The sequence below is a fragment of the Pan troglodytes genome, chromosome 13, assembly GCF_028858775.2.
Source record: "Pan troglodytes isolate AG18354 chromosome 13, NHGRI_mPanTro3-v2.0_pri, whole genome shotgun sequence".
Taxonomy (NCBI): Eukaryota; Metazoa; Chordata; class Mammalia; order Primates; family Hominidae; genus Pan; species Pan troglodytes.
In genome coordinates, this window is record NC_072411.2 from 77,937,281 (window position 1) to 78,081,459 (window position 144,179).

General features: G+C 36.3%; 1 protein-coding gene and 1 pseudogene across 6 annotated transcripts; one reads left to right on the forward strand and one right to left on the reverse strand.

The window, feature by feature from the left end:
• Nucleotides 1-21,896: 21,896 nt before the first annotated feature.
• Nucleotides 21,897-106,123, reverse strand: LNPK (lunapark, ER junction formation factor). Of its 6 annotated transcripts, none has more exons than XM_054679124.2 (14): nt 105,809-106,121; nt 98,887-98,975; nt 96,513-96,554; nt 95,567-95,754; nt 83,121-83,179; nt 74,076-74,116; nt 67,750-67,833; nt 67,616-67,667; nt 43,705-43,917; nt 35,791-35,896; nt 34,550-34,620; nt 33,581-33,751; nt 31,945-32,027; nt 24,000-26,443 (listed from the first exon to the last, which is right to left on the reverse strand). In XM_054679124.2, exons 2-14 carry the CDS (start codon nt 98,911-98,913, stop codon nt 26,360-26,362), a joined length of 1,221 nt encoding a protein of 406 aa, XP_054535099.1. In that variant the 5' UTR covers nt 98,914-98,975; nt 105,809-106,121; the 3' UTR covers nt 24,000-26,359. The 6 variants fall into 6 exon arrangements, with proteins under 6 accessions (XP_016805564.1, XP_054535099.1, XP_016805567.1 ...); XM_016950078.4 differs by lacking the exon at nt 105,809-106,121 and adding an exon at nt 105,457-105,639; XM_016950075.4 differs by lacking the exons at nt 31,945-32,027; nt 105,809-106,121 and adding an exon at nt 105,457-105,673 and having other exon boundaries at nt 21,897-26,443.
• A 14,015-nt stretch (nt 106,124-120,138) lies between these two features.
• Nucleotides 120,139-120,537, forward strand: LOC134807992 (thymosin beta-4-like; annotated as a pseudogene).
• The last annotated feature ends 23,642 nt before the right edge of the window (nt 120,538-144,179 follow it).

The following is a 144,179-nucleotide window of genomic DNA, read 5'->3' on the forward strand; positions in this document are numbered from 1 at the left end:
TAGCTGAATGGTGCCCATTTGAATTCCTTTTTCTAAAAATCCAATTTAATTTTTTTATCAGTTGTCTCATTAATCATAAGATTTAGAAAATCAAATGCTACTGGAGTAAAATAAGAGTGACAATGCAAAATAATTTTAAAGAGCTTATTTTTATGTTGGTTTCCTCTTAAACATTTTAAAATTAAAATGTTCTTACATCATAAAAACTATTTTGCAATATGTATGTGATTTATCCCTAAGTTGGAATCCACCTGTTTTAAATGTATACTGAGCTTTTATTTATGCTTTGAAAATATAGTAGATAAAAAGCATAAAAGTTTCTGATATTATGTTTTGTCATCTCCAGCTAAGAAGATTGAAATCCCGAGAAACAATTTTCTGAAGAAATGAAATCGTATGCCCTCCTGAACTCTTTGGGGGAAAATAACCTCTCTGTTTGCTCAGAATATGAAACAGTAAAACAGTACAAGTAAAACAGCCAGCCTTGCCATGCCATGTCACAGTTCTATTTGTAGCGTTTGAAATGACATTTAAAAAGATTTTCTGGGACTTTACTTATTTATTTATTTAAGAACTAACTAGTATGAATAATACTTGCACAATCTTGCCGATGTAAGATTTTTCAAATCAGATGTATTTATTTTCTGGGAAACTTGGGAGATTGCTTTGAAGCCTTTGTGTTGCATAACTTCACAGAGAATATGTGAAAAGGAGATTTTGGAAGTGCTCTTTACAGTGGTAACATTTCTGAAAATATTAAGGGCATCCTCCAATGTCTTTATTTCCTCGGCACTTGGAGGATCTTCAGTAGACTCATTGGTCTCATAAGGTGGGCAAAAGAATGTCGAGGATGAAAACTTATTAAAAGGCAAAAAAAAAAACCCTGTTTATATTTTAATTACTATGTTTTTCAAAGAAAAAATAAGCACATTTAGAGTAAAGAATTTCAGTATATTGTCACTTCTCATCCCTTGGGTGATAAATGTTTCCCTTGGGCTAGATGATGGTCCAGATAATTCAGTGTTGTTGAGGTTGGAAGTGAAGATTCTATAAAAATCAAACCTGATTTGTTTTACAAGTTTGCATAATATATCAATTTTGGCAGCATATCTTTGCATTTTGGGGGGGGGGGGTTTGAGACAGGTTCTCACTCTGTCATCCAGGCTGCAGTGCAGTGGCACCATCATAGCTCAATGCAGCCTCGATCACCTGTGCTCAAGCAATCCTCCCACCTAAGCCTCCCGAGTAGCTGGACTACAGGTGCACACCACCATGCCCAGCTAATTTTTAAATTTTTTTGTAGAGATAGTGTCTCACTATATTGCCAAGCCTGGTTTCAAACTCCTGGCTTCAAGCAATCCTCCTGCCTTGGACCCCCAAAGGGCTGGGATTACAGGCATAAGCCACCACACCTGGCCGTCCTTTTGCTCTTATTGTAACATCTTGAATTTAGGGAGAAGAGGTTTTCCTTCTCCTCATTTATGAATGTGATTAGATAAATCATATAAATAAGATGTTATATTTTACTTTACAGTTAAACTGTACTGTATTATAAAATTATAACAGTACACAACTGAGCAAAACCACCTGTCAGTGGCAGTTTGTAAATAATGACAGAAAAATCTATCTTCATATTTATACTCAAATATTATTTTTGACACCAAATCGTTTTCTAAGTTTGATTGCTCACCTTAATCAACAAACTTGGCTCCAAATATTTGGGTCATCTCAGAAGTTAAGACTTGTCTCCAATGATAAAGATTTGGTAGCGCTGAGAATATTCAGAGAAATAGGTGGTAAGCTGTGAAGGCCATCCCCAAAATGGAGTTCCAATGTCTCTTTCAGAAATGGCAGCCTCATGGAGGTAAGTGGACAGTCCTAGACTTCTGGCTTTGAAGGGAGAAGAATGCACTTTGGGTTTATTAAAATTTTAAAAATTTGTGTAAATTTATGAGGTACAAGTGTAATTTTGTTACTTATACAGATTGCATAGCGGTGAAGTCAGTACTTTTATTTATCACTCAAATTGTACCCATTAAGTAATTTTTTATCAGTCACCTTCCTCCAACTCCCTCATGCTTCTGAATCTCCATTTTCTGTCATTCCACACTCTATGTCTATGTGTACACATGTTTAGCTCTCAATTACAAGTGAGAACATGGGATGTTTGTCTTTTTGTGCACACTTGGGGTTTAGACTCTAACATATATATTTAAAAATCTGTTGCTTTATTGTGGAGTTATAGCTTGTGTATCATTTTGATTTAGAATGTCAAATTCTTTAAGAGCTCAGGAAACTGTTGGGGAACTGCCATGGCTTAAAGCACATAGGATCACCTAGTCCTAAAATTTCTGGGGTCAGAGAAGAGGGTCAGTCCTAAGAACTGTGGACGAAACTGAACCACTTGGCAATGTTAACTCACTGGACAGTTGCTGATCACTACCTTCAGGGAAGGGTTCCCTGATCAAACTCTCTGTATATATTTACATGTTATTTTAAATAGAGATACAGAAGTTCTTGTTCACATGTTATTTTATAAAAGTTTTTTTGAATATTTTTTATGTGTGTAAATCCTTTATGATTGTATTAGTCAGAAGCCCCACCTCTCCCTTTTTTTCTTGAAACAGAGTCTCGCTTTGTCACCCAGGCTGGAGTGTAATGGCATGATCTTGGCTCACTGCTACCTCTGCCTCCTGGGTTGAAGCAATTCTCCTGCCTCAGCCTCCCGAGTATCTGGGACTATAGGCACGTGCCACCATGCCCAGCTAATTTTTGTATTTTTGGTAGAGACGGGGTTTCGCCATGTTGGTCAGGCTGGTCTCGAACTCCTGACCTCAAGTGATCCACTGGCCTTGGCCTCCTGAAGTGCTGGGATTACAGGCGTGAGCCACTGTGCCTGGCCAGAACCCTTTTTGACCCCAAGGGGCAGAACTCCAACTAGCTTAAGAAACAGGAAAATATTTGGGAAGGTTACAGGTTTATCTCACGTGACCTAAACTCAGTCAAGGGAGGCATGTGGCTAAACCTTACAGAAACAGGATCTAAGCATTCTCTCCAACTTTCAACTGTGTTTCTCTTTGTCTGTTGGGTTCAATCCCAATGGCTGTAAAGCAATGTCCTCTACATCAGTGGTCCCCAACCTTTTTGGCACCAGGGACCAGTTTTGTGGAAGACAATTTTTCCATGGACCTTTGAGGGGAATGATTTCAGGATGATTCAACCACATTACATTTATTGTGCACTTTATTTCTATTACTATTACATTGTAATATATAATGAAATAATTATACAACTCACCATAATGTAGAATCAGTGGGAGCCCTGAGCTTGTTTTCCTGCAACTAGACGGTCCCGTCTGGGGCTGATGGAAGACAGTGACAGATCATCAGGCATTAGATTCTCATAAGGAGCATGTGACCTAGATCCCTCACACATGCATTCACAATAGGGTTTGTGCTTCTATAAGAATCTAATGCTGCTGCTGATCTAACAGGAGGCAGAGCTCCGGTGGTAATGCAAGTGATGGGGAGCAGCTGTAAATACAGATGAAGCTTCACTCACTTACCTGCTGCTCACCTCCTGCTGTGTGGCCCAGTTCCTAACAGGTTCCTAACAGTTCCCAACAGGCCCAGTTCCTAACAGTCCATGAACTAGTACTGGCCCATGGCCCAGGAGTTGGGGACCCCTGCTTTGCATGGTGGAGAATGCTACAACTCCTGCCACTAGATTCACCAAACTGTCATTTCCCAGTTCTAGTTCAATAAAGCCCAGACAGATACACATCTAGATCCATCAGCTGTGGCCAAAGAAGTCACACATGAACATGGCAGTTCTCATTGAGATCACATGGTTGAAGAGGAAGGGGGTTGGGGAGAGAAGTTCTCAATAGGAGGGAGGTTTGGGGCAGAAAACATGATAACAGTTTACCATAGTTTCCAAACAGAAATACAAATGCCACAGGAATAGAGGTGGTAGTGTCTTAAGTGCAATGTTCTGAATGCTCAGTGCATGTTTGAGACTGACTGCTTTCCAGATAACTTTTAGGACTTGAAAAATGTAACTGTTCTCCAACCAGATAGCAGAGTTGTGCAGCGGGAGCATGCTGAGTCTATAACAGTTCTACAGCTTATCAAATTGGTAGGAGCAGATCTCCCACATTTCCTTGACCTCACCCCTGAATTATTTGTGATGAAATTGTAGTGAAGGATATGGACTCTGGATCCAGACTTCCTGAGCTGAAATATACCCTTCTGACTGTGCGACTTTGGGCAGGTTGCTTAACACCCTATGCTTCAGTTTTCTCATCTGTTAAGTGGAGATAGTACCTAGCTTAGAGGGACAGAAGATTTGATGAAGATGCAATACCTGCACCTGGCAAAAAGTTAACAGCTCAATACATGTTAATTGTTATTATTCCCATAGTTACATAATTATAAGAAACTCTACAGGAAAAGCATCTATTTGTCTGTATATGCTGCTCCTTATGCTGGGATGGCCCTTCTCCTGCTTTGTCAATATGCAAAGCTCCAAATATGCTGCAGTCCCAGCTTTACCCTCTGGTTGCTCAAAGCATCCTAAAGGAAGAAAACACTGATGTGCTATTTGTTGGGTTGTTGATTCTGTTCTCCCCATGTACCATGATAATTATGAGAGTTTAGAGCGTATCTGGTTCATTTCCGTATTTTCAAAATTTAGCAGACAAGAGAAGAAGAATTGTTGGTGGGATGACTAAAAACATGTACATTTCAGTTTTGTCTTGTTGGTATCTCCTCTGCCATTCTACCCAAGATTCCTTCTTTAATCCTTATCTTTTTGACATCCTAACAACCCTTCAAAGCCCAGCTCAAATGCTATATTTTTGGTTAGGCTTTCCCTGACCACCCAGCCTGGTCTCTACAATCATAGCACATTTTCCTCCCTAGTCATGTGGCATGGTCATGTATTGTAGATTAACCTAAAAATAAGTGAGATGTAGAGGTTTCATCCTTATGGTTGTAGAAATTTTATGTAGTCAAATTAATGCTTCTGTTTGCTTGTAGGTAGAATATATGTAACTAATCCTGCCTTTTAAAATATCACCTTAATGTATTTTTATTATTTTATTTTATTATTTTAGAGACAGGGTCTCGCTATGTTGCCCAAGCTAGACTTGAACTCCTGGGCTCAAGCAGTCTTCCTGCTTCAGCTTCCTGAGTAGCTGGGACTATAGGCACAGGCCATAGCACCCAGCTTTAATGTATTTTTAAACATAGCTCTGTGCCTTACAGCCAGCAAAGAGATTTTTATTTCTTAAAGTCTTATACTTAATTTTAAAACTTGCTATATTCTTGGTAAAAAGATTGAGCCTATTAAAGGATTTGTCCTATTACAAGATAAATTGGAAATTCTGTTTCCTGACTCTGCTAGATTTAATTTAATTCAAATTGTTAAACACAGAGAAGCCAAATAATCTTAAGAAGTCAAAAGAAAATTTGCCAAAAGGAAGAAATATATTTGATTTATGCAATTTCCTAGTAGGTGTTGGGCATCAGATTAAAACAGTGAGCAATCTATGAGAAAAGCCCAGCTGCCAATTTTGGAAATGTGAATTACAACTGAGGATAGCCAATGTCTTAGGTGTCCTTAATTATGAAGAGTTATGGATGGAAGTATTCCTGATCTTAAATTGTATAAAAGTCCTTGTTTCTCTGTACTTTTTATGATAAAGGTGGTCATTTTTTTCTAATAGGAAGCATCATATTTGATAGAGATGAGAGGAACTTGGAATTGGTTCTAGTTCTAGCTCCAGAGTTCCTTATCTATAAAGACAGAGGAAATACTACCTGTCTTGGTAAGGATCCAAAGACATAGGATCTGAGAGTTGTGCCTGGAAGCCACAGTATCTTTCACAAACACCGTAAGTAGTAAGCGTTCATTCATGGGATATTTTATCTAAGAATTTTAAAACAATGTGTTTTGTTACATCAAAACAATTAAATAAGAAAAAAAGGTGGAGGGGTAGATCTCTCCCAAGCACTGCTGAATTTTTCCAGGATGATTTATTTAAAACAGAACAAAACAAAACACAACAAAATATTTTAAACTACTCTTTCTTTCTATTGGCTGGCTTCTAAATAGGTCACATGGCTAGGTCTTCAAAAATCTAACAGAACAGGCTTACACATTTTTTAAATGCTGGCATGCCATATTTCTTTTTAGTATTTTCAATGTCAAATAATTTGCTAAGCTGGTCTTTTATCCCAGTGCTACCAGATGAATTTCTAAAACTTGTCCTTTCATCTGTTTGCATCTCCTGGCTCCCATCCCAAGACCTGTGCCATCTGTTTTTCTCTTATCAATTCCTTCCTAACCCTCTCCTCCCTTCTACCCTTCCCTCTTCACTATACTTTCCCATCAGCCTACAGACTCAAGCTTTCAAAATTTCTAAAGAATCTTTCCTCTACTCTGCCTCTTATACACCTACCTTGTTCCCTCCTCTTCCCAGCCAAGCATCTGAAAAAGATAACTCAGCTCCTGCTTTCTCCATTTCAGCTGCAGAGTCTGGCTTCTGCTTCCACTGTTTTCTTCAACTGCTCTTGCAAAAGTGCCCGGTGTCCATTGAATGCCTGCTCAATGGTCTTTCCCTACTGCCCTACTCTACTAGGTGCTGTTGACAGCCCCTCCTCCTCCTGGTCCATCTACAACTTCACTTTTTTTGAATCCAGATTATTTCTAGTTCTGGCATCCTGTCTCAGTCTTCTTTAATAGCTTGCCTTCCTCTGTCCCCCTGACCAAGTTGTTGGCATTGCTTTTGGTCCTCTTATTGCCTCCTTTATTGGAGAACTCACCCATTCCCATAGTTTTAATTATAGTGTGTGCACCCACATATTGATAACTCCAAATTTGGTATTTCCCATACTGAGAAGGTCATAAAGAACACTCAATTCAATAATTTTGTATTTCTAACTGTCCATTTCCTTTATCACTATGAGTTACTTTTTACAAATATAATTCTAATTATGTCACCTGCCTGCATAAAATTCACTAGTTGCTCCTTGCCACATATGGGATAAAGGTCAAAGCCCTAAACATTGCAGGGGCGTGTAAAATGCTTTCCCATTCCTGAGTGTCAGTCATGGCAAATGCCAGGCTGTCCTTGAACCTCGATGTCTTGCATGACTCTAGGCCTCTACTCTCACCCTCTCCCTGATCTTGCCCTCTTTGGCTTTGATCCTTGAGTGACTCCTTATTCCTAAGGTCCAATTCAAATCTCAACTTCTCTGTGGAACTTGTTCTGATTTGCCCTTAGAGACCCTATATTATAACTGTTAATGTGTCCATCTTCTGCCAGAATGTAGGGACCCTGAGGGTAGGGATTATGTCTCACTTATCTATGGATCTCACATCCTTAACACAATCTAGCATATGTAAATGCTCAACAAATGTGTACTAATTGATGTATACAAATTGACTAAAGCAGTTAGTGATTTGGTGAAGCATAGCCCTGACTATAATTACATTATATCAAACAAGAAAATAATATCTAAAAATATTAATGCAATCCTATATTCCCAGTATATAGTCTTCATGTTTTTGAGATTGTATCAGCAATGATGCATCTATAATGTTCATATTCGTGATGATTGTTCTTTTTCTAAATTTTCAGGGACTTCTCCAATTTTCATCAAGAAGTTTTAGTATCAACCCCTGCGTCCTTTTCCCCACAAGTTAGCTTTTTGTTACTTTTAGCCAGGTGGATTTGCCTGTTCCCACTGACAGTTTTGTCTATATGAGAACAGGGCCCACAACTGATACTATAACTGAATCATTTGGGAAATCAATAACTAGAAACTGTTGAGCCACTAGGAGCAGCACTGAAGACCTGGCACATGACCTAGAGAGTATTGGGCCATTAGTGTGGCTCTAGTTTTTCTGGCTAAACCACTCCCAAGTCATGAAAATTGTCTTGTTCTTAAGACTCTCCAGGAAGAAGATGTTGCTGCCTCTATCCAGACCATTTATGTATTGGTTAATCAACCAATCAATCAAGCTGTCTGTCTATCCTGCTGCCTTGTTCCACACAGGATGTAAGATAAGATTATTTGGTTCATAAATATATCAAGATAACAAACATTAGAAGTAATTTTTTAAGTCAGCGAGAAAGAGTAGGGAAAATAAAATGGAGCCAGGAATTAGGCTCATTTCAAAGTGCTTATAACAGAGGTCTAAATATTTACCAGAGGCAATATACAATATTTCTGATTTGACTCTGAGCTTTCCTGCAACTAGTGTAAAGAGGGACAATCTGATAAGCTATGAAATTCATGATATCTGTAAGTATCAGCCAAGCCAATTTTCCCACACAACTATTCTTTATACTAAGACCTGAAAGATGGTTTCCATTTGCTTGGTAAATCTTCCTCCATCCCTTTATTTTGAGCCTATGTGTGTCTTTGCATGTGAGATGGGTTTCCTGAATACAGCACATCAATGAGTCTTGACTCTTTATCCAATTTGCCAGTCTGTGTCTTTTAATTGGGGCATTTAGCCCATTTAAACTGAAGGTTAATATTGTCATGTGTGAATTTGATCCTGTCTTTATGACAGCTGGTTATTTTGCCCATTAGTTGATGCAGCTTCTTCACAGTGTCAATGCTCTTTACATTTTGGTATGTTTTTGCAGTGGCTGGTACCAGTTTTTTCCTTTCCATATTTAGTGCTTCCTTCAGGAGCTCTTGAAAGGCAGGCCTGGTGGTGACAAAATCCCTCAGCATCTGCTTGTCTGTAAAATATTTTATTTCTCTTTCACTATGAAGCTTAGCCTGGCTGGATATGAAATTCTGGGTTGGAAATTCTTTTCTTTAAGAATGTCGAATATTGGTCCTCACTCTCTTTTGGCTTGTAGGGTTTCTGCAGAGAGATCCTCTGTTAGTCTGATGGGCTTCCCTTTGTGGGTAACCCATTCTTTCTCTCTGGCTGCCCTTAAAATTTTTCCTTCATTTCAGCCTTGGTGAATCTGACGATTATGTGTTTTGGGGGTGCTCTTCCTAAGGAGTAACTTTGTGGTGTTCTCTGTGTTTCCTGAATTTGAATGTTGGTCTGTCTTGCTAGGTTGGGGAAGTTCTCCTGGATAATATCCTGAAGAGTGTTTTCCAACTTGGTTCCATTCTCCCCGTCACTTTCAGGTACAGCAGTCAAACGTAGGTTTGGTCTTTTCACATAGTCCCATATTTCTTGGAAGCTTTGTTCGTTCCTTTTCATTCTTTTTTTCTCTAATCTTGTCTTCATGCTTTATTTCATTAAGTTGATCTTCAATCTCTGACATCCTTTCTTCTACTTGATCGATTTGGCTATTGATACTTTATGCTTCACGAAGTTCTCGTGCTGTGTTTTTCAGCTCCATCAGTTCATTTATATTCTTCTCTAAACTGGTTACTCCAGTTAGCAATTCCTGTAACCTTTTATCAAGATTCTTAGATTCCTTGCATTGGATTAGAACATGCTCCTTTAGCTCAGAGGAGTTTGTTATTACCCACCTTCTGAAGCCTACTTCTGTCAATTCGTCAAACTCATTCTCCTTCCAGTTTTGTTCCCTTGCTGGAGAGGAGTTGTGATCCTTTGGAAGAGAAGAGGCATTCTGATCTTTGGAATTTTCAGTCTTTTTGTGCTGGTTTTTCCTCATCTTCATGGATTTATCTACCTTTGGTCTTTGACATTGGTGACCTTTGGATGGAGTTTTTGTGTGGTTGTCCTTTTTGTTGATATTGATGCTATTGCTCTTTGTCTGTTAGTTTTCCTTTTAACAGTCAGGCCTCTCTTCTGCAGGTCTGCTGGCATTTGCTGGAGGTCCACTCTAGACCCTGTTTACCTGGGTGTCACCAGCAGAGGCTGCAGAACAGCAAAAATTGCTGCCTGCTCCTTACTCTGGAAGCTTCATCTCAGAGGGCCACCCACCAGATGCCAGCCAGAGCTCTCCTGTATGAGGTGTCTGTTGACACGTGCTAGGAGGTGTCTCCCCATCAGGAGGCATGGGGGTCAGGGACCCACTTGAGGAGGCTGTCTGTCCCTTAGCAGAGCTCAAGCGCTGTGCTGGGAGATCCACTGCTCTCTTCAGAGTCAACAGGCAGGAACATTTAAGTTGGCTGAAGCTGCGCCCAGAGCCACCCCTTCCCCCAGGTGCTCTGTCCCAGGGAGATGGGAGGTTTATCTATAAGCCCCTGACTGGGGCTGCTGCCTTTCTTTCAGAGATGCCCTGTCTAGAGAGGAGGAATCTAGAGAGGCAGTCTGGCTACAGTGGCTTTGCGACACTGCAGTGGGCTTTGCCCAGTCCGAACTTCCTGGTGGCTTTGTTTGCACTGTGAAGGGAAAACAACCTACTCAAGCCTCAGTAATGGTGGACGCCCCTCCCCCCACCAAGCTGGAGAGTCCCAGGTGGACTTCAGACTGCTGTGCTGGCAGCGAAAATTTCAAGCCAGTGGATCTGAGCTTGCTGAGCTCCATGTGGGTGTGATCCGCTGAGCAAGACAACTTGGCTCTCTGGCTTTGGCCCTGTTTCCAGGGGAGTGAACGGTTCTGTCTTGCTGGTGTTCCAGGTGCCACTGGGGTATGAAAAAAAAAAACTCCTGCAGCTAGCTCCGTGTCTGCCCAAACAGCCACCCAGTTTTGTGCTTGAAGCCCAGGGCCCTGGGGGTGTAGGCACCTGAGGGAATCTCCTGGTCTGTGGGTTGTGAAGACCATGGGAAAAGCATAGTATCTGGGCCAGATAGCACCATCCCTCACAGAAGGGTCCCTCACAGCTTCCCTTGTCTAGGGGAGGGAGTTCCCTGACCCCTTGCGCTTCCTGGGTGAGGCAATGCCCCACCCTGCTTCTGCTCACCCTCTGTAGGCTGTACCCACTGTCTAACCAGTCCCATTGAGATGAACGGGGTACCTCAGTTGAAGATGCAGAAATCACCTGCCTTCTGCGTTGGTTTTGCTGGGAGCTGCAGACCGGAGCTGTTCCTATTTGGACATCTTGCCTGGGAATCCTGGTTCTTAATAATAGTAAAATTTCTAATAGTGCTTGGCAAAATCAAGCCAACCTAAGGAATGCTCATTTTACCAAAGGCATATTTCAGGATATTCGTCATTTCTTCAAAATATTGAATAAAAAAACCACTATGGAACATTTTTACAGGATATTTTAATCACTTTAAAGTATACAAGGTAAAGAGGAGTGTTGCAGATAAAAAGGCAACTTCAATAAATGGACAAGAACGGAAGTTGTGTGATACATGAAATGTTTATGGGCTTAGTAATCAGATCAAGCAGTGTTCAAATCCTGCCTCTGCAGCTTACTAAGTGACCTTAGATGAGTTACTGAACTTAGAACTTCAGCTTTCATACTTATAAGACGGAGATGAAAATCATCTATTTCAAAGAATTCTTCTAAGGACCAAATGACACTGTATATAAACTGTCTTGCTGGCTATATATTATGCATTCAGTTAATTATAGTTTCTCCCATATGAAACCAGCACATCAGAGTGGCCTTCACTTATACTGCTGTACATAGACAGTTAAAATAACTACCCCTTAGGTAAATATTTCTACAAAATCTTACATATGCTATAAATTTACCTAAATTCTAATCTTTTAAATAGTGAAATTCATTCTTACCTCTATTATTAATACAAATTATCACAATTCTCGATTTGTGGAGCTTGAATTAGATCTTGCTATAATTGCTGTCACAAGACAATTCTAGACCAAACTGCTCTGACATGCATTACAGCAAACTGTATTGTGATCATTTAAAAACGTATATCAGAACCTAGGTTTAGGAAGTTATTTTAATATCCATAAGAAGCAGCCTCGATATTAACTTAGTTGTGAAATTTCCAAAGAAATATATTAAGGGAAGATCAAAGATTATGGTGCCATATTGAGTATAACAAAGCAAGTACTTAATAGAAGACAAAATTCATTTCTCTTAATTAAAGGAATTAACGAGCTGTGTGTGTGTCTATATATGTGCCTATAAAGGGAAGGGGAGGAAATACGTAAATGCATGCAGGGAGGTTTCATACTACTCTACAAGCTGAGTGTGCTTTAAGCTGCTGCAAGAAAAAGAAATCTGAGCTTCTCAGATTCCTTTCTTCCCAACTTTTAAACCCATATCACTCATAAAGCATTCATTCCTCTTTTCTACTTCCAGAGTAACAGAGGTCCCTATATTTTTACTGCTCAAATAAACTTTTTCTTCTTCTCAGGCTTTGATTCTCTCTCCCTTTTGAAGCTCAACGTAAGTGAACTCTTTCCTGAGAGACTTTGCACATATGAAAATGCTCTGAATTTGGAAACAACTATTAACATGAATTTAAACATTTTTCTGTAATAAAATGATTTGTTGTAGGTCATTATTTTAGATTTTAAACTTTTTTACTTTAAAAATTAGAATTGTTGAAAGTAATATACATCTTTGATATTAAATTTAGAAAATACAGAGAAAAGGGTAAGGAAAAAAAGTAACCCATATCCTACAACCAAAATATAATCAGTTAAAAGATGACTATATTTCTTTCCAGTTCTTTATATATACTTGTGTGTATGTGTTCTTGCTTGTAAGAGCAGACTATATATACTGTGTAACTTTATATCCACTTTTCTCTTAATATTAAATCATGGGCATTTTCTCACATTATTAAAACTTCAAAATATATACATTTTTTTTTTTTTGAGATGGACTCTCACTGTGTCACCAGGCTAGAGTGCAATGGCACGATCTTGGCTCACTGCAACCTCTGCCTTCCAGGTTCAAGCGATTCCCCTGCCTCAGCTTCCTGAGTAGCTAGGATTACAGGTGCACACCACCATGCCTGGCTAATTTTTGTATTTTTAGTACAGAAGGGGTTTCACCATGTTGGTCAGGCTGGTTTCGAACTCCTGACCTCGTGATCCGTCCTCCTCGGCCTCCCAAAGGGCTGGGATTACAGGCGTGAGCCACCGTGCCCAGCCTAAAACTTTGAAATATTATAAATGCATTATTTGAATACCCTCTCCCACTTCTGAACCTTCTGATCACCTATTTTTTCCACTGTCATTAATAATTCTGTCATGAACCTCATTTTACCATACAACAGGCTTTGGCCTACAGAATCCAAGCTCACACTCAAAATACATTCTGAGGAAGAAATTATAAAGAGGAGATACTAGGGAAAGGAGTGAGACTAGGCATCCAAGCCCCCAGCCTGCCTGAGTATGAGGGAAAAAAACACATTACCATTTGACAGCTGCTCTGATGCCTGTAAAGAGTAAGTTAAAGGGTTCCAATGTCTTTCCCATGGCCAGAGGTTCACATGGCTTCAGATGATACCAAGTGGTCTGTACTTGATTCCAGAGTTTAATAATGGTAGTTCATGTGAGCAGAGCTACAGGGAGCAAGTATGATCCCACACACAAAGCACCTCACTCAGACAGTTTTGGTTTAAGAATACAGCTGTGTACATATCCATTTATAAATGTGTAAGCTAAAAGGACTAAAGACTCACTGGAAACCCAAGAGAAACAATTAATGTGTTACAATGATAGATTGCAGTGAAATAGCTTTTTAAAATTTTTATCATTGTGCTTTAGATATCCAATATTCGAAACAAAGAGAGAGAAAAATAGGCAGACATTCATTTAAAAAAAGAACTAATTTTATGACTTCATTGCATAAGCAAGAGCTTTCTGGGAGGGGGAGACAAAGGGACAATTAAAGAACAAGCTGGGGTGGGGAGGGGTAGAAATACAGTCTTTACAATATCAAACCCAGTATGATATCTTATGATTCCTTATAATACTCCCATCTTACTTTCAAAATTCACCTCTACTAAGTGACAAGTTACTAACCTGACAAGTTTTAAGCTATTCTTATATTTGGAAGTGATCCTTGATAAAGCTATCAGAAGTCTAAAAATATTCAAGACCCATGCACTGAATTTATTTGTATATTAATTTTGCCGCTAGTGTGGCATGGCTGCTTTTTCTCCTGACAGTATGGCTTCTGGCCATAGGAATATTTTGAAGAATTCTTTAATGCCTGAAGAAAGGGTAGTTGAGATCCAAATGATTTTTTCTTAACCTAATCAATCCAAATATTACAGTAATGATAATATCTTTGATAGTTAGCTATTCTCCAAGAAGAGAGCTACATTTCTCCCCTACTGACTCACGGTCCCCTCTGAAAATCAGATGAGGGCTATACCTTCTCTTCCCGAAGAAATGTGCATGCACACCTACAAAATTCTTCAATTTCCAGAGGCCCTTGGACTCCCTGAATTCCTGTTAACAGCCTCTATACCAGAAAAAGAGGAATTTACAGAGAAATTGTAAACTGGCAGACTGACAGTTGAAGAAAGAAATAAAGGATGGGAAGTAGAAAACGAAGTTTCCCACTCTGGGCCAGACTTGGCCTAGACATTTCCTCTCACTTTTCACAGCAGCTGTGTGTACTACATATTTTTTAATAGTCAAGGAAACTAAGGTTCAGAGAGGTTATGTGGCTTTCTCACAAGGTCATACTGCTGCAAAGTGGCAGAGCCAAAACACAAACCTGATCTTCTAAGTCCAATGCACACCTCACTTAGCACTTACAAAGTGAACTTACTACGGTTTCATCTTGGGACTTCTCAAGACTGAACTATTAGACTAAATGCATCTACTGTGAACTCCCTGAGTTGGGGGCGGGGGGTCCATGTCTTATTCCCTCTATATCTCCAGCACACAGACAGCATATAGAAGGCATTCCTTAAAAGAGGAATGAATGAATAAATGAAAACACTGGGACAACAATCCCACTGATAGTGGCAGAAGCTACATGCAGCTGTATGTTGCCACAACATAAAGGTCCTTGTCATCACTAAATATTCCTTTAGATGACCACTGGACACAGACATTAACATATTTTAAAACACATATGGTAAAATTCTTGTACTAGAACAGTGTTTAATCTTCTTGAAAAATAACCTATTCATAAAACACAAAGTAGCTTTCTATCAATCTAATATTATCAGAATAATTAACATCCTTTGTTAGCCAACTAGTGTATCTTATAAAAACCAACTTATGTTGAAAATGAATACATAAGTTAGGACTACTTTTAAAAAATACTTAATTTTACTAATTTCCTAACTAGAACGTAAGTGCCTTTTTGTTTTGTTTTTGTTTTTGCAATAATTGCTCTGAAGATAAAACCAAAGCACCATTTCGATGTAGCAAAGGTAATTGGTGCATTTACTGCTCATGGCATGTTAACGTATGACTATGTATCAAAGGTCATCCTTCTGTACTCATACATTATCAAATTTGAAAGCACAATATTTGATTCTGAACAATCTTTAAACTGCCCAAAATGTGTGTGAAAAATAGATAAGAGTTCTACTTTGGGTTGAAAAAAAAGTGAACCCATGTTTTGGAAGCAGAAGGGTCAAGAAGCCAGTGGCAAGGTTAGATGTCAGCACTATGAATCTCGGACTGTCTTAGCTTATCAATGAGGTCTAGTACAATGATCACAAGCTAAAATTGCTGTACTAATGAAGACAAAGGTCCAAAAAATTAGTGCAGGCCCCCGAACAGAGGGCAGTACCTGGTGGGCAATAATGCAGAAATCAGGATATAAATCACTCTTTAGAGATAATAAAACCTACAACGCACAAATTGAGTTGTTTACATGTCCATTGACGGCACTGTTAAAAACAGAAGGTGTCAGCTGCCATATCTCTTCTTATTCATCTGGAATGCAGTTGCCCCAGATTCAGCTTCTTTATTAGAAAGCAAGGCATCTGTTTCCCATTCTCTTCTTCCAACTCCAGATACACAGCACTACTTTGCCAACACACAATTTAGTAGTCTTGTGCCATCCCGACCTGAAATAATTGTTGGACATTCACTCTGGCTTCAAACCTTTGCTTACAATTGTTTGCTAGGTAGATAAATTGGTCTTATCAGAATGTACTAAAACATGAACAGCTGTGGTTTTCTCCTTTGATGGTTCAGGTGCAGGGAGAAACAGTGGAAAGGAAAAAATCCCCTCCTTTTTCTATAGTGATTGTGGTTATTCTGAAATAAATAAAACATAATTTAATTTCATCAAGCCCAACTACAGGAGATTGCCTTATTGAAGAGAAGATCATACAAACATACAAAAAGAATCCGGTCTTCAAAAAAGAAAACACTGTGCTGAAAAGGACCAGGAAGAACCTATAACATCTACCCAAAACATGTCTCAAGCATATCAATTTTCTTTCAGTCTGTACTTTATTTCACACAATTCACAGCATCCCATTCTGAAAATTCATGTATTATTTGGCTATGTGGATATTCTTAATTGAGAATACAAGTCCGTTCCACATATATTTTCTTTTTTGTTGCTGCTAAAAAAGATATTTTTAAAAAGCAAACCACTGTAATTTAATAAAACAAGAGCCAACTCATGGCAGCTATGCAAAGCCTTTAGAATTCTTGCTAAAGACAGTAAGACACAAGTAGCCAGTTTCATTTTGGACACAGGGTGGGGAACATCACACACTGAGGCCTGTCATGGGGTGGGGGAAGGGGGAGGGATAGCATTAGGAGATACACCTAATGCAAATGACGAGTTAACTGGTACAGCACACCAGCATGGCACATGTATACACATGTAACAAACCTGCACATTGTGCACACGTACCCTAGAACTTAAAGTATAATTAAAAAAAAAAAAAGAAGACAATGAGGCTGGGTGTGGTGGCTCACACCTATAATCCCAACACTTTGGGAGGCCGAGGTGGGAGGATCACCTGAGGTCAGCAGTTCAAGACAAGCCTGACCAACATGGTAAAGCCCCGTCTCTACTAAAAATACAAAAATTAGCTGGGCGTGGTGGCATGCGCCTGTAGTCCCAGCTACTCGGGAGGCTGAGGCAGGAGAATCGCTTGAACCCAGGAGGCGGAGGTTGCAGTGAGCCGAGATCACACCATTGCATTCCAGCCTGGGCAACAAGAGCCAAACTCCATCTCAAAAAGAAAAAAAAAGACAATGAATAAGTTGGTTAGCTTTAATTCACAAATTATACCACAACTAGAGCAAGTTTCAATTACACTTGCCATGTACAGTAACACATTTCCTTTTAATGCTATTTATTTATTCATTTTTGAGATGGAGTCTCGCTCTGTCACCCAGGCCGGAGTGCGGCGGCACGATCTTGGCTCACTGCAACCTCTGCCTCTGGAATTCAAGCAATTCTTCTGCCTCAGCCTCCCGAGTAGCTGGGACTACAGGCGTACACAGCCACACCTGGCTAATTTTTTGTATTTTAGTAAAGTCAGGGTTTCACCATGTTGTCCAGGCTGGTCTTGAACTCCTGAGCTCAGGCAATCCGCCTGCCTCGGCCTCCCAAAGTGCTAGGATTACAGGCATGAGCCACCACGCCCGGCCTATTTTATTTTTTTGAGACAGAGTCTCGCTCTGTCGACTGGGCTGGAGTGCAGTGTTGCAATCTCGGCTCACTGCAACCTCTGCCTCCAGGGTTCAAGCAGTTCTCCTCTCAGCCTCTGGAGTAGCTGGGATTATAGGGTTCCCCACCCTAATTTTTGTATTTTTCGTAGAGACGGGGTTTCACCATGTTGGCCAGCCTAGTCTGGAACTCCTGACCTCAGGTAATGCGCCCGCCTCAGTTTCCCAAAGTACTAGGATTATGGGTGTGAGCCACCGCACCCAGCCCCTTTTAATACTTTTAGATGCATGTATCTGACTTTAAGGTCTGAATTCCTATGGTCTATATACTGAAAGAGAAAATACTCTTACATTATTTTGCATGTTGTATGTATGTACATGTGAGTGTGTCCAGGCTCCACTAGACACAGATGTCAAAAAAGCAGCAACTTTATCCAGACCATTTCTAACTTAATGCCAGTTATAACACTAAATGAGTCAGAAATCGGATAATGAATAAAAATCAACATAAAAACAAAAAATATTTTTAAATACCTCATTCTATAGATATTTATGGGAGCAGGGAGTGAGGGGTATTGGGATCTTCAACAATGGGAACCCATTAAACGAACACAAAATATTTTATGTACAAGTTAGAAACCTTATCCAAATCATGGATTCATGTGAATGAGGGATGAGCTCCTGTACTGTAATCCCCCTGAACACCTGTGTTGTGAGGTCATCTCCAGTTCAATTCATTCATGATGAGAGCTTTTCCTATGTCAGGCATTGAGAGTACAAAACACATGAATCCCCCCCACCCTCAATGTGCTCAGTTTCCCTATTCTTATGTCTTGAGCTAGTCCTTCTCACTTTCTAGCTCCAATTCCTGGATTTGTAAGAGTTTCAAGAGAAGCAGCACACCAACCATTGATGCTGAGAAAGTCAGATCTATCAGTTATATGAATCCACTCAACATACCTGTAACAGGCACAGGTTTTGTTTTTATTTCCTGTTATTCTGTTTGAGGACAGCAAAAGTGAGAAAGTAAAAATTAAGGAACATGGCCTATCTTCAGTGTTAGGTCAAATGAGGGAGGTAGACAGAACAAATAACAAGAGGTCAGGAGACTTCAAGTTACATAAAGTGTATAAAGTGCAATCAACAAAAAAGCAAGTAACTGCTTAGAAAAGTTGAGGATGATGTCACTCAAAAGATTACAGATAATGCTGGGTCTTGAAGAAGTGAGAGTTTAAAAAGAATAGATCATATGAGAGTGCATGGCATCTCTCAGATGTATGAAATACTTATCTATGGCCGGAGTATAAAGGAGAGTACTGGGAAATAGGCTGAAAAGGTGATTTTTGATTCTGAAGGGCTTCCTTGCACGTTGCCTACGGAATTGCAATATACAAGTGAGTCGCAGAATATTTTTAAAGATGTGTGTTTTAGAAAGCTCCAAGAGCAATGTGGACAATGGATCAAAAAAAGACAGAGGAACCAATTGGAGTTTGCCTAAATTGTGAAGAACAAGTTATCTGGCCCTTTCCCTACTCAATAGTTCAAACAATTTAAGATTTGCAAAATTCCCCACACTACAAAATCTGCACTAAGTATATTTCCCATTCTGTGTGGTCTGTTTGTGCATACTACCTATTCAACAGATATTGTCTTCCATGTGTTGAACACTGGGAATAAAATGATGAGCAACAACAGATATGGTCCTGCCTTCAAGGAGTTCATAGTTTGATATGGGAGATAACATTAGAAGGAATTTCAAGGAAGGGTGTTGAATAGAGTGTCTGGCAAGTCTTAGGTTAAGACTGCCCTGAAGAAGTAACAATTATCAGAAAAATATGAGGAACCAAAAAAGAGCATTAATCTATTTTTTACATCTACCAAAGGAGAGGATTCATAGGTAGTAAAAAGAGCATGGACTTAAAAATCCTAGGTTCAGATTCCATTTGCAATGCCCATAAACTAAATAGTCTTGGGGAATGAATTTAATCTGTTTGATAGGATTCTATCTCCTCACACGGTTGTTGTGAGAACTGTGTGAAAGTACTTAGCATACACTGCCTGACCAAGAGAAGGTATTCAAACAATGTACATTTAATTTCCCACTTTCTTCACCCTTCAAAATATTTATTTTCATGAAAATAAATGATTTTTCCCAGTTGTCCTAAATCAAGTGCCAGGGATCTGGTAAGTCTTTGGCAGCTGAAAATCTGGCCTATTCTCACAGAATCCTGGACTGAAAACTTAAAAGTCTAATTTACGAGGGAGACTTTTGAGAACATTTTTTAATCTTTCCAGAGTACTTCCAACTTCCATTAATTCTGCTGCCAAACAAAAAGGAAGGTAGAAATACTTAAAAAAATAGAGAAAATGCATAAAGCAGAAAATCTAGGTTTTAAAAAGCATCAAATAATATAGAACTATATAACTGGATGGTGTTTCCTTCTCCTAAAGTCCATTAATAGTATGAATTAAACCAGGTATGATAGAAGCTCTGGAAGACCAAGAATGGAAAATTAAGTGGAATCTAAGTTTCATACACAGGCAAACTGATAAAGGGCAATTGGGGCAAGATACCTACTACCCAATAAATTTAGTAATTTTTAGTCATTTAAAATAGCATTAAAGTAGAAAATGTAGATTAGTTTCTGAGGAGGAAAGAAATTAGGATGAGACAAATAATATATGGAGTGCTACAATTTAATAAGGTTTTCATTCTGTACTCAATTTTTATTCTTGTTTGTATTCTAACAAATGTACTTTCTATATTTATATATTTATCTGTCTACATTCAGAGCCTGAATATATTTACTTATTGACCAGTAGAATGCATACACTTACAATTTTAATAATTTTGAAACAAGTCAAATTACATAACTGTAACATACAGCAGATCACCAATTCACAACCATCTCTACTTTGGTTCATCTTTACATAAGTACTTGAATTCCCTTTAATGTCTCTCTAGAAGTTCATAAACTATATCTAGATCTCTGCTATAATTTTCACAATTAATTGAAGTTATACCAGATAGTAACTTAATACAATATATTCTCCCAATTTTCTAGAGTAGCTAGTCTCCATGACCATTTCAAAATAGCTATTCATAATTCACAAATTGTCTTTACTCTTTGGCCCTTCAACTAACTGATTTGTACACAGATAATAAATCCAACAGGTAATATTGTAAAGTAATATTGTAAGAAGAAAGTTTTAAGACGATTAAGTAGTTGCTGTCCACTGGAAATAAAAGTAGACTTATAAGGTCTTATTTTTTAAATGAAACTTTATGTAACCTTCAGGTTGTATTTTTTAAATAACCTTAAATGCTGACACCAACATTGAGAGGCAGTGTAAAATTCATGGTTCAATACAAATCATCCTGCATTAACAGTTGAGATCTAAGTTCTGGCTTGGCTCAGGTGCCTGCTATCCCTATGACCCTGTGTCTTAGCCCATTTGTGTTGTTAAGGAATACCTGAGGCTGGGTAATTTACTGAAAAAAAAAAAAAAACAAAAAACAAAGAAGAAGTTTATTTGGCTTACAGTTCTGCAGGCTGTACTAGAAGCATGATGCCAGCCTCTGCTTGGCTTCTGGTGAGAGCCTCAGACCAATCATGGCAGAAAGCAAAGGGCAGCTGGTGTATGCAGAGATCACACAGCAAGAGAGAGGAAGCAAAGAAGAAAGCGAGGGAGGATACCAGGCTCTTTTAAACAATCAGCTTCCAGGGGAGGAAAAATAGAGCAAGAACTCATTACTGCAAGGACAACGCCAAGACATTCATGAGGGATCCGCTCCATGCTCAAAACACCTCCAGCAATGGGGATCAAATTTCAACATGAGATTTGCAGGGGTCAAACAAACCACATATAGCACCATTTCTAAGTCATTTAGGATTTTCGGAAACTCAGCATACTATATTTAATGAAAATCATCATATAATCAGAATATCCCCTGACACACGCACATCCACACCCAAAGCTATACCTCTTCTGATACAATTATGTTCTCCATAACAATAGTGACTGGGTGTCTAATGCATAAAATGAGTTTGTATGATAAATAGCAACTTCAAGAATAAAAGGCCTAGCTTAACAAGAAGTAGCAAAATTTCCAAACTTGGGTTCCAAGTGGAACGATTCCAATTCAATTAAACAGCTATTTTTATTTAGTGCCCCCAATGTCTATGTGAGTGGGAGCGTATCTCAGGCAGAGGAAAAGCTCAAGAAGGCTGGGAGATGAGAAAAGACTGTATATGCAAAGCACAGAAAACACTAGTATTGTTACTTTTAAAATGTGTGTGTGGCAGGGGGAGGTGGCAGTGGCTGTAGTTGTGGTGCAGATGCCAGCCATAACTAGGAGCAAAATTACACAGGGCTTTGCAGGCCTTATTAGTAAATTTGGACCTCATCCCAAGAACACTCAAGAGTCATTAAAGGGTCTAAGCAATGGTGTGGCAGATTCATTTTCTTTTTTTTTTTTTTTTTTTGAGATGGAGTTTCACTCTTGTTGCCCAGGCTGGAGTACAATGGTGCAATCTCTGCTCACTGCAACCTCCGCCTCCCGGGTTCAAGCAATTCTCCTGCCTCAGCCTCCTGAGTAGCTAGGATTACAGGCATGCACCACCATGCCTGGCTAATTTTGTATTTTTAGTAGAGATAGTGTTTCTCCACGTTGGTCAGGCTGGTCTCGAACTCCTGACCCCAGATGATCCGCCCGCCTCAGCCTCCCAACTTGCTGGGATTACAGGCGTGAGCCACCACCACGCCCGGCCCCTTATTTTCTGTTTTTTAAAAACTCAGGCTGCAGCACACAGAATAAATAGCAAGTGCACAAGGTTGGAGACAAAGAAACCAGTTAAGAGACAGCTTTGGTAATCTGAAATGATGGAGGCCAAGATTAGAAGGCAGTACAACAGAAATTAAGAGTAAATCCTCTGAAGTCATTTGCCTATGTTCAAATCCCTCATTTTCCACTTACCAGGTATACAATTTTAAGCAAAGTTGCTTCCTGCTATGGTTTGAATGCTACAAAAAGCATGTGTTGAAAACTTATGCTAACTGTTGCATTGGAAGGTGGAGCCTAATGGAGATGTTTAGGTCATGAGGGTGAAGCCCTCATGAATGGATTAATGCTCATTATAAAAGAGCTTGAGGTTGCAACTTCCATCTCTTGCTCACTCTTGCCCTCTCTTACCCTTCTGCCTTCTGGCATGGGATGACAAAGCACAAAGGCCCTCACCAGATGCTAGCATCATGCCTTTGGATTTCCCAGCTTCCAGAACTGTGAGCCAAATAAATTTTTGTTCATCACGTTACCCAGTCCGTGGTATTCTGTTATAGCAGCCCAAATGGACTTAAATACATACTCTCTCTACAACTCAGCTTTCTCTTCTAGTAGTCCAAAGATAAAAATCTTCACAGGATTCTTGCCAAAGTACAAATAAAATAATATATATACAGCAGTTAGCATGTTGCCTGGCACAGAATAAGAATGCAAATATTTATCATCATGATTAATGCAATGTGAACAGAGAAATGAGAATATAACTAGAAGATGTTTAGGAGACAAAAATTGACAGTTTGAATAAAGGGAAAAGAGATGAGTTTACAGCTTCTGGCTTAGAGAGTAACTCTATTTGATTAGATGAGAAACATAAACGGTTTGAATGTTCTGAAGGTTTGAAGCAAAGTATAGTGTTCATTCTTGAATATATGGATTGTGAGAGACAGGCCAGTAGGCAGGCAAATATATAGCTCTAAAGTAAAGGAAACAGATCAAAGCTGGAGATCTGAGATTCAGAGAGACAGATGGTAAGTCCTTTGGTGTTGGGAAGAACCCCTAGAGAAAGAATATGCAGAATGAAGAAATGATGACACTAGGTAGAACTTAAGGAACACCAACACTTACAGGACGTTGAGAGCAAGAGGCCAGAGAAATAAGAGAATAATAGTGTGATATGTGAAAAGCCAAAAGAAAAAAAGTATCTCAGAGAATATTCAATAATGTCAATACTGCCAAGCAGTGAAACAAGAACTGAGAGTTTTCACTGGATTTGGCAACAAAGTATTTATTCACACAATATGCATCAAGCATTGTGCTAGACCCCTTGAGATACAGACATGAATAAGAAAAATAAGACCCTTGCACAAACGGACATTATGTTGTGAAGACAGTAAACTACCAAACAAATCAAATACACATTGTGATAAGGATGGTGAGCAGAGAGTGACATGATAGGGAGTAAAAGGCAGAGGCCAGCTTTAGATGGGGAGTTTGGGAAGGCATCTCTCTGAGGAGGCAAAATTTAAGCTGAAATCTGAGGCAGGAAAGGGCATGGTCAGAGAACTGAAAGGAGTTCCATATGGCTACAGCACAATGATGGCGGGAAGACGGAGAGACAGAAGCTAGACCATGTTTGTAGATCATGCTCAGGACACAGAAGAATTTAGATGACCCACTGAACAATTGTAAGCAAGGAAGCTAAGATCACTGTAGCTAATGGTACTTAATAGCTTGGATTTTCTCATTTATACTAGTCTTAATAATCAGAAATAGGACATTTTACTAATGTTTCAACCATTAACTGTTTATTATAATAATAATGAAAATAAGCTTTTGTATCTAAAAGGATACTATATGGTTACAAACATGTTACCTATCGCATTAATTTTACTAATCCCCTTTTAACCTTCCTCCATATTTCTTTCAAAGATATTTCTCATACTATCTGCTTGAGTCTATCAAATTTCTCTGAGGTACTCACTCATTTTCAAGCAATGTATATCAGAATTTGAATGTTTTATAACAACATGACTAAGCAAGATGTTACTAAAATCCATATGGGTCAGTAACATACAAAAAACCTGATGAAATTATTTTTAAAAAGATTATATTCCACAGAGTTTCAGTTTCCTATTTCCTTAATCTATGTATTTATATACATACATACAATATAGAAAAGTTGATGCAAAAAACATTGGCTTGAATCTGAGAAGCTGAATTACATGTTCGTATTATTTTTTACTTTCCTCATCTGCAAGAGGAAAAACTTATGGTCCTTGCATATTTTAAAGACATTAATAAGAACAAATGCCATCATTTTCAGGTAGTGTGCTAGGCACATTACATTATTTTTAATTATCCTAATACCCTTCAAAAATAAACATAACTCTTCCCATTTTACAGATGAAAAAATAATCTCAGTGAGTTTATAGGTGACTTGCCCAAGACTACAGACCTGAAATTTAAGCCCAATACGGCAGGCTCAAAAACTCTGGTTACTATACCGGATGTCCCAGACTGTTAACAGATTGAGTTCCAAAAAAAAAAAAAAAAAAAAAAACTGTCACATATGAGATATTAAATCATAAAAATAGATTTTTAAATGATAAAAATGTTTTGTTCAGTTGTTAATAAACTGTGTGCAACTTAGAAACATTAGCCAAACACACCATTCTTATACAGGTATATTTTTCTCTTCAGCATAATAATTTGATTTCCATTTTTTTAATATTGGAGAAGAGAGATAAAAGGAGGTCATAACAGATAAGCACACTGTATTAAAGGTCCAAGAATTAGCACTGAGACACATTTTTTCCAGTTAATCCTTAACACAAATATTAAATCCAATTAACTACCAGCAACCCACTACCTATTCTCACAAAATTTGTTTCTCAAAGTTAAAAATTACAAATGGCTGGCCTACGATGTTCCTGAATCAGAAAAACCTAACTTCTGATTAAAACCTCTAAATGTCACTATTTCTGTTAACTAGAAAGGAAACAAGTCTGAATAAAAGTACCATAATTTGCTCTAAGCAGAATCTACAGATTTATTGTATTGTGAGCTATTCCTCCTAAGATTTTTCAGGTAGCCAAGTCACCCACCAAGATACTGTTTGAAGAAGACTAGATATTTAGCAAAATGAAACTGATGCCAGATTATTTTCATTTTCCTTAATAAAATACAAACAAGAGCACAAAATTCACTTATATATCATCATTTTATACTTATAAATAATGCTCAGAATTCAAATAGGGTCAAGTGCAGAAATATTTCCTATATGCTAGTGTGTAAATATAAACTAATTATATACATCATGTGCCTTTGGCCCAGTTGTAAAATAAAAGACATCAAAAAGAAACACTGCAGTTGACTGTTTCATTGCATTCTCACTGAGAATTCGTACCAGTGCCGACGTAGTTACAGTTCTACTTAACTGTTCCACTGCATTCTTATTGAGAATTCGTACCAGTGCCTATGTGGTAACAACTTTCATACCGCTTAATGTAAACACCTAAATAGACAGTTCTCCCAGTTGTAAATATCTCAGGAGCTAAAATTCTATCAATTTTTATAATGAAGTAGTCAAAATCTTAACCAAGTTTCATTCCTTAAAACAAACACAATTAGAGAACTTACTCTTAACCAAAGTTCTTCCTATGTCAAAATGGATATTTATGGGTTATATATACAGGAAACTAGAAGGCAATCATGTTTGCTTACTTTTAGAATGGACAAAAAAGTATCTAAAAGCTGTCTCAATAGTGTGGGTCTTTGTATATTCAAAAGCATCTTACTTCACTGATATAACTTACTTTTAATTTTAATACCTAGTATATATAACTTTGAGATGTTCAAATAGCTAGGCAATCTGAATTCAAATGATACACAAGCATACCCTTAGAGGGGTAAAAAAAGTAAGTGCCACCGAAAAAGCAATAACTGACATCAATAAGACTATAAATATCCAGTTGAAGGCACGTGGAAGCATTTACTACTCTGCCGTCAAAGATTCTCCACTTAGTTCAGGATCAGGAATAGAATCAGCTCCAGGAACTGTGGAGTTGGTTTCAATCACTGAGGCTTCCTCATTCTCAGTCTCTTGTTTCTCCTCTGGTTCCTCTGAGTCAGATGCTTTTTCAATCACTTGGTTTGTCTGTTCTGTAGCTGGTATTTTGTCATCTGTCTGCTCTGTATTATCATCAAGAACATCGTGTTCGAAAGATTCTGAAAGGATAAAGATTCAAAACTTTAGGAATACCTGAACGTTAAAACTGCTAAATAAGGCAAGCAAAAGATAAACACACACACACACACACACACACACACACACACACACACACCATACAATTGTCTAACATTATCCTTAAAATCTTTTACAATAAGTACATAACTCTCTTTACAGTTAGTATGATAGAAGAAAAAAAAGTAATTCAGAGGAAAAAAACCCATAAATATACTTTTTCTAATGTCCCATATTTTCATACAAAATAAGTTACTAAAGACACATCTGAAAGTTGAAGTCCAAAAATCATAGTCCCAACAGAATTATGTGCTATAATACAATAGTCCAGCAAACAATGCAAATGTATTAATGTCCAGATTACATTTCCTGAAGAAACTGTTTCCCTTGTGTCCAGGCAACCCTGTGAGTAATATGTAAATGTGTACTTTGTGGGTGGGTGGGTGGGTGTGTGTGGGTGTGGGTGGATGGTGCTTTCCTACACTGATATACATCTCTATTATCCAAAAACCGGGAAGTCAGGTTTCTATCTTTTCCAAAGGCATGACTAGTCTCTTCTCATCCCTCTGCAAGACAAGTCCTCTGTATTTAACCTCTGGGTCAGAATGTACTACATACCTAGCATGTTAGGGAGAGAAAGAGAAGGGTCTTTTAACCCCATCTCCATAGCAGAAGTTAAGGGTACTAGTCCCTACATGAAAATTTACTCCTTTTAAACTCTCTAAGTATTATTGAATTCAAATCCCTTAAAAATAATATAACAATTGTATTGAATAAACTGCCTTTAATTCTTTAAGGTTTAAAGAACAGGATGGAGGAGGGAATGACTGGAGCAGACAACTTTTGGGCCACCCAATTTCTACATTAAAGATAAAAATCTAGCTTTAAGGTATTTCTTTGTTTATGTAAAAAACAGCAATTAATATTTTTGCTAGTAGAAATATGGCCAAACCATATCAGTTAAGAAAAAAAGCATATTTTTCCACTCTCATAGATGATTTCTTACGATATACTACAAATGTTACTGATTCAAAAACTCTGGAGGGAAGGCCAGCCTTAGTAAAAAGTTCTAATTAAGTTCCTTGTATAATAAAGGTCAGTTTTGCTAAATAAATAAAATTGTTTTGCAAAGAAATTATGTGTTATATGCACATGTGTTAATATGGAAGTCTTAGAAATCCATGGTTTTACCATACAAGTTTATCTATAGCTCACATACTCTATGCCAAGACTTTAAAAATATTTAAAAAGAATTATTTCTTTAAAGAGATACCTTGGACTCTGGCTTATATAATTAGTTATAACACCTTCCACCTTTTGATATGTAGAATAAAGGCCCAAATTCTATAGTTTTACTATATGAAAACTTCCTATGCTCACAAAAAATAGTAAGGAATGTCCATAAATTAATTTGTGCCAAATCTCATTTTTTAAAATCCTATCTGTATCTTAACATGGAACTTAAAATGGCATTGCTACACACATGGAATTTTATAAAAATCCAAGTTAGAAAACAGTAAGTCACTTGAATTTTGTTATTTCAATGTTCCAGAGCAGAAAGGAAAAGCAGAAAGGGCAAATGAAACTACAGGCATGTACAAATCATTTCTGCTACAAGGGCAAACAAGTTATCCGTGGAAAACTTCAGGAGTCACCAATCATTTGTAATTCTACCCTCACAGAATGTATCCAAGACAGAATGTTAAGCGTCATGGTTTTCCACAACTCTCTGGCCATAGAGCAGTATTTACTTGGCAAGAACTTCACAATTTCTTATAGTTTAGTAAGCCTTCTGAAACAAACCAATAAAGCCACAAGAAATGAAAAAACAAAAAGCTAAGAATCCAGGATGTAACTCACCAATAAACATGTTTAAGTGAAAACAGGCCCACATAGTTTGTCATATTCTGTCTGACAGACTGCCTCAATACTGTACTGAAACAGGAGAGGTATCAAAATTCAAGGCTTGTCATATTAAAGTTTTGTGATGTTACTATTTTCAAAAATAGACTTTACTAGTCAAAGCCGATTTAATGTACAAATTCTGGGGCCACAAAGAAATGGTTAATACAAGGAGGAGAACTACAATACTGAAATTTTTAAATGTCTGCAATACAAGAATTCATAGAAATACCATGTGCTATCATAATCAGAAAACAAGATACACGAAGTCTTCCAGTCACTATTGTATTTCAGAGAATATGTGGAAGACTACAAAATTGGTGAAATGGGTGGAAATTGAAAATAATCAAAGAGCCTATTAATGATTAAGTTTCTTCCCCTGGGTTAATTTGCAGAAAAGCAATTTTTTAATGGCAGTAACACTACAAAAAATTGGTATGTGACATGACACCTACAATGTAGACATCAGGTAGTCTAAATAAGATAGGTATTGATGTTTGGATGCCAATGCCATTTTGTAAGAAGTCATCAAACAAGAGCTAAATAATTAAGTGTAAATGATTAACAGAGAATTACATATAAATTTAATAACCACAGAGCTTTATAAGATTATTTAATGTGTTACAAACATACTTTTTTCATTTTTATGGAAGCACATCATTTGCCCATTCTAACAAAAACAGCAAATTTCTTCCATGAAGTTGTAGTTTAAAACAGCTTGGTGGAATAAAATATATTTCGCAAGATGTTAATATTTGGGCATAAAATACTATAAGAGAAACCAGGCTTTGTGTTCACACTAATTAAACAACCCTACTCTTCCCTTTATGGCCCAGTTTAAGACTAAGACATGAAACAATTACCTGAATGACCTAATTCCATCTGTAAGAAAAATTTTAAAATCGACTCTGGCATCTATAATGTCAAGAAAACAATATACCGCAATGCCATAAAACAAAAAATGATCCATGCAATTTCTTTCCCCACTCCTGCCATCACCCCACCCCAACCTCAATATTCTTGAGATATTATTATTATTATTTTTTACCAAATAGTAACAATTGGCTTCCAGTTGTTTGGGCAAAGTCTCAACTCAGCTAGAAAACTGAAACTCATAAAACAGTGTAATTATATAATGAATATCACTGCCCCACCTATAAACTACACACATGCAAAAACATGTAAAGAATATCATGTTTAGGTTTTTACTCTAGTTCTTGAAAAAATAATTTCTTAAGAAAATTAAATAATAGTCTAGCAAAACAACTTCATATATTTTTGTCTTGCTAACACATCAGTACCCACTATATATGTAAGTTACAAACTTACCCAAAGGAACTGTGTTAAATTAAAATTGACAACATGTCTTTAACTCACAAGTTTTAAACAAGGCACTTTTTACGAGATTTTCCTGCCTTAAGGAAAATGGTTAACTTATATTTAAGAAACAAAGGTATAAATTTCACCCCAACTCAACCCAATAACTCAGTAAATAAAATTCAATTAAATTATAACCACTCATAATAGCTAGTATTCATCAACATACAGAATACCATTTAATTATTTACCATTTCTGAGCAAATCAATCAGACAAGTTAAGGGTTTAATTTTTTTTTTTTTTTTGAGACAGAGTCTCACTCTGTCACCCAGGCTGGAGTGCAGTGGCACAATCTCAGCTCACTGCAACCTCCGCCTCCCGGATTCAGGCGATTCTCCTGCCTCAGCCTCCCATGTAGCTGGGACTACAGGCGCACGCCACCACACCTGGATCATTTTTGTATTTTTCAGTAGAGACAAGGTCTCACAATATTGGCCAGACTGGTCTCGAACTGACCTTGTGATCCGCCCGCCTTGGCCTCCCAAAGTGCTGGGATTACAGGCGTGAGCCACCGTGCCTGGCCAAGAGTTTAATTATTAAGCAATGATCTAAAACTAAACTATTAAGTGAAAGTGTTTTAGAAAAGGGAGTGAGACGGCCAAAAGATCTCTATGTCTAAAACAAACATGCAAAAACATACTACATATCTTGAGAAGGCTGCACATAAGTAAATATAAACAAAGGTATAAAAAGATTATTTAATGGATCTGGTAAATACATGGAATACAACAAAATTTACATTATCAAATAGTTTAATTTCCTGGAGCATAACAAAAATACTAAACTTAGAATTTTCCCTTGTTCAGCGCAACCTAATGGTAACAGTATTTTGCATAAAAGAGAAGGACTAAAATCATATTATCAAGTTAAATTTTACCTTATATAAATTTCACTTGCTATTTTTGATAGTATTGATTAGATGCCATGAGTTTTATTATTAGGAAGTTATTTCCAATTGGACAAAAACTATATTCTACTAAAATAACTGCATGAGACCTAGACAAACACAACTGGGCAATAAAAACACAATATTAACAGTAACATTTTGTAAACATGCTAGCCAAAAAATCACTGCATTAGAATACCAACAATGTAGAAACCTAGTACTCTAATGATTATCACATACCATAAAAAGAATGCTTTTTTAAAAAAAGGTAAAACTGATAAACCACCTTAATGTAACTTAGCAGAGATTCAAGTATTACGGTACTATCTATTTAACCATAAAAGAAACTGAGGAACCTAAAAGCAGTTCATTTCTTGCCGTATTTAGTATGCCCTCAAGTAAAAAGACAATCTATATCCATAATTTCTTGTATTTCTCTAATAATCTATTACCAAAGCATCTGGATGTAAAATTCCAGAAAAAAATATTCCAGGTATTCAGGTGAGAAATTAATGAGAGAAATTTCTTCTAGGTCTCCTCCTTTGATGAAAACTTTCCAAGATTCTGTATGTTTTTCTAAAGAGCGGTCCAGAAATTTTAACAGCTTTGTGCCCCATCCTAAATGCGAAATCTTCCAAAATCAGAATCCAGGCAAAACTTAACTTCAAAATCCTTACATCACAGATTGAAAAAAAAAATATTTCTTCTATTAATTCTTGATTGTTCATAAAAATGGTTACTGATATTTGTTTAAAGAAAAGTTTGGATGGAAGAAAGTTATCTTTTGGTTCCATCTGTAACTTCAATAACTTCATCTCTACAATTTCTGCTGCTAAGAAGGAGCCACTGCAATACTTTTAATAATATAAGAATTAAAGCAGAAAAGTTTTTTTTTCAGACCTCAAGTATCTACATCATTTAAAAATCAGAAATCTAAAACACTGTCTGTTAGCAAAGAGTAGATGATTGAGATGATGTGGTCTTCATTAATAGTTCAATATACTCATAAGCCACTGGGGTTCAAAACAAATGCAGCTTCATCTGTTCATCAGATATACTTCTAGTTGTTTACTAAAGGAAGCCAGCTTGGAATTGATAACTGTGTGTCACAGTGTTGAGTTAGATGTCTTGAGAAAAGTTTCAATCTTCTGGAAAGCCAAAGAAAAAGATGCTCATGGCCACTTTGATGAATCCAAAGAGAAGTATGAAAGTTATTATTCTAGAAACTATCTTAACCAAATGGAATTGTTGCTTCAGTTTTTAGCATTATGGAGTTATCAAACCCTGCCTCCAGTTTTGTCTTCATGTAATAACATTACCTTATTGGGGTTGGGTTTGAGCCAGTAAGACTTCTTTCCAGGAATTTCAGACAGAAAATGAGACATCTGGGGTATTGCTCCTCCTAGATTAGATGAGAAGGATAGGTATAGCTGGGTGTTGTTTGCTAACTATCTATCTTGACCTTAGCAGAAGACAGAAAGTATGGGACTCATTATCAAGATTTTCACTGTGTTGACTGTTTCTTCCTGTCTTTTTTTTTTGTCCCAACTATTAGCTTACAGATATTCACTTTAGCTTCTATAAGCAGGGCTAGTCATGGAAAAGACTTCAATTTTTCCTCTAGGCATCTTCAGTATGAAATCCTTTAATTTTCAGTTCCAAAAGGCTGCAATGGCAAGGCAGATGGTTTGCATGTGACAGCATGCAGCTCAGAGCACGACTTAAGCAAAAGAAAAGAATTGACATTTTGTTTGAAGGTGATGCTGCAGACTTGGAGAAGATGAATGCATTGATTCAGTGTTGGAAGAATACAGGCCTCTCTCATAGCTATCTGTATTCAAATTCACTTTGATATTTGTTAGTAAGCCAAAAGCCAAGCCCAATTCAACACACACATTTTAGGTTCACTCTTCAAAGTTAAAAAAAAATATCGATACTCAAATCCCATACTAAATTTCTGATATCTGAAAATTCACTGCTTCATATAATATTCTCAATTAAAGCAATTTTTACAGTACTCAATGTTTTTATGAAGAAAATATCAAATACATGTAAACGATAATTCCTAGAAATTAAAATAATTAATCCTGACTGGTAAATAAATTATGTGAACTAAACTTCTAATATGCATTATTTTCCATATCACACATAGCAACAAAACATTATGGCCTGTTTCATAATTTTGGCAATCTTCATAATTCAGAGCTAATTAACAAAGAGCTCCTGACCAAATATTAATACTGTAGCAAGAAAGAGCTGGCAATAGTCTAATCTTCCACCTCATCTTTTCCATTTTTTCATGAAATTTCCTCAAGAATTCCTAAAACAGAATTGTAAGATGAATTCTAAAACCCAATAAATTCTGATAAATTGTTTCTCTAAAATAAGGTTGATTTTTACATCAAAGGCAATGTTAATCTTCTGAACCTTTAGAAAATTGTTTGTTTTAATGAAATACCAGTCCTGTTGATACAGTAATCCAAAAAAATGCAAGGATAACTTTATAATTCCAAAGTTTCCTGCTTTCTGGTAATTTCTACCAATTCGTGTGGTAGATACAAACCTATTTTATCAATATTAATCACAAATCTTGTATTTTATCCTTTGAACAGTTGTTTCATAATTCCAATAATCTGTTTCACTCAGATAAATTGAAAAACTTAACCCATGAAAATATTACTAATCAAATCTCCCAACAGTTTTTAGAAAAGGTCACTCCATAAACAGTATTTAACTAGCTGATGCTAGATATTGCTTATCACAATACAACCTGCATGTTAAAAGTGAAACACATCACACCTATCACACAGGAGGCTATGGTAACAGAGCCATAGTTGACATATGCATGCGGCAAAATCTGATAAATTAATCCATCTTTATCTAAAAGCATTATGCTTTTATTACTGTTAAATAACACATGTTATTAAGGGGCAAAACTGTTTAACATATTCATACCTTCATTAAACTGGTTGTCTGATGTAAGCACACTTCCTGATGGCAAGGGACCAACTGAACTTGAACCTTCCACCACCTGCCTCTTCTCAAAACTAAACTCAGGAAGTCTTGGAGCCTGAGGTCTGGTTTTTCTTGCAGGGTTCAAGAAAAAACAGTAGGCACATCGAAAAGCTGCAGAGAATTTTTAAAAAATAAGCAAAACCACAAACCAAACAAAGTTCAAGGACTAATTAGTTAACTCACAAGATCACTTTTGCAGATATTCAAAAGAACCTTTTAAAAGTTACTGTGTATGTTATTTAAATAATAATATGGTAGAGGCTCTAAACAGAACTAAAGCATACTTCCTAATTATTAGAATTTTAATTTTTAAAATTAAAGGCAGAAAAGGCATAACAGGTTACATAGCAGGCTAACTATGTAATAAGTTACACAGCAGGTTGACAGCAGAATAATATTAATGATTTAAATGAATTAGTGAGATTACATTTCTAGTAACCAGAATCATTAGGTATTTTAAAATCCAGAACCTTGCACATTTACCCATGAAAATGTAGTACATAATATTTCAGAAGCATTTTCAATTTACCACAGTAGTTTTTAATAGTGGCTACACATGAGAATCATCTGCAGAGCTTTAAAAAATATACTGATGCCTGGACCTCATACTCAGTCCATTAAAGGAGACTCTTTGTAAATGGGTCCTGGGTATCATAATTATTTTAAGCTTTTTGGGTGACTGTGATGCACAGTGGGGTTTGAGAACAACTGGCCTAGAGGCTGTACATTATATAGGAAGAAACCTGAATTGTCTTCCCTGCTTTGCTCTATGTACTAAAATAAGGATAATATGCCTAACCAATGTATACAAAGAGAGTATATAAAATAAAATGACACTGCATAGAAAATGGCATAGAATAAAATATTTAAGCATAAAATATTTAAATATCATTGCCCAATAATTCTTACCAATGTATTCAAATTCTTCCTTCAAAGCCATGCCATTATGAGAAAAACACTGCTGACATATAAGTGCATACCTACACCGTAAGGAAAAATGAACAGACCAGTTACAAATGCAAACAAAGCTCTTGACAGAGACTAATTTAGCCATCATGGCTAATTTATATTTTAACACAGCTAAATATGCCATAACAAATTATATGAGACTTAGTAAACAACAAACAATATTCATTAAATAAAAGCCAAAATTAACCAAAGCCCAAATTTCAAGCATTTAAAAATATAATTTATACATCAAATTTAAAATAAACTAAGCAACAGTTAAATGAATATATCTTTATTAAATTAGCAGAAACATATTTGACAACTGAACACTTAAATTTTGGTGTTTCCCAGAGTATAGTGCTGGGGATGAAAGCCTCCAAATCTGTGGTCAGATAAGGCTGGAAAAGTTGGAACCCTCTTAGAGATTCTCAATGAATATTATTAAAACCTGAGATGTCTTGCGGCAAACAAACATATTTAATTTTGTTTAGTACAACCCAAAGATTAATTACTATACATGATTCTTATACCTTTCCCAGTTACACTAAACATCTATTTATATACTTTCTCAGTTCTCTGTGGATATACTCAATGAATACTTCGCTATATCAAATGTCATTCTATTTTGAATAACATACGATTTATTACATAAACACTAAATTCTCATTCCTTTTTTTAAATAATATTAATAAGGAGCGCTGTCAAACATCTATTATCCGATGAATTTTTAAAAAATCTATACTTTGACAATTGCTCTGTACATATCATACGATCTTCCTAGAGTTATTTTAAGAATAATTGGAAAAGCATTTTGAGAACTAAATACATGCAAATTGCTCTTAACATTAAAAGTACTACTATCACCAAGTCCAGTACTGATACCTATAAAGCTCCACTTCTTAGAACCTATCAGAGTTGAACTATGTTTTTGCTCTTTAAGTTTAAAAGTTTCAATGAAATAATCCAGTTTCTCTAAAAGTTATAGCAGAGTTAATATTTTTTCAAAATGGATTTAATCCAGACTATGTTGTCAAAACTTCTACTGTCAAATAATTGAATATGTACTCTTTTGCAGGGCTATAAAATACTCCACTATGCTCTAAAGTCAGAAAATAGGTGCCACAAAACTAAAACATCTAGTGTGTACACACACACACATCCTGTTTTCATTTTCATTTATCTACCACCCTAGTAAATATTACCTGTTTTGTGGACCATCACCAACCAAATATTCAACAATTCTATCCAAAGCACCTCGTTCTCGGGGGAGAATAGGTCTTGCTAAAGGTGGACCTGGAGGATGAAGACCTATTAAATAAATAAATACATACAAAATTTATATACATGAAATACACATAAAATTTAATTCCATTACCAAGAACTACCTATACTTGTTAGAAATTTTAAAAGGTTTTAACAAAATAGCAAAATACTAATTCTTATAAATCTCTGAAGAACATTCAAATTTTCATTAAAAATACTGTACTACAAAATATATTTAAATATGTGCTATATTAGAACTACCTTTGCTAGTAGATTCTGTAGTAGATTCCTACATAACTACTAGCAAATAAAATTATGCTTAGTTCTGTACAAACTGATGTTTTTAAAATGCTCCAACTCTTAAAAGCCTACATGATAGTAAATCAGGGGACTTCCACTTCAGGCCATAATAGAGCAACAGGAGTCAGATTTAACGTCCCACCTAAAACAATTAAAATACTGTGCAAAACATATGAAGTAACAGTTTTAAAGACACTGGATATCAAGCAATGTAGGTTATTGTTCCCTGAGAAGACTAAAAACAAAACATGCCCTACAACTGCCCCAGCTTATTGCCTATAGAGAGTTTCCACTCGGCAGTGAAAAGAAAGTAAACCCAGATGAAATGTAGCAGACTCTCACAGTTGAGGAGACAAAGCCAGAATTCTGAGAAGGCCAAGGCATATTGAGTTCACAACAAAGGGTACCAAGCAGGAGAGAAGGCACAGAGAAAGAACAACAAAGATTTGCAGAGGGTCTACTGGAGAATTCAGCAGAGTACTGACTGGTGCATGCATGTGAGAAAACTATCTGAGGATGGAGGAAAAAAACTACTCAAAAAGGTGAAAAGAAACAGCAGTCATACAGGGCCAAGAATATTGCCCATTTCCAATCAGAGTGGGAAAACCTCCTAACACACAGGCCATTAGGTAAAGTATTCAGAAGAGTACTGTATAGGAATTTTTAAAACCCAGTATTCAATAAGGTAAAATTCACAATCTCTGGCAACAGATTAAAAATTACTAGACATGCCAATAAGCAGGAAAATATCACTGATAAGAAAAATCAATCAAAATTGACCCAGAAATTATGAAAATGACTGAATTAGTACACAATATTAAAACAATTCTTATAACTATATTTCCTATGTTTGAGAATCTAAAGATTCAGTATGCTAAGTAGACATAAAAAAATGTAAAACTTAAAACCAAATTGAACTTCTACAGATAAAAACTACAATGTCTAGTATAAAAAAAATCCACAGATTATGTGTACAACAGTTTAGACACTGCACACAAAAAAACTGGTGAACTTTAAGACATAGCAATAGAAACCATACAAAATGACAACCAGGCGCAGTAGCTCATGCCTGTAATCCCAGCACTTTGAGAGGTCGAGGTAGACAGATCACTTGAGCTCAGGTGTTCAAGACCAGCCTGGGCAATATGAGGAAGCCCCATCTCTACAAAAAAAAAATACAAAAATTAGCTGGGTGTGGTGACATGCACCTGTAGTCCCAGCTACTCAGGAGGCAGAGGTAGAAGGACTGCTTGAACCCACGAGGTGGAGGCTGCAGTGAGCCATGATCGTACCACTGCACTCCAGCCTGGGTGACAGAGCAAGACCACAGAACAGTCTCAAGCAGCCTAATATATTTATATTTATATTTAATTTATATTTATATTTATATATAATTGGGGTCCATCAAGAAGAGGAGAAAAATGAAGAAAAAGACAAAACTATTTAAATAATGCATATTTTCCAAATTTGATTAAATCTATAAACCCACAGATTCAAAAATATCAACAAATCCCAAATACAAGAAACACAATTTTGCTCCAAGACAGTGCATGAACAAATTGCTTAAAACCAATAATCAAGAGAAAAATCTTGACCGGGTGCAGTGGCTCATGCCTGTAATCCCAGCACTTTGGGAGGCCGAGGTGGGCAGATCACAAGGTCAAGAGATAGAGACAATCCTGGCCAACATGGTGAAACCCCGTCTCTACTAAAAATACAAAAATTGGCTGGGCGTGGTGGCACGCGCCTGTAGTCCCAGCTACTCGAGAGGCTGAGGCAGGAGAATTGCTTGAACCTGGGAGGTGGAGGTTGCAGTGAGCTGAGATTGTGCCACTGCACTCCAGACTGGGCAACACAGCGAGATTCCATCTCAAAAAAAAAAAAAAAAGAAAAAGAAAAAAGAGAGAGAGAGAAATCTTAAAACAACAACAACAACAACAACAAAATACATTATGTACAGAGAAAAAGATAAGAATGACAGCAGACTTCTCATCAGAAAAGATGCAAACCAGAAAACGATGAAACAGTATGTTTAAAGTTCTGAAAGAAAAAAACTGTCAAAAATGTTATATCCAGTATGAGCATCTTTTTTAAATGAAGACTTTTACAGATATACAAAACTGAAAGAATTCATCACTAGAAGAACAACACAAGAAATGTTAAAAAGAAGTCCTTCAGGCAGAAGGAAAGTGATAGCAGATGGAAAGCAAGATCTACACAAAGGAATAAAGAATCTAAAACAGTTATCATGTGGGTAAATATATGACTTTTTATTATTTAAATCACCTTAAAAGATAACTGACTGCACTCTATTATGCATTATATGTAATCTAGAGATTATTTAAAGTATATGGAAGGATATGTATAGATTATATGCAAATACTATGCCATTTCTTTTAAGAGATTTGAGCATCCGTGGATTCCAGTATCCACTGGGGGATCCTGGAACCAATCGCCCATGACATATACATGTTCTTTCAAGTAAATATAAAACATTTACCAATACATGGCATTCTCAGACATAAAACAAGTATCAATACACATAAGAAGATTCACGTAACACAATGTATGTTTTCTAACAAAATAATTAAATTAGAAATCAGCAGCAGATAAACATCTGAAAAATCTCCAAATATTTGGTGACTAAATAACATACATTTGAATAACCCAGGATTCAAAGAAAAAATTAAAATTAGAAAGTATTTTGAACTGAATGAAAATGGAAAAAAAATCAAAATTTATAATATGCAGCTAAAGCAATACTTAAAAGAAAAAATTTATAATATTAAACACCTATATTACAAAAGAAGATAGGACTAAAATCCATAATTTCAGCTTCCACATTAAGAAACTAAAAAAGAAGAGCAAATGAAACCCAAAGTACAGAATAAAAGAAATAATAAAGATCAGAGAGGAAATTAATACAACAGAAAATACAAAAATAATAAAGAAAAGCTGGTTCTTTGAAAAGATCAATATAATTGTTAACCTCTAGCCAGACTAATCAGGAAAAAAAAAAAAGAAGATACAAACTATTAATATCAGAAAGGAGAAAAATGCCATAACTCTGGATTGTAAAAACATTAAAAGAATAATTAGGGACTATTACAAGCAACTTAATGCCAATAAATTCTACAGGTTAGATAAAATGGACGAATTCCTTGAAAGACTACCAAACTACCGAAGTTCACTCAAGAAGATAAAAATAATTATGTTAAAATTTTGTTAGGAATTTTTGCCCCTACAATCATGTGTGATATTGGTCACAGTTTTTCTTAAAGAAACTGAATTTTTAGTTAAAAAAAAAACAACACCTTTTTCTCTCAGAAGAAAAAAAAAAAAAAAAAACCAGGCCCAGATGCTTCAACTGGTCATATCTTTAAAATTAAGGAAACATTTAAATTAAGGAAGAAATAATACCAATTCTACACAAATTGTCCAGAGAATTGAACAGGGAATACTTACTCATAATGTTATGAAATGAAACCAACATAACTCTGATAACAAAACCAGACAAAGATATGACAAGGAAAAAATAAACAAAAAAACCACAGACCAATATTCCTAATGAGTATTGATATAAACATTTTTAACAAAATATTAGCAAATCGAAGCCAACAATATGCATATAAGATAATTCGTCATGATCATGTGAGATTTATTCCAGGAAAGCAAGTTAGTTTAACATTTAAAAATCAATGTAACTCACTATATGAACAGGCATTAAAACAAAGAAACAAAGCCCAATATAAACATCTCAATAGATGTAGAAAGAGCATTTGAAAAAATACATAATCTATTACTGATTTAAAAGAAAACCTTCAGCTAACTAAGAATAGATGGGCACTTCAAGCTGATAAGGAGTATTTATTAAAACAAAAAACCCTAGAGCTAACATCATGCAAAACTGTGAAAGAATAATTGCTTTTCCCCTAAGACCAACAAAAAGGCAAGGATGTCCACTCCTAGCACTTCTATTACCATTGTACTGAAGGTTATAGCTCATATAATAAGGTAAGAAAAATAAATAGAAGAAAACCAGACTGGAAAGGGAGAAGTAGAATTTTCTTTTTTCAGACAATGTGGCTGTCTATGTAGAAAATACTATGTAATCTACAAAAAAGTTATACTAACTAGAGCCAATAAATTAGTTTATCAAGGTTATAGGATACAAGAGCAATATACAAAAATCAATTGTATTTCTATATACTAGCAATAACCAGTTGGAAATAGTTAATAAAACAATACCATTTACAATAGCATTAAAATATGAAATTAGATGTAAATTTAACCAAAAAATGTGCAAAATCTATACACCAAACACTACAAAACATTGCTGAAAGAAATTAATGACATAAATAAGTGAAGAGAAATATACTGTGTTCATGTAATAAATTAGACAATATCATAAGATACTAATGGTGAGTTGGGAGTGGAGGAATAACACATAAAATTTAGTTAATAACTTTTATTTTATATAAAAATAATAACAAAAATAAAGAGTTACACATTCAAACGTTATGAATTGTAACCCTATAACCTCTGAAAACTGAAAGAGAACTATTTGCAGGAGATACTCTGAATTGAGACAACACAGAAGGCACTGAGAAGACAGTGACAGAATAAAATAAAATGTGATGTTTGCCTTTGTAAAACAAGACAGAATGAACATGATAAGGTGGGCAGCAATGGAGGTTTACATGGAGACTTCATAGAAGACTCTGAAACAAAATGGAACCCTGTTGGAAGATGCCCTGCAATATAGGGATACAAGGGTTTCAAAATGGCTATGACAAAATCTTTCAAGTATTCAAGATGGCTTTAGGATAGCAATACTACATTATACTAAATTCTTATAATTTAAATGAATAAAAAGGAAATTTGATTTGTAAATAATCACAAACTTAAAGGCTATTACCATCTATAAAAGGGTAACTGATGTCAAAATTATAGCTATTAGTAAATAAAAGTTAGGTTCTAGACCAAGTTCTTAGTATCAGAAATCAAGTACACTTTGTTTTTTTTTTTTTGAGACACAGTGGCGGTATCTCAGTTCACTGTAACCTCCACCTCCCAGGTTCCAGCAATTCTCCTGCCTCAGCCTCCCAAGTAGCTGGGAATACAGGCACCTGCCACCAGGCCCGGCTAATTTTTGTATTTTTAGTAGAGACGAGGTTTCACCGCGTTAGTCAGGCTGGTCTTGAACTCCTGACCTCAGGTGATCTTCCCATCTCCGCCTCCCAAAGTGCTGGGATTACAGGCATGAGCCACCGTGCCCGGCTCTCAAATACACTTTTAAGTTTCCATCACTGGCAGGGCACAGTGGCTCACACCTGTAATCCCAGCACTTTGGGAGACCAAAGTGGGCAGATCACCTGAGGTCAGGAGTCTGAGAACGGCCTGGCCAATACGGCGAAACTCCTACTAAAAATACAAAGATTAGCCAGGCCTGGTGGTGCCCACCTGTAATCCCAGCTACTTGGCAGGCTGAGGCAGGAGAATTGCTTGAACCCGTAAGGCAGAGGTTGCAGTGAGCCAAGATCCATGACACTGCACTCCAGCCTGGGCAACAGAACAAGACTCTGTCTCAAAAAAAAATAAAATAAAATAAAAAGATTCCATCAGCTAAGTTATTGGTTTACTTGTGCTAACAACATTCAATTATTATCATCAAAAAATAAACTTGAATCCAGACATGGTCATCCCTCATTATCAAATTTTCAACTTGAATAAGCAAGCCAAATTAGATTTGGAAAGTATTTAAGCCAACTTAACTTGCAAGAGTATTTTACTTCTACATATTTAAAGTGAACATATCCACAAAAGAATCTGGATACATGAAATAATAGATTTCATAAAAATATCTTAAACCTCTTGCACATGCATCTTTATATGCATGCTGTTATAGACAATGGTAATTAACACAAACATCAAAAGCAATCATTGTAGGAATACTGGTCATTTTTACACAGCTTGGCAAATTATCAAGTACCTGCTGGTTATTAATTTTCAAACATATGGGAGCTCTGTGGTAATACACATTAATTGATTCTCTTCCACAAATATGGCATAAAGAAAAAACTAAGTATTTAATCTTCTTTATAATAAATTATTTAACTCATTCACATTTTTGACAATGTACAATTTAAAGTCTTTCACACAGAAACTAATTAAAAACTTCAGTAAAACATGTTATATTTACATGATCATAAAATCTAGGCTATTATTCCTTCTATAGTCCTATTCTTACACGTGCAATACAATTTTTATTACTTTATATGTTGCTAAACTTTTTGCTTAAAATAAGTTAGATATACAAATGTATATAATCCATACATTCGCACCCAAAAAAGTTCTTTCATTAAACAACCAGGAATTTTAATTTACAAATCATGGGTATCTCAAATCAACCAGATAACAACAGAAACATTAGTAATTTTCAATCATTTAACTTTTCTCAATTTCATAAAATATATGGCTGCCTTAAGTATTGTCATTATATGTCAAATTTAAAAGTATTGTTTTACGTAACTATTTTAAAAGTTTTAAGATTTGTATACATTTCATTTATAGTCAGTATTCTTAATTTGTTAATAAATGAAGAGTTTTTTTAGTCTTCTAAAATCTTACGCTGCATTTTTGAAGGAAAACAGGAAAAACATCTACTGTACTAAGTGACATTTTCATTTTTTATTGATTTTACTACACAAATGCTCTGATTACCTGATATCAGCTACTGCCTAGCCTCAAAATCATTATTAATTATATATTAGTAATTAGTCATGAAATAACAAAGTAATCTACATTAGAATAATCTAAAACAAAATAAATAATTTACTAACATATGCAACAATATGAAATGGAAATCTACATAAAACAATGTGATCTGTGCTAAAGCAGTGGACTTCCATGCCCCAGTCACACTCCAAAAGAAACTGGAGGGTACTATAGTCTATTACACTTCAGAATGGGATCTTCCCCTAGAGATCCACCACAGTGAAAAGAGATAATCTATGAAATAAAGAGAATATGTTCATTTAATAGAGCTTTATAAAATATCTATCAGAAAATACTAAGGTTCTATGCCTTAAAAAAAAAAATCTACTAGCCCACATTAACAAAAGTATACAATACAGGAGTATTATTCCTGAAATATGTTGTCATGTTTAAAAATATATGGAGTTGAGCAAAAAACATCAATACATTCCAAAAGTGTTTTCTTCTATCCCTGTTTTACATAAATCTGGAGGCATTCTAAAGTTGAATATAAAAAGATATGCTGTACTGTTGGCTACAGAATAATACAAAGTTTTATTGCTATTTAAACAAAGAAGCCATAACAGTTAAATGAGCTCAAGAAATAGGTTTCAGTATCACAAGGTGCCAGCTGTAAAGAGTTATGGCTAATTGAATATGGAACTCCTGCTTAATCAGATAACTGCTCTGCTATTTCCAAATGAAATGCCATTTCCATACCATCTGAAAATGGCCCGTTTTATTGGTAACCAGAGAAAACAATATAAACGGTAAATAACATTAAGTGCTCTGTTTACCCATTCCAGGCACTGAAGTAGGAGGGGATCCAAGATGTCTTGGTAACACATTTGATGATAGGGCTGGAGTAACAGTCCTTTCTGGGGGTCCACCAGGGGCAGAACTGTCCTTTGGTGGTCCAGGAGATACTGGAACTTGTGGAGGAGGGCCTTGGTTAGGGCTTGCTGGTGTTGGAGAAAGGTTTCTTTGAGCTGCAGTTCGCTGACGAATCTCTGAGAAGAGTAAGTACATACTAGACTTAATTTCCAATATACCATATTAGCCAGTATCACAAACAATTTATATTTATTAAAATTTTACGCCCCAAAAGGCATTGCAGTGTCAAAATTACTTATAATAATAAATCTATAATATGTGACATTGAAAACAAAGTACTCTATTTCTGAACTTACAGTTCAACTGTACATGTTTACACAACAAGCCATGATCTAAGTGTAGCTACTGATACCACTTTTCAAAACAAATCCAGTAAAATAAAATCACCCAATTATGTGCCATGTCTTTTTAAAGTAATCGTCCTCATCATAATAAAGGAAAGAAAGTTTATCAGAATTAGTGAAAACTCCAAATTGCAGATTTGTTTTTCAAGATTTAAAAAACTAAAAACTAAGTGATAAGTGAATAAGTATATTCTGGAATTATCAAAGTAATTAATCTAAGTAGTCATAGAAATGCTGAAAAAGTATTTTTACTATTAGGTACCATTTCCATTCTCCTTTATGGTATTGCTATCCTTTTGGCAAATTTGTTTTGGCCAAAACATTCAACAGATCTACTCCATATAAACAATGTTTCATCATTAATACATCTTAGCTTATAGTTACAGAAATTACAAGATTCTCTGTAACAGGGGTCAGCAAACATGCCAAATTCAGGCTGCCGCCTGCTTTTGTAGTTTTATTAGAACACAGGCCAGTTCTTTTGTTTACAGATTGTCTATGGCTGCTTTAGAAGAGTAGAGTAGTTGCAACAGAGACCATATGGCTCTCAGGGCCATTTAACTATATTTACTATCTGGCTCTTTACAAAAAAAGTTTCATGACTTGTACTCAGTAACGTAAAATTGAATTCTATTATTCTCTATTCCCACCAATATTTTACTTGAATGTCAGTGGTAAGATTTCACATAAAGAAGCCTTTATACTTTTTCAATTCTACCTATCACATTAAATTATCACAAATCCTGAATTAGTGAGCTGAAACTAAGTAAGTTATTTATAATTGGCATAAATAGTAAAAATACATATGTCCAGAAGCAAAACACTTGGACTCTATTTGACAGTTAAAGAATTACATGAAAGTTCATCGCAATTGAAAGTACAGCTCTAGCATCAGATCTTAGTTCATCCCAATCTAGTCTACTAGCTAAGAACCGGGGCCCTGCAGTTAGAAAGATTTGGTTGGAATCCTGGCTCTGGCTACATGACTTCAGATAGGTTACTTAACTTTGATAAACCTGTTATTTTATCTGTAAAATCAGGATAATAATATTAACTAATTGTTATGAGAATTAAATATGATAATGTCTGTAAACTGATAGCTCGCATTTAATGAATACTTATTTCAGATGACAGTTTTTGTACACAACTAAGTATTTTCAAATGATTTTAGCTAAAATTACTGGGATCAACTAATTTTCCATTGGTTCACAATTTAGTCTTTAACCAAGCCATGGCAATAATAAATTAAAAGCACAGTATCATTATATAAATGGAACCATCTTTATGTTTTGCTACTTTCCATGCAATTTATATAGAAAATTTCAGCTGTTACCTGAACAAATCATATCCTAACGTCTGCAAATTAGCTGCTAACTTTATTTTTTACTCACAAGGAGCACCTTAATAGGTGGTTGCATATTAGGAAAGCCATTAAATGCTGCAAAAGGTACTGAAATCAATAAAATCATATTAGGATTTGATAATTTAAACTACTCATTTAAAAATAAGGCATCAAATACTGTAAATCATTTTTCAGCCAACTTTCAGGTAAAGCATAACTCAAAAAGTGGCATTTTTCTTCCAGATAAATGAAAGTTTAGCATTTATTAGACTATATAAAAGCAGCTATTATCCTTCCTCTTCACGAAGACTTGAGACTACTTCCTCTAAATGTGCATTTACCCAGTGAAAATTACCTGAAATGCTTTTACTATCACTAGTACACCACTGAAAGGAGACTAGCTAACAAAGGACACCATGTCAAGCATTCCATAAAAGAGACGTACCTTAATAATTCTAAATCTAAATTTAGGCAAAGGGGGAAAATGTTATAGCAGAGTTACAAAAGGGAGAAAATGTAGTTTCATCATTTTCAAAGGAAAAGCAAGTATCAAGGGTTACAATATCTTCAATAGTTCAAAATAACAAGGTACCAAATCTGTATTTGTCAAACTATTATAAAATATTCTGGTAGTCTCAATTTAAAATACCTCAGATTTATCTACTTTTAACTACTTGTGATTCATAAAGTTTTGTATTAATTACTCTAAAAAGTTTCCAGTACTCAACAAAATAGTCATATTAGATATGTTCAACATTTCCTGCCTTAAACGTAAGATACAAAGCCCCCAAAAGAGCCACCAAGCATTCCACATGAATCTGGCAAAAAATCATAAGGAGCATGCCATAAGGTTAATTCTCAACCGTAGTATCAATTGATCTCATCAATGATCAATGACCCAACAAAAATCATACTCACTGAGGATGATGACATGCCTATATTAGGTTTAAATTCAAAACTAAGCAAACAGACCCATCACCAAGTTCTTTTCAAAGAGGTTACTTATTAAGGGTTATGAATAAAGGTTGGTTAGTGGGTACAAAAATATAGTTAGAAGGAATAAGAGCTAGTGTTTGATAGTACAGTAGGGTGACTACAATTAACAATAATGTGTCATTCAAAATAGCTAGAAGAGAAGAACTGGAAAGTTCTCAACATAAATAAAAGATAAATGTTTGAGGTGATAGATATCCCAATTACCTTGATTTAATCATCATAAATTGTATGCAAGTATGTAACCCCAAAAATATGTACAATTATATATCAATTAAAAATGAAGCAAACAGAATCCAAATGATATATTTTTAAAACTACTATATTAAACAGAAGCTTAAATTAATGATAAAACAGCATAGCTGTGCAAAGCAAAGACTCTGGGATCAAATGGTCATAATTTTAGCTCCACCCTGTTTACTAGATACGTATGCTACCTTTTCCAAGTTGATGATATCACTCAGTTCAGCTTTCTCATAATGCGAATACTTACATCTTATGGTTGTTGTAAAGATTAAATGAGAAAATCAAGACAAAGAACTCAGCCAAAGCACATGCGAAGTACTTAACAGGCAATAACTATTAGCAGAAATAGTGCATATCTAAAGGTTCCAACGATTATTATAAATCAAAAACTAAGCAATCTAGAATTTCTAAGGCAATTATTTAAAATATATAGATACTAATTTACACATTAAATGTTCCCGTAGTTATTTGTGAAGTCGTTTACATGTATAAATTCACAATTTATATAAAAACTTAAATGTATAATTCTAGCTTGCCATTAAATAATATTGGGATGAATGTTTTATAATACAAATACTTGTCCCTTAATTTATCAGATTTTTTAAATACTCTTTTTATGCTGCTAGAAGGTTTTGTCTTTGTTCTATTATCAAGCTGTGGTAGGAAGAACACCATACAATAATTAGGAGGCCTGGATTTTCATCTAGCTAATAGTACCAGTTCCTTTATTATTTCCATAGGTTACTGAGGAACAGGTGGTGTTTAATTACATGAGTAAGTTCTTTAGTGGTGATTTTAAGATCTTCATGCACCCATCACCCAAACAGTATACACTGCACCTATTTGTAGTCTTTTATTCCCATCCCCTTCCCGCCCTTTCCCCTGAGTCCCCAAAGTCCATTGTGTCATTCTTATGCCTTTGCACCCTCACAGCTTAGCTGCCACTTATGAGTGAGAACATACGATGTTTGGTTTTCCATTCCTGAGTTACTTCACTTAGAGTAATAGTCTCCAATCTCATCCAGGTCACTGTGAATGCTGTTAATTCATTCCTTTTTATGGCTGAGTAGTATTCCATCATTCATTCATTCATATATATATATATATATATATATATATATATATATATAAAAAATATCTCTCTCTCTCAGTTTCTTTATCCACTCATTGGTTGATGACATTTGGGTTGGTTCCACGTTTTTGTGATTGCGAATTGTGCTGCTATAAACATGTATGTGCAAGTATCTTTTTCGTGTAATGACTTATTTTCCTCTGGGTAGAAACTCCATCGTGGGATTGCTGGATCAAATGGTAGTTCTACTTTTATTTTTTAAGGAAATATCCATACTGTTTTCCACAGTGGTTGTACTAGTTTACATTCCCACCAGCAGTGCAGAAGTGTTCCCTGTTCACCACACCCACACCAACATCTACTATTTTTAAAATTTTTTTATTATGGCCATTCTTGCAGGGGTAAGGTGGTACTGCATTTTGGTTTTGATTTGCATTTCCCTGATCATTAGTGATGTTGAGCATTTTTTCATGTTTGTTGCCCATTTGTATATTTTCTTTTGAGAATTGTCTATTCATGTTCTTAGCCCACTTTTTGATGAGATTGTTTGTTTTTTCTTGCTCCTTACGTGAACTAAAACCCCACTAGGTTCCAAATTTCCTTAATATGAGTGTTGGCAAAACTACAAAGGCAATATTCATATTTTCCCTAGCACTGGTCAAAGGCTTTCTGAACTCCTGTGTCCAGTTCTAAGACTCATAAGAGAAAATTTCAGAAATTGGATTTTAGTAATGGGGGTGGGGGAATCTTTAAGCCTATTCACATATGCAAATGTGGAAACTCTTGGGGTGAATTTTGCTTTTTGTAATTGTGAAAAAAATTATACTATAGTATAATTTTATACTATAGTACTATAGTTAGGGCACAGGGATATATTTTCAGGTAAATTTCTATTGTTTTCAGTTCTGTATTTTTTAACTTATTTGAATGTAATTCCTTTAAATAATCAAAATAATAAAGACATCTCTTCCTTCTACTTTCAAAACTTTCTGAAGTCCATGGTCACTGTATCTTCTGTTCACATCCACTCATACTAAGCTGCTCCAAATTCAGCTTCTACCCTATTTCGCTATTAAAATTGTACTCTCAATAGGTCAATGTCTTTTTATTGCTAAAAAATGACTTTATAACCTCTTCCTTCCTATAGAGGCAAAGCTTTATGAAAAACAAACAAAAAAAACTTCTCTGCATTTCACTTCTTAACACAACTCAATCTGGTTTTTGTGCTCCTTTTTAGCTACCACAGTATTACCCACCACTGAAAGTATCACTGCTTTGGTCACCAACAACATTATAATACCACTACTAATGTTGCGTTAACATAGCTACTCTTTATCAAATCCCTATTTTGCTAGGAACCATGCTAGGCACTATATATGAATTTACTAATTTCATCTACTATTTATATCAATCCTTTGGGGTAACTCCTATCCCCAGTTTTCAAAAGAAGAAACCAAAGTTCAGTGGCTAAGTAACTTGCTAAAATTCTCACAGTAAAATAAGAGATGGAGCCAGGATTCAAATTCTGGTTTTTATGACAAAAATGCCCATATTCTCTGTGTTATGCAACCTGTCAAATTCAAAGGCCTCATTTCAGTCTTCTACTTACTACCAATCTAGCTCTACTTTTGACTCTGATCATTCATTCTTTTTCCTGGGCTCTTGTTTCTTCATCTACTCTTAAATGTCAATGTTCCCTGTAGTTCTGTCTTAGGTGCTCTTACTCTATTTTCTCTCTCTGGGCAATTTCACTCAATCTCATATTCCAATAATAATCACCTATGCCTCCCAATTATTTCTAATCTGTATATCTATAACCTCAACCTTTCTCCTGAGCTCCATATGAAATAATCAACTACCTATGAACCTCAGCATCTTGCTATAACTCCCATTCAACAGAACCAAAAGTAAATTTATTATCTTCTACAGAAACCAGTATTCCAATTATGTTCTTTATCTGGCTTAACATACTAACACCTAAGAGTTGTCCAAACAAAAACGTAGGTCACATCTTGATTCTTCCTCCCACCCCCAACCCCTGCCCCGCTTTCCAAATACAGTAGATTGCCTGTATCAATCTACTCCTGAATTATCTCTCAAATCTCTTCTTTTTCCTCAGCGCTATTGCTGTAACCTTATCTAGTACAGGCCTTTATCTTTTAACTATATTAGATGATATTCCTAATTGTTCTCTATGGCTCAGTCATATTCTCTCCAATCCAACATAACCTCCATGTTACTAAAAAAAAAAAAAAAAAAAAAAAAAAAAAAAAAAAAAAAATTCTTCATAAAATGCTAACTTGATGTAAAATTCAAAGCCTCCATTGACTTTATATGTTGTGTATAAGATAAAGTCCTGAACTCCAGAACTATACTACATAATGATGCAGAAAAAGCCCTTCATAATTTGATCCCTCCTTCATATGACCCCTACCTTCCTTTTTCAGGGATATGGCAATATTTGTAGTGCCTCGAGGTGCGAAGTTCTTTCTCTCTTCCAGTCCTTGCACATGGAATAAATCCTTTACCTGAAGAGTACTTTTTCAATCCTATTCTCACAGCAAATTATTATTAAAAGTTATAATGCATTGTAATTCGTGCCTATCTTCATTTTGGTCCTTACCATACCGTTTATTACATGTGTATACCCCTTTTAATCAAAAGCTAATAAGCAGGAACTACATCTCTGCAGACACATGATGTGGCAAAGGTAACTGGTACAGAGTATGAGCTTAATAAACACCTATGAAATCAATCTATTTTCCTCTTGCATTTCAATGTTAAATTTCCAACTGCCTATTACCCAGCTTATTTGGAGTGATAAACAGGAAAATGGCCTCTCAAAAACGTCCCCATCTTCCTGTCCATTCTGTAAATATGTTACATGCAAGGCAGATAAAGATTGCAGATAGAATTAAGATTGCTAATCAGCCTGCTGCATTTAGAATCTCAGCTTAACTTCAGAAGTCCATACAGAAAAGCTATCTTTAAGCAGAAAGTTTTCTATTAATAATAATATATATCACTTGCCAGCCTTTAGTTGAGTTTGTTCTTTTGTTCTGCTTTTCAAATTAAAAATACATTTTGCTTTATAGTTCCTTGTCTTAACATTTACTTTCCTTTATCACCTTAATAATTTATTTTTGATCTGGCCTAACTTCTAGAAATCTCAACATTAAAGAACATGAACCTTGCAGTTCACCAAGGTCCTATTTGGTAAATTACTATTTTATAACATTTAAACAAAATACAGCAATGCCAAAATAAATGTTTACTTTTATTTTCTTCAACTCATTTATTAAGCAACCACTAAGAGTAAAGCACCAGTATAAGCACATTGAAGGGGATTCAGAGTTGCATACAGAGGTAGCAAGCTATCTTTAAGACAAGAAAAACAAACTCACTAAATATTCTAATACAAGCTAAATGCCATATAACGGGAGCCAACAAAGTACTATAGAGTGAAGTGAGGACTTCACAAGAGGTGAGGACTGACAACTTCAGCCCATCTAGATGGGCTGAAGAAAGGGTTTACAGTGATGATGGCATTTGAGATAAACAATGAAAACTGGATTGGGATAGAAATGCCTTTGTTATCTATATTAAAGTACATGTGGCAGTTTTAAAATAAGACTCCAAAATCCTTTGATTCTCCTTTCAACAAACGAGAGCAGAGGGTGTCTGTGTACCCTCCCCTTGAAATTGTACTCTGACTTTGACAAAGAGAACAACGTTGTGCCAGAATCCAGGACTTTTTGTCTCCTATGCTCCCTGGTCTTGGAACCTGCCACCAGGGAAGAGTAAGCTCAACTGACCCGAGAGAAGTCCATGTGGAGAAGAAACAACAGCCAGCACCAACTTGGAAACAACAGCCAGCACCAACTTGCCAGCTGTGTAAACCACCTTGATAGTAGATCCTCTAGCTCAGTAAAGTAGCTCTAACTGATGTGAGACACAGATAAGCTGTCTCCACCAAACCCTAGCCAAGCAAATTTCATGAGCAAAAAAAGAATGCTGTGTTAAATCACTAAATTTCAGGATGGTTTGTTATATACTAAACAATTGTAACAGTATAAATTTGATACTTATGTAAAGAACATCCAAATTTCTTATAAGGCAAATTTGTTAAGGTGAATTTATTATTTTATAAGGCATTTTTCACATTCTCTTAATCAAACACATGCCCAAAAACCAGCAAAATATAAGGTATTGCTCCATTTGGTATAAAGATCAAAAAAAGATCTATAATTTCTACTTTAATTTTCAATACATGCTATGGAACACAAGTGAGTAAACTAAAACCTACTGAAATAAGTTGTACTCTATTTGCTAAAACCATTAAATGTCTCTGCAAAAATAACTGATTTTGAATTTAGCTGTGGCAAGATACAATTGACTTTTCTTTTGTTACATTTCATTAGTAAAGGTGCAGGGCTGAGTACAAAAGGCAAAAGAAAATGTGCAGGTGGTTTCCTCCTAGAAAACAATAAGAGGGTCACTTAAGGATTTGTTTTTAGGCTGGGCGTGGTGATTAAGGCCTGTAATTCTAGCACTTTGGGAGGCCGAGGCTGATGGATCACTTGAGCCCAGGAGTTCGAGACCAGCCTGGGCAACATAGTGAAACCCCATCTCTACAAAAAGTTAAAAAATTAGCTAGGCACAGTGGTACATACTCGTAGTCCCAGCTACTCAGGAGGCTGAGGTGGGAGGATGGCTGGAGCCCAGGATGTGGAGGTCACAGTAAGCCATGATGACACCACTGCACTCCAGCCTGGGTGACAGTGAGACCATGTCTTCAAAAAAAAAAAAAAAAAAAGATTTCATTTTTAGGGCATCCTCCAAAAATCTGATCATTCTCCCTATTTCAATCATTCACTCCTATGGTGATAACCTATTCCTATAACTTTGCAACCAGAAATAACTGATCACTTCTCAGGTTTAAGCATCCTGTTCTCCAACCACTAACCTCTCAGCTTACCTCCTCCAACTGCAAGATCTATAACCCATTAATTATTAATAGGTCAGTGAACATTTTTGGAAAGAGCCACATAATAAACATTTTAGGCTTTGCAGACCACATAAGCTCCTGTTGCATATTCTTACTCTTTATTTTTTAGAATGCTTTGAAAATGTGAAAACATTCTAAGCTGAAGAACCATAAAACACAAGTCTTGGCCTACATTTGCAGGTTGCAGTTTGTGGATTCCTGTATTAATACTACCAACACCTTTTGACTGTCCATCACTACCATTCATGTCTTTATTTCCCTCATAATCATCTTAAATTCCATAATCCATTGTGATAATGGCTCGCCTACAAACAACTTCAGCTCCTGGCCCCCTTATCAAATTATCTAACACATGAGGCAAAACCCCAACCCTGCTTAAAACCAACCATTTGCCTACTCCATGCTGGCACCTACACGGGTGACTGTAACTGGAAAAGCACACAGAATCCTGCATTAAATTTATGACTATTCATTTTAAGTAGCCTTTAGAGTCCCCTGGCATTATTCCATACCTTTTCTTCAAGCCTCCAACATTATCTCCCCCAACCTCATCCTCACTAAGAAAATAGAGATACAATCAGAAAATTGGCTGGGCGCAGTAGCTCACACCTATAATCCCAAAACTTTGGGAGGCTGAGGTGGGCAGATCACTTGAGGTCAAGAGTTTCAGACCAGCCTGGCTGTCATGGTGAAACCCCGTATCTACTAAAACTACAAAAATTAGCCAGGTGTCATGGCGGGCACCTGTAATCCCAGCTACTCAGGAAGCTGAGGCAGGAGAATCACTTGAACCTTGGAGTCAGAGGTTGCAGCAAGCCGAGATCATGCCACTGCACTCCAGCCTGGGTGATACAGTGAGACTTCATCTCAAAAAAAGAAAACATCTCAAAAAAAGAACCCAGCCACCTACCTATGTCTTCCCATGTTCTCAGACTTTCCTCATTGCTAAAGATGAGCTATCACACACTTGTCAAAAGCCGACTTCTCCACTTGTATACTAGATCACATCCCCTCTTGCCTACTCATGGACAGTTCCAAATCAATTCTCCCTACTCTCTCCTCCATCATTAATTATTCCACATGGATACTATTGCAGATCATTCCAAGATGGCCGAATAGGAACAGCTCCAGTCTGCAGCTCCCAGCACGATCAACACAGAAGACGGGTGATTTCTGGATTTCCAACTGAGGTACCTGGTTCATCTCACTGGGACTGGTTGGCCAGTGGGTGCAGCCCACAGAGGATGAGCTGAAGCAGGGCGGGGCATTGCCTCACCTGGGAAGCGCAAGGAGTCAGGAGATTTCCCTTTCCAAGCCAAGGGAAGCCGTCACAGACACTACCTGGAAAATCGGTACACTCCCACCCTAATACTGTGCTTTTTCAACAGTCTGAGCAAACCACACACCAGGGGATTATATCCCGTGCCTGGTTTGGCGGATCCTACGCTCACGGAGCCTTGCTCACTGCTGGCACAGCAGTCCGAGATCGAACTGCAAGGCAGCAGCCTGGGGTGGGGGAGGGGCGTCTGCCATTGCTGAGGCTTGAGTAGGTAAACAAAGGGGCCAGGAAGCTCGAACTTGGTGGAGTCCACCTCAGCTCAACCAGGCCTGCCTGCCTCTGTAGACTCCACCTCTGGGGGCAGGGCATTGCTGAACAAAAGGCAGCAGAAACTTCTGCAGACTTAAAACGTCCCTGTCTGACAGCTCTGAAGAGAGCACTGGTTCTCCCAGCATGGAGTTTGAGCTCTGAGAACAGACAGACTGCCTCCTCAAGTGGGTCCCTGACCACTGTGTAGCCTAACTGGGAGACACCTGCCAGTAGGGGTCGACCGACACCTTATACAGCCGGGTGCCCCTCTGAGACGAAGCGTCCAGAGGAAGGATCAGGCAGCAATATTTGCTGCTCTGCAGCCTCCTCTGGTGATACCCAGGCAAACAGGGTCTGGAGTGGACCTCCAGCAAACTGCAACGGACCTGCAGCTGAGGGTCCTGACTGTTAGAAGGAAAACTAACAAACAGAAAGGAATAGCATCAACATCAACAAAAAGGACATCTACACCAAAACCCCATCTATAGGTCACCATCATCAAATACCAAAGGTAGATAAAACCACAAAGATGGGGAGAAACCAGAGCAGAAAAGCTGAAAATTCTAAAAACCAGAGCACCTCTTCTCTTCCAAAGGATCGCAGCTCCTTGCCAGCAAAGGAACAAAGCTGGATGGAGAACAATTTTGACAAGTTGAGAGAAGAAGGCTTCAGAAGGCCAGTAATAACAAACTTCTCCAAGCTAAAGGAGGATGTTCGAACCCATCGCAAGGAAGCTATAAACCTTGAAAAAAGATTAGACAAATGGCTAACTAGAATAAACAGCATAGAGAAGACCTTAAATGACCTGATGGAGCTGAAAACCATGGCACGAGAACTACGTGATGCATGCACAAGCTTCAGTAGCTGATTTGATCAAACAGAAGAAAGGGTATCAGTGATTGAAGATCAAATGAATGAAATGAAGCGAGAAGTTTAGAGAGAAAAGAGTAAAAAGAAATGAACAAAGCATCCAAGAAATATGGGACTATGTGAAAAGACCAAATCTACGTTTCATTGGTGTACCTGAAAGTGATGGGGAGGATGGAACCAAGCTGGAAAACACTCTTCAGGATATTATCCAGGAGAACTTTCCCAACCTAGCAAGGCAGGTGAACATTCAAATCCAGGAAATACAGAGAATACCACAAAGATACTCCTTGACAAGAGCAACCCCAAGACACGTAATTGTCAGATTCACCAAGGTTGAAATGCAGGAAAAAATGTTAAGTGCAGCCAGAGAGAAAAGTCGAGTTGCCCACAAAGGGAAGCCCAACAGACTAACAACAGATCTCTCAGCAGAAACTATGAGACAGAAGAGAGTGGGGGTCAATATTCAACATTCTTAAAAGAATTTTCAACCCAGAATTTCATATCCAGCCAAACTAAGCTTCATAAGTGAAGGAGAAATAATATCCTTCACAGACAAGCAAATGCTGAGAGATTTTGTCACCACCAGGCCTGCCTTACAAGAGCTCCTGAAGGAAGCACTAAACATGGAAAGGAACTAACGGTACCAGCCACTGCAAAAACATGCCAAATTGTAACAACTATTAATGTTTGGAAGAAACTGCATCAACTAACGAGCAAAATAACCAGCTAACATCATAATGACAGGATCAAATTCACATATAACAATATTAACCTTAAATGTAAATGGGCTAAATGCCCCAATTAAAAGACACAGACTGGCAAATTGGATAAAGAGTCAAGACCCATCAGTGTGCTGTATTCAGGAAACCCATTTCACGTGCAGAGACACATATAGGCTCAAAATAAAGGGACGGAGGAAGACCTACCAAGCAAATGGAAAACAAAAAAAAAGCAGGGGTTACAATTCTAGTCTGTGAGAAAACAGACTTTAAACCAACAAAGATCAAAAGAGACAAAGAAGGCCATTACATAATGGTAAAGGAGTCAATTCAACAAGAAGAGCTAACTATCCTAAATATATATGCACCCAACACAGGAGCACCCAGATTCATAAGGTAAGTCCTTAGCAACCTACAAAGAGACTTACACTCCCACACAATAATGGGAGACTTTAACACCCCACTGTCAATATTAGACAGATCAACGAGACAGAAGGTTAACAAGGATATCCAGGACTTGAACTCAGCTCTGCACCAAGCTGCCTTAATAGGGATCTACAGAACTCTCCACCCCAAATCAACAGAATATACATTCTTCTCAGCATCACATCGCACTTACTCCAAAATTGATCACATAGTTGGAAATAAAGCACTCCTCAGCAAATGTAAAAGAACAGAAATCACAACAAACTGTCTCTCAGACCACAGTGCAATCAAATTAGAACTCAGGATTAAGAATCTCACTCAAAACCACACAACTACATGGAAACTGAACAACCTGCTCCTGAATGACTACTAGGTAAATAACAAAATGAAGGCAGAAATAAAGATGTTCTTTGAAACCAATGAGAACAAAGACACAACATATCAGAATCTCTGGGACACATTTAAAGCAGCGTGTAGAGGGAAATTTATAGCACTAAATGCCCACAAGAGAAAGCAGGGAAGATCTAAAATCGACATGCTAACAACACAATTAAAAGAACTAGAGAAGCAAGAGCAAACACATTCAAAAGCTAGCAGAAGGCAAGAAATAACTAAGATCAGAGCAGAACTGAAGGAGATACAGACACAAAAAAACCCTTCAAAAAATCAGTGACTCCAGGAGCTGGTTTTTGAAAAGACCAACAAAATAGATAGACCACTAGCAAGACTAATAAAGAAGAAAAGAGAGAAGAATCAAATAGACACAATAAAAATGATAAAGGGGATATCACCACTGATCCCACAGAAATACAAACTACCATAAGAGAATACTATAGACACCTCTATGCAAATAAACTAGAAAATCTAAAAGAAATGGATAAATTCCTGGACACATACACCCTCCCAAGACTAAACCAGGAAGAAACTGAATCCCTGAATAGACTAATAACAGGCTCTGAAATTGAGGCAATAATAGCCTACCAACCAAAAAAATTACAGGACCAAATGAATTCACAGCTGAATTCTACCAGAGGTACAAAGAGAAGCTGGCACCATTCCTTCTGAAACTATTCCAAACAATACAAAAGGAGGGAATCCTCCCTAACTCATTTTATGAGGCCAGCATCAGCCTGATACCAAAGCCTGGCAGAGACACAACAAAAAGAGAGAATTTTAGACCAATATCCCTGATGAACATCGATGCAAAAATCCTGAATAAAATACTGGTGAACTGAATCCAGCAGCACATCAAAAAGCTTATCCATGACGATCAAGTTGGCTTCATCCCTGGGATGCAAGCCTGGTTCAACATATGCAAATCAATAAATGTAATCCACCACACAAACAGAACCAAAGACAAAAACCACATGATTATCTCAATAGATGCAGAAAAGGCCTTCACAAAATTCAACAGCCCTTCATGCTAAAAACTCTCAATAAACTAGGTATTGATGGGACGTGTCTCAAAATAATAAGAGCTATTTATGACAAACCTACAGCAAATATCATATTGAATGGGCAAAAACTGGAAGCATTCCCTTTGAAAACTGGCACAAGGCAGGGATGCCCTCTCTCACCACTCCTATTCAACATAGGGTTGGAAGTTCTGGCCAAGGCAATCAGGCAGGAAAAAGAAATAAAGGGTATTCAATTAGGAAAAGAGGAAGTCAAATTGTCCCTTTTTGCAGATGACATGCTTGTGTATTTAGAAAACCCCATCATCTCAGCCCAAAATCTCCCTAAGCTGATAAGCAATTTCAGCAAAGTCTCAGGATACAAAATCAATGTGCAAAAATCACAAGCATTCCTATACACCATTAACAGACAAACAGAGAACCAAATCATGAGTGAACTCCCATTCACAATTGCTTCAAAGAGAATAAAATACCTAGGAATCCAACTTACAAGAGATGTGAATGACCTCTTCAAGGAGAACTACAAACCACTACTCAACAAAATAAAAGAGGACACAAACAAATAGAAGAACATTCCATGCTCATGGATAGGAAGAATCAATATCGTGAAAATGGACACACTGCCCAAGGTAATTTATAGATTCAATGCCATCCCCATCAAGCTACCAGTGACTTTCTTCGCAGAATTGGAAAAAACTATTTTAAAGTTCATATGGAACCAAAAAAGAGCCTGCATTGCCAAGACAATCCTAAGCAAAAAGAGCAAAGCTGGAGGCATCACACTTCCTGACTTCAAACTATACTACAAGGCTACAGTATCCAAAACAGCATGGTACTCGTACCAAAACAGATATACAGACCAATGGAACAGAACAGAGGCCTCAGAAATAACACCACACATCTACAACCATCTGATCTTTGACAAACCTGACAAAAACAAGAAATGGGGAAAAGATTCCCTGTTTAATAAACGGTGCTGGGAAAACTGGCTAGCCATATGCAGAAAGCTGAAACTGCATCCCTTCCTTACACCTTATACAAAAAATTAATTCAAGATGTATTAAAGACTTAAATGTTAGACCTAAAACCATAAAAAACCTAGAAGAAAACATAGGCAATACCATTCAGGACACAGGCATGGGCAAGGACTTCATGACTAAAACACTAAAAGCAATGGCAACAAAAGCCACAATAGACAAATGGGATCTAATTAAACTAAAGAGCTTCTGCACAGCAGAAGAAACTACCATCAGACTGAACATGCAATCTACAGAATGGGAGAAAATTTTTGCAATCTACCCATCTGACAAAGATATCCAGAATCTACAAAGAACTTAAACAAATTTACAAGAAAAAAATCAAACAACCCTATCAAAAAGTGGGCAAACGATATGAACAGACACTTCTCAAAAGACATTTATGCAGCCAACAGACACATGAAAAAATGCTCATCATCACTGGTCATCAGAGAAATGCAAATCAAAACCACAATGATGTACCATCTCACACCAGTTAGAATGGCGATCATTAAAAAGTCAGGAAACAACAGGTGCTGGAGAGAATGTGGAGAAATAGGAACACTTTTACACTGTTGGTGGGAGTGTAAACTAGTTCAACCATTGTCAAAGACAGTGTGGCAATTCCTCAATGATGTAGAACTAGAAATACCATTTGACCCAGCCATCCCATTACTGGGTATATACCCAAAGGATTATAAATCATGCTACTATAAAGACACACGCACATGTATGTTTACTGCGGCACTATTCACAATAGCAAAGACTTGGAACCAACCCAAATGTCCATCAATGATAAACTGGATTAAGAAAATGTGGCACATATACACCATAGAATACTATGCAGCCATAAAAAAGGATGAGTTCATGTCCTTTGTAGGGACATGGATGAAGCTGGAAACCATCATTCTGAGCAAACTATCACAAGGACCGAAAACCAAACACTGCATGTTCTCACTCATAGGTGGGAATTGAACAATGAGAACACTTGGACACAGGGTGGGGAACATCACATACCGGGGCCTGTCGTGAGGTGTGGGGAGGGGGGAGGGATGGCATTAAGAGAACTACCCAATGTAAATGATGAGTTAACGGGTGAAGCATACCAACATGTTACATGTATACATATGTAACAAACCTGCATGTTGTGCACATGTACCCTAGAGCTTAAAGTATAATAAAATAAATAAAATTGAATTATAGCAAAAAAATATACTATTGCAGATCATAGTGATGCATGATGTCTTCTATTTAATAACTTTACTAAAATCCCAAGAAAACAGAGATTACTTACGCCTGCCTGATGCATTTTCCAATATACATAACATCCCTGCTACAATGGTCAATCAAGCCAGATAGACAAAATGAAACATAAACCCTGATATGGCTTGGCTCTGTGTCCCCACCCAAATCTCATGTTGAATTATAATTCCCAATGTTTGGGGAGGGACCTGGTGGGAGGTGATTGGATCATGGGGATGGATTTCCTCCTGGCTGTTCTCCTGATAGCGAGTGAGTTCTCATGAGACCTGTTTGTTTAGAAGTGTGTAGCACTTCCTCTTTTGTGCTGTCTCTCCTACTCCTCCATGTAGGACATACTTGCTTCCCCTTCACCCTTCCGCCATGATTGTAGGTTTCCTGAGGCCTCCCAGCCATGCTGCCTGTACAATCTGCAGAACTGTGAGTCAATTAAACCTCTTTTCTTCATTTAAAAAAAAATATTTCACGTCTTCTGGGCGATTTGCAGTAACACACAAACATGCTATCTTTTCTCTCATACGGTAAGCTCGCCCGCACTCAGGAAATGCTTGCCCCTCCAGTTACCCATTTCTCTACTCCCTTTTACTCAAGAGTTGTCTCTTCTCATTGTATGTAACTTTTCTACTCCCATCCTTTCTAACCAGGCTTTTGCTCCCATCCTTTTACTAAAACTTTTCAAGGTCACCAAGGGCCTCTTTATTGCTACAATCAGTGGTCAATTCTCGACCCTCAACTTACTCAGCAGCAGTATTTGTCACAGATGATCACAACCTTGAAACACTCTCTTCACTTAGTGTCCAGGCTCCATACTCTCCTGGGTTACCCATGTCACTGGCCACTTCTTCTCAGTCTCTGTTCCTGGTTCTTCTTCCTTATCCTAACATCTTAATGCAAGAGTATGCTAAAGCATGACCCTTGGTCCTCTCATCTTCTTCCTCTGTAGTAACTTCCTTGGTAGCCTCATCCAGTCTCACTGTTTTAATGCCATCCACATACTAATGACACCCAAACTTGTATCTCCAGCCCAGATAATTCCTGTTTGCCAGACACGTATTCGACTGCTTTCTTGAAATCTCTAGTTGGATGTCTAATAGGTATCTCAAACAAAACATGTCCAAAATCAACCCTGTTCTTCACCACTCCATCTCAGACCCCCTCCAAAAAGGCACTTTCCACCATCTCAGTAAATGGCAACTCCATCTTTCCAGTTACTCAGGCCAAAATCTTTAAGGTCATCCTTGACTCCTCCTTCTTTGACTCCATATCCAATGCATCAATAAATCTTTTGGGTTCTATTTTAAAAATATATACAGAATCTGACTATTTCACAAACCACCTTAAGCTGGGGTGAAGAGAAAGAGGAAATTCAGTTTTAAAAAATATAAAAAATTAGTTTGTTTGTTTTTGAGACAGAGTCTTGCTCTGTTGCCCAGGATGGAGTGCAGTGGCACAATCTCGGTTCACTGCCAACTCCACCTCCCGGGTTCAAGTGATTCTCCTGCCTCAGCCTCCCGAGGAGCGAGATTACAGGTACCCACCACCACGCTTGGCTAATTTTTGTATTTTTAGTAGAGATGGGGTTTCACCATGTTGACCAGGCTGGTCTTGAACTCCTGACCTCAAGTTATCCGCCCGCTCCCAAAGTGCTGGGATTACAGGCGTGAGCCACCATGCCTGGCCTAGTTAATTATTTTTTAAAACCACCTCCAATATTACTATCCAAGGTCTAAACCAAGCTTGTCCAACCCATAGCCCACAGGCTGCTTGTGGCCCAGGATGGCTTTGAATGTAACGAAACACAAATTTGTAAATTTTCTTAAAACATTATGAGATTTTTTTTTTTTTTAGCATCAGCTATCATTAGTGTTAGTGTATTTTATATGTAGCTCAAGACAATTCTTCCGGTGTAGCCTAGGGATTGGATATCCCTGGTCTAAGCCATCATCAAATACTTTCCTACATTACTGCAGTAGCTTCCTAATTAATCTTCCTGCTTTCACTTTTGCTCCCTCTGCAGCCTCTTCTCAATACAGTAGACTTCCTTTTAAGACATCATTGAGACCATGTCAATACTCTGCTCAAAACAAAACAAAATTTCTTAGAAGAAAAAAAAAAACCTAATTGAGAACTGAAGGCCCTACATGAGATGCTCCCTTGTTACTTTTCTCACTGCCACTCTTCCTACTCTCCCCCTTGCTCAGTCTAGTCCAGTCATACAGGCCTCCCTGCTATTCTACAGACATGCTCTTCATGCAGGGTCTTTGCACTTACTGATTCCTCTATCTGGAATGTGCTTCCCTCAGGTGTATCTAAATGGCTCATACTCTCATTTCTTTCATCAAATGTCACCTTATCAATGAGGTGTTCCCTGACAATCCTGTTTTAAATGTCAACCTGCCCTCACTCAAGGTACACCCTATTCACCATCCTTTCTTTATTTTCTCCTAACAGTAATTTACTGTCTATCTATCTCCTCACTCCCCACAAAGGGAGAGAAATGTTTTTACCTGTTTTGTTCACTACTGTATCACCAGGGCCTAAAATGTACCTGGCAGATAGCACTCAGTAAACATTTATTGAAAAAAAAAAAAAAAAGAATAAATCAGACAGTAGTGCATAAAAATGAAATTTAGTTCTGTATACCAATTAAAACCTTAAAGACAAGTTTAATTTTCACCAGTTCCAAATATCTAGATTTCTTTAGAAATCTATAGAAATTATTCAGGAATTTACACTGTGGCAAATTCTATTTTTCACTTACATCCAAACTATTACATTTTAATCTACTAAAGACATTAAGTCTTTCCATCTCCCAGTCTATAATTTCTACAGAACTAGAATACTAAGCATCTAAGCAGAAAATAATTCCATTTAATGTGTATATATACATATGTTTACTTTTATGTTTGGTTATTCCTTCATATCAAGTGATGGCCCTGATTTTCTAAGATTAAGCACCCATAGATAAAAATTCCTTATTGAAAAGAGTTGGGGCAAAACTGTCAAAGTCATCAAAAACAAGGAAAGCCTGAGAAACTGTCAGAGCCAAAAGAAGCCTAAGAAGACAAGACAACAGAATGTAATGTTGTATCTGGATGGGATCCTAGAACTAAAAAGACATCAGATAAAAACTAAGGAAATATGAATAAACTATGGACTTTAGTTAACAATAAAGTATCAAACTGTTAACAAATGTACCACATGTTAATATAAGAGAAACTCAGCACAGGAGTAGGTGGGAGTATTTATATTATCTTTGCTATTTTTGTATACATCTAAAATTATTCTAAAAAATAAAGTCTATTGGGATGAGAGTGTAGAGACTAGGTTAGTTGAGGGTAATTATCTGGTAAACATGATACTCCCTTTAGTGTTAAACCTCAGCAAATCAAAAAATACTATCCTCAAAGTGTATAATCAATAATATTCATCATGAACAACTTAACAAAAAATAAAAAGAAAGATGCCTAGTACACATGAATCAAAGTTCTGATTCAGCAATCATGCAGGAGAGTTACTAAGATAAGGATATCACAATCAGATTCATTTTGGAAAGATCTTTTCAAGGGCACATAGGTACATACATATATCTTTTAGTATTTGTTTTCCACTTTCTATTGTTAAAGTTTAGAAACATGCTAAATTCTAAAAACAATAAGAAAGAAAACGAGAAAACAGCAGTTCAGCAAAAAAATAAAGACCTGACTTCAAATTCACAGAAATATGGAAATTAAAGTTAATGACTAAGTCACCTACAGAAATGATAGGAACTAAGAGATATTCAACACGAGTAAATTAAACACAAAACTGAAGTATAATTCTCAAAAAGTAGAATAAAGCTGGGATATAATTTAGAATTTTTTTTAAGTTAAGAAAAAATTCCAAACAGCAATTAATTACTACATACTTGGAAGAACAAAGAACACTACAATAGTGTACCCCAGAAGAAGTATTTTTTAAAATAAAAAAATTAGGTCATAAGCATAAGGTCAAAAACCATGTTACATTTACTTCTTTATTCCCATATTGTCTGCACATAACAGTTATTCAATATTATAGCTAAACGTTAATTCTTCCTAAAAGAATATCCGAAAGCAATGTCACAGGAATCCAAAGCATGCATTATAGAAAAATGACGGCTAGACAGATCAGCAGTCATTTTTCTATAATTTCAATAAGACATCAGAAGGAAAAAAATTATTTGGGTTTCAAACGTTACTAAGAAAAGATAAATTTAGATTTTTAAAATAATTATGTTGCCTAAATATCAATAAATACTTAAGAATGTTAGTAAAGGGGATCATAATTTTGTTCTTTAATAAGACAGAACATACATTAGTAAAAAGTAATAGCAAACAGCTTTCTACAAAATATCACATTTTAAAAATACATTCACTAAGGTCATTTTTAACGTATTTTTGGGAAAAGATTACTATAGTCAAGCTAATTAACAAATCCAAAAACTCAGTTACCTTTATGTGTGTGTCTGTGCATGTGTGTGTGTGTGTATTTGTGTGTGTGTTAACACAAGATCTACTTTCTTAGCAAATTTCAAGTATATAACACAGTATTAGTATTGTCACCATGCTGTACTTAAATCTCCTGAAGTTATTCACCTAAATAACTGCAATTTTGTATCCTTTGACTAACATTTCCCCATTTCTCCCATCCCTGCTCTCCACCCCTAGAAATAATATTTCTATTCTCTGCTTCTAAGAGTTTAACCAAAAAATATTCTTGGCTGAGCATGGTGGCTCACGTCTGTAATCTCAACACTTTGGGAGGCCGAGGTGGGCAGATCACTTGAGGTCAGGAGTTCAAGACCAGCTGAGCCAACATGGTGAAACCCCATCTCTACTAAAAATACAAACATTAGCTAGGTGCGGTGACACATGCTTGTAATCCCAGCTACTTGGGAGGCTGAGGCGGGAGGACCACTTGAACCTGGGAAGCCAAGGTTGCAGTGAACTGAGATTGTGCCACTGCACTCCAGCCTGGGGGACAGAGCGAAACTTTGTCTCTTGATTGATAGATTAGATAGATAGATAGATAGATAGACAGACAGACAGACAGACAGACAGATAGACAGACATAGATATTCTTGAAAAATTAGTACCAGTTATACAAAATGCTTTAGAAATTATAGAAATCTGCTTTATAGGCCAAAAAATGTTTTTGTATTTACTAGAAAGTATATATATTGCAGAAAAATTTAAACTGGTTATGAAAGTAGGAGTTTCATTACAAGTATATATCCCTAATTCATTTTAATCATATGTGAACTTTTACTTTTTGCAAAAGTGAAGGCTTCAAAATAAAAAAAAAATAGGTTAATATTTCTATGAACCAAAATCCTAATTATGGAAAATGTGGAGGTAGAGGGAATTCTTCCCATATAGCCCTGCCAATCAGAAAACTTAAACCTATTATGACTTATTTAATATCCATGATCTTTGTGAATACTTATAAAAATATTTCCTTTCAAAGATCTAAATGTCGTCCTACCTTTACAAAGCAGGTTATAATTCTGGGGGGTTGCAAAAATTGAAGTTAAATTTTTAAAAGTAACATATTCTATATTGCAATAAAACCCTTACAAACTATATTATTAAAGAAAGGTGCTGGGAAAACTGGCTAGCCATATGTAGAAAGCTGAAAACTGGATCCCTTCCTTACACCTTATACAAAAATCAATTCAAGATGGATTAAAGACTTAAACGTTAGACCTAAAACCATAAAAACCCTAGAAGAAAACCTAGGCATTACCATTCAGGACATAGGCCTGGGCAAGGACTTCATGTCTAAAACACCAAAAGCAATGGCAACAAAAGCCAAAATTGACAAATGGGATCTAAACTAAAGAGCTTCTGCACAACAAAAGAAACTACCATCAGAGTGAACAGGCAACCTACAAAATGGGAGAAAATTTTCGCAACCTACTCATCTGACAAAGGGCTAATATCCAGAATCTACAATGAACTCAAACAAATTTACAAGAAAAAAACAAACAACCCCATCAAAAAGTGGGCGAAGGACATGAACAGACACTTCTCAAATGAAGACATTTATGCAGCCAAAAAACACATGAAAAAATGCTCACCACCATCACTGGCCATCAGAGAAATGCAAATCAAAACCACAATGAGATACCATCTCACACCAGTTAGAATGGCAATCATTAAAAAGTCAGGAAACAATAGGTGCTAGAGAGGATGTGGAGAAATAGGAACACTTTTACACTGTTGGTGGGACTGTAAACTAGTTCAACCATTGTGGAAGTCAGTGTGGCGATTCCTCAGGGATCTAGAACTAGAAATACCATTTGACCCAGCCATCCCATTACTGGGTATATACCCAAAGGACTATAAATCATGCTGCTATAAAGACACATGCACACGTATGTTTATTGCGGCATTATTCACAATAGCAAAGACTTGGAACCAACCCAAATGTCCAACAATGATAGACTGGATTAAGAAAATGTGGCACATATACACCATGGAATACTATGCAGCCATAAAAAATGATGAGTTCATGTCCTTTGTAGGGACATGGATGAAATTGGAAATCATCATTCTCAGTAAACTATCGCAAGAACAAAAAACCAAACACCACATATTCTCACTCATAGATGGGAATTGAACAATGAGAACACATGGATACAGGAAGGGGAACATCACACTCTGGGGACTGTTGTGGGGTGGTGGAGTGGGGAGGGATAGCATTGGAAGATATACCTAATGCTAGATGACAAGTTAGTGGGTGCAGTGCACCAACATGGCACATGTATACATATGTAACTAACCTGCACATTGTGTACATGTACCCTAAAACTTAAAGTATAATAATAAATAAATTAATTAAAAAAAAAGAAAAGAGCAAAGACAAAAGTCATTGCAAACTCAGAGTATCTTTTCCCATGCCAGTCTTGGGAATATTTTATGTAACCACTTAATATAATGACAGTTAAAATTTTATATAACATTTAACGATGTAATAGTAATGACTTCATTAATAATATGGTAATACAACCTCAAAAATAGTTAACATTACACAGCAATAATTCAATTTTCATTTTTCTTCTTTCTAAATTATTTTATTCTAAAGTGTTATTTTAGAAAAAACTTAAAATTTCACAGAAATCATAACATTTTTCAAAAATAAAACATAAAAATGTAAGGATTTTCATAATAACAGATATTCCAAGAGACTATTATTTGAAAGTGGGAAATATTTACAAAATATTGATGAAATTATTTAAATTTTAAAAGATTAAAACCAATGATATATTTAATCTCAATACATATTTGACATCCTAACTTAACATATTCCCATAAAATCAAAATGAAATAAAATTATTGCCATCCACCCTAAGTCATATCCCAAATTACCAAATATAAATTTACACAGAAGCATTCTACATAAGTTTTTGCACACCTCCAACACACTTTTGAACTCACTTGGGTAATTATGGATCTTTCCAACAGCAGCAGCAGTTTCTACTAAGTTATTTACCTTGTCCAGGTCTTGCAGTTACAGCTGCTCCAGCAGATGGCGGCTCACACTCCTGTCAATTATAATAATGTTATTACAGTGACCTATTACGATGTGTAATTTATAATAAAATAGTAGTGATATCACAGTCTTACCTTTGCTTTCTTTGAGTCCGGATCAAACCTTTCAAGAATTAATTTAGCCGTCTTGTAAGTTTCTTTTTCCATGACTTCTTCAAGCTAAGAACAAAAATTTCCATAAATTGTCACACTTCAAAACGCACACTACTTATTTGTATAAGTCCTATTCAAAAAGGTTTAAATACCCTTAATATATCCAAATAGAATGAAAGACTTCCTACATTCGAATAATTAAAATCCAGATTTTAAAATGGCTTCTAACCTCTAATATGTTACTTGTACTTAACAGCTTTACTGCAAGGAAATACCAAATATTGCTAATTGTTTACATATAATGAGGAGAATAATTACATGCACCAACTTCAATAATGGAATGTGCAAAAATCTATCAGCCATCATTATTGGAAGTTATTAGACATGACAAGCAAATGACAGGCAATTCCTCAGATTTATTTCCTCATAGCACTTAATGCTATTAATTTAAAGAAGGTCGTTAGCCAAGAGCTTTACAAAATAAAATCTCTGTGCCAATTAACTGCTGTCAGCATCGATTTTAGATTATTTATTAGCAGAAGCAATTAGCTTGCTGCAAATGCAGTGAAAACTCACTAACTGGGAGAACAGCCATGGAATTTGCTCAAATGACTTTAAAAGATAACCCTCACCTCTTTTTTACTTAGACTCAAACAACTTTAGAGGAAAAAACTGAGCACAGAATTTAAGTAAAAATTTTACTGAGTTCTATGTTCACACTAGGGACTATAATTAAATCACTTCATTATTGTAGCGTTTTATTTACCATGCACTCAAGTCACTTTATAACTTAATACATGGGTTTAACTTAAAATATAATCACTAGTAAAGTATCACTAGCAGTTACGGATAGTTCAACATCAGAAAAAGTTGAACTTTAGTACAAGACAGTCATAGTAATGACAAATTACCTAATGTGTAGGATAAAGTGCTTTTGCAAAAATTGGAAAAGAACCTTTTCTTTCTCAGTGACCACTGATAACCACTTAGATTCATTAAATGTCATATTCATTCCAAAGGACATTTATTTTAAAATGCAACCCAAAGCACATTTACTGAGTTAAAAATATGCTGCCACAATAGCAGTTAACAGATTCCTCATTAAACACTCAATTCAACATTTAAGAGGTAGGTACTTAGATGAATGATTTATTAGCCTTGCCTTGGTTTAATGAAACTAAAATATTTTCCTATTTCAAAATTATTATAAATTCTCAAAATAAACAAGTTGACTTTTCTGATGTAAAGGAGATGTTTATAGTATCACTTTAGAGTTAGAAAAAAAAAACTAGGAACAGAGGTAGAAAGAGGGCATAATAAAATACATCCCCAAATCAACATAATCTACATGGAATATCAAAGAAGCAAATCCCTGATCTCTACACATTAGACTTTTGATTTTTTAGCAGTGTTGTGCAGTAAAACTTTATGTAATGATGAAAATGGTCTATGTCAGCATAATAGTAGCCACTAAGCCCTATGTGATAAATGAGCACTTAAAATGTTGCTTGTGCAACTGGGGAACTGAATTTGTACTTTTGTTTTGTTTCGTTTTGTTTTGTTTTAGATGGAGTCTCACTCTGTCACCCAGGCTGGAGTGAGTGGTTTCGGCTCACTGCAGCCTCCACCTCCCAGGTTCAAGCGATTCTCTGCCTCAGGCTCCCAAGTAGCTAGGATTACAGATGCGTGCCACCACACCCAGCTAGTTTTTGTATTTTTAGTAGAGACGAGGTTTCGCCATGTTGGCCAGGCTGGTCTCGAACTCTTGGCCTCAAGTGATCCACCTACCTTAGCCTCCCAAAGTGCTGGGATTACAGGTGTGAGCCACTGCGCCCAGCTGTAGTTTTATTTCATTTTAAATAATGTAAATGTAAACAGTCATACTGATTTGGACAGATAACTCTAGACTAAAACTACTACTAGGTTTAAAAAGATTAAACTGTGATCTTTAAAATAACACACAAAACTCCAAACCAAAATGCTACTTTATCGAATGATTGCATTCCTGGTAGATTATTCAGCAAGTATTCAAGTGTATCTATGTTTTTATTTATCTTAAATAAAATCAGTTTTTAAGTACTAAAAGACACAAATCTATTTCCCATTTTTTTGCATTTACTTCTAACAAAATATTTTCATATAATAGCTTAATTAACACACATCCATACAACATTTAAGTAATAATATGTTTTAAATACACTGTTCAGTGGAAAGAACATGAATTTGAAACTTCAAAGTGAGAAAAGATCTGGGTTCAACGCACATTTCTATTCTTAGAAGATTGTTAGCACTTTGTCAGCCTCAGTTTCTCCTCTGCATAGATATTTTAATACTTTCTTCATAGCACTACTGTGCAATTTAAAAAAATATAATGTAGGAGAAAGAGTCCACAACAGTGCCTAAAATATTAACATAATTTTCAGAGACTTCTCAATTACTCAGAATGGGCCTGAAACAAACTATTTCCAAAAACTCAACATATTAACCTCAAGATTCAGGAACAAGAAGCTAGAATTCTTGAGAATTCTCTCAATCAAGCTTGTCCAACCCTTAGCCACCAACCACATGTGGCCCAAGACAGCTTTGAATGCAGCCCAAAACAAATTCGTAAACTTTAAAACATTATAACATTTTTTTGCAATTTTTTATTTTTGAGCTCATCAGCTATCGTTAGTGTTAAAGAATGAATCATTTTTCTGTAATATGGTTGTACTAAAGGTTTTAGGGGCTTTTTTATTTTAAAAGATAGAATAATAAATACATGATTCTATTAAGAGTCAACATTGTGATGAGATTGTATATTTCTATAACATGTAAAAATTATTTCTACTTGATACAGCCATTACATCATAGAAAACATTAAAAGGGCACACTAGCACAAAATAAATGTGAAAAAAAGCTTTTTAAGTTTTGAAAGACAATTCTACAAATATTTAATACTAAAATTATCATTCTTGAAACAGAATTTTAAAACACACAAAGCATTAATTTCCCTAACCAATATTTACTCATGAAAAATATTCCAGATGTAAGAAAACTTTCTTTCATTTCTTTCATTTTGCATTAACTTTGCAATTCAGAGTATTAGGGAGCATGTTATACCATATAAACTCATCCTTTTATCATGCTGAAAATACTGTCTGGTATCCCTGATTTGGGGTTTGCTGTTGAAATTGATGATGCTTTTACTAATTCAGATGTTATATCATTTCCTTTCGTATAAGAGTATTCCACAATAATAGTCACATCTTTCTTCTTTTCATTTCTTCTGTTATTGTGTAGCCTAAGGTGAATATTCAAACACTGGGAAAAGCCAGAAAATATTACTGGGTAATACAAAAATGTAACATTTTAAGCCGCTATAAGGTTAAGAACTCTATAGAGAATAAAAGCTAAAATTGCCAATTTAAGGACTTCTTTTGCTTCCAAAACTTATTTCATGGAATATCATGCACAGGATTTGTACAAAGTATACTTTATACATTTATATAAATTATAGTAGTTATATAAACATTTTTATTTGCAAGAATGACTCACCATTAATAAGAGAGTGCCATAATTGCCCACAAAACTGATTAGATTGTACCACTTCTCTATGATTCTGTACTGTTCCCAGAAATGTCAACATTAACCTGTAACTCAGCATGTCAGAATTTCTTGCTCTTGCCTTCAGCTGACATTAGTGAATTCCTTTGAACTAGTAACATCTGTAGTTGATTGTTAAGCTTTCATTCTCAGGGAACTATAACACTTTTCCTCATGTTCCCAATTTCTCAAGTGATTTTTCTCAAGATTCAGAAAAACACAGATTTCCCAAGGAATGCTGGAAATTACCACATAGGACTAATATTCTGAAAAAGCACAAAATTTTCATGAAGCCATTTAAAGAGGTAATCTTGACTCATGTACTTTGATAGAGCTTGATTTTTGAACTGTTTTGAAGGAATGCTCATGGATGCAGAGGGATTATCTGCTTGCACAGATTACTCAGTGATTATTAAAAACTCAAGTTTTTTGTTAAAGGGCCACAAAATACGTGAATGGTAAAATGCACACAGATCTAGACTTGGGAATTTTTTAGATAACTAAAGATTACTTCCTAACTTTATAATAATAATACTTACATTAAGCTCTTAAAATATTAAGATGCTCTTTCCTAATTTAACTTTTTAATCAATTGATAATTCATATCTGTCATTACAAATTACAATTTTACAAATTTCAAATTACATTACAAATCTATTCAGATTAAAGGGATGCATCCCCAAGGAAACCACTTTTAATAAAACATCAAGTAGTGACCAGCATGACCAACATAGTGAAGCCCCGCCTCTACTAAAAATACAAAATTAGCCAGGTGTGGCGGTGCATGCCTGTAATACCAGCTATTTGGGAGGCTGAGGCAGGAGAATCACTTGAACCTGGGAGGCAGAGGTCGCAGTGAGCCGAGATTACACCACTGCACTCCTGCCTGGGCAACAAGAGCAAAATTCCATCTCAAAAAAAGAAAAAAAAAAAACCAAAGTGTAAAACTACTCAAACAAAGCAGCTCTGTTAAAGGCTTGAACAGTCAAGATCACAAACTAGTTCGAGTAGCAAACAGTATTATAACCAACAATAATCAAGTAAATGCAAATTGTGTTTAATTAATAATGTGAATTAGAGCCAACATTTTTCTTTAGTCAAACTGCAAGAGAAATGCCATATTGAATTATTAATACTGATGCCTAATGAACCATTTAAACATGCAGAGCTATTGAACTCAACTTTTTCAACTGTTGTCAGACTTAAAACGAAACATCTTCTATGTTGCGATTCCTTTAAAGCCTATTTAAAAAGTAGTAAATAGCTTAACTTATCCTTTCACACAACTTTCCAAGTCAGCTCTGTTACTCTATTGAGAGATTTTCCCAAATCATATGTCCTTCAAGATCCTGTTTTCTGGCCATATGATGCCAGTGACATTGGGCTGCTTCTCATCACTTAGGACCTTTTTCTTTTCTGCTTTCCTTTGTCTTCCTCTTTATCTTTTCTACTTTAACTAATATTTCTCCATTTTGGTATAAAGCAGGACTTGTCTCTGATCACCAGTACCAGCTCTTCTTTTTATCTCATCAGCAAGTCAAACCAATCATATCACAACTTCTAAATCACTGACACCATTAGTATTTCCTCACTTTGAATTTCTGGCTGTTCCATAATGTGCAGAATAGCAGAAACATAATAATAAGACATTTCTGTTTGGCAATTTAGGACCACCAAAATTGCCAATGCAATTTTGATAAATACCTCACAGGACACCCAATAAGGAGCAAACAAATAAAGCTAAGGAATCCTTTCAAAATTAAAGTTCTCTTACTTTTCAGGTACTTAAAGCCCTTAAAACCAGTATCTATTATCATCAAATCACAGAATAATTTTTAACATTAGTCTTAACCTTCACAATATTGGTTTCTTAATTATTACTTGTTACATACTAGACTAAAATATATTGAATTGATCATTTGCACCTGATTAAATTTTATTAAATACATTTCTATACAATATAATACTATCAGCAGTTATCATTTTCACACTTCAAAAATAATCATTAAAAAATTAGCAGCTCTATGTCAAACACCAACTTCAATTCACTTATTACAGACTACTATATATCAATATCTAGAGCGCCTTCTGTCTTACTCTTGGTCCTCTTTCCAACACATCTGAAGGGATGCATCAACTAGCCCCACAATAGATATCCATGTGATCAGAGTTACTGATAGAAAGTGGAAAACTCTGAAGAAAACAATTATCTCTCTCTCTCCCATCTCTTCTTCAGTATTTTCATGTTGAATTGCTCTCTTACAACCAATCTTCTTGATTCCCTCTCTTTCTTGGTGTCAAGAAAACCTGAGAACTGACACGTGGAGATATTTTTGTCCTTTTTTATTTAGCTGTAATAAACAATCTGGTACCCACATTTTTACCCTCTCTGCCTCATTTAGGCCTCCAATATGACTCATTTACTTACTTCTCAGCTTCCAACTGATACAGATTCTCAGAATCTCAAAAGTCCTTCTAAACTACTTTTTCCTGTCAATCATTATTAACTAGCAAAAATATTCACAATTTCACTTCATCATTAAAATGCTATCTAAAAGCGTATTATTAACCAGCAAAAATATTCACAATTTCACTTCATCATTAAAATGCTATCTAAAAGCATATTTCTTCCTTGGAGAGTTATTAACTTCCAACACATAAACATTAATTATTCAGTTCTTATTAGTTTAATATAAATTAATTTTAAATAAAAGTTAACTTACTATTTTTTTCCTCTGGGATTTTAAATCATCCAATGCTTCATCTAGAAAGCAAGATTTAAATCAAAGATTAAGATATTTAGATATAAGAAAAAATCATGCCAAATGACACATGGTAGCAAACACAAGAAAACTTTCTTATTTTAGGATTTTTCAAAATTTAACTGATGTGTAGAGACAAAAATTATCTCAATCTTCACCCACATATAGTTCATATTTTTGCCTGTATTATATATTATAGGCCATTGAGGTGAAAAATTGACTTTACATAGTATAAAGCACCTTTCTAAATTGAAATATATACAAATACTTTTTAATGTGTTCAGAAACATTACTTTCTACTATTTCTTTTTCCTTTCAACACCTCACCCACATTAATTTACAAAATTAGTATCGAATCTGTTTTTATACACTGGTAATAAAAATGTTCTCTTTGTTTATAAGGAAATAAATCCATATTTTACTTAGTCAAGCCTGAAGATATTAAGCACGACTTTTTTAAAAACCTAGAAAATCTACCTTATTGCATCTGAGAAGGGACATGGAAAAAATACTAATAACTTTTCAAAATTAAACATTTCTAAGATTTGCCCGCTTATATAGGTTGGCATGGTGGAACAGAAAGAATCACCTCAGAGGATATCTTTTATGAATGTCAATGTTTGATTTACAAATTATTTAAGTTTCTAGTTTTTCTCTAGAAATATTTAACTAATATAGATTGAAACACTATTCCCTATGGAAAGCAGAACTTATGGCTTGAATATTATCAAATGAAATGTAAATAATTGTTCTTAATACTTAATTAAATTTATAAATAAAATTATTACTTCTTCACTGAAATTCTAGGTAACAAATACCTGAATACCCAACTCAAAGTACATCATTTATGTAAAAATTCAAGGAAACACAAACATATAAAAAGATGATTTTACTATAAAACTTTTTTTCAAAATAGATTAAGCAGTCTTTAATGTGATAGCTAACTTGTTACTAAAAGCAGAGGAAATCTGCTAACATCTTCAAAGAGAATAGTAATTTTTTGTTAGATAAGACCAAGCCAAACATCTGTACTTTAATCCAAGGGTTAGCAAACTTATTCTGTAAAGGAAAAAGTAAGTATTTTGGGCTTTATGGGCCAAAAAGCAAAATCAAGTCTGTATTTTTTTGTTTTTTGAGACAGGGTATTGCTCTGTCACCCAGGCTGGAGTGCAGTGGCATGATCTCGGCTCACTGCAGCCTCTGCCTCCAGAGTTCAAGCAATTCTTATACCTCAGTCTCCCAAGCTGGAATTACAGGTGTGTACCACCACACCAAGCTAATTTTTGTATTTTTAGTACAGACAGGGTTTCTCCATGTGGGCCAGGATGGTCTCGAACTCCTGACCTCAGGTTATCCACCTGCCTTGGCCTCCCAAAGTGCTAGATTACAGGCATGAGCCACTGAGCCCAGCCTAAGAAATACAAAAGAAATACAAAATTTCCACAAACTTTATAGACTAAATTCAAATACAGGTTGAGTATCTCTTATCTGAAATGCTTGGTGCTAGAAGTGTTTCAGATTTCAATTTTTTTTAAATTTTGGAATATCTGCAGAATACACCCCAGCTGAGCATCTCAAATCCAAAAATCCAAAATCCAAAATGCTCCAAGGACCATTTCCTTTGAGTATCATGTTGGCATTCAAAAAATTTTGGATTTAGGGGGATTTCAGATTTTGAATTTTCAGATTTGGGATGTTCAACCTATATAATAATTGAGTTCAATTTTTTGTAATATAAGTCTACCAGGGAAAAGAATGTAATACTTTCAGGGGTGGATAACATTTCACTTAATTGAGGTTCAAAGCTAAGTGTTCTCTATCATCAAAACTGATTGCAAATGATAATCCATTAATGCTGATCTGTAATGAGATTTTACATATTTGATTTTTTAATGTCTTTTCACACAGGTAGTTACTGCCAAATACTGATATCAATCCACAGGCATAGGATTTTAATTGAGCATATTCACTAGTTTGAAAGGCATTTATAAAATTCTATTAGATTCTTCTCTTGGCATTTGCCTTTTAGAGTATTATTACATTGGAAGTTAATCACCTCCAATCAAAGACTGAAGCTCTTCAATTATACAGTGAAATGGATTTAGAAAAACGGAAATTTCCTTTGCACTTGCCTTGAGGTCTGAAAAATTCTACTGGAACTATAATTTCACCTCGGATAATGCATCTGCTACAAATTTGTGTGGGAATGGCAATCCTGCTTCTTGTTTCCATTTTTATAGCACTTTTAAAAAAATTACTTGTCATTACAATGTTGTTTTCTAAATGACTTTACCACATTATAGGTTTTGCATATATACATTGTTTTGCCTTGCAATCTTAGGTTGGATTAATTAAGAACCATTATCAAGGCTGTAGCAAAAGCTAATTTCCAAAGCCAGTCAGTATTCAAACACAGTGACTGAAGATGTTCCTTCTCATTTGAAGTATTTCAATCTAGGTTTTGAGCTCAAAATATGACAATAAAACTTTGTCATTGCTAAGCCATCAAACTGCTGTGAGGCAAGTCAAGATAGCTTCTATTCATGATTAAAATTCACATAACTGACAATGGTTAAGTCCATGAGAGCAATGAAGTTCCCTTTGACCCTACACAATGACAAATTCAAGTATGTTCTGCGAAGTACCTGTTGTTGAATAATACAATGAATAACCATAGACTGTAAACACCTTACAGTTTCAAAAGTTTTGTACAATTTGTACAACTAAGTCTTTTTCTGTTACATATTTTTACCAGCAGTAGTTACAGTACATCTTAGCAGATTCCACTTCAGGTTGTAGTAAACTGCTGTTTTCTAAACTTCACTGAAAATATTCTCACCTAAAATTGTTCTGCAAAGACTTTTTATAGAGACTAATTCTTCAGTCACTTCAAGCTCAGCGTGGACAACTCAAACTACAATTGAGCAGTATTGATAGCATCTGTCAACTCAACAACAGCCAAGGAAGATCACTTGAAATCATTTGCCTTGTTCTTTAATTGACTACTCATGTTTGTTTTTCTGACTTTTTCTCAATTCTTCAGGCAACTGTTCTTGCTGAAACATTACTAGTCTTAAGTGTATTTTCCCTGAATACATTTCTTCTGCTGCAGCAATCAAACACAATTTAATTAACTCATAATTGGTAAATGGCTTTCCTTTCTTCACAAACAAGCCACTCAGAAACTTTCTTTGACTGAAGCCCCATTTTCCCTTTTAGTTTTATGGAGCAATTCTGCAACAATATATTCCATTTTAAATTTTCTAATTTTTATGACCATTGCTTTCTGTGAGTTGGGAATATGATGATAAGTAGTTAGTATGGTAATGTCAAATACATATTGTACTCTTTTAGCACAGCTATAACGTCACTGCATAAAAAATACAATGCTTTGCATTTTGATAATAAAATAGTCCACATTCCATTATGTACTAAAAGTGCAACATTCAAAGTCCACTTTTCTTTTCTGGTTTTTACATGATGGGTACGCATGGGTGATAAAAATAAAATAAAATTGTCACAGTACAAAAATACACATGGCACTTAAAAAATGCTGTAAAGTTATAACTGCGTCGGTCGTACAACAGTGTGAAATGATGAAATGATTAGTCCTACAAGTGCCTGAAGTGATGAGAGCACCACATACAGTCTGTCACAGCTACTCAATTCTGCTATTGTAGGAGGAACACAGCTAAAGACAGCATGACTGTGTTCCAATAAAAACTGAAATTTGAATTTCATATAAATTTTACATGTCAAAATATTATTCATTTTAATATTGCAATAATTTAAAAATATAAAAGCCAATCATGAGCTGTACAAAGCAGTGGGCAGGACTTGGCTTCCAGGCTGCAGCCATCAATCCCTGCTTTAATTTATACAGGGTCCAACTTGTAAAACAAAACAAGTAAAAATAATCGAGAATAAAAAACAAGGACAGGACCAACAGCTTCAGGCTTAAAAAAATACTATGTGACTGCAAGACAATCTTTTACAAAGTTGATTTTAAACATACAGGTAATACCTATTAAAATGAATTAGTACAATTAAAAACAAAAAGAACCTCTGAAATATATTTTAAAGCAAAAAAAAATCCCTTTCATAACCACGTCCAGATCTGCCTATTTATTACATAAGTTAAAAATATTCATACATTTGATTTCCTTAAAGAAGTGTTCCAAAGGACTCTTGAAAAAGGTTTCTTATTTTTTTTTTTACTATCTTGCTATTCCTTGGAGTCAGAAAGCATATTTGCTTTCAACTTCTTCCTATTCTTCTACCATCTGCTATATTACTAAATATCACCAAAAACAGTATCAGAAGCTTAAATTTCCTTAATCTGATAAAAAGCATTAACATTTTTTAAAACTATAGCAAACATCATACTTAATGGTAAAATATTAAACATTTTTTCCATTAAAATCAGGAACTAGACAAGGATACCTGCTATTTCCACTTCAAGTGAATACTGTACTCAGTCCTAACCCATTTAAGCAAGAAAAATAAAAGAATAAGAATTGGAAAAGAAGAATCAGTGCCATCAGCTCACATTTGTATAACACTTTGCAATTTTTATATGCTTTCATATATAGTAACATTTACTACTTTTAACAGTCCTACCAAAACAAATATTCCTGTTTTCATTTTATTTTTTTGTGGGTACATAGTGGCCATATATATTTATGGGATGCATGAGATGTTTTGACATAGGCATACAATGTGAAATAAGCATATCATGAAGAATGCGGTATCCTTCCCCTCGAGCATTTATCCATTGAATTGTAAACAATCCAATTATACTCTTTATTTTAAAATGTACAGTTATTATTGACTATAGTCACCCTATTGTGCTATCAAATACTAGGTCTTACTCATTCTTTCTGTTCCCATTTTATAAATTAAGAAACTGTAAGGTTCAGCTGGGCGCAGTGGCCCATGCCTGTAATCCCAGCACTTTGGGAGGCTGAGGCAGGTGGATCACTTGAGGCCAGGAGTTTGAGACCAGCTTGGACAAAATGGTGAAACCCTGTCTCTACTAAAAACACAAAAAAATTAGCTGGGCATGGTGGCGGGTGCCTGTAATCCCAGCTACTTGGGAGACTGAGGCAAGAGAATTGCTTTAATCCAGTAGATGGAGGTTGCAGTGACCTGAGATCGTGCCACTGCACTGCAGCCTGGTCAACGGAGTGAGACTCCATCTCAAAAAAAAAAAAAAGAAAGAAAGAAACTGTAAGGTTCAGGGAACTTGTTTGTAGTACAAAAAGATGGCCAGTGTGGCTGGAGCAGAAGTGAACAAAGGAGAGTGAAAGATGAGGTTGAAGAAATACGAACAAGCTAGAAAGTCAGGATATGAATTCAGATTTCATTCTGGTTGCAATGGGAAGCTATTAGACAATTTTAAGCAAAAGACACACAAGATCTGATTTATACCTTAAAAACAGACTAGTGAAGAAGCAATTGTGCAAGCAAGAGATGATAATGAATTAGAACTGTAGTAGTAAAGAAAGTGAGAACTGGTCAGATTCAAGATAATTTTGGAGGTAAAGATTATATGACTTGCTGGTAATGTGAATGAATATGAAAGAAGAATCAAAATAGCTCCCAGGCTTTTGGTCTTGTGATGGTTAATTGTATACGTCAACTTGATTAGGTCACACAAGGTATCCAGATAATTGGTCAAACATTATTCTGGGTGTCTGTGAGGTTGTTTTGGGGTAAGATTAGCATTTCAATCAGTACACTGAGTAAAGCAGATTGCTCTCCCTAATGAAGTGGCCCTCAGCCAATCAGCTGAAGGCCCAAATAGAACAAAAAGTTTGCCTCTCCCTCCAGTGAGTGAGAACACACCATGCCCGACTCCCTGGAGCTAGGACATCTATCTTTTCCTGCCTTCAGACTCAAACTGAAACATCAGCTCTTTCTGGGTCTTGAACCCGCTAGCTTTCAGACTAGAACTTACACTTACTGGCTCTCTTGGTTCTCAGGCCTTCAGACTTAGATTGGAACTAAACCATTAGCCCTCCTGGGTCTCCAGCTTGCTAACTGCACATCTTGGGACTTCTCAGTCTCCATAATTGCATGAGCCAATTCCTTATAATATTTCCTATTGGTTCTGTTTCTCTGGAGAACCCTAACTAATGCAAGTTTTAACTATTAGTCATATAGGGTAAACATTTACTGAGATGGAGAAGACAAAGGGAAGAGCAGACATGAGGGAGTGGGAATAAAGGGGAGGAGCAATATTAATTCTCTTTTGGCCATGTTACTTATGAGATGCCTACTAAACTCGTAAGTGGAAATGTCAATTACACAGTTAGGTATACAAGTCTACAGCTGAAGGGAAGAGACTGGACTAAAGACTTAGATTTGGGAATCATTAACAAATAGGCAATATTTGAATCTGTGGAAGTGAATAAAATCACCTAGAGATGTACTGTCTAATGTATTAATAATAGCCAGGAGCCACATGGGGCTATTTAAATTTAAGCTATTTAAAATCCAGTTCTTCATTTACACTAGCCTCATTTCAAGTGCTCAACAGTCACAAATGGCTAGCAGATACCATACTGAACAGTAGATACAGATTATTCTCATCATAGAAGGTTCTATCAGACAGCACAGACCCAAACAAGTTATCAAAAAAAAAGAAAGCCAAAGGCAGAATTCTAGTAGAAGAGGTAAAGCAAATAAAACTAAAAAGAAATCACCAGTGAAGTGTTGTCAAAGAAGCTTAAAAAGTTTTCAGAAAAAGAGTGAATAACTGAATTAATTCAAATGCTATTAAGAGATCAAGCTGTATGAGAAAAGAGAGCTGATTACTGGCTTTGACAAGACATAGATAATGAGTGACCTTGAAATGAGCCACTGCAGTAAAAAATGGTGGAAACAAAACCTAAACAAATTATGTTGAGAAGGAATAGGTGGAGGAAAAGAAGAGATAACAACTATAAACAATTTTTTAAAAAATTTTTGTTTTGAACAAGAAAGAGAAATTGGTGGTAGCTTAAAGGAAATGTAGGGTCAGGAGAGGTTTTTTCCCCCAAATAGTCATACTGAGGCAGAATTATATGCCAATAGGAATAATAAAATATAAAATGATGCAAAAGAGATGATAACTACAGAAGATAACTATAAGAGCAAAGCTCTAGAGATGGCCAGAGTATTTAGAATCCAGAGCATAAATGGCGGTTAGCCATAGATGAGATCAAGGCCAGTCTTACAAAATATAATGAAGGTTGAGACCCTACTGAGTACAGGTAGAGCTAACTTTACATACATTCAGCCCTCCATATGGATTAGTTCAGCACTCATGGAATTAAATCAACCATGGATCAAAAATATTCAGAAAAAATTAAAAATAACAACAATAAAAAATACAAATTTAAAATTAATAAAATATAGCAACTATTTATATAGCATTACATTGCATTAGAGATTACAAGTAATCTACAAATGATTTAAAGTATGCAGGAGGATGTGTAGGTTACATCCAAATTCTACACCACTTTTATTCTCGGGGGGTATTGGGACCAATCCCTCACAGATACTGAAGGACAACTTCACTTGGTGGTGTAGGTAGCTCTCATCTGTTTACATCTATTTTCTGTATAAAGTAAGACTATAGGTTAAGAGTGACCAGGTAGATTTTGTAAGGTTTGTTTGTGACTTTTGATTTATTTGGTTGGTTGGTTGGTTTTAGTTTGGTTAGATTTGATTGTTGGTTTTTGGTAGGAGGCAGGTATTAGTGATTTGAGGAGAAATACGGTAACAAACATCACGTTGACAGAGAAAAAGATGAATTTACTGGGGAACTATAATAGGACCATAAGGCAGTTTTAAGTACATACTTGATATCTGCAATCATAGATTTAAAATGAGTCTGGTCAGGTGAGCATGTTGTATGATTTTCCTCTAATAAGTTTAGCTGTTTCAATGAGATTAAACCTGTAAATGTATTTAATCAGAATAGTTTTGCCAGTCATTGATTAGGCATATAATTGTATTTAAAGAGGGTAGGCTTTGACAGACAAGTAGGAAGAGAAGGAGGAGCAAAAGGGTCAAGAGTGTCAGCAAGGAAATAGTCATTGGGGTAGATTATAGGATCTAATGTGAGCAGAAGAGAAGAGAGGTTGTGAGTGAGGAGGGCAATTTGAAAGTCATACATTAATATTTGTACAAACTTTATTTGGATCCTTAGTCAAACAAATAAAAATTTTTTTAAAAGCAAATGATACTTATGAGATAACTGAAAAGTTAATATTTTTATATTTAATATTTTATGATATTAAGAATTCTTTTCCAGGTATGAAAATGGAGAGATACATTTGGGATATACTTCAAAATAATATACAGGGTGAAAAAAATGGGTTCAGGTAAAAATGACACAAGACTCTGTAACAAACCAAGTTTTCCATAAAGATTAATTTAACAAATATAAATTCTCTTTATTTAAAAAGTTTGTTTTGGTTGGGCAACACTGCTCATGCCTGTAATCCTAGCACTTTGGGAGGCAGAGGCAGGCGGATTGCCTGAGCTCAGGAGTTCGAGACCAGCCTGGGAAACATGGTGAAACCCTGTCTCTATAAAAATACAAAAAATTAGCTAGAAGTGGTGGCACGCACCTATAATCCCAGCTACTCTGGAGGCTGAGGCACGAGAATCACTTGACCTGGGAGGCGGAGGTTGCAGTGAGCCGAGATCGTGCCACTGCACTCCTGCCTGGGTGACAGGCTCTTCCTATCCCCCTGACTCTGTCTCAAAAAAAAAAAAAAAAAAAAAGTTTGTTTTGTGTAAAAAAAAAATCTAAATGAACAAGATGGAAATAACACAAATTAAAAACAGAACCATCTTGATCATTTATAACCTTTCTCATGCTTTATAATAAACAACTCTTCAATACTTAACACATTATCATTCCAATATCATATTTTACAACCTGTCTTACCACAGCACATTCTAAGATAGGTATTTTTAAAAATATTTATTAAAAATTGGAATTAAACTTACTATTTCTTTCTGTTCTCTTGGAAAAGAAGAAAATAATTACTGTTCTTATGCTCCAGATGCTAAAGGGGAAGCAAAATTCAGAAACAAAAAACATCATTAGAAAAAGCGAATTAGAAGCCATGCAAAATGAAAACATATATTTCCAATTAGAGTTAGGTACATTGTTTCCCTTTATATACAGAAAACTAAAAAGCGTTTATTTCTGCCAGAGAACATCAGAACCTGTGCTTTCAAAGGAGGAGTTTTCAACCTAAAGTCCACAGACCTTCTGATGATCCCCTTAAATTACAAAATTACCTTTGTGTGCATAAGTGCATTTCTCTGGAAAGACCATTGCTTTCATCAGTCTGAAAGGAATCTACGCACCCCCCGAAAGATTGAGAATATTAGAATCCCTTACTAAGTAAGCAACAATTCCAAAAACTTAATTTGTCTATTCCCACACATTAAGGAAAAATGCTTTTACAAATGTAAGAGCATTATACAAATGTAAGTTGCCACTCCTTCCCTATTATTTAACAATAGAGGGACAGTCTCTACTCTAAGAGATTAAGCTACCTGAGGGAAAAATAAACAAAAACCTTACCTTCAAATAAATACTTGATAAGTAAAATTAGCTAAATATCTCCTTCCAAAGATTTTATAAGGATAATTCTTTAGGCCTTGCATTAGTAAGACATCAAATGAATTGAAAGAATTAAAAGAAACTAAATGAATAATCCTCATCACAAACTTGTCAGGGTCATCTCCTAAATTCAATGTAAACATAGCAAAATACCTCTTCTCCATAGAACCTGGCAGAAATAAGTACATAAGGCTGGGCACGGTGGCTCACGCCTGTAATCCCAGCACTTTGGGAGGCCAAGGCAGGTGGATCTCCTGAGGTCAGGAGTTTGAGACCAGCCTGGCCAACATGGTGAAACCCCATCTCTACTGAACATACAAAAACTAGCCAGGCATGATGGCACACGCCTGTAGTCCCAGCTACTTGGGAGGCTGAGGCAGGAGAATCGCTTGAACCCAGGAGGCAGAGGTTGCAGTGAGCCAAGATCATGCCACTGCACTCCAGCCTAGGCGGCAGAGAAAGACTGTCCCAAAAAGAAAGAAAGAAAGAAAGAAGTATATAAACATTATCCATCATCTTAAAACATACATTGTATCTCTTGTAAAAAAAAATTTGATTGTACTGGAAATAAATTCAGAATATAAGTATGAAAATTAGTTCTTCACTCTGAAATACAGCATTTGCTATTTTGGGGAGTTAACCTGCAAGTAGTCACCAGTGATCCCTGTCTCTTGGTATTCACACCATTGTGTAGTCCTCTCTCACCAGTGTTGGTCTGTGCCACCAACAGCATGGCAGAAGTGATAGTGTATCACTTCAAGATTAAGTTATAAAGGACTGCAGCTTCCATTTTGGGCCTCCTCTTTCACTTGTCTTTCTCTCTCCTGGATTACAAGCTCTGTGAGAAGACAGCTGTCATGATATGAGAACAGTCAAAGAAGTCTATGAAACGGTCCATGCAGTGAGGAAGAAAGGTCTGTGGTAAACACTCAGCAAAGAACTGATGCCTGCTAACAGCCGCCTGTGTAAATTTAGGAGTAGATTAGGGAAAAATCAGCCAAAGTGAGTAGGACCACACCAGATATCTTATTGGGATTTGAATTCAGAACGTATTTTGGTGGTGGCAAGACAATTAGCTTTGGCATGATTTATAAATTCCTGGATTATACAAAGAAAAAGGAAACTAAACATAGGCTTGCCAAAAAACAGCCTATATGAAAAGAAAAAGACCTCAAGGAAAAAGCAAAAGGAACACAAGAACAGAATGAAGAAAGTCAGGGGAATTGCAAATGCCTACCGAGCAGTGAGCTGGAGATTGGATAACAGCAGAGGGAGTAAACATCTGCAATGACTTTATCTACAGTGATTGTATGGATTTAGTTAAGCCTTGAGGTGACTGTGGCCCCTACCAACAGCTTAACTGCAATTTATCTAAGAACAAAAGATCCTGAGATAGAACTACCCAGCTAAGCAGCTCTTAACATTCCTGCCCCTCAAAAGCTGAGACATAATAAACATCTGTTGTTTTAAGCTACTAAGTTTTGGGGCAATCTGTTACACAGGAATAGATAATACACTTTTTTTTAATATTGTGATGATTTATTTTTGTGACATGAAAACATCAAATAACTAGCACCAGATTCCTATTTGGCATTTGGACAATTACCTAAAAGTACAAAAAACACCAGGCTTTGTCCTTACCAAGGGAAGGGAGATAAGAGAGTATAGGTTAAGCATAATGCCCATAACCCTCAAGGATTCCGCAATAATAAAAAAGTCTCGTATCACTTCTCCAGTGCAAACCCACTGAAATAGTAGCAGGCTGGAAGAGAGGACTTTTAAAAAGCATACAGAGAAAGAAAATGGGGAAAAAAGATGGAATTGCAGAGATAGTGGCTAGAATTCTGTAGGAAATGTATACATTTTCTTAAATGAGTAGATACTTTTTAAAAAGCATATATAATTGTCAGTGTAAATACTATAAAAATTGAAATATACTCTCTTCTAAATAAAACTCACTAAATCCTCTCTGTGGACAATAAATTCCTCTGGTTTTTATCGGAATTCCTCCTAGATAACATAAGCTATCAAACAACAGACATTTCCATATGTCAAGTCTTCAAGACTTGAAAAGGTAAAACACAGAATTTATTTTTCTTTAGGGCTAAATTAAATGAAATTCTTTGGTATTTTTTGTTATTTTTGTAGAGACAGGATCTCACCATGTTGCCCAGACTGGTCTTGAACTCCTGGCCTCAAGTGATTCTCCTGCCTCTGCCTCCCAAAGCACTGGGATTACAGGCATAAACCATCATGCCTAGCCCTTTTATATTTTTAAATAAAATGTAGAAAAAGAACTAAAGTACTTCAGGACTCTGTTTCAGTTATCCCAACAAAGGTTTTGCTCTCCCAATAATTAAAAATAATGTATTAAAATATAGCAACATACTTTGTGAAGATATTGACGATATTAAGGATATTATTACTAACCTCTAGTTAGAGAATAGTGGCATAAGATCCACTTCCCCCTTCTCTTCATAAAAATAATCCAAACAACAAGGAGAATAAAAATAAAACTGCAAACTACTTCTCTGGTAAAACAGAGATATAACTAAAACTCAACCATCAGAATATGTGGCGGCACTCTCAAAAGCAATGGAGATTATTACACAGGGGCTCCAAAAAGTGGAAGCAAAACAAGAAAACTGCGTATTTCACAAAGAGGTAACAAGGTAAACTTTTCCAAGTGTAAAACTTAAAACCCATGTTTGTAACAATGAGAACAAGATGCACAGCTACAGGCAGACACTCCTCAGTTTGGTTCCAATAAAAAAAGAGAGAAGGCAGGAATTAAAAAGAAATTATTCAGAAGTGCACTATTTACAAAAAGTATTCTGTTCCTATGGCAAGGGGGTTGGGGGGAAGTTTTGTATTGTGAAAGAAATACAATTGCCTAGCCCCACTGGCTGGGAAAAAATAACAGCTAAACAAATTCACACACAAAATCCTGAATCATAAGGAAAATTCTAGTTAGCCTGGAACACAGGAAGATATGCCTTTATACCAACACGACCTATAAATAACTGACCCAAAGTAAATGTACCACAAAGTAAAAGGTTTTAATTATAAAAACCAAAAGCAAAAAAAATTGTTTCAAGACAGACCAACTTCTTTCATATCAACAAATATTAAGTGGGCTAAACTCACTAAGGTAAAAGAAAAAGACCTTCACACTGTAACACCAGACAAAACCCAACTCTATAATGTAAATGGATGCATCTAAAACTAAGTATCTTTTAAGGTTGAAAATAAAACCATAGACAAAGGTATAGCAGGCAAATGCAAACAAAACAAGGGTTGTGATCGTAAAACCCCAATGGTTAAACTTTTTTTAAAAAACCTTTAAACTAAAAGAAGGTCACATTATAAAGTTAAAAAAAAAAAGTGATTCCTTTCCAAAAAACGTTGACTGAGCACATCCACAGGCAAAAACAAAAAAACAAAAATTAAACCACCTCGACCTGAACCTTGATTAACTCAAAATGGATTATGAACTTAAATGTTAAAAAAAAAAAAAATTTAAGGTATAGAAAAAAAACGTAAGAGAAAACCTTCACAACCTGTAGCAAGGTAAAGTGGTCTCAGAATTGACAAGAAAAACACAATTAATAAAGGGAAAAACTGATAACTTGAACCTCATCAAAATTAAAAACTTTTGCTCTGCAAAAGACCCTGTTGGGAGATGAAAAGACAAGACAATCTAAAGACTAGGGGGAAAAAAAGCTGTAAACTATATATATCCAACAAAGAACTTTTTATTTTTTTTCTTTTTTTTTGAGACGGAGCCTAGCTCTGTCGCCCAGGCTAGAGTGCAGTGGGGCGCGATCTTGACTCACTGAAACCTCCGCCTCCTGGGTTCATGTGATTCTCCTGCCTCAGCCTCCCTAGTAGCTGGGATTACAGGCACGCGTCACCATGCCTCGCTAATTTTTGTATTTTTCAGAGATGAGGTTTCACATGTTGGTCAGGCTGGTCTTGAACTCCTGACTTCATGATCTGCCCGCCTCAGCCTCCCAAAGTGCTGGGATTACAGGCGTGAACCACTGCACCCGGCCAGAACTTTTATCTATAATATATGAAGAACTCTCAAAATTCAACAGTTAAAAAAACTAATAATCCAATTAGAAAATTGGACAAAAGTCATGAATAAACATTTTGCTAATAAAGATACATATTAATGGCAAATAACCACATGAAACATCCTCAGCCATTAGGGAAATAAAAAATTAAAACCACAATGAGATATTGCTACATACCTATCAGAACAGTCAAAATAGAAAAGAGTGATTAACACCAAATGCTGGCAAGGATGAAGAGAAACTAGATCACTCACACCTACCTAGTGGAAATGTAAAATGGTATAGCTACTCTGAAAAAAAGTTTAGCAATTTCTTACAAAACTAACATGTACTTACCATATACTCCAGCATTTGCACTCTTGGGCATACACCCCAGAGAAATGACTTATGTTCATACAAAAACCTGTACAAAATATTCATTGCAGCCTTATTTGTAATAGCAAGAACTGGAAACAATGCAAATGCTCTTCAGCTGGTGAATAGTTAAACTATGATACATTAATACCATGGAATACTACTCAGAGAAAGAAAGGAATTATTGACACACTGAACAACTTGGATGGATCTCAAGAATATACTGAGTGAAAAACGCCAATTTCAAAATGTTACATACTATGTGAGTCCATCTTATAACATTCTTGAAATAACAAATTTGTGGAGACAGAAAACAGATTAATGGATGGCAGGGGTTAGGAATGGGGAAAGTGGAGGAAGATGTGTATGGCTATAAAGGAGTAGCAAAAAGGAGCCTTGTGGTGATGGAACAGTTCTGGATCTGAATTGTGCGGTGGTTACACAAAGCTACAGGCGATAAAATTGCACAGAAATATAAAACCCACTCAAAGGAATTCATATAAAACTGATGAACTCTGAATAGGCTCCGTGGATTGAAGCAATGTCAATTTCCTGGCTTAATATTTGTTGATATGAAAGACGTTGGTCTGTTTTGAAACAACTTTTTTTGCTTTTGGTTTTTATAATTAATTAAAACCTTTTACTTTGTGGTACATTCACTTTGGGTCAGTTATTTATAGGTCGTGTTGGTATAAAGGCATATCTTCCCATTTTCCAGGCTAACTAGAAATTTACTACAGTAGTTCTCCCTTAATCTCAGTGATATATGTTCCATGACCCGCAGTGGATGCCTGAAACCATGGACAGTACCAAATCCAACATATACTAAGTTTTTTCCTATAAATACATACCATGTAGGTATAGGGATTTAATTTATAAATTAGGCATAGTAAGAGATTAACAAAAATAACTAATAATAAAATAGAACAAGTTTAACTATACTGCAATAAAAGTTATATGAATGTAGTCTCTCTCGAAAAACTAATATTTTCAGACTGCAATTGACCACAGTTAACTGAAACTGCAGAGGGCAAAACTATGGATGAAGGAAAAACTACCGTATACATGTTACCATTGGGGTGAGCTAGGTGAGGGTACCTGCAACCTGCCTATACATTTTTTTCTGCAACTTACTGTTAATCTATAATTTTTTCAAAATTAAAAATTCTTTTTAAAGGATGTGTTTCTAACGAAGATATAACAGAAATACCCATGTAAAGAGCAAAACATCAACATTTATAAAGCAAACCTAAAAGAAATACAGGGAAAAGCAGAAATACACTGTCATTAGGATATAGAAGATCTATATAGCATAAGGCAGTTCTCATTGCTAATATTCAACTCTGTATAACTGAAAAAAGAGAATACATCTTCAAATGTTCATGAAACACTTAAAAAATTGGCCAAATAACATTCCACCAAAAAAACTCAATAAATTTAAATCAGAAATATTTAACATTCTCTGAGAGCAATACAATAAAACTAGAAATTTTAACTAAGACAATAAATAAAAATATAAACATATATTTGCCATCCATAAATAACTCACAGATTATAACTCCCTCCAAAAAAACATCATATCTTGAAAATAACCAAAATAAATCACTATGTATCAAGACCCATGGCATAAAACTAAAGCAGTGGTCAGAAAATGTCATAGTTTCAAAAACATGTACAGTGTTATTGTTTCAACAAATAAAGAATGAAAACAAAGAAAAGTTTTTGGCTGTTTTTATAAAATGATCACTAAACTGAAAGCAGAAATTTTTCCTGGAATTCAAGAATGATTCAATATTTAATATAATCCCTTTGTATCAAGAGAAGATGAAAAATCATATGGTATCTCCATAGATAATGAACTGTATTTAACAACATTCAACAACCTTTCTTGATTAAAAAAAACTAAATACAGTAAGAATAGGTAGAAAATTCCTTGACATGATCAAATATATCTGTCTCAATCCAAAAGTCAGAATAATGCCCAATGGTGAAACATTAGAAGAATTCCCAAAAAAACACATCAAGTATGTCCACTATTTTCTCTACAACTTAACATTGTCCTGAAGGTATTAGCTAACATAATTAGCCAAGAGAAAAAAAATCAAAAATATCAAACAAGAAAAAAAACAAAAAAACAAAAAAACAAAAGGAAGTGGTAAAATTATTGCTATTTACAGATTATATGATTGCATACTTGGAAGCTCTCAAAGAATCAACCAAAAAAATTATTACAAACAATAAGACTATTATTGTAGTTGAATATAAAATTAGTATAGAAAATCACTAGAAATACCATTTGACCCAGCCATCCCATTACTGGGTATATACCCAAAGGATTATAAATCATGCTGCTATAAAGACACATGCACACGTATGTTTATTGTGGCACTATTCACAATAGCAAAGACTTGGAACCAACCCATTTGTCCAACAATGATAGACTGGATTAAGAAAATGTGGCACATATACACCACGGAATACTATGCAGCCATAAAAAATGATGAGTTCATGTCCTTTGTACGGACATGGATGAAACTGGAAACCATCATTCTCAGCAAACTATCGCAAGGACAAAAAACCAAACACCGCATGTTCTCACTCATAGGTGGGAATTGAACAGTGAGAACACATGGACACAGGAAGGGAAACATCACACACCAGGGCCTGTTGTGGGGTGGGGGGAGCAGGGAGGGATAGCATCAGGAGATATACCTAATGTTAAATGACGAGTTAATGGGTGCAGCACACCAACATGGCACATGTAAACATATGTAACAAACCTGCACATTGTGCACATGTACCCTAAAACTTAAAGTATAATTAAAAAAAAAAAGAAAATCACTACATTCCTATATACAATCAGTTGAGAAATAAAAAATTTCTTTGACTCACATTCATCAAAGCATTTGTTGTTCTTTTCTGAAGGAAATTAATGCTACTTGGAATATTACTACAGCATGAATTTTTGTTCAGTAATATCTAATGACTTGAACTAAAAAAATATGTGTCCTAGCAGGAAATACTTGGAACTTCAATATAATAGAATCACACAGAGGACAGCATAAACATTTTAAAACCTCAATATTCAGTGTTTTACTGTACTCAAACTAAAAATGCTAAAAGTTGAAATATAGCAGAATATCTCAATTCAATCAATATAACTAAATCTTCCTTACTTTGGGTAAAGAATTAACATTCTATAAACCTGGTGGTTTTTCACCAACCTTCATATATGCAATATTATTTTGTTACCTCTTTCACCCTTTCTGCCACACTTAAGTGTTCTTTTTCAAACAACCATATCATAAGCCCTATCCAATTTATCAAAATGTTTTTAGATGAGATTTAGCAATATATAAATCTAACGATGAGCTGGGTGTGGTGGCTCATGCCTGTAATACCAACACTTTGTGAGGCTGAGACGGGCAGATCACTTGAGGCCAAGAGTTTGAGACCAGCCTGGTCAACATGCTGACACCCCATCTCTACTAAAAAAAAAACAAAAAACAAAAATTAGATAGGGATGGTGGTGAATGCCTATAATCCCCACTACTCAGGAAGCTGAGGCACAAGAATTGCTTGAGCCTGGGAGGCAGAGGATGCAGTGAGGCAAGATTGCGCCATTACATTCCAGCCTGGGCAACAGAGTAAGACGCTGTCTCAAAAAAAAAAAAAAAAAAAAAAAAAGCTAAAGATGAATTGATATACAGGTCTTAATATTTATAACTATGTTGACTTCTTTGTCAGCTTATTTAACCACCAAAGACTTCAGCAATAATTACCTTCATGTTTAGGCAAATAGTAACAATGATTTATTTTGGTGTAAAAAATAAGAATCAAGTATTTCTTGCTTTTGTTTTTTGGGGTATACAACTCAAAACCATTTTTCCTTACAAATGTCTTCTTTATTATATATAAAAGCCATATCTAAAAATTCCTTTTGAGGTTATTTTTGAGTCTGCCGCCCAGGCTGGAGTGCAGTGGCGCGACCTCGGCTCACTGTAAGCTCTGCCTCCCGGGTTCACGCCATTCTCCTGCCTCAGTCTCCCAAGTAGCTGGGACTACAAGAGCCCACCACCGTGCTGGGCTAATATTTTTTGTATTTTTAGTAGAGATGGGGTTTTACCGTGTTAGCCAGGATGGTCCCGATCTCCTGATCTCGTGATCCGCCCGCCTGGGCCTCCCAAAGTGCTGGGATTACAGGCGTGAGCCACCACGCCTGGCTGAAAGACACTTGTATTCTTACTAGTGTATCATGAAATAAACATTCAACTTTCTTCAAAAGGTTACAAATTATGTTTGTCAACCTAGCTGGATTGAGGAAATACCTAACATGTGCTACTTGTGGGGAGAGAGAGGAGGCATGAAAATTGTATAAGAACAAATCCCTATCCTTAAATGGTTTTCAATTTAAGTGGAGATACAAGAAGAGAAATAGGAATATGACCACTTTCCTCAATTCCCTTGCTTAAATTTCTTCCCCAACAACCCCATTTTGAGAGGCAAAAACAAATAAGAAAATTATGGCTAACTCCTCAATATCTTATGATGATGATCAGTCTCTAAAATTACAGAGAACGAAATGTCTAGAAAGTTATAATTCGTAAAAATAAGGTATCCGAAAGTAAAACTCTACAAGACTTTTACTTAGTTAACATAGTTAACTAAGCATTAGTTAAAGCATTAGTTAACATAGAAATAAAACTTAATGGTTGCTGACTTAGAAAATGAACCAACTCCCAAGGTAATGCATGTTTGCTAGCATAATGCAGAAATACAAAATTGTAACTTTACGTAACCCAAACCTTCCCTCACTATGGTGTGTAGCCTTAATGACTCCTACAAAATAAATTTGGCATTTATATTATGATTTAAGTTTCAGTAATAGTTGAAAAGATCAAGGGAGGTAAATATACTATTGAATCTGAAAGGCCGAAAAACAGTATGTGGAATTATATTAAACTCTTCCATATTACATTCTGAAGTGAAAATATAATAAAATTTCAAAGGATATTATATAGAGTATTGATATTCTACCATAAAGAATAATTTTGGAATAGTTATACAATATATGTTCAGTCCTGATCCATGACCTTTCCAGTAAAAGCATTTGGGAAACTGGGAATGTGTAGACAGCAGTCACTTTTTACAGATACCAGGTAGATTTCTAAACTATATAATCAATGTAGACAGTGTTGAGCAAAACAACATACTTTATTGCCCCTTTTGCCTCTAAGTCTTTAAGTAAATCCGAGTCCAGCCCTCAAAACTGTTTGCTATAATTTGGATATTTGACCCTCTAAACCTCATGTTGAAATTTGTCCCCCAGTGTTGGAGGTGGGGCCTAATGGGAGGTGTTTGGGTCATGGGGGCGGATCTCATGAACAGATGAATGTCCTCCCTGGGGCATGGTGAGAGTTTGCCCTCTATTAGTTCCTGAGAGAGCTGGTTGTTAAAAAGAAACTGGCACCTCCCCTATCTCTTGCTTTCTCTCTCACCAAGTGATCTCTGCATATGCTGGCTCCCTGTCACCTTCTGCCAAGAATGAAGCAGCCTGAGGCCCTCACCAGATGCAGATGCTGGTGCCATACTTCTTGTACAGTCTGCAGAACCATGAGCCAAATAAACCTCATTTCTTTATAAACTACCCAGCCTCAGGTATTCCTTTATAGCAACACTAAACAGACTAAGACACTGTTTCCCAAAGAAAAAAGTCCAGGGATAAGCTCACATTACACACAAAAGGCAACAACTCACGTTACATACATAAGAAAATGTCCTGTGTTAAGTCTTCTTTCTTTTTACCACAACATCCACTTTCACATTGTTTTATTTCATGTTTTTTGATTGTCATTGATCAGAAGGACAATGCTATTCTTTGTTGGATAACCGGTCTGTGCTTCAAAAAGTGAAAAGCTCACTGAAATAGAAGCTACAACAGCTGAGAACGAGGTTACAAATATCAATGAGACAAAGTGAAAAATGGCTCTGAAGCTAAACAAGCCAAGATATACTAGATGCAGGTGATGCAGAAAAATCAGAAGGACACAGTAAGGATAAGAAAGCTTCATACCCAAAATATCAGAAAGACTGAATTGAAGAAATTACATTTTTAAAGAAATGAAGTTTTCCTGCTTCTAAAGAACAATTTGTATATAATTTATTTGCCCCCCAAAAAACTGTTATGAATCATAATAGCAAACCTAGATCATAGTTTTTGGATAGCCATTAGAATTAACACAGTAGAGTTCCCTATCAGACATTCTGTTACAACTAGATACAAGTCTTTTATGATCAAAAAATCAATCTTTATATGGAAATAGATGTAAAGTGCATTTTTGAGTATTTAAAAGTGCTTAAATTTACTAAACATCTCATACTTATTTTGTAATTTTCTTTTCTCTCCTCTTATGAAAAAAGATAAGGGAAACAAGGAAAAGGGGCTCACAATTATAAAATCCACTACTTCTGGGATAAAAGCATTCCAAAAGATTTCAAAAAATGAAAATAAAGAAAGTAGCAGAGATAATTATTTTGAAATATTATGAAAGCACTCAATTTCAGCTCTTGTAGCTACATACAAACTTATAATTTTACAAGCTTCAGGAGTTTCAAATTGAAAATATGCCCTGCACTAAAGACTAAACAAACACATTTTTTATAGTAGTATTCAGACTGAGGCAATGCCCCTATTAAATGCTCCCATAGCATTTTACACTTCTGTTTATAACATTCATCATACTCATTACTTAATGTTTGCAGTCTAAGATATACAGTCAGAGAATTTTGTATTTTTATGTACCATACACCATTATAATCCAATGTCTAAACAACTGGTACCCATAAATGCTTGTTGACTGAATAAACAAACTTTTTATTAAATTGTCTCTCAAAATTCTCAGTCATGATACGCCTCCTATACAGTGCTATATTATAAAATATTTCTAAAATAAGGGTCAATTGCTTTATAGCAGTGACCATATAGCAGTAAAACGAAGGGAAGAGAGTTGAGGTGAATATATTCAGAATAATTTGAGCAGTTATTCTTTCGTTTTTACAAACCCTGCCCCACTTGCCATTACCCACTACTCCATGCCCAGTGCCCTTCAGGGAGCATGGTCATCTACTAGAAATTCATAAAACATTGCCATATAGAGCAATTATTACTCATATTACTAGGTAATATTCCTCAGGTATATTGGATTACAAATGAAGGTTTAAAACAATTGTTCTACTATTTTAAAAAATCTTTTCAAATTGTGAAAGAAATTCAAACTCAATCAGATATTACCATTTAACAATAAAGAGACCGAATATACATATTAGATATACATTAAGACTCTCTAGTCAGAAAAGGAAAAGATCAACAAAAAGAATAATTTACTTACATCAATGGAAAAGCAAAAAATGGGAGTGTCATGGCAAGTCTTGCTGTAAATTCATCAGGAAGATACCACAAATATACAATTAAGCATGTAAACAGATAGAGAACTGAGGAATACAGAATTAATCTTCCAACCCATAATTTTTGTAATCTCTGATTTTTTTCCCTAAATTCTTCCAATGCTTGAATTTCCTGTTAAGAGAAAATTATTCCATGTTAGTAAATTTCAAACTTCATAAATTAAAATGTTAAAAAATTTTAGCAGGAAAGATATTTAAGAAAAAACTCTTATTTAAAGTTCAGTAAAGCATAATATCCTAACAGTTTAAAACAAAACATAATATGAAAAAGAAAACTAAAAATGAAGTTAAAAATGTATAATGCTTATTCTAACAAATCATTTTTACAATGCAAAGTTAGTTACTACTTTTAAACTATCAAATTGGCAAAGATTCAGGGAATGAAATTGGTATCGGCAATATTTGTTGAGTCAAATAAGTAATAATTCCTCCTATAAAAGGCATTTAAAAAATCTGGCAATAAGAAAAATAATTAATAAAAATTAAAACAGTAACCCATCTATTTATCACTCTCAATATTCCCAGAAAATAATCATTGTTGATAATAGTATATAAAAAGCTGTGAAAATTTTGTAGACTGATAAAAACTATTGTACAGTATCTCATCTATCTTGTCCTACCTGTAACACTGATTTACACCACACTACAGATCTAATTTCATTCTAACTGGCTCTATTAGTTGAAACAGACTTCTTAAGTCACTGATAGACTTTGGATTTTTTGAGATCACATAATATTAAAGTTCTCAGACTCACTCTATATCATTTCTAAATTCCCATACCAGATTTGGTCTCCAAAATAATATATACTACAATAATATTTACTTAATACCTAAAATGAATTAAAATACCTCACAGCCAAAGAACATACCTTATCTATACTTTCTAGAACTTCTACAGTTGAAGGTTTTGTCTGTTATACAAACAGAAACAAGAGACAGCATTAAAACTTATCATAAACCTTTACATGTTGATATAATCATTAAAGAACATTTATTTCCAAATTAAATTTTCTCAAATCTTGTCAAACATGCATTCTTGTTTATAACTAAGATTTATTTAAATAAAAATTATAATTGCAAATAGAACTACGTAAGATTAAAGAAATAAGCATTTCCCTACTTAACTTTTTTAATCCTAGAAAGACTTTTAATTCTGATAGCTCAATTTTTACCATTCTTAACCTCAATAGAACACACCGTTCTAGAAAGAAAGAAATTTTGGCCACGCACGGTGGCTCACGCCTGCACTTTGGGAGGCCAAGGTGGGCGGATCACTTAGGGTCAGGAGTTTGAGACCAGCTTCGCCAACTGGTCTACTAAAAATCCAAAAATTAGCTGGGCGTGGTGGCATGCGCTTGTAATCCCAGCTACTCAGGAGGCTGAGGCACGAGAATTGATTGAACCCGGGAGCCAGAGGTTGCAGTGAGCCGAGATTGCACCACTGCACTCCAGCCTGGGTGACAGAGCAAGACTCCATCTCAAAAAAAAAATTAAATTAAATTAAAAAATTTAAAAAACACACGTTTTCCTTCAAAAAAAATTCTTAGGAATGATTACTCAAAAGAATTAACACATTAAAAAAAATTACAGACTAAAAATGGTCTGATTTGCTATTGCTAAAAGTTCACTTAAGACTCTGGAGGTCAAAATCAACAGGTTATCTTCATTCTAAATTCCTAAAGTACTTTTTGCAGATCAGATTTTAAAAGGACATCTAAGAATACTTCATTATAGCAAAGCTTGTTTGCCAACGATATTTTTTATACATCTAGAATGAAAACCAGCCAAAATCACTCATAAAACACTTGCAAAAATATTTACCAATTACATACTCAACAATCCAAGAGGGTAATGAATATCAGTTCATTGTAGTTTCCATAAGAGTTGTTAACATTAGAGTTAACCATATGAAATTGACATTTTGCTAAGTCCAAGCAGTTGAATACTGGCAATTTCATACGGTTCAACCTAATATGAAAGACAAAACAAGAAAAGATAAATTTGATCCTTGGGCAGATTATTATAAGGTCATAACAGGGTCAATATAATGCTGATCCAAAACAAGGCTGTTCCAGCAATAGCCCAAAACCTAAATTGTGTACCAAGTATAGTTAGACTCTATTATTATGGTAATAAGGAGTAAAAAAAAATAAGTAGTTTATCCTAGACTACTTTATCTCCTCTTACTTTTGAAAAGAGCATTTATATAATTTTTTTTTTCTTTTTCTTGAGACAGAGTCTAGCTCTGTCGCCCAGGCTGGAGTGCAGTGGCACAATCTCGGCTCACTGCAACCTTCACCTCCTGGATGGAAGCGATCCTGCCTCAGCCTCCCGAGTAGCTGGGATTGCAGGCGCCCACCACCATGCCCAGCTAATTTTTGTACTTTTAGTAGAGACGGGGTTATATAATTTATACAATTCATATTTTCGAGCTGTAACTTTGAGATACTTCCTCTAAAAGCTTATCCAATAAAATCAAACTGCATTTCTAATTTTGTTTAACCTATAATTTCTAAAAGCACATGCAGTGTGACTTTAGTCAATATTTATGATAAGCTTCAAGTAAAAAGATACAGTCTGTAAAAAACAAGTATTGTATAGAATACTTTTTTTTTTTTTTTTTTTTTTGTGAGACTGAGTCTTGCTCCGTCACCCAGGCTGAAGTGCAGGGGCACAAGCTCGGCTCACTGCAACCTCCACCTCCTGGGTTCAAGTCATTCTCCTGTCTCAGCCTCCCGAGTAGCTGGGATTACAGGCGCGCAACACTATGCCGAGCTAATTTTTGTATTTTTAGTAGAGACGGGGTTTCACCATGTCGGCCAGGCTGGTCTTGAACTCCTGAACTCATGATCTGCCCGCCTCAGCCTCCCAAAGTGCTGGGATTATAGACGTGAGCCACCACACCCGGCCTAGAACACTTATTTTCAACTACCTTTCAAATAAGCTTGAAACTTAGGAAGTATAAGAAAACAAGATAGCCATTTGCACACAAATACAGAAATACAGAAATAAAAATAATTCATACATCCAAGTGAAATAATTCTGTTAAACAGAGGCATTGGACACCTACAGAACAAATGGAAGTATTAAAATAAAAAAATAGAAAAGTAATTCAAAAGAGAAGAAAAAAGGAAAATAGCAAACTACTATTCAAGGCTATAATCAAAGGAGACTTTCACAAATAGCTTTATGTGACACTTTTATATGAGACTCAAGAACTAGCTGTAAAGAAAAGTACCTTACCCTCCATCGAGAAAATAATCCACCCATCTTTTATTTGTAGAAACTGGGCACAATGATAAATATCATCAATTGTCCAAAGGAATTCACAGCTAGAAATAAAGCAAGTATTTAAAATGTTAAGTTAAACACACAGCATACCCACTATAGATGTTGCAATACTGCCTAAAAAATGTTATGAAACATTAATTTATTTGGATGCCACATATATGGAATTTGATTTCAGACAGTTATTGGGATAGAGTCTACCTTTTTTTTTTTTTTTTTTTTTTTTGAGATGGAGTCTCTCTGTGTTGCCCAGGCTGGAGTGCAGTGGCGAGATCTCAACTCACTGCAACTTCTGCCTCCCAGGTTAAGCGATTCTTGTGGCTCAGCCTCCTGAGTAGCTGGGACTACAGGTGCGCACCACTACGCCTGGCTAATTTTTGTATTCTTGGTAGAGACGGGGTTTTGCTATGTTGGCCAGGCTGGTCTTGAACTCCTGGCCTCAAGTGATCTGCCCGCCTTGGCCTCCCAAACTGCTGGGATTATAGGTGTGAGCCACTGCACACCACCAAGCCCACCTTTTAAAAATCCATTCTTCAAAACCAGAACAGATTTAAAAGTGAAAAAGTTTGAAAAGCTTTTTAAATGACAATGCAGTTTAGAAATGTATATTCTTACCACTTTGCTATTTTCTATCCTTTAAAATAGGTTCTCTATGTTGTTCTGGTAACAAAGTTTTACCATACTACTTTCATACTATACACTTAAATAAAATAATTTCTACTATCCAGCTGTCTCCCAACTAAACTAGTTATCTGGAATAGAAGTGTTTTACAATGTTTAGAATATCACCTTACAAGTAATAAGAGAAAGCCAGCTGAGTTATGAATAAGAAAATAAGGATTACAAGGTTATCTGTGACCTTTAGCAAATCACTTAATGATTCTGAGCCTTAATTTTCTTTTCTCTTAATTAGTTAATAATACCACCACTTTCTCATAGGATGGTCCATAGTATTACCATCTCACAGATAAGAAAACTAAGTGAAAAGAGGTTTAGTGATTTGCCCAATAGCTCAGAAGAAATATGGCCTAGAGTCCCTTTATCTTCAGATTTCTAGCCTCTATTACTAAACACTGCTGTTCAATGCCCAAATAAACATTTCTCCCTGACATTGTATATAAGTCCCTGAAGCTAGCTGACCTTCAATTCAGCTAGCTCCATAACCACTTCTTTTAGTTGCTTTTCTATGACTCTCGAATGTTTTATAATAGACTCAACAATATTATATTCTAAATCAACTTACTGGACAATGATTACATAAATTTTTATTCTTTTAAGTTGAAATGGTAAAAGTATAATTTCAAACTGACATATTTTAACCAGGTTACAGTTAGATACTTGCCAATGTATAAAACTACTTCTTTTCCACCCCCAAAAAGGATACCTATGTCATACTTCTCATATTTTTTAACCATAAACGTAAACACAAAATAATACCAGTATCAAGTAAGCACACTCACTCTGCAAAATTATTCATATATTGTAATTAGCATAAGGCATAGCTATCTTGGAGTTTCTCAGAAAAGTAACAAAGTGCCTAACTGTAAAATACTTTTACTCACAAAGTAATTTTTAAGGACAGAAACACCTATAATCCGTCCTGAAAAACTCTAAGGTTTATAACTATAATGAATGTTTCAAGTCTTATTTAAGTTGCAATCTAAATATTATTAATCATTTAGTATTTGCTTAGTACTCGAATTTCTAAAATGTGGTTGTAGAAAATCCAGGAACTTGAATGATTAAACTATAAATTTCTATCTGAATTATGACAGTAAGTAAATCTAAAAACCCTCTTGAGATGCTAAAAATAACTACCAAAAAGGTGGGTGAAGGGGGTAGATTCATATGAATCACTTGTTATTCTCAAAATATACATCATTCCACTATTCTGGAACTAGTGTATGGTGTCTAGCAGTGTTCTGTACACAACCAACCTACATATTTTGGTTTGAAGTAGAATTATATCCTTCAATGTCAAGTTTCTAACCATCACACCCTAAGACTGTGATCAGAATTTTTAATATTTGAAATTAATGGCAACAACAATATCAGTTAAACACTTAGTAAGTACTTCATTTCTAGAGGCCCTAAAACAAATGCTCTGTGTGTGTGTGTGTATATAAATATAATTTTTTTTTGAGACAGGGTCTCACTGACACCCAGGCTGGAGTGCAGTGGTGTGATCTTGGCTCAATACAACCTCCATCTCCAGCGTTAAAGCAATTCTCCCATCTCAGTCTCCAAAGGTATAGCTGGGACTATAGGCATGGGCCACCACACCTGGCTATTTTTTTTTTTTTTTGGTAGAGACAGGAATTTCACCTCGTTTGCCAGGTTGGTCTCGAACTCCTGGCCTCAAGTGATCTGCCCACCTTGGTCTCTCAAAGTGCTGGGGATTATAGGCATGAGCCACCACGCCCGGCCCAAATACTTTATATTAATTTTAGCATGTAGATACTACTATCCCTCCATTTTACAAATGAGAAATCTAAGGCAAGAGAAGTGAAGTAGTGTGCTAAGTAACATCCCAAAGACAGTAAGCAGGCTGGGTGCGGTGGCTCACGCCTGTAATCCCAACACTTTGGGAGGCCGAGGCGGGTGGATCACAAGGTCAGGAGTTCAAGACCAGCCTGGCCAAGATGGTGAAACCCCGTCTCTACTAAAAAACTATAAAAATTAGCCAGGCGTGGTGGCAGGTGCCTATAATCCCAGCTACTCGGGAGGCTGAGGCAGAGAATTGCTTGAACCCAGGAGGCGGAGGTTGCAGTGAGCCAAGATCGCGCCACTGCACTCCAGCCTGGGTCACAGAGCGAGACTCCGTCTCACAAAAAAAAAAAAAAAGAAAAAAAGAAAAAAAAAGGCAGTAAGCAGCAGAGCCAAACATAATATTTTAGTTTTGATTTTTTAAGCACCCAGTTATTATGAATAACACAAAATCAGAAATAAAGTCTTTGTATAGATTAGATTTGAATATTTATATGTAAAATATATGAAACCATCTCTGACATTATCAAATAGTTGGTAAACAAATCTACTGAAATGAAAAGTGAGTAATAAGCACAAGAAATAGTATTAGTACAATGTATTGTGTAACCCAATTCCTTTATTTGATTACACTTGAGTGTTTAAATCTGCATTAAAGAGAAGTTAAATGATTTGCCAAAATCATGTAGCTCCAGCTAGGGACAGAACTGGTACTAGAAGTCTGCAAGCACAGCCTTTACTTGTTTACTGCATATCAATTTTAAAGTAAGTACAATATGAAATATACGCATAATATCACTATACCAATTTTGACAATTATTTGCTTAAAGAATTGTTTTGGTATTAATGAAACAATCTACATCTTAGCCTCTAAGACCCCTGAAGCAAGGGATTATGCTTTTAAATTTGTACTCTAAAACAATATTAGCGTGATAGTCATTAAATGCCATATCCATGCTTTCAGGTTCATAATCAAAGAACAGTCAACTGGCACAGTTTCAGCAATTTTTCTATCAAATTCTGATATTGAAGGAACTGTTTTACTGTAATGCATATGTAACAGGTGGTACTTTCTAACAGATGTGAAAACACAACAAAATTAAATAATTAAATCAAATATTTCTCCATAGCTTTAATTTCATACCTCTTCTGTATTCAACCACTGGTGCTCTCCTTTCCACCCAAACATCTTAACTCCAAGTCCTGTGGCCCATCACTTACTGTACAATCTTGGACAAATCAGTTACTTAACCTATCTGCTACTCAATTTCCTCATCTGTAAAAGAGGGATAGTTAAGGACCCCCTTAAATGTTGAAAGACTTAAATGACCTAATGTATTCTAACCTGTTTACAACAGTGCTTGGCACATAGTGATTGCTCAATACAAACTGTTTTTACTGCTGTAGTTGTAGCTATTTTCTAATCCATCTCTCCTTTCTTTCAAATACATGGGAACCGAATAACCTTTGCATTTCCTTCTGAGGCATAAATCAATTTGCTTGCCCTGGATTGGACAGACAGTTCAACCTCAAGTGACTTTTCTCCAAGAACTCTCCCATGAACATGTACAGAGTGTTTCTTTCCACTCTGATCTGATACCACAACAGGACCTGTCATGACCTTAAGAGCGGGGTGCATCTAAGTGTGTTTTTCTTTTTGTTGAGACTGAGTCTCACTCAGTCTGTTGCCCAGGCTGGAGTGCAGTGGCACAATCTCAACTCACTGCAACCACCGCCTCCTGGGTTCAAGTGATTCTCCTGCCTCAGCCTCCCATGTAGCTGGGATTACAGGTGCATGCCACCACTCCCGGCTAATTTTTGTGTTTTTAGTAGAGACGGGGTTTCCCCATGTTGCCCAGGCTGGTCTTGAACTTCTGACCTCAAGTGATCCGCCTGCCTTGGCCTCCCAAAGTGCTGAGATTACAGGCGTGAGCAACCCCACCCAACCTAAATGTGCTTTTCAATGAACAATAATGTCGACCACCTTATTTGAATGTTTTCTACTAATGGCTATTTACACTCAGGTTTGGGTGTCAGAATTTTAAATCTTGGGAAATGTTTTTCTTAAATTTTCACCTCACTACAAGACACATTAAAATAATGCAATAAAATAGATCTGGATTCAAAATATGGCTCAACCACATACTAGCTATGCAATCTTGAGCAGATTACTTAAACTCTGCACGCCTCAGTTTGCATTTGCAAAATGGTAAAAATATCTACACTTCATAGAATTGTTGTATAAATTAAATGAAATTATGTATCATTTGGCACGGTGTCCGACACATAGTAGTAACTGCTTAATTGTAGCCATTATTATTACCAGAAAACACATGTATTTATATGAAACACATTTCTAACTTCTTATAAAGCATCTATTTCATAATTCTAAAATTGGAAAATTATATTACAGTTTGTATTTTTACAAAAATAGATGGCTCTCATTTTCTCTAGTATAAGAAATAGAGCAAAAAATTCTGTAGACTCTGCCATTAAATAACCTTGTAGGTCTTTGAAGGAAACAGCAAAGGAAGTTCTATGTTTATCAAATTCCAAAGTTAAGTATAAGCTATTTAATCACCATCAACAGTACCTCCATAACATATTATACTATACAATTGAAGAGTAAAGGTGATTTATTCTAGAACTCTAACTTTCAAATGTCCTAACTGAAAAGACAATTCTGAAATAGCCCAAGCCACATTTATTACTCCTCAAAAAGAATTTTAATGAAAAGTACACCTCTATTATATATTAAGCACTCTTAATAATAATGATTAGTGCTTGCTTTCATGGTAAGTCAATTTTCATCTGAACTAAATACCACCAAAAAATTACTATTTGATTATAAATGTTTCTATATGAAGTCATATATTTTTAATAGCCATATAAATTCTCCTTTTCTTGTATTTTCTTGTTTATATAACATATAAACACTATATGTTTATTAACATCATTACTGAGCTGATCTCAATAGATAACAGACAACCTTAAAATTCTAATTTAAACGCACCACTCCTGTTTAAGAAAATGTGTTAAAAGTCAACTTGGTCTTCTGGGGGCTGCTGAGGAAAAGAAATGAGCATTCCCTGCCAGTTTGAACATATTCCTGAAACCAAGCTTACTCACACCCACCAAACCGCTGTTGAATAGAGTCAATTTTGTCAATGCTGACACCCAGGCCATAAAGAAAGGAGGAAACAATAGACACAGAGCAACACACACCGGAGGCCAACTGGGAAAAGCAGAACACGGAAAACTCAGTGATTCACGGGTCTTGCTTAGTACTGTGAAAGCACCATCAGCAAAGCTGAGTTGACCAATTTCAACTCTTTCTCAATCCGTAAACTATGAACTGATGGAATTTAGATTTGTTTTTCTCCTCCTGCCACGCCTCTGATACTATGCATCTTCGCCCTTCCCCTCCACCCCACAGCCCACCATCCCTGAAATAAGGACAATGGTTTGAGAGTCTCTTCTCTAAGTAGCACGTACTCCACGCCCACACGCTAGAGCCCGGCAGCATGACACTGACAGTTTTCAGTCCCTTCTGGTCTTTCTAACTCTTGGAGCCTCCGCACAACTCAGAAAGAGAAGCGGAGAGAACGCTCAAAGCGGACAGCTGAGCGTAGGAAATGCTAGTTTGGGACCTTCTGACCTCTTTGCCCCACCTGTGTCGAGGTAAGCTCGACACAGGTGGGCCAAAGAGCTGGGGCTCAAGCCAGTCACCACCCGGAATCTCCTAGAACCGAGCTGGAGAAACTACCAGCCCTAGAGGGGAAACAAGGGTTTCAAGACTCCAGCGCCACCACTGCCAGTGTGCTGGGAAATCCAGGGAACAAGGCGGCGAGCCTGGGTCTGCGCGGACCACCGCGCAGCCTGACTAGCAGCCGCCGCAGAGCTCTAGGCCACTTGGCAGGAGGCGGGGGCACCAAGGAGAGGCAAGCGGGGAACCCGCAGCTTATTTCCCAGGGGCACAGCTCAGCATGCCTCCCCGCTGCAGAGCCCTCCCAACTGCCCTCGCCTTGAGCGTTCTACCTGCAAGAAGCGGGCGCAGCCCGGCCCGGGCGTCCACCCCCGCCAGTCTCGGCCGCCACCGCCCAGCCTGCCTCCAGAGCAGGCAGCAGCCGCCACTGACTGAGAGACAGGCCGGGCCAACTCCTTCCCATGAAACCCCGCGCTCCAGCCTCTCGCCAATTGGCGCCGCGGTCGGCGCGCGCCGCTCCCCCGTCACGTGACCGTACCCCGGGCGGGTAGTTGTTGGGGCGGGTCGGCCGGGAGGTTAGGATCCTGTGTTTGTGGCCTGCGCAGCCAGCTTAGGCTGCTCGGTGTCGTGTCGCAGTTATGTACTGCCATTTATTATGACTCTTAGAATATAGTTATTTCTTACTCTTCCGCTGCCTCCTTTGCTTTTAAAGCCTGTTCTGCCAAGTCTCGCTGGAGAAGGAAACCCCTGAAACTGGTCCTGGTGGTCTCAGACCGCCGCGCGAGCGAAGAGTGGGGAGGACAAAGGTTGGGGAGTTGAGAAGGATGGAGATGGGTGCCTCTGGAAGGGAGTCCGTCCTGAGGAGTCCCCCATCAGCTGTCAGCCAGCCAGCAGCAAAGCAAATTAAGACTACACGGCTCCGAAGAAGCCAGTTCCCAACCAAGCCAGTGGAGAAAAGTCAGCCTGGTCCCCAGGAGTGCTTGAGGCTCTGTCACTCTTGGACGTCAAAAAAGGTCATTTGATGACAGGACGCTTACCTCACCGGTGTGAGGTAAGCTTCAAACGCCGTATCATGTTGCTTTAAAACCTGCGGGTAACAGCATAAGCTGAGTTTTCTATCTTAGAACTCTTAACCCCAGGAACACTCTTCACAGGCCCTGATAGGTAGACCCACAAAAAACCACTCAGGCTATATTTGACTCGGATTTGAAACGCTGCCGAAATGGTATTAAGTGTCCTCCTCAACTGGAAAAGACAAATAACAAATGATGCCTGAATGAGAAAAAGACTAGACGTGCACACAGTAATGTGTGAGCAGGGAAACTTCTGCGAAGGTTTTTATCATGCTTTACCCCTTTTACATGCTTTACCCCATGTGCAAACATTTTTCATGGGTTTTTTTCTATTTTTTATTTATTTTTATTCTATTTATTTTTTTATTTATACACAAAAAAGTTTCAATGATTTTTAAAGAGTGTAATAGTTTTAATATGTTACATTTAAACTTTGACGATGCAAACAGGTTGTCAAGAGAAGCAACTGAGCATTGTTTGGTTGGTAAGAAAATTTATTATACTAGAAGCTACCACATAATTCACTGTGCAGTTTGCTTGCCCTAATTGCCTAAATATTTAGTTACAGTTCTGTACACTTGCAAGGATGAGGGGAAGGGAACTAAAGTTTAGTGTGTTACTGTGGATCAGGCACTTTCCAAATGTAGAAGAAAATGAACAGAAACATTTCACCTGTTTTGATGTGGAAATTTAACCGTTTTGTTTTTCAACCTTTGCTGTTGCAAAGTATTAAAGTCCTGTGCAGTTTTGCAAATATATCTCACCGCAGAAAGATCTTCTTTCCTAAGAAGACTGGGAAGAACGGCTTTCCACTTGCCAGTAATGTGTCCTCTGATTTCAATTGAGCCATCAGTGTCTGTACTCCAGCCTGGGCTACCAAGCGATACCCCACCTCTGAAAAAAGGGTAGCAAGGGGACAGAGAAGAGCTGTCTGGATACACGAGATTCCAAAAACCTAATCCTGAGATAAAATTCCCTAGGGAATTGCTCTACCGAGAGTAGAGATTTGACCTGGCAAGAGAAGGGAGAGAAGTATTTAATCATTAACTCTTTTAATCCTCCCAACAACCTTTTTAGTATCATTTTTCAAATGAGGAAACTGAAATGTAGAAAGATTATGTACACTGTTGAAGGTAACACTAAACCACTGCCTCCTTCATATCAAGAATAGTTCATCGAGCAAATAAAGTGAGGGAAAGACATTACAAGCAGAGAAATCAACATACACACTATTGTGGCTGGACTTCAGGCTACAGGGTGGTTCCAAATATTTATTGACAAGGCCCTGTGTTAAGTGCTGAGGATACAGAGATAAATAAACCAGCTGTCCTAAAGCCGCTGACACTAGTGAGAGAAACCTTAAAAAAAAATACAATGCAGACTAAATAAGTGCTGTGATAGAGGCTAATGTTCACGGTATTGGAAAATGATAAGAAAACAGCAGCCGGAGAGAATGTGAGAAAGCCAGTGAAGGTGCTGCTTTAGCAGAGTCCAAATGTCAAGAGTTATCCCCTACTAACCCTGAAATTGTTCTGGGATAGGGTCTAAAGAAGTGAAATCCAAAGAACAACAGAGAAGAACACCAGAGAATACTTGGAGAGAGGAAACAAATTGCTCTAACCAATGGAGTTTTAAATGGTCTAGTTTAAAATAGGTTGAATTTACCTAGGTGTTATGAGAACTTAAGAACTTACATAAGTGGCATTCATTGGTATGGTCAAAGAGGTTAGGTAAGGCTTCTTTGAGGAAGTCACACCAGAATGGAGATCCAAAAGATGAGAAACTGAAAAAGGGAGAGTGGGAAACAGAGGGAATATCATGTGTAAAGCCTTTTTGTCAGAAGGGAACACTGCAAGCCTGAGGGACTGAAAGTAGGCTATTGTGGCTAGAGCCTAGGTTGCAGGGAGAAAGTGCACCAGTTTGAAGCTGGAGACCAGATTAAGCAGAGTCTTATTGGCCATATTAAGAACTGTAATCTTAAGAGAAAAAGGGAGGGGGAGGGCATTTGACATGATTCGATCTGTGTTTTGAAAAGATCATTCCAGCTGCAGTGTGGGAACACAAGCAGAACCAGCACTGGACTAATTAAATCTATGAGTGGTGTTAGTGTTGGTAGGCATGCAAGTGGCTTGGGGTAGGAACAAGGAGATGGACAGAAGTGGGGAAAATGGAACAATAGGAAGTAAAGTGGAAGGTCTTGGTGATGGATTCAAATATCATGGGGTGGGATGGGGACTGAGGGAGAGGGAGGAGTCAGATAACTCAGAATTTCTAGCAGACCCAGTGGGTGGATAGTAATGCCATCATTGAGATATGGAGGACACTGGAAGAGAGCCAGGTTTGGGGGAAGAGGGTAATTTCAATTTGAACACGTTAAGTTTAAGATATTTTTGTGACTTCAAGGGAAGATGTAAACATTGGATCTTTAGGTCTGCAGCACTGGGCTGGAGAACAAAATATATATTACCATTTGCAATTTTTTGTTTTCTGCAGGGTACTTATTTTTTCAAAATACAGATATCTTTATTATAAATAAGATGTTTTGTTTTTAAACATATTTAGAAGCACTTGAACCCAGGAGCCAGAGGGTTGCAGTGAGCTGAGATGTCACCATTGCACTCCAACCTGGGCAATAAGAGCAAAACTCAGTCTCAAAAAATAAATAAATAAATAAATAAATAAATAAATAAAAATATATTGAGAACAGAATTTTAAACTAGAGCAGTTTCCCAGACTTCTCTGAGAGTCACCAGTGTCCCTTATCAAAAACTCAAATTCTCAGGCCCATCCCCTAGAGATTCTGATTTCACTTGTCTGGTATAGGGGGCCTGGAAATGTGGATTTTTTGACAAATGCCACTGGAGATTCTTCTTATTGCTGTTTCTCTGGGAAGTGGTATGCCAGTGCCAGAGGCTACCTGCATAAGAGTCACCACAGTGCTTATTGAAATATAGATTCTCGGGCCCTGCAGACTAAATCTATAGGGATAGAAGGGTTGTGAGGAATGGAAAAAGGAACATGGTACTGTGTCAGGTGGTCCAAGACCTCACCCTTCATCTTTGACAGAGATGTTCTGCGCGTCCCACTGGGCAGCCCAGAGGAAAGTCATGTCCCTTGCTGGGTGATGCGTATTTAGGCAGCAGGCAGCCCTCACAGTCTGCAATGATAACAGCTCTTAACCTAGGCCTTCTGCCCTGTCCACTGACATGGCACTCAGCCCACTTAGATAGTCTCTTTTTCCACCATTCTTATCAAGGCCCATTGTTCCCTCCTGGCCCCCAAATCTTTTTCAATGTTATTTCCAGCACCCTGTCTTTCTACTCCTGGTTCAGGTGTTTTTCAGCCAATCTCTGTGGCCAGAGCTGGGAGAGAAATTGGGTCAAATGCTATGTTTCAGTCTTGACAAGGCTTTTTTGTTCTTGAGAACTGACTTTGGAAGTGTTTTTAAAGACTGAGCTGTGTCAGGGAGGAAAAACTTCCTCTGCGCTCTCTTGTTTCCTCTTTGGGGGCCTGCGAATTAAAACAACAAAAATAGCAAGAGAAAAAAGACATTTAGTTACATATGTACACACACACAGAGAGAGGGAGAAAGAAAGAGAGAGAAATTCACAAATAACTGACCCTAGGTGGTTAGAATTTGGAGCTTATATACCATCTTAATAGGGGACAAAGAAGGGCAGAGAGGCCCTTCTAGGAGAGTAAATGACTTCTTCAAAGGAAGTGAGGGAGAGACAAAGCATTTAGAGAAAGCAAAACACTTTTTGGAAAGATAAATGGACTTTTAGGAGAATAGATGGAAGATACGATAGTTTTGTAGCAATGTCTGGGTGTGGTGCAGATGTCTCCTCAGAGAAGAAAATATTAGAATTGCTCCCCAGGAGGGGATTTATTACAATTGAGGTCTTTTGGGAGGCTTTACTTTTAGGCATATAAGGGATTTCAGGAACTCAAGTCCTTCAGCTCAAAATAACTTTTATGCCATGGTAGCTTATTCTGAACCCCTTCAATTATTTGTTCTTGTGGTCTTGCTGTAGCAATCCCAAGTCTCTTTGAGACACTGTAGATGCTTTTGAATAGAGGAAGAATCAGAACATATGAAGAAAAGAAATGATTAGAATGATTTGTTGGTGATGGCAAGCATACAGAAAAGTTTCTAAAACTGAAGTATACTATTTAGCACGATAACACACTCATGTAACCCCATATGGGCCAAAGTGGAACATTCAACACTCCAAAAGGCCCCAATGTGCTCCTTCCCTTATAACCTTCAAGTGCCTAGAGATGGCCACATCATGATTATTACCATATTTACTTTCTTGTTTTTCTTTCTAGTTTTACTGCCTAATTACTCATCCTTAAACAATATTATTTTTGAGCTCTATGTAAATGGAATCACAGAGTAAGTTTTTCATTTACATGTCTTGAACTTTTTTGATCAATCTGTCTTTAAGATTTACCCATGTTGATATGGCTGTAGTTTATTCATTTTCATTGCTGTAGGTTACTATATTGCATTGGTGTATCATAATTTATTCTACTGCTGATGGACATATAGGCTATTTCTAGCTTTAGGCTATTATAAGCAATGCTGCTGTGAAAGTTTGTGTAAACACACACACATGTATGTTCTCTTTAAGTACGTGTGTGTGTGTGTGTGAATGTATATATATATATATATTCTGGAGCATATAAACACAGATTTCTTTGGAGTCTTTACCTTGGTATGTAATTCCTGGTTTGTAGAGCATGTATATATTAATATATTCAGTTTTACAAGATCATGCCAAAATTTTCAAAATGATTGTACCAATTTATATAACCAACAACAATATACAAAAGTTTCTGTTGCACTGCATCCTCACCAACACTTGATATTGTCAGACATTTTAAGTTTTATTACTGTAATGAATGTGTAATGCTGTTTTATTGTGGCTCTATTTTGCATTTCCCTGATTTTTAATGAAGAAAAGCCCCTTTTTATATGAGCGTTGTCTAATTGTTTAGGTCTTTCCCCATTTTTCTGTTGGGTTGTTTGTATTTTTCTTATTTTTTGTATTAATCCGTTATATAATGTTGAAACAAGTTTTATTGATTATATGTGCTACAAATGTTTTTCCCACTTTGTGGCTTGTACTTTCACTGTCTTAATGTCTTTTGATGAAACCAAGTTGTCAATGGAGTAAAATTCATCACTCTTCCCTTATGATTAATGATATCTGTATCCTATTTAAGAAATCTTTTCCAACCCTAAGATCATTAAGACTTTTATATTGTCTTCTAAAATTTTATTGCTTTGCTTTTTAAATTTTGGTCTAGGCAGACCTGCAATTAATGTTCTCACATATGGAGAAAGGGAGGCATATATAGATCCCCAACCCCTTCCATGTGGAAAATTAGACTAGCACCGTTTGTTGAAAGATGGTCCTCTCTGCCCTACCCTGCAGTGCCATCTTGATCATGAACCAAGTAGTCATATAAGTATGGAGTTGTTTCTGACCTTGGTATTCTTTCCATTAGTCTATTATCTTTTTTTGTATGTTGCTGGATTCAATATACTCACATTTTGTTTAAGATTTCAGGGGATCTCACAAATAAGACTGACCTGTAATTTTTCTTTTGGTAATGTCTTTCTCTGAATTTGGTATCAAATTATGCTAGCTACCTTCATTAAATGAGTTGGGGAATACACTTTCTTTTTCCTATTCAGTTGTCTTTTTTACCCATTTATTCTTCTTGTTTTTGGAATCAAATTGTCAAGAACCCCCAAAACTCTATGTGGATTTTTATTAAAATTTCTGTTTGTATATTAATTTCAGGGAAAACAATATTCTTCTATATGAGCCTTTCCTTTCAGTAATCTGCATTTATTCAAGTGTCCTCATATATGTTTTCCAAAAATTTTATCATTATATAGGTCATGTATCTTATAGGAGGCAGAATTCTAAAGTCCCTCTAAGTTTTCCACCCCTAGTCAGTAAAACACTAATCTAGGCACTGCTAAGAATGTACAGATGTAATTAAATTTATAGATCTTAAAGTAGGGAAATTATTGTAGATATCTGGTTGGCCCAGTCTAACCACTTGAGCCCTCATAAAAAGAGAAATTTCTTCAGCTGGAGTCAGTCAGATGTGGCAAAAAAGAAAAGCTGAGAAAAGATGAGGCAGAAAGATCAGAGACATTCAAATCATAAAAAGACTTGATGCCACCACGTGGTGGCTCACACCTGTAATCTCAGCACTTTGGGAGGCTGAGGCGGGCAGATCGCTTGAGCTCAGGAGTTCGAGACCAGCAACATGGTGAAACCTTGTCTCCACTGGGTAATACGGTGAAACCCTGTCTCCACCAAAAATACAAAAATCAGCCGGGCATGGTGGCACATGCCTGTGGTCCCAGCTACTTTGGAAGCTGAGGCAGGAGGATCTCTTGAACCCAGGAGGCAGAGGTTGCAGTGAGCTGAGATCGCACCACTGCACTCCAGCCTGGGTGACAGAGCGAGACTCCATCTCGAAAGAAAGAAAGAAAGAAAGAGAGGCTTGGTGCGTCGTTGCTGACTTTGAAAAAAAATGGCCAAGGAATGCAGGTAGCTTCTAGAAGCTGAGAATGGCTCCTGGCTGACAGATAGCAAGCAATGGAGAGCTCAGTCCTACAAGTGCATGGAACTAAATTCTGTCAACCACCTAATGAGCAGGAAACAGATTCTCCCTTAGAGCCTCCAGAAAGGAACAAAGTAAGTAATACCTTGATTGCAGCCTTGTAAAACCTAGCACAGAGAGCTAGCTGAGTCACTCTGTGCCTGGATTTCTGACCTACAGAACTGTGAGATAATAAATGAGTGTGATTTTAAGCTGGTAAATTATGGTAATATGTTATGGGAGGAAAAGAAAACGAATATATATCTTATCAGGCAAAAATATTTTGAGTAGCTCATCAGGTAGGCCTTTAAGTAGAATGAGTCCATGAAGGTCACACTACTCAAATCCTGTGGCTGAGATTGTTTCACCTTTTAGAATTTTGACTAAAAATGCATACGCTGTATATATAAGGCAGATGGTACTTGGAGCTGCTATCAGCTACCTCCTGAAAGTAGGCTTGGTAGACAAGATAGATAGTACTTGGGAAAAGAAGGAAGTAAATAGAGGAAAAACACAGCACCAAAAGCCAAGAGCATGGAGTAAGAGCAGAATGAGCAGCATGGCTTCCCAGCCTCTGTTTGCTCACTTCTGATTTGGACCCATCCATCACACTCTCCTGAAATAAATGTGTGCTAAATGTGGTTCACATGTTCCACTTAAAAAGAGAGAAAATAAAGTCTAGATCTCTGTGAAGTAACTCTGCAAATATTGAATGTATTTCGATACTGACATTTTTCAAGTCTAACATTAAAGGTTTCTATTGTCATAAATAATGCATAATTCCAGAGACCGTTTGTGTCTGAAAGGCGTGATTTAAAATTAGAACACAAGGTGTCCTGGCACGTATACCTGTCTCAAAACTCCATGTGAGCTCAATCTAGTTATCAAAAAAGAGAAGAACAATTCCTTCTTACAATTAAAAAAAAGTTCTCATTCTGATAATATATATATATTAGCTAAGTAGGTTAAAAATATACATTCTTGGCTTTGTGCTCAGTAACTCCAAAAGGTGACATTCTAATGCTTCCTAAAAAATAAATGATACACATGACAAATCAGGTAGCTGGTGAAACTTGAGTCTTCCCTAGAATGCCTGTAAAGCTTACACATAAAATAAGGAAGATGTAGCTTTAGCTAATTCAGACTGAGATTTATTGTTAATAGGAGTCATAAGAGTGCATGGTATTTCACAAAGCATAAAATATGGAAGACAGATTTCCTGCCCTGAGGAGCTTAGTGAAACATGTGCAGACAGTAGGTAACAGGAAAAATATTAACTCATGGTGATTTACAAAGTGGTCACCAATGGAAGACCGAGTACAAGAAGATGCCTTATAAAAATGTCTGGTTTTTGGAAAAAGATCTTGCAAAAGCTTGAAGAAAGAATGAAAAAGAGATGAGTGAAATGAGAGTTCTAAAAATGATGAAAGAGGAAAAACTGAAGGGAGAGGTGGAGAAAAAGGCTCAGGCTGCTGTGAGACATGAAGCAATATATGAATTATAGAATATAGGACTGATTTGACAAACCTCTGAAAATAGACAACCGGAAATTCTAACTATACATCTCATTTCTTATAAAACTTAAGAGATAATTTTCTCAAATAATAGGCACTAGACCAAACTTCTTGTTCAAGCCATATTATATGTCTATAAGATATGTACATATAAATAAAATTCCATGTAGATCTGTATACTGCTGAATTGTGAATAATTTTAAAAGTTTGATTTTTTTGAGTTATAGTGTGAAAGTAACTTCCCCTTAGAAGATATATTCAAAAGCGCTAGTTTTCTTTATACATACATATGTTACAGAAAATACCCAATGCTATAGCAATACTGAAATCAGAACCAATATTTCCCTACAAGATAAAGACCAAATTCCTGTACAGTATATTCAAGGCCTGTATCATCTCCAGACTCCACCTTTGTGGACCAGACTTCTCTTTATTCCTCCAATAGGCTGTATTCATAAAATTGTCTGTCCCAGTAATTTGCCTATTTTTAATTGGATCATTTGGCTAGGCACAGTGGTGCATGCTTGTACTCCCGACATTTTGGGAGGCCAAGGTGGGAGGACTGCTTGAGCCCAAGAGGCTGAGGCTGCAGTGAGCCATGATCACTACTGTAGTCTAGCCTGGGCAACAGAACAAGATACTGTCTCTAAAAAACAAAGTTAAAAAAAGAAAATTGGATCATTTCTCTTAATTAAAGGGTTTTGAGCATTATATATTCTGAATACTAATTTTTAGACATCTAATTTTCAAATATTTCTCCAGGTCTGTGGTTTGTCTATTTGTTCATTTAACATTGTCTTCAAACAGTAAAAATTTTTAATTTTCATGAGGGAAATTTATAATTTTGGTGTCATATCTAAGAAATATTTACCTAACCCAAGATCACAAATATTTTATCCTATGTTTTAATCTACAGGTTTTTACCTTAATATTTTGCTTTTAGGTCTTATGGTTATTTTGAGTTGGTTTTTTAAAGGTATGAGGTATGGGTTAGCATTCATTTTCTTTGCATATGGATGTCAAACTGTTTCTGCACCATCTGTTGAAAAGACTGTCCTTTTTCCATTGAATTGCCTTTGCATCTTTGTCAAAAATCAGTTGGCTGGCCGGGCGCTGTGGCTCACGCCTGTAACCCCAGCACTCTGGGAGGCCGAGGCGGGCAGATCACGAGGTCAGGAAATTGAGATCATCTTGGCTTACATAGTGAAACCCCGTCTCTACTAAAAATACAAAAAAAAAAAAAAAAAAAATTAGCGGGGTGTGGTGGCACGCACCTGTAATCCCAGCTACTAGGGAGGCTGAGGCAGGAGAATCACTCGAACCTGGGAGGTGGAGGTTGCAGTGAGCCGAGATCATCACCACTGCACTCCAGCCTAGGAGACAAAGCAAGACTCCATCTCAGGAAAAAAAAAAAAAAAAATCAATTGGCTGTATATTTGTGAGTCTAGAAATAGACTCACTCTTCTTTTCATTGATCCATGTTCTCTATTTTTGCCTTTTGCTACACCATGTTGGTTACTATACCTTTGCAGTAAGTCTTGAAATGAAGTAGTATGAGTCCTCCAACTTTGTTCTTGTTAAAAATTGTTTTGGCTAACCTAGTTCTATATGAACTTTTAAATAAACCTCAATTTCTAGAAAAATATCTTGCTGGGATTTTTATTGGGGTTGCATTGATCTATATATCACTTCTAGAAAAATTGGCTTATTAGCAATATTGAGTTGTCCTATCCATGGATACAGTATTTCTATCCATTTATTTAGATCTTTGATTTCCTTTATCATTATTTTGTAGTTTCCAGCATATAAATCCTGCATATTTTTGCATTTTAAATTTATAGCTAATTATTTCATTTTTGGTACTATTATAAATTATACTGTGTTTTAAATTTTGATTCCCAAATATTTACTGGCAACATTTAGAATAAAAAATATGTTTATCTTTGTACCTTTTATTTATAATATTACTTTTCTAAAATGATTAATTCATTCTAGGACTCTTTATAGATTCCTCGGGGTTTTTTATATAAAAATCACATAATCTGAACAGAGAGTTTTATATTTTCCTTTCCAAGCTGTATTTTTTTTAATCTTGTTTCTTGCCTTGCTGCACTATCTAGTACCTCCAGGATAATGTTGAAAAGGAGTGGTGAAAGCAGACATCCTTGCCTTAAACTCAGTCTTAGGGAGAAAACATTCAATCTTTCACTTGTAATACATTAGATGTAGATCTTTTTATCAGGATAAGGAGGTTTTCTAGTTTGTGGAAAATACTTATCATGAATGGATTTTGAATCTTGTCAAATGCTCTCTCTGCAACTACTGAGATGATCATGTGGTTTTTCTTATTTACTAAGTTGCTGTAATGAATGACATTGACTTTCAAATCTTGAACAAGCCTTGTGTTCCTGGAATAAACTCTATGTGGTCATGACATGCTCTTCTTTTTATATATTCTTAGATTCAATTTACTAGTATTTTGTTAAGGATTTCACATCCATGTTTATGGGAATATTGCTCTCTAGTTTCCTTTCTTATTATGGAATGTCTTTGTTTGGTAAATGAGTTGGGAAGTGTTCTCTCCTCCTATTTTCTGAGAGAAAGTGTGACGTATTGGTATTTGTGTTTGGTAGAACTAACCAGCAAAACCAGTTTCATTGTTGGGAAGTTTTTAACTGCAAACTCAAAATCTTCAATAAATGTAAAATAATTCAGATCATTTAGTTCTTGAGTGAGCATTAACAGTTTATGTATTTCAAGAAATTGATTTCTTTCATCAAAGTTGTCAAATTTACTAGCATAAAGTTGTTCACAATATTCCTTTATTAGCTTTTGTTTGTTTGTTTTGTTTTTTATTTTGTTTGTTTGAGACAGGGTCTCACTCTGTTGCCCAGGCTGGAGTGCAGTGGCGCAATCTCAGCTCACTGCAACCTCCACCTCTCAGGTTCAAGTGATCCTCCTGCCTCATCCTCCTGAGTAGCTTGGACTACAGGTGTGTGCCACCACACCCAGCTAATTTTTGTATTTTTAGTAGAGACGGGGTTTCGCCATGTTGGCCAGGCTGGTCTTGAACTCCTTACCTCAGGTGATCTGCCCACCTCAGCCTCCCAAAGTGCTGGATTACAGGCATGAGCCACTGTACCCAGCCACTTATTAGCTTTTTAATGTCTGTCATGTCAGAAGGATCAGTGATGACGTCCCTACTTTCTTTTTTTTTCTTTTTTCTTTTTCTTTTTTTTTTTTGAGAAAGAATCTCCTTCTGTTGCCCAGGCTGGAGAGCAGTGGTGTGATCTCAGCTCACTGCAGCCTCCGCCTCCTGGGTTCAAACGATTCTCCTGCCTCAGCCTCCCGAGCAGCTGGGACTACAGGCACATGCCACCATACCCGGCTAATTTTTGTATTTTAATAGAGTCGGGGTTTCACCATTTTGGCCAGGCTAGTCTCGAGCTCCTGACCTCAAGTGATCTGCCTGCCTCAGCCTCCCAAAGTGCTAGGATTACAGGTGTGAGCCACCGCTCCCAGCCCTGCTACTTTCATGTTTGATATTGGTGATTTATAGCTTCTCTCTCTCTTTTTCTCAGTCTGGCTAAAGGTTTATCTTTTTTAAAAAATAAGCTTTTTGTTTCATTGATTTTTCTCTATCATTTTTCTACTTGTAATTTCATTGACTTTTGCTTTTCATCATTTCCTTCTATCTGTTTGCTTTGGGTTTAACTTGCTCTTCTCTCATTTCTTAAGTGGAAATTTTGGTCACTGATGTAAGACATACTTATTTTCTAATCTTAGCAATTAATGCTACAGGTTTCTTACTAATCACTGTTTTAGCTCCATCCCCATATTTTGATGTTATATTTTTATTTTCCTTCAATCAAAATGTTTTCTAATTTCCCTTGTGACTTTCTCTTTTACCCATGCTGTATTTAGAAATTGTGTTGTGTGTGTTATATCCAAATATATGGTGATTTTCCAAATATCTTTTTGTGATTTATTTCTAATTTAATTATTTTATGATCTGAGGTCACGGTTTGTATTATTATTTTTTTTTAATTTGTTGTGGCCAGGTGTGGTGGCTCATGCCTGTAATCCCAGCACTTTGGGAAGCCAAGGCACAGATCATCTGAGGTCAGGAGTTCGAGACCAGTCTGGCCAACATGGCCAAACCCCATCTCTATTAAAAATACAAAAATTTGCCAGGTGTGGTGGCACACACCTGTAATCCCAGCTACTCGGGAGGTTGAGGCAGGAAAATCGCTTGAACCCGGGAGGCAGAGGTTGCAGTGATCTGAGATCACACCATTGCACTCCAGCCTGGGTGACAGAGCGAGACTCCAACTCAGAAAAAAAAAGAAATTTGGGCCAAGCGGGTTGGCTTACGCCTGTAAGCCCAGCACTTTGGGAGGCTGAGGCAGGTGGATTGCTTGAATCAGGAGTTTGAGACCAGCCTGGCCAACATGGTGAAACCCTGTCTCTACTAAAATACAAAAATTAGCTGGGCGTGGTGGTGGGCGCCTGTGATCCCAGCTACTAGGGAGGCTGAGGCAGGAGAATCACTTCTACCCAGGAGGCAGAGGTTGCAGTGAGCCAAGATCGTGCCACTGCACTCCAGCCTGGGCAACAGGGTGAGGCTCCGTGTAAAAAAACAAAAAACATTGTTATAGTTTGTTTTATTGGCCAGAATATTGTCTTTCTAGATAAATGTTCCATATACAACATTTGAAAAGAATGTGTATACTAATGTTGTTGGGTGGAGTACTCTATAAATGTCAATTAAATATAGTTGGTTTCAAAAGTGTTGTTCCAGTCTTTCATATCCTTATAACATTCTGTCAACTTCTATCAATTACTAGGAGGCGGATGTTAAAGTCTTTATATGTAATTGTGGATTTATTGCTACCATGTTTTGCTTTATGTATTTTGAAGCTCTGTTGTTAGGTATAAACACATTTAAGATTGTTATATCTTCTTGGTGAATTCACTGTTTATCATCATGTGATGTTTCTTTATATTCCTGATAGTATTCTTTATTCTAAAGACTATTTTGCCTAACATTAATATAGCTACTCCAGCATTGTTTTGATTAGTGATTGTGTGGTATACCTTTATTCATACTTTTACTTTAAGCCTATCCTATATCTTTATACTTGAAGTGGGTTTCTTGTAAACAATATCTAGTCAGGCCTTTTTTATACAATCTTACAATATCTACTTTTTTACAGTTTTTTGTTTGTTTTTGGTTTTGTTTTTTGAGATGGAGTCTCGCTCTGTCGCCCAGGCTGGAGTGCAGTGGCACGATCTTGGCTCACTGCAAGCTCCGCCTCCCGGGTTCACGCCATTCTCCTGCTTCAGCCTTCCAAGTAACTGGGACTACAGGCGCCTGCCACCATGCCCAGCTAATTTTTTGTATTTTTAGTAGAGACGGGGTTTCACTGTGTTAGCCAGGATGGTCTCGATCTCCTGACCTCATGATCCGCCCGCCTTGGCCTCCCAAAGTGCTGGGATTACAGGCGTAAGCCACCACGCCCGGCCCTTTTTTACAGTTTTATTGAGATATAATTTATATATGCCTTTTGATATTGTCCCACATGTCCCTGAGGCTTTGCTTATTGATTTTTCAATCTATAATGTGTTTCTCAGATTCGATGCTATCTATTATCTATCTTCAAGTTCATCAACTCTTCCTCTGTCATCTGCAATTTGCTATTGAGCCCATCCAGTGAATTTTTGAGTATGCTATTTTTTAGGTCTAAAATTTTCATTTAGGTTTTTTAAAAATAATTTCTAACTAGGTGGTGGCCACTGCACAAACTAGATTCTGCTCACTCTGGGCCGCACTCCACTTCCTCTGTGACAGATCATATGACACATGGTATGTCAAGACATATCATGTCTGACAAACCTGATATGGCTGAGATCAAGAAATTTGATGTCAAAAATAGAAGAAGACAGAATTGCAAGAGAAAAATCCACTGCCTTCCGAAGAAACAATAGAACAGGAGAAGCAGGCAGACAAATCTTACGGAGGCATGCGCCGCCAATATGCACTGTACATTCAACGAGAATTGCCTTCTTATTTTACTTATTTTAGCTGTTAATTTTGTAAGATGCAAAGAGGTTGGATCAACTTTTAAAGGACTTTGCTGCCCTTTTCACATCAAACAATAGAAAACTGCTGACGATGAAGGCCACACCTACCTCTCCCATCTGCTTGTCTGGCTGTCAAGGAAGGAAAATAACTTGCATGTTAGTGAAGGAAGAAGAAGAGTAGGAAGACAGGTAAATCTAGAGTAAAACCAAGCTGCCCCAAGGTGTCCTGCAGGTTCTCAAATGCAGTTTAAATGAAGTTTAATTAGAGTGCCATTTTTCTTGTTCAAATGATTTTAATTATTAGAATGCACAAATTTTATTTTAAAATAAACAGTTTTAGGCTGGACGTGGTGGTTCATGCCTGTAATCCTAACACTTTGGGAGGCTGAAACGGGTGGATCACTTTCACCAGTTTGGTCAGGAGTTTGAGACCAGCCTGGCCATCATGGTGAAACCCTGCCTCCACTAAAAATACAAAAATTAGCTGGGTGTGGTGGCTCACACCTGTAATCCCAGCTACTCAGGAGGCTGAGGCAGGAGAATCACTTGAACCCAGGGGGCAGAGGTTGCAGTGAGCTGAGATGACACTACTGTACTCTATCCTGGGCAACAGAGTGAGACTCCGTCTCAATAAGAACGAACAAAAAAATAAAAAATAAGAAAACAGTTTTAAACCCTTTAAACATTTTTCTATTTTTCTGCTGAGAACTTTTCATTCACTTCAAAGTTGTTTACCTTTATTTCATGGAGCACAGTTATACTAGCTGCTTTAAAGTTGTTGATAATTCCATCATCTGTGGCATCTCAAGGTTAGCACCTGTTGATTATCTTTTCCCTTGAAAAATGGTCACATTTTTCTAACTCATTGTCAATTTTAGATTTATCCTGGGCATGTTGACTTTATTTTTAATTTTTAGTTTTATTATTTTTTATTTTTTTGAGACAGGGTCTTACTCTGTCACCCAGGCTGGAGTGCAGTGGCGCAATCTCGGCTCACTGCAACCTCCACCTCCCAGGTTCAAGCGATTCTCCTGCTTCAGCCTCCCAAGTAGCTGGGATTACAGGCGCCTGCCATCATGCCCTGCTAATTTTTCTATTTTTAGTAGAGATGGGGTTTGGCCATGTTGGTCAGGCTGGTCTCGAACTCCTGAGCTCAAGTGACCTGCCCACCTCGGCCTCCCAAAGTGCTGGAATTACAGGCATAAGCCACCGCGTCCAGCCCAAAATAATACTTTTTAAAGTAGTTTTTTCTCTTCTATCCTTCTAGGTGACAGAGTACAGGGTTTCTGGCTTCAGGGACCTCATACTTTAAAAGTGTAGGAGAAAAGAATGATAATATTTCTATAGGGCAATATTTTAATGTTTTTAAGTGTGTTTTCATATGTTAAGTAATTATAACCCACAATAAACTCACATGGAAAGTGTGAACAGAGTCTAAAATTTCAGAATTGTCTTAATTCTATGCTTTGAAATTGAAGATAATTTTATATTAAATGTAAATAATCCTCAAAGAAGAGTAAATTAGTTGTTATTCAGTTCACAATATTTTCCTTCTTTAATTATTTGGCTTTTTTCTGAATGGGTAATATATGCATGACACAAAATTCAAAAGTTGCAAAAGGGTACAGAGTGAAAATTAAGTTTTTATCCCACCTAATCTTCAAGACTTCTGGCTCCCTTCCCTGGAGGCAACCAGTGTTACCAGTTCTTGAGTAACCTTTCAGATATATATTTTGCATACATGTATATATTTCTCTGTTTGTTAACCCAGAGAGTAACTCATGCTATACACTATTCTTCATATATCTTAATAATTATTTTCATTCACTTTGATGGCTACATTATATTCAATTGAAAGGATATAGCATTCTTTAACTTTTCTTCTGTTGATGGACATTTAGGTTGTTTCTGGTCTTTTACAAACAATGCAGCACTATATAACCTGTGCACATGTCATTTCTTTGCGTGGCAGTACATCTTTAGCAAAGAATTTCTAGAAGGAAGACTTCTGGGTTAAAGGATATGTGCAATTAAAATTTCAGTAGATCTCACCAAATTGCCCTCCATAGAGGTCGTACTAAATTACATTCCCACCAGGAATGTACCTCTTTTCCTATCGTGGACAACACAGTATATGATTAAATTTTTTATTTTTAACAATTGATAGATTTAAAAAATAGTGTCTCATAGTTTTAACTTTTACTTTTCCAATTATGAATGAGGCTGATCATCACTTTATATGTATTAGAGCAATATTTACCATCAAGCTTCATTACTTAAAGAGTAGTCAATGATTTCCTTCTAAGTCTGACTAGATTATTCTCCCTCAGTGAAAAAGAAAACGTCCTACTGAGTTGTAATTTTTAGCATCTACCATTAATAAGTAGATAAACAAGACACTGCACCATCTTAGAATATAAAAGCAGAGTTTTTTCACCTTTTCTGGAAGAATTCAAAAATGTATCTTTGGTCTGGTAGCAAACACGTAAATCTTCACTAAAGTTATTTATTAATAAAGTTGACAAAGCAGGCAGATCATTTGAGGTCAAGAGGTTGAGACCAGCCTGGCCAGCATGGCAAAACCCCGTCTGTACTAAAATGTGTAAAAATTAGCCGAGCGTGGTGGCACATGCCTATAATCCCAGCTAGTTGGGAGGCTGGGGCAGGAGAATCGCTTGAACCCAGGCGGCAGAGGTTCAGGGAGCCGAGATTGTGCCACTGCACTCCAGCCTGAGCGACAGAGCAAGACTCTGTCTCAAAAAAAAAAATAAATAAATAATAAAATAAAATGAAGTTGGAAGTCCCCACAATATATAAATCCATAATTGTTTTTCACAATAACATGTCAAAATGCAATATATATATATACCAATCAAAAAATGTTGACCTTTAAAACAATAGCTGTGATAGTATTTAGTAATAAAAAAATAAACTTCTAAGACTTAGGAAATCATTCATCTAATAAAAGATTGTCTTTAGGGATATTTGGACATTATTTTTGAGTAATATAGTAATAGTATAAATTTTAATACAGTATTCATAAATAGCATTCTTACATTGCTACTAGTATTGCAACACCAGTGTAAATAAATACTATAAATAAATATCAATGCTAATTTTTTCGTTCTGTGGAATTTCACTGTTCACATTAAATTATTGTCTTTTCATCATTGCTATAGCAGTTAATCTTATTAAATAAAACATAGCAATTTAAATGCACTAAAGTCTTAAGACTTTTCCAGTTAAAGTTTGTTGAGCATGTAGAAATTACTTAGTATCTTAGAGTTCTAGGTGCAAAATATGCTTTTTAATATCATTATTTTGGGAGGTTAGTCTTTCTACTCCCTACTCTCCTCTCTACCAGCCTCATCCAGAGAAATAACTCTCTCAAGGTACTGATAAGAGATGCCACAGTCAGGCTAGTCAATGGAGTGAAAGATGTCACTGCCAGATCCCCTGTATAGTGGCACAGGCTCCTGGAATTGAAAGGGAGCTAGCTTAAGGAGTCATTTAATCCAGACCTCTTTCTTCCTGCAAGGGGTCTGCCTGAAATGTCTAAGACAGATGGTTTGTCCTTAAAATTCACTAGGGACGGAGATTCTACAATATTACTCTGGAGTCTTTTCTAATGTTTAATCACTATTACTGTCAGGTCGGTTTAAGCTCTTTCCTGCTAGTTTTTCCTCTGCAGACATGGAAAACGGTTGAACACCAACCTCTTTATAATCACCTTGCCAATACGCAAAAACAGTTACCATGGTGCCCTTCGGCCTTGTTTTTTCAAAAGCATGTAATTTATCTCCTCTCCATTTTTAACGCATCAATATTTTATCTCATTAATCATTTGGGTTAATTTTAATTAAACTCTTTCCATTTCTTATATATCACTTCTAATGTGGCATTACAGTAAGTTCTTAAATTGTAATGTGTTTTATTTTTAATTATTATAGGGTTAGGTAGAACAATACAAGTACTTATTGAGTTTGTTGTACCAGCAAGAAAAGGATAGGCAAATCTCTTGCTCCCACATAGTGTATATTCTAGTAGGAGAAATAAACAATAAAAACTATAAAAATTGATCTATAATATCATATAATGTTATGATAAGAATAAAACATCTTGTATTAACTAGAAAAATGCTAGGCTGCTATGATAGAGACCCAAAAATAATGCAGTTGTTTGAAAAAGAAGTTTGTTTCTCTTACTTAACAGTCCAAGGTAAATGTTCTGGATCATCAAGAAACTGCTCTATGAAGTCATTTGGGGACTCCAGTACTTCTATTATGCTGCATTACCATTCCTAAGATCATTATCATTAGCTCTATATATAAGCTGAGTCACCCTGAGTTTCAGCCAGCAGGGAGGAGAAAGACAGAATGGATGAGGCTACCCTAGATTCAGAGGTGGCACACATCACTACCCCCCCATTCTGCAAGAAAACATAATTTCATGGCCACACTTGGCAAGGAGGCTGGGAAATGCATGCAATCTAACCTCATGCCCAGGAAGTAGAGAATGTATGTAGGGGGAACAGATAGAGTGTTGCAAACACTGTCAATATTTCTCCCCAGTATCTTAAGATCCCCTTTTACCTATTTGTGTGTTTCTGCTTCCAACAACAAACCCCAGGCTGTTTTTCAGAAGACACTGGATCCCACTTGGCCAACATCAGAACATGCCTGGGAATTTACTTTCCCCCATTCCACAATGCCCCCAAGGGGACTGGTTGGCGCAGAACTATGAAAGACCAGCTCCCTTCCCCTCCAGTCAGGACAACTCAGGCATAACTTACTTTTCAGAGCTCCCCTTCAGACACAGGCTGAAGCAGCCCTCTGTGGGGTTAGCCTGAGATCCATACTTGCTTGGCTCTCCTCCTGTCCTGCTTTCCCCACTCCCTTATTGGTTTCTCCCAGGAGTGCTTTCCTAATAAATCACACACGAATCCTCATCTAAGGGCCTGCTTCTAGGAAACCCAATCTAAGGCATGGGATAAAGGGTTAAAGTGTGATAGAAGGTGCTGGATCATTTTTAGTGGCTTCCCACATATTATCAAAAGGAGTATTTGGACAAGTATGAATGACTTTAAGGAAGGAGGCCATTTCTCTTACTGTCTCCTGTCTCCAAAGGAAAGGAGGAAATAAAAACTGAAAAATAACAGACTGACCAGCGCCACTGGCCAGGCCTGTAGGCTAAAGATTAACCCCCACCCGGCAGGCGCCTGTAGTCCCAGCTACTTGGGAGGCTGAGGCGGGAGAATGGCGTGAACCCGGGAGGCGGAGCTTGCAGTGAGCCGAGATGGCGCCACTGCACTCCAGCCTGGGCGACAGAGCGAGACTCTGTCTCAAAAAAAAAAAAAAAAAAAAAAAAAGGGATTAACCCCTACACTAATCGCTTGTGCTATCTATAGATCACAGACAATGGTATGGAGAAATACTTGCCTTGCTCACCACCCCCACCTAGTCACGTACCCCATGCTTGCTCAATCTATCACAACCCTGTCATGTGCACCCCTTAGAGTTGTAAGCCCGTAAAAGGGCCAGGAACTCTTCGGGGAGCTCAGTTCTTGAGACGTGTCTGCCGAAGCTCCCGGCCAAAAAAAGCCACTTCCTTCTTTAACCCAGTGTCTGAGGGGTTTTGTCCGCGGCTCGTCCTGCTACAACTTAGCTCATAGATGTCACCACTACTACGGAAAAAAGAAAACTCTAAAATATGTGTTTTAATTGTTTTGCAAGGGTCACATTCACATACACAAACTTAACTTTTGCAATGTGGATATCTACAACCTGCTCAAAAAGTGAATGCAGTGGATCTGCAGCTGTGGAGAGCGAGCACCACCGCAATAATGGGCCACGAGTTTGGAAATCTGAGGTGGATGCAAGATGCAGTTACCTATAGCTCATGGCCCTCAGGCACTGGCCTCCCCACACTACTTCAGCAACGATATCCCCAACAGGCTGCACAATAATACTCAGGCACCTTTCCTTTGCATGAAGCCACCATTTGCAGTGTTTTATCTCGTCTACACACAGGAGAACTGGGAGTCTGAGAAATCCAAGAATAACCCAGCTGCCTATGTTTTATCTCGTCTACACACAGGAGAACTGGGAGTCTGAGAAATCCAAGAATAACCCAGCTGCCTATGAAAATGGCAAATGAGCAACTCATCTGGATGACTCACTTGGTTCCCGGTCTCTGAAAGACCCTTCTCTGGGATAGGAGTCTTCATTGTAGTGTCTTGAAGACACGATAAATTTATGGACTGCACTGTTGTGGTTTTTTTTTAAGTGAATGCACCTGCTTTTTATGTTATCAAATTAGGCTTCACAAACGTAGTATCTTCCAATTTGATATTTGACAATGACGAGAATGCAGTTAAATGAATGGAGTAGATGGGCAACAAAAGTCCTCAGTAATATTCTGCACGGTATAACCCAGCATGGACTCAGAGCACTGCAGAACACAGAACACCAGGCTCGATGGCTAACGCCTGTAATCCCAGCACTTTGGGAGGCTGAGGTGGGCAGACTGCTTAAGTCCAGGAGTTCGAGACCAGCCTGTGCAACATGGTGAAACCCTTTCTCTACTGAAAATACAAAAAAATAGCTGAGCATGGTGATGCATGCCTGTAGTCCCAGCTACTTGGGAGGCTGAGGTGGGAGGACTGCTTGAGCCTGAGAGACGGAGGTTGCAGTGAGCTGAGATGGAGCCACTGCACTCCAGCCTGGGTAACAGAGTAACAGAGAGGCCTTGTCTTAAAATGCACACACACACACACACACACACACACACACACACACACACACACACGACATTATGGATTCTGAAAACTAAAACACTGAAGGAAGCAAATATATCCCATGTAACTGTTTTGCACAAGGGTATTGGCAGCATAACCATAATGAAGTCTGGGAGTGGAGTAATTGGCAAAAGATTAGCTGATTTAATTTTGACTTTACTAATTTTAACCAACTGTGATTCCCTCCTATGATCCTAACTAATAAATTAATGTAGAGTTTTATGTTACATATTTTTTACAGTAGGATTGAAATATGTAAATATTAGACTCATTTGTGTGCTGCAGAATCATTTGGTTTACATGAGTAATTGATTCAGTAAGAGAATTTTTAAAAATAGGTTTCCAATTTAAAGTATCACCTTTGACGATACACACATCAGGAAGTATATATGCTACTTAAAGTAAAATTAACTTGCATTGAGATTGTCTTATTCAAATTTTACTCTCTCAGAGCTCTGTAGACTTTTTTGTGGCTCCGATCACAGTTTAAATTGTACATTTATTTTTATGATCATTTAGTTAATGTCTGTCTCCACCACTCAGCTGTGGATCTACGAGGGCTGTTTTTGATCACCAGCAGTACATACAGTGCCTGACACATAGTAGGTATTCAAAAAGAATTTGTTGGCTGAGAAAAATTAATGAATATCTAAATATAAAAATATATATATTAATTCTCAAAATAATCTTTACCAAGTATGTGGTATAAGTATTATTACTACTCTGTAAATTATAGAAACTGGATAATACAAATGACTCTTGTCCATAGAAATGCAAATGATTTTATCCAGTATAATGCAATTGATTATTGCTATCTGGATAGATTAATTTTGCATCAATTTTCAGCATTCCTTATTGCCCCTATGTATGTGGTTCTTTGAATTCTTTTTTTAATTACTTATAACATCTTACTGGTTCCCTCATTAATTATGCATTAAAAAGGATTTTTGATATGTGCTAGTTTTATATTTGTATGACAGTCATGATGTTACCTTCTTTTAGAAAATAACATTTAACAGTTTAACAATACCTTAATACCATCTTAAATAGTGCTAATAGGTTACTGTATGTACACAAAAGTATATTGAGAATGAACTACATGAAAAGTACTGTGCTATGCCTGAACATAATGAACAACAATATAGTGATGGAGTCTGGTATATAAACCAATGGCAGGAACTGAATATCTTTATCACACTTCTTACTAGAATTTAGGCCAGGTGTGGTGGCTCATGCCTGTAACCCCAGCACTGTGGGGGGGCTAAGGTGGGAGGATGGGAGGATCACTTGAGCCCAGGAGTTTGAGACCACCCTGGGCAACAAAGTAAGATCCTGTCTCTACAAAAAATCAAAATACAAAAAATAAAAAAATTAGCCAGGCATGGTGCGCATGCCTGTGGTTCCAGCTAACAAGAGGCTGAGGCAGGAGGATTGCTTGAGCCCTGGAAGTTGAGGCTACAGTGAGCCATGTTTGTGCCCCTGCACTCCAGCCTGGGAGACAGAGCAAGACACTGTATCAAAAAAAAAAAAAAAAAAAAAAAAGAATCTAGTAAAGCTGCAAAGAGATTAGTAAAAGAATTATGCATACATATTTTGCTTTTCATCATTATTGTTACTTCTTACAACCACAAGTTACTAGCACTGCACTGTATCAATGGTACCCCGTCCCAGTTCTCTGGGATTTGCATGTCAGAGAAATATTTTATCTAAACCATCCATGTGAATATTTCAAAATATTCCAGTTTGCGGTTAAATTCATTCTTTTATTTCATTTTTTCTTTTTCCTTTTGTTGTTTTTTGTTCCATTTTTCGTACTTTATAAATGAAGAATTACTTAAAATTGGAAAAAGAGATAGCTCAAGCATTGAAATTTCAACTCCATACATGTTTCAATGAGTGCAAAAGGTTATACTTGAGGGGGTACTAAAATTACTTAAGATTTTTTTCAAACGAATGCCAAAAACTGTATCTGCTAATAAGTTTTGCCCAGCTTGGAAACCAAACTCACCCACAAAGTATGAGAACGCCAGATATACGACAATAAATATTTTTGGCATAGTTTCAAAGCTACATAATGCCAGACATAGACATGTAAAATTAATGGCAAGAACTACAAAGATTATAAAAGAAATAAAGTCACAGTTCGTAATTCATATGATTATGTTCAATAGCAGGCTTAGACAGCTATTCACATAATAAGATCCACATGTAAAAGCATCAGCTTATTTTACTTGGTAAAAGATAACAAATATTAAAATGGCTTTTAAAAGTAAAATTTTGTTGAGAGCTTGTAAATGCATTTTTGCAAGCTCAAGGAGAATAGCTGAAATTGTTTTTTTGTTTCTATTTAGATTTCCAACTTCTGCTTCCCTTTTCGTCACACTCAGAAAAGTTAAGTAAAAAATGAAAGAAAATACAATCTCAAAGATCAAAACATCTCTTAAATATTGTCACTATAATCTGTGTATTAAAACTGGAGTGTAGGGGGAAACACCATTCCCCCAAAATTAAATAAATTCTGCATTGCATTTAGAGAAAGGATGAGGGAAATACAGCTGTCAGATGTTCAAACCTTGATTTCACTATTGGGCACAGATTATGGGGCTCAAAGCCAAAGTGAATAAAGCCAAAGCAATTCCCTTGTATCCTCCACTGCAAGGTGAGTATATAAAGCTGGTTTTTAAGAGCAGAGATTCTAGCAATATTTTTTGCTCCTAGGAATATTTTATTTTAGACCCAAGAAAATCAAATTAAATTAAGTTTGTGATGGGTTTGATTTTCAAAGATAAAAGAAACACATCTTTGTGTTTTCTGTCTGCTTAATTTATGGATTAAAAGTGGTCAACCATCAGGGTGGGCTAATGAAAAGCAAGACTGAGGGGAATAGCTAGTGGAAGAAGAATGGAAGAAACTGTAGAATCTGAGATAAACTGTCAGTGCCTCAGGCAAGATAAACCAGAACACCACAGTGCCAAGAACAGCTAGCCTGGGGTTCGGTTCTTAGTCACAAGCAATACAGTGAATTGCGGTTCATTTTTTTAAAAGAAATTTGACTAACATAGAAAACAATAATTCAGTAGGTGAACTGAAAATAATCACATTGTAAGATTTTATATTAAATACAGTGAAATATTTTTGTCCGTACTATAGGTCTATGTTGTATTGAATTTTTATTCTGCTGTGAAAATATAACAAAAGCTTTTGTTCCTTTTCAACCCAATGAAAATTTATAATGTAGGATAATTACATTGCATCTCTTATCTATCAGCTATTATAAAATAAAACAATAATGTTTTGCAAGCACATATTTTTTTCCTTAGTTCAAACTTTGCATGAAATTTTTAAACAGCCCTCTAGCAAAGCACTGTTTGTGTTGAATACATTTGTAATGCATTCATGGTGATATACACTTTTCTTAGATGTTAGTGAAAATTTTTTGTTACAAAAAGACACTTTTCGATTGAGTTCTGTCCCTATTTACACATGGATCCTTTTAATGGATGTTGAGAGTCTTGATTTAGAACTTTTAATAGGCTCGTTTACATTTTGCAAATCTCTACCTTTGAAATTTAAAAAAAATGCAGCGATCCACCCATCTGCAGACAATTAAGACCAGCAGCCAAGTATAAAAGGGTGGAGAACTTTTAATGGGTGTTTATAGATTGGAAGCACCGACCCCCTTTTAAATGAAAGAGGCCTAAGAAGAAATAGTAAGTGTTAAGGATAACCATGAAATTCATTTAACCCCCCAAGCAGAAGATCTGTTATCAAAGAATTTGCAGGATTCTACACCTTCCAACTTAAGGTTCTCAGCTTAAGTACTTAGCAAAAGTACTTTAAAAAGAAATATCTTATTAGAAGTGTTTTGATTATAATTTCTTAGCTGCTTGAAGGTCAAAACGCAAGCCAGCAGGAAGACCAACAGTAAGGTATGTGATATAAAAACAAATATTTCCATAAAATCTTTGCCCTAGCAAAAAGAGAAATTCTTAGTAGGTTCAAGGTGGGAATTTAGGGAATAGTATTTTTTACAGGAAATACTGGTTAGGCGTTTTATATAGGGGGTTCTGCATTTGTGAAGGGATAATTTGCTCTAAAATATGTGGGCAACCAGCCTAAATTCTCTAATTGAGTAGTTTGCTCATAACCCGAGGCCATTAGGTGAATGTAAACTGTTACAGGCTTAGTAAGAAAATAGTCCCATTAGGATTTTTTCTATTTGTATGTGGTTGCAGGTTAAAGTAACTGTTTCCAAAATCATGGATTAATGAAAAGCTCTTTTTTTCTGAGTTTGCAAATACCAGCTTTGAAATGCTCAAACTCAAATTAAGCCAAGGATTCTTTTTTTTAACAGTTAAAAAAAGTTTTACAAGATCAAGTCTCAACTATAAGTTCCATTGTAAGTTATCTAAAAATAAAAATTAGAGATGTTTAATTAAATGGTTGTTAATAATAAATGAAAAACAGCCATATGTTCTTTGAATCTGTCATTCAGGTATTTTGCTCATATCCTAAAATGTCCAGTACTGGCAAATGCCAAAAACTTTGATGCACAGAAAATGAGTATGACTTCTAGAAAATAAAAACTCCTGCAGAAATTCAAGAAATGTTGTGTCCATGTATTTCATTCGGTAATGCTCAGATGCCACACGTGCTGCATGTATGCTCGTATATCTGTAAAGGAGAAGACAACTTTATGTGCTGCTGCTTGAATTAAATTCTGAACTTCTCTCTCATAATGGATCTCTTCAGTTAAACAGTCTACTTCCTTTCCTGTTTCCCGATTCCTGTTAACTCATCACATTGTGCTTCTTACTAAGTATGGCATACTTATATAGCCCAGAGCAGGACAAGGGAGGAACGCAAAATAGACTGTGTAATATTTCTTAAAATCAGTAGTAACTGTATATGCAGAAGAAATTCAGTCAAGGGAGGAAAAATCTGACCAAATATGTCAGGTAAATTTAATAGACATACTCAAAATTAAAGTAATTCATGTGTCTTTGTCATGTCTCTATTTCTCCTTTGAAATTGGCTCCAGCACTAGTAAGGTGTGGATGCTAGTATTACATCAAATCTTATTTTAAAAATTGAATTACACAAAAACTTTAGCAACTTAATTTTTTAAATATACACTTAGAGCTGAACACGAATCTCTCTCTCACCTGAGAGTGCTAGGTGTTTTCTTCAGCTGTTTAACTTTTTACTCCGTGACGTTTTCTTTTTTCATTTTAAAATGTCTCATTTCAAAACGTTATAAGATTACAGAAATACCCTAAGTAAATATTTGTCCAACAACTTAGCTGAAAAATAAATCAGAGTAATATGTGAGAAACTCCTTAAAAAGAGAAAATTTTTTTAAGAATGTTAAAGCAGAATTGTTCTGAAATGACTTACAAGAACTGGGGAGAGAAACTTATATACACATTGGAGTACATGAAGAGAGAAGGGATTTTCAAAGAGGCTTGCTCTACAATGAAAGTATGTCTAAATTCCACACCTTGAAAGAAGGTAGAAAAGATTTCCAGAACAGCCTGATAATTTTTAATAGCTTCTTTAAAACTTTCTAAAAAATAATCATAAAGATAATTTATTTACTATCTTCTTTCAATTGAGATTGAAGATGGAATTCTTGAATCATAAATTTTGGAAGAATTGAAAGATGAGATTTGCTAAAAGAACTGATGATAAAGGAAATATAAATTGATTCTGGTAGAAACCAAATGGAGAAAAAGAATTTGTCATCAAAATTGTTCCCTTAATTCCTTATTTTCAAAACTAATAAAATAACACTATAAAGAGGAAAGGTAGAGATTCATTAGATTCTTTCACATACCACCTTACCAACATTTGTAATATCAGATATAACTAGGAATTGTATTACAAGCAAAATGAAAATGGATGTTTCTATAGAGAATAATTATGCTTGAAATGACCAAAGACACAATAAAATTATAATGATAAAAGTTTTTAAATCCATTCATGTAAACATACCATTAGAAACTATCTGCATATAATGAGGCTTCAAAAGGATCCTAGATGGTTTCTCAGAAGGTTTACAGGTGAAATTTTAAAAGAATAAAGGTCCCATCCCTCTTATTTTCCATCTTGCATGTACAGTAACTTTAATAAATTTTTTTAGATGAATGAGAAAGAAGAAAAGCAAACTGGTCATGATACAATATCTATCTTGTGAGAAATAAAATATTACAAGTCTAAATATTTGTTCTTACTAAAATATGACTTAAAATAGGTTTTCCTGGTAGATAACTGTTGAAGTTAGGTGAAAGTGTTTCATTATAGCATTCTGTTTTGTATATGTTTAAAATTTTCCATGATAAAAAGTTTAAATGATAAAAAAGCAGATTCCTCAAGATTTGGAGGTAGATAAATTGGCATTTGCAAAGTTTGTTTCTATTTAGGAATAAAAACTTGGAGAATCATTGCGGAATTTCTTCTCTGGGAAGGATTTACTGGGGGAAGGGATACTAAAGTGGCATCTGCTCTGTCTAGTGATAATAAAATAAGAAGGTACAATGAGGCAGAAAGGGAAGCCAGAAGGGAGGGGCAGGATAGCAGTTTTAAGCATGGTGGCTATTTTAATAGTACAAGACTTTGTTCTTCTGATGCTTCACCACCTCATTAACCTGTGTGTCATTCTGAAGTATTTTGCCATGCTCTGATGATTAGAGACTTGCTCGCTAACAACACATTTTAAATGCAAGTTCTTCCCTGGAGTCATGGTGAATTAATTTTCAATTAGTTTTCATTAATGAACTTCATTTTTATGGTCCTAATTGCTATCCCAGCTTCAGGAAACTAAGCAAGTACTTTGGTGGGGTGTGGGGTGGGAGGCCGCTCTAAGAGCCAAGAATATTCTGGGCCCTTTTCAGAAGACTTTACTTCAGTCATCCTCCAAAAACTACGTCTAAATTGTAAATCAAACACCCACCAATAGAACCCATGCATCTTTTCTGTGGTCTTGAGAAGTATGTTATTGCTAGCTTCATCTGGAGTTTATCTTGCATCCCAAAATCAGGATCAGGGAGGGAAAGTCAGATTTAAGCAGAGAAAAAGAGCTACTGGAAGTTCTAGGGAAATTGTCTAAGGTAAGGAATCATTTTCTCTTCCAGAAAAAAAGGAGACCAGGGATGTCTATGATGATCTTATTATCATAATTATGTCCATATTTTCAATGAGCAATAAAATTCCTGCAACCAAGTCACTTCATCTTCTTTCTTCAGTGAAAAGAATGAATACCAACCTATTCAGAATCTTCTTTCCTCTATAGAGAAATTCATCACCACTTCCTTTTGTAAGTAAGCTTCAGTGTTAAAATCAGAATAGGCTATATCTGTACTTTAGGAAATATTGAGTAATCATTATATATTGTTTAAAATAATTCCCTTCAGTTGTTAATATTTTTTAAATCTGTCTGCCATGTGGAAATTCTATCCTAAATTGTTTCTATCTAGTACTAATGCCAAATTTCTTCCTACTTGGAAAATGTAAAAAAAAAAATTATGTTTTAGAGATGGGGATCTCACTATATTGCCCAGGCTGACCTCGAACTCCTGAGCTTAAGCAATCCTCTGGCCTCAGCCTCTTGAGTAGCTGGGACTACAGGCATGCACCACCACACTTGGCTTACTTGGATAATTCTCAGTCATTGTAAATTAATATTAGAAGATGTTTTACAAGCATAATACATATAAATAATAAAAGAATAAGAGATATATAAGCTTGTACCTGATAGAGTTCTGCTCCCATTTCTACGGTTTGGGCAAGTCACCCACTCTTTCTTTTCTTTTAGACAGGGTCTTGCCCTGTTGTCCAGGCTGGAGTGTAGTGGCACAATCTCAGCTCACTGTAGCCTCCACCTCCCAGGCTCAAGTGATCCTCCCACCTTGGCCTCCCAAGTAGCTGGGACTACAGGGGCAAGCTACCATGCTTGGCTAATTTTTGTACTTTTAGTAGAGCAGGGTTTTGCCATGTTGGTCAGGCTGGTCTCTAACTCCTGGGTTCAAGTGATCCACCCGCCTCGGCCTCCCAAAGTGCTGGAATTACAGGCGTGAGCCACCGCACCTGGCCTCACTCATTCTTTCAATGACTTAGTTTCCTCTCAAGTAAAAAAAGTTTAGCCTGGATTTTTCAGAGTCAAATAAAGATTCAAAAATAGTTTGTAAATAATCACAAATAAGTCTAATACATAAAGACAAACTGCATAGTAAAATCAGTGTTCTTAGGTTGCTAATGAAGGACTAATAGCCTGAGTAACACACCCGCAAACCAACACTCTAACAACGCAAGGAGCCACTGTGATGCTCTGTGCCACAGGACAAAGACAATAAGATGTCTGTACTCTTCATTTCCAGTCTAAAAATGAATCTGACACTCATGAAAAAACTTATCACCCACAGCCTGAGACTTTATCTTTGTAAAATTTAATAAATATTTTTATTTCTTATTATTTTCTTCATGAAAAACTGAGTTTGTTGATAGCTTAATTCTTTTTTTTTTCTCTCGAGGAGGGACACATTTTAAAGCATATCATGGTTTTAGAATTTAAAAAAGTATTTTATCTTGTTACTTTGACTTAAAAATATGTTATTTTTTAATTAGTTGTGCTAATGCTTCCCTTTGCACAGAAATGATTATTTCAATATTCTTTCAGTTAACATTAATAGAGTGCTGATTTCCTCATAATACTGAAATCTTCAGGTTCATATCTAAACAAAACAAAACTTGAAGATGGGGTCCTGCTCTGGAGGGATTATAAAATAGTTGAGATGACAAAAAGGAATACATGAAACTACAGAGCAGTGACAAAGCAACAGATGAATAAGTAGAAAATAAAGCAGCAGAAAATGTAAATGGAAGTGTCCAGGGCATGTAGAATACAGTAAATTATGATGGACATAAACCTTAGCTAGTGTTTTACTGTCTTCATTTACTTCCTCCTGCAGAAGCAGTTTCTCTACATTGCTGATCACTTTATTGTGAAAACAAACTCAGATTTTAATTCTTCTCAAATGAGAAGTATCTTATAGACAGAAGCATTTCTTGGCATTCCATTGCCCCCCACCCCCACGGAAAGACATAAAGATGAAATTGGGGGCCAGGCCCAGTGGCTCACAACTGTAATCCCAGCACTTTGGGAGGCCAGGTGGGCAGATCACTTGAGGTCAAGAGTTCCAGGCCAGCCTGGGCAACAGAGCGCAAACCCCGTCTCTACTAAAAATACAAAAATTAGCCGGGTGTGGTGTCGCACACCTGTAATCCCAGCTTATCCAGAGGCTGAGGCAGGAGAATCACTTGAACCCGGGAGGTGGAGGTTGCAGTGAGTCAAGATGGTACCACTGCACTCCATCCTGGGTGACAGAGTGAAACCCTGTCTCCAAAAAAAAAAAAAAAAAAAAAAAAGATATAAAGACAATGGCTCTCACAAAATTCAGCAAGAAACTACAAATGAGAAATACCTTATTGTGTAAGTCATTTTTAAAGATCTGGAATATCACTGTATTGTTTAGGTACAGATTACAGTCCAATCTATAAAAATATAAAAAGAACTATAGATAATAAAACTATAAAAATATAAAAAGAGGCCAGGTGCAGTGGCTCACACCTGTAATCCCAGCACTTTGGGAGGCTGAGGCAGGTGGGTCACCTGAGGTCAGGAGTTCAAGGAACAGCCTGACCAACATGGTGAAACCCCGTCTCAACTAAAAATACAAAAATTAGCCAGTCATGGTGGCAGGCGCCTGTAATCCCAGCTACTCGGGAGGCTGAGGCAGGAGAATCGCTTGAACCTGGGAGTCAGAGGCTTTAGTGAGCCGAGATCAAGCCACTGCACTCCAGCGTAGGTGACAGGGAGACTCCATCTCAAAAAATAAATAAATAAATAAATAAATAAATAAATAAATAAATAAATAAAATAAAAAGAACTGTAGATAATAAAACTGAATTAATAATGAGCAGGAACAACACTAACCTTCAGAAGTGATCTATTAGGTAATGCAATGAGTTAAGGGTGCTATGTTAAAGCCTTTAGAGGTGCTTAATCTGTAATAAACTTTGTATTTTTAACAAAATATTGTCTGACTAATCAATTATAAAAGTAAGATCCACAGTCTGACAATGGCATGGTAAAAAGAGGTCAGATTTTCGAGTCAGACAGAACTGAATCAATCCCACTTCTGACATTTATGAACAGGTACTTTGGCAAGTTTTTTCACTTCTCTGAGTCTCAGTTTTCTTACCAGTAAAATACAAATAATAATAATACCTACATTATAAGGATTTTTGTGAGGATTGAATGACATGACTCATGTAAAATGTTTTGCATATGGTAAGCATTAAATAAAAATAAACCATTGCTATGATATACTGGGCTAAACATTCAGACCCAAACAAGACTCTCTAAGGAGGATGAGGGAAGTTATCTTACAAAATCATCTCATCAGTGAAGTCAATAAAATATTTTCATTAAAAACCACTAATAAATTTGAAGACATAGCCAAATAAGAATTATATGACTGCCACCTTAAAAAACTGAGATGTCACCAGTTTACAAATCTCAACTTCTGGCACAAAAATCAAGTAGTTAATATCATTCTGCCTTTATAATTCCACTGAAACACAGGATAATTGGTTCTATATTTTGCTTTAACTATCCTAAGTTAAAATAAACAATAAGATACATGTCCAGTGTTTTCTCATGAATAAAGCATAAGTGGATATATGTGGTTTTATTAGGTTGGATGGGAAAATAAACTTCCCTGCAGCCATGCACCTGTTTTCTACACATTCCAATATGGGAAATGTCAACTTCTTTAAGAGGAGCACTGTGAAACTGGCCACTACGTACATTTTCTTAAGCCCCACATAATAAGGATTTTCCTAACATGTTATGTGTCTTCCCAAAACATTAAGGAATGTGTTTCAGGATTCCCTAACCTTGATCATAATGTTCTTATAAGATGGGTGATTTGTTATATTTATAACAAACAGTCAAGTTATAGTAGCTGAAAGTCAAATAGCGTTACCAGAAAAAGGCAATGAGAGATAATTGGGTAATATTATAATTCTGACTCTTCAAGATACATGTTAAAATAAGGCATCTTACCATATGTGATAAAACTAACAGAATATTATTGCCCCCATTCTAGCCTAGTAAGATGTTAGTTATTTTGTTTTCTTTTTTGGAACAGTAATACATGTACACAGTTTCAAAAATTGAAAAGTTTAAAAGGATATATGCCCCTCACTGATCTTCCAAGTAAACTTGGTTTTTAACACTGAAGCACTATTCAGTCATGCATCTTATAAATGTAATCTCACGTTGATTTACCTGATACCAAGACAGATAGATAGACTAGATAATTGGATAGAGACACAGAAACTTTTACTTCTGATTTTATATATATAGTATTAGTTAATAACATGTTAAATAAGAAGTAAATTAACAAATATCACGTTACCAAGATTTTTAGTTCTGAAGAAAATATCTAACACAAGGAGTGTCTAACTGTACTACAAAAGACCATCAAGAGAAGCCTGAAAACTGTATCACTGAAAGTACCACATACATGGAGTCAAAAGGAGAACTGAAGCAAATACATAAGCTGCTGTCTAACCAGACCCAAATAACAGAATTTTTGTAGTCATAGACAAGGATAATTTATATTCCTATTGCTAGTCCTAAGACCCTGCAAGCTGAAAGTGCCCTCTGAACCACAAAGCAGTCCAACTGTTTGATTTAGTCTTAATATTAAAGTCATCTTGTTACATCCTATTTCCTTGAAATTTATGATCCAGATCTAAAAGTTTCTTATGTGTGACAATTTTTTCATTACCCAGAATGTTAAAGCAATCATAATATTTTATTATCCTTAATTATTTAGAAAGAGGGGTTTCCTTTAAGTATAAAATGAAAATAAGAGGGACTATAGGAAAATGAAAGACACTCTTTGCCCGTATGGCTTTATAAGGAAGACTTCTGTTTGTCCTCATTGTTGAGTGAATTAGTATTAATATTGGCTTAATGTGGACTAAACAATTTTATCATTTTTTCAATTTTTCTAATAAACAAATTACATATAATCAAGCATTTAGACATTTAATTGATTTTGATTCCATGAACATAGTATCTTAAATGCATATAAATGTATTTCAATTGATTAAAGGGTAGTTATTTAGATATTTCATATAAGGGAAAATACTCTTTAGTAAATACAAGTAACTATGCTAAGATATGATAAATGTATAATGAACATTTATGGCACTCAGTTTTATGAGTTAACAACTTCATACTAATTTTACTAATTTCTTCAGAGCTACTGCTATTTTTACATTTACTTATTTAAATAAATGATATATTGTATATGGTTTGAATAGCCACCTTAAAACCTCTCTCCCTAAATGTAATTTAGAACATAAATTATTACATAGAAAACTGCTTTTAGAACTTCCAATTGATAGTTGTAAAAATATTTTAAGGATGCTTTGCTTTGAGCTTTAAAAATATTTCAAGCATATTAAATTGTTCTATTAACTATTTATTTATATTTATATGCAACAACATTAGAATATTTTTGTTTTGACAGAAACCAAAGGAAGCAAAAAAAAAATGCACAATTAAACCAAAAAGATACTGTGTCATTCATACTCAAACACCACAGGACATGTTAAGAGAGCCATTAAAATAGCATTCTATTGTGCTATTGTGACACATAGTAAGTTTCCAAAATTAACAGAGAGGGTATTTTGCTGCCTGTTGGCATGTATCACAGTCTTAATATGGTTTTTTTAAGGGTGGGAGAAGAGTTAAAAATGTCTTATGTGTTTTGATAAGTACTTTTTTTTTTTTGAGACAGGGTCTTGCTCTGTTGCCCAAGCTGGAGTGCAGTGGTGTGATCATGGCTCACTGCAGCCTCAACCTCCCCAGACTCAGCTGATCCTCCCACCTCAGCCTCCTGAGTAGCTGGGACTACAGGAATGCACCATCACACTTGACTAATTTTTTTTTTTTTTTTTGGTAGAGATGGGGTCTCCTTATGTTGCCTAAGCTGGTCTCAAATTCCTGAGGTCAAGTAATTCTCCCACTTTGGCCTCCCAAAGTGCTGGGATTACAGGCATGAGCCACTATGCCTGGCCCTGATAAGTACTTTTGAGAGTTTATTAGGCATTAATCACTTTTAGATATGTTGTTTTCAGTGAGAAAACACTCAGCCATCACATTTCCTCTGTTTTCTTTAGAGTTCTTTTCTCTATGTCTATCCCAGCCACCTTCCAGGGCTGCTTCTCTGTTCTCTTCCTCTTGGCCCAACTGCATTTAAAAAGGATATTTGAAAAACGAATTGGTGAAGGTATAAACTTGTTCAGTTATGTTACCTGTTCATGCCTGACCTTATAGGTTGGGCACTCCCCTTGGCCTTTCACACGTGCAGTAGCATCTCCAATTTTGTTCAAGATTCACAAGGTTAGCTCTGTCTCTGCACACCCTTGACACTCACAATGTAAGTAGAGTCACTCTCAGTTAGCTTCAGCTTTCTGAAATATTCAGTTTATGCCCTAGAATGTGCTCACTATATAAATAACATTTCAATATGATTCCAAAGTATGGAATGTATTTCTAAACCATAAGGAAGAACATAGAATTTCATCTCAAACTCCACATAGCTAGGTCACTATGTGGCACTGTTTTCAAGACGAAATGAAGGTTTCAGAGTAATATGAACTCAGCCTCACTGCCCAGGCATACGCTTTACAAATATTAATTAGGATACCATCTGTGGCTTCAATAAACCTTACTGGGGCCTCCTCCTTCAAACCTCCAACCACTGCCATTTGAGTATGAAGCATCCATTGGCCATTTGTTTCACCAGGTGTTAAATTTCTCTTTGAGCATGTTATATTTAGATTTCTGAGGAAGATGACAGTAATATTTAGTTCAATGCCCCTCATTTACCCCCATAGAGGTCAAAGGGCAGGACATATTTTGAGGCCAATTACTCTGTCTCTTTGGTTTAGAAGGACATTAGTTATGCACTCTTCAAAACACAAAAGGTAAAGTAGTTTTCCTGCATCCAAAATTACCGACAGCACATAGTAAGAGATTCCAGCCCCACTGAGTCACTTTTTCACATGGTGTGACATGACAAAGCACAGACACAAATTCCCCGGACAAAAGATAGCTGGAGTGTTGATAGTTGTCTTTAGCTGACTTTTTCTTCCTGGAGCCAGAGGGGGGACTTAGACATAGCATGCCTAAGAAGACTGGCACTGGATTTAGACAGTCTGGGTTCAAAATTCACACATTGCTAGCTGGTGACTTTGGGAAAGTTAATTTAAGCTCGACTTTCTCTCCTCCATCAATTAGAGTTAATAACAGCATCTGCTTCATAAGGCTTAAATGAGATAATGCATGCAAAGTGCCCAGTATGTGGTTAGCATCTAGTAAATGTTCGTTATTATTATTTTATTCTTTCATTCAACAAGCATTAAACACCTACTACAAAGCATCTTATGGATGAAGAAACTGACGCACAGAAATGTTGGACAGGTATCCAAAATAGGACTGGAACACAGATGTCCTAATGTCAATTTATCTCACTAGGGTAAGTTGGTTCTCTTAATGGGTTATTAAAAACTCACCTTAGTTTTGAGAAACAGCCAGGAACTTCTCAATAAATGAACTAAACAGCCAGTTTTTTGCTTTGGTTTTATGAAGGGTGTAATGGTTTCAAACATATCTGCAATGAGAAACATATTGCAAACATGTCTTCCATGAGCAAAGCAAAATAAGACTGAGATGTAAATGTTACCCACCAAAAGAAAGGCCAGCAAATACTTAAGCCACCCAGAAAATCCATCTCACTGCTTTACCTGTGTCTTGCTCAATCTAAAAAAAAAAAAAAAGCCTGTTGTCAAGTAGGGCCTGAGACTTTTATTTCTTTAATTGTATATATTGTCTTTATGTCTTCATATAATGGGATTTATATAAATTTCAATCAATACTAAGGACAAAAAAATGAGTGATGATCAGGAGGAGAAAGGGTCCCTGTGGATTGATGATTTTCTCTAATGAGTGGTTATACCCGAAGACTGACTAACAGAGAAGCTATACTAAACAGATTAGCCCACATTCACCATGCCAAAGCTGATAATGGATTCCCTGTGGAACAAATATCGTATCACTCAGATCTTTATACATCACTACTACTGAATTGAAAATTTCAGTCTCTGTAAACACAAAATAATATAAGAACACATAAAAGACTATAAGATGATGTCAAAGTAAATATAAATTTCTTCACTTTTTTTTTTTTTTTTTTGAAACAGAGTCTTACTCTATTGCCCAGGCTGGAGTTCAGTGGTGCGATCTTGGCTCACTGCAACCAACATCTCCCAGGTTCAAGCGATTCTCCTGCCTCAGGCCTCCAAGTTGCTGGGAATACAGGCATACGTCACCACACCCAGCTAATTTTGTATTTTTAGTACAGATGGGGTTTCACCATGTTGGCCAGGCTGGTCCTGAACTCCTGACCTCGGGTGATCCACCTGCCTTGGCCTCCCAAAGTGCTGGGATTATGGGTGTGAGCCATTGTGCCTGGCCTTTTTCACATATTTCAGTTGAAATCTAAACATATGATAATATGGTTGTTTCTGTACAATAGCACAAAAATATGCTTTTATGAAAAAGTGACAAAATCAGTAAGTAGTGGTCACAAAAACACTTCATTGTTTATTCACGACCAATCAAAAAATGAGACTTTTTCCCACGGAAAGAATAGAAAGTAATCACAGTACAGATATTCAAATAATTTGATGAAATTTAATTGATGCTCTATAAGTGGAATTACCAAACATCTTTGACCAGAATGCTGAGATTTGGTGGGAGGGAGTAAATCTACATTTGATGATGTACATATTTCCGAATGTTGAAACTTGATTTTTCCTAAACTCCTTTATTTGAAAACTACCAAAAATTAATATGAAAATAAAATTTAAAACAGCAGGAGTCAAAATGCGTATTTTGAATGACAGCAGTTCCACTGGCTTATAATCATTTCTTTAGCCCAGATAAAAACCTATTTATAGCCTTGGTTCCAAGATTGTGCATTTCTGATGCAGTTTATTATAAGAAAAGTAAGACAGTCCTGGTCTATGTAAGTGCATTTAAAATTTACACTGCTAAGAAACATAACCTTGATAACAAAAGAGAGTGGGAATGAATATTATTACAAGTGACAAGATTTTTGAATGCAGAACTGGCATTTGACAGTGTCATTTACAATAACTGAATTTTTTAATCTATGTAATTCCTGAAGTATCTTTCTTTTGTGCATAATATTTAGTTTTTGGTCACATTGCAATATAGCTTTGTGCTTAGTATATTCACTTTTATATTCTTCCTCCAATGGTACCATGCCAGTTTTGAAGCTGATCAAATAAGATATTTCATTATTGAAGAGGAGTTGACACTAATTTTTTCATTCATTTCACACACAAAATTTTTTTCTGTTTCGAAGAAAAAAGTCTCACTGGGCAGCAGCCCAGGCGGGAGTACAATGGTGCAATTATGTCTCACTGCAGCCTCAACCTTCCTAGGCTCAGGTGATCCTCCCACCCCTCCCTCACAAGTAGCTGGGACCACAGGCATGCACCACCATGCCTGGCTAATTTTTTTTTTTTTTTTGAAGAGACTGAGTTTCACCATGTTGCCCAGGCTGGTCTTGAACTCCTGGACTCCAGCAATCCACCCACCTAGACTTCCCAAAGTGCTGGAATTACAGGCATGAGCACCGCACCCAGCCCATTTTTTTAGAGTGTCCTTTATGTACCAGTTAGGGATCTGTGCTGAGAAGAAGTCATGGTCCCCGCTGTCATGTAGCTTAGCGTCTAGTGAAGGAACCAGACTTTTAACAAATAATCAAATAAGTGCATACAGTAGT

What these genes read in the sequence shown, in the direction of transcription:
- LNPK (XM_016950080.4), bottom strand. Translation starts at nt 105,587, where the DNA reads ATGGGAAGGAGTTGGCCCGGCCTGTCTCTCAGTCAGTGGCGGCTGCTG. An exon ending in TTCTAGAAAGTATAGATAAG is followed by an intron (nt 95,755 to 96,512) that starts GTATGTTCTTTG and finishes TTCTCTTAACAG; the next exon opens with GAAATTCAAGCATTGGAAGA. An exon ending in CAAGAGAACAGAAAGAAATA is followed by an intron (nt 74,117 to 83,120) that starts GTAAGTTTAATT and finishes CTTGCTTTCTAG; the next exon opens with ATGAAGCATTGGATGATTTA.